Raw genomic sequence first — 144,179 nt, 5'->3', positions numbered from 1 at the left:
AGTTCAGAATGACAGTGCAGAGATTCAAATTCCTTGCATGTGATGTTCCTGCACTGAGGTTAGGTTTGACCTAACAGTGGAATATCAGCAAAAATGACATCAACATAGGCTTAATAAATGCCTGCACTTCGAGGGCTTGCCTTTGCAATGTTTCCCCTTGAGCCCTGGAGAATATCAAGATGCGAGGAGTGCAAGAGAAGAGTCACAATCAAGACTCCAGATGACGTTGTACTTAGTTGGGCCATTTTAGTTATGCCCCAGGTATTTAAACCACTTCAGGTGAGGCACCAAACACTATGGAGCAGAAACAAATCATTCTCACTATACACCTGAACACTTGACCCACAGAGTTATAAGTATATAAAACAGGTTTCCTTGTATGCCATTAAGTTTGCAGTTATTTTGTCATGCAACAGCAGATAATACTTAACTTGGATTCAGTCTTACACCTTGAATGTGTTTGACCCTGCAATATGATGTCTCAAATGATTGAAATTTCCTATCCATTCCCAAATAAAGTTCATTATCTTGTTTTGCAAATAAGCATGAAACAAACCTTTTGTTTTTGAGGTAGGCATCCCACTCTGTGACTCAGGCTAGCCTCAAATTCAGGGTCCTCAACAAACTTTTATTAAAAAGTAAAGAAAGAAAAACAAAAACAAACAGAAAAAATGATTCATTTCTCTCTACACAATAGTTGTGAGAGTTGTCAGTAATAATGGTGTCACTTGTTTCAAATTCCAACAAACAATAAAGCTAGGAAATTGTAAAGGAGGACCTTTCATACCTCTATGATGATAACCTGAAGGGCTTTTATGCACAGATGCCTGTAATAAGAACAGCCAAGGACTTACCAAACTGCAGCTCGCCACATGAGTCAACAAGGACAGCTAGCTCAATGTATAAGAAAACTTCACTGATGTACTATTTCCACTAATGAGCTAATGTCAACTCTTGGATAGCCCCTGTAACCCATGTTCTTTATTTCAAAGTAAATTACATGTCTTCTCTCTTTGCCTTTGGAAGTTTCCCCTTGCTGGGCATGGTGGTACATACCTGTAATCCCAGTGATTTGGGACGCTGAGGCAGAATTATAAGTTTGAGGTCAGCCTCAGCAATTTAGCAAAACCTTGTCTCAAAATAAATAAATAAATAAATTTTAAAAATAATAAATAAATAAAAAGAATTGGGGATGCAGCTTAGTGTTAGAACACAGCTGGGTTTAATCCCTACTGCTAAAAAAAAAAAAAAAAAAGCAAATACAAATAAAAAACCAAACAAATGAAAAACCAAAATATAAACAAAATAAAACAAATAAGTTTCACCTTTCAATCTTCCCTGATAGAACTTTGTTCTGCCATGGTACCCTTGTCCTGTGTTTGCAAATGCTTCTGCTCATTCCTGAATAAACTCATTATCTTTGGAGAATCTTTTTCTGTTGGCTAGTTTATTAACGCTTTGGCTTGTTTTCAGTCTTATATTTAATAAAATATATTAGTCTATCTTGTCTTGTAAACAGTAATTGCATTTTTTAGAAAGAATTCAAAAAACACTGTGAAAAGCACTAAGGGTGGTTTAAAAATTAAATACTGATGATATATAATGGGGGTGGGGGTGGGGGTGGGGAATGAGAGAAGAATGGAGGAATTTTAGATTACGTAGAGGGAAATGAGAAGGAGGAGGGGGTGGGGGTATGAAAAATGGTGGAATGAGACAGACATTGTTACCCTATGTACATGTATGATTACATGAATGGTATGAATCTACATCATGCACAACCATAGAAATGAAAATATGTACCCCATTTGTGTATAGTGAATCAAAATGCAGTCTGTAAAAAAAAAAAATTAGAAAAATAAATTAAATGCCACCACATGGGAGGAAACTTTATCAATATTACATAAACTTTATCCAAGCATATTTTGGTAAAAACTAGAAAGTTAATTGGGTGGGCTTGCATACACCTGTTACTCCTGTTACTCAGGAGAGGCAGGAGAATGGCAAAGTTGAGGTCAGTCTCAGCAACTTAGTAAGATCCTCAACAACTTAACAACACCTTGTCTCAAAATAAAAAAAATTACATAAATAAAAAGGACTGGAGATACAACTAAGTGGTGAAGTGTCCCTGAGTTCAATCCCCAGTGCAAATAAAGAGTGCTTGACAGAAATAAAATACTTTAAAATATGATAAAGTTATAGTTTCTTTAAAGACAAATTTCTATTTGACCAACATATACAACAAATAAAACCCCACAATAGGCTGATGGAAATAAGAATTTCAAATCAATATTTTTTCTTTCTACATAAAAGATACTTCCTAAAATACCTTTCTGAGATTGTGGAAAAAACTGTAGAACAAGATCAACTTTGAGAAATTTTCTACTATCTCAGTTTCAATAATTTTTCCCTGCTACTAATGATGTGAACCTTGGCAATTGCATACTTTTTTTTATCATACTCTGTTCACCTCCTAAATTTTTTAAAATTCATTATTAACACAATATAAATGTTTTGATGTACTGTATCTATGTCTGCCTTTCCCTTAGAACTTTGTAGAACCAATCTCCAAAGCAAAGGAGTCTATGATATCTCCTCTGATAGCACTTGGCTGTTTTTCTTTTTGCTCAAATACTTTCCCTTTTTCCTTGATAATAGCATAACTAGAAGAGAAGTTGGCATTGACTACTCCCCATCGAGCTTTCTTTGAATATAATGTGCTCTTTCAGTCTACAGAACTTATTTTCTTCATTGCAGAAAAATTTCTTGTTTTAAATTTCCAAAGTTTTTTTTTTCTACCTTATTTATTTGGTTCTATATCACCTAATATCTCTATGTTAAATCCTTTTTGTCTTTCATATCTTCTAGTTTGTTTCTTTCTAATCTTTCAGATTTTTTCCCTCCTCCTCTTCTTTTCCCTCCTTTTTTTCTTTTGCATTCAGCATTGCTGTCTATAGTCTTTTCTCTCTGAGAAGAATCCTACATAGAGTAGAAATTTTTAGTTTTCTCTCTCTCTGTGTGTATACACCTGCCAAATTTCCACCAATGTCTTCAAGACCACTTGATCTTTTCTAATTAGAAGGGAAGGCACTATCTTCAAGGCAGGAAACAGGCCAAATCCTAGGGAATATCCCCCAACAAGTTCACTTCATTTCCCATATTTATAAGTTCTATTTTGTTTGATGGAAGAGAGAAGAGCCCAAGAATTTTATAGCTATAGAACAATGTTATTTATCTTTGATTGCTGTTTGGTTCTCAGGTCTGTAAACTTCCTTTTCATCTCATACTGTTGTTTTATCAAATCATTTTTAAGTTCAGTTACAAAATTGAATTTAGGTTCTCATTAATCTATAACTTGAAAGTATTGTAAGGTATTTTCATCCCATTTTAAAGTTGTGATTTCTTCTCAGTTGGATTCTTTTACTTTGTGTTAAATATTCATTTTTGCTACGCTGTATTTTTTTAATCTTGATCCCGTTCAAGTAATTCCCCATTGATGTAGTACTAATGCCTTTTTCCTGCCACACAAAAAGGATTTGTTTTCTTCTAAGACAAGGTGGTGGGCTAAGTTGTTTTTTATTATTATTATTATTATTATTATTATTATTATCATCATCACAGTACTGGAAATTGGACCCAGGGGGTCTCTATCACTGGGCTACATCCCAAGCCCTTTTTATATTTTATTTTGAGACAGTGTCTTACTAAGTCACTGAGGCTGTCTTTGAACATGTCATTCTCCTGCGTCAATCTCCCAAGATTCTGTGATTACTGGTGTGTGTCACTGTGCCCAGCTAAGCACTTTACATTATATCTGCTCTTCTATAACTTGAGAGATTGGAAGTCATGGGACTCAGGTAAAGGGAGTTCCTGGTCTCTTTTCTCCCTTATAAGGGTTTCTTCTAGTCTGCCAGTTTGATGTGTTGGAATCCCACAGAGATAGACTTCCAGCTATGACTTTGGAAACTTCTGTTGAAGAATGTTTGAGTGAAGAATAGGTCAAGCATCAAGGAATTAAATGAATTGATTTTGCTATGTAAAGCCAGAAGACTATAGGCCTAGATAGGTAGAAGAGAGGTTTTTCTAAAGGAATAAAGCTCTCTTTAGATCTATTATCTATGAGTGACTATATAATTCCCTTCTGTTATTGTTTCTAAGAATTAGGAAGGAAGGATGGCAGCAATGAATTGGGAAAATTCATGAGCATCATCCTGGAATTGAAAAATCAAATAAAGGAGTTGGGTGGGGATGGTTCTAAACATTACAATGAGAAATGAGTAGTGAAAAGAGCTAAGAATGACCAGCTCCCTGCCATTTACATTTTATGAAGTCCAAAGGGAAGCCAACAAAAAACATTAGACCACATAGTTTCATATAACTGGGTCATATTTGTTATTTTTCTCCCCTTTAGTAAAAAGCTACTAGAAAATATTAGAGTTTTTGTGTACAGTGGTTCTACATTTCTTTTTCCTTCTGGAATTTCTCCTGAGGACAATCTCAGGAATTTTACTGATTCTGTGGGGAAAGAGACAATTAACCTGGTGGGGAGAGAACAGGATTAGTATCTGTAAGGATGGTGTGGAAGACTAGCGCTACTTATGGCCATCTTTGTCACTATGTGGAAAGAATCTACCCAGAGAAAAATTAAGGTAGAGTGATAAAACCAAATGCTTAAGGACATAATTTGAACACCATGATCTAGCCCCACATAAGTTCATTGCACTTCAGTTTGCAAGTCAATTGCTTTTTTCAACTTGCTTGGATAGGGCTGTTGTTACTACAAAAGTTCCTTTAATAATTCGTTTCTTAGGGATTAAAGGAGAGAGAAATAGCTGGACTTCAGAAATAGCTAAACTTGCACTTTTGAGAAAAGAACTCTGTTAAGGAGAATGAATAATCAACAAAGAAAGGAACTGTGTGTAAGAAAACACAACAAAACAAACACAACAAAAGAGATGAATGACCTAAGTTCCTGGTAACTCCTTTTGGAGGTAGAACACTCTATGATGATGATGTTTATCATTCCAGGTTAGATGTCTGATTTGTGGAACTAGGTGAGTATCCATTTCCTCCACCTGTGTTTTCTCAACAAAGTTCCTCATCAGGTGGGAGTGGAGAACAGGTCAGGGGATTTCCTGACAGAGGGGAAAACCATTAGGAAGTGAGAACGGGTTGTTATTTTTCTACTTTTGTTTGATTGTTTATGCTTTTTAATCTCTCCAGGAGCCCAAAAAGTCTTCAGAACTCTGGACTATGCCCTTTCCGCCTTGTCCATCATAGTATTCTCAGTGCTTAATACAGTGATGGACAACCATGGAAACCAAAAAGTGTTTTGGCATAAACCATTAACCATCTCAGAGTGAAAATCAGTGGTCTTATGTCTGATATAAGCATCTTGCTCAAAAGAATGGCATGAAAGTAAAGGACTCAGTGTCTAGGAACGAATATCATTAGCTCATGGCTGAGGGGAATTATTATGTACTTGATATATTCTGGCATTCTAAAAATATTGTTTCTAGGGAGAAAAACAATGCTACAATGCTACAATACATCAATTTTGCATCAACATTTAAAGTTGAGTTGAATTTTTAAATGGCAACTGTTACCTTTTATATCCCCATACATTTTGATTTTCAATCCATCAGTCTATGACTATCAGTATTTTGACTTTTAAAATTCTTTATCATGGATATGCCACAAAAATGTAAACTTTAGAGATCAAGAGAGAAGTATTACTTCATTATTTTTCTTAAGTGGAAAATTATAAAGCATCCTTGAAACACTGTGATAAAGATCCCAAATGCAGGACAGGGGATCTAACTCAGTGGTAGAGTGCTTATCTAGCATGCCTGAGACACTGGGTTCAATCCTTAACAGGAGGACTTGTGGTAGGGGGGATCCCAAATGCAGTTCATGTTTTATTTGATGGCTTAACTCAATAAAATCTTATGGAGCCAGCCTACTGCTTGTTTAAATTAGGCAATAGGATGAGAAGACATGATATCATCATCATTAGACAAAGTTAGATAGCACATGAATTTGGCCTTCAGCAAATGCCGCCTTCACTTTCTAACCTGAACCCAGTTTTCATTACTCTCTTTTTTCTACTCTTGACACTGTCTAGAAAATGATAAAGTATACTAATCTTTCCATATCCTCTTTTATTCAAAGTGTCTAATGACTTTGATTCTTTATAGGATAAAATTCGGCTTCCTTTCATTGTAAATACATTTTGTTTTTGTGATCTGGAAACTTGGAACCTTCTTGTGTCAGGAATTTGCCAATGTATTTGCTCTATTTCTGAGTTCACTCTTTCTTTGGTTCCACAATCTTTGTTTGGGGAGTCAGGGAGGCCTTCTGCATAGCACACTGCTTCTTATCTAAGTTCTGAACCAGTTGAGAAATATGACAAATGTTGAAGGTATACGGGAACCCAAATGTGATACTGCTGATAGAACTGATGTTGGAAAAACTGCCCACTGGTGGACATATTCCAGTACCTGGAATGAGATGGTCATACTAACCAAGTCATGGGCAGTGCTAAATGAGTGAGGGGAGCACTCCCCACTTGGACTCAGTATGCCGTGGTAACATCATGTGGATGAGACAGTGTAAGATATATCCCTGAAGAAACCTGATTCCCAAGCAGAAGAGAAGATGGCCTGCTTAAATTCAATCTCTCCTTTCAGATATTTCCAATCATATTAAGTCACTCTTCTTCAAAGGAAGACTGAGTGAGCTGGAAGTAGCGTGGGTGAACGTTAGGACTCTGATACAAATGGAGGACCCTCCATATGAAAGGGAATGTAAGGGGTGGAGAAGCATCCCTCAAGTAAGATGAACTGAACTTGACCTTGCCTATTGCTAAAGAATAGAGTTTTTCTAATGAGGATCTAGGGGTGATAGACTCTTCATTACTTGTACATCTGAAAACATTTTTATTTTTCTCTCACTTTTGAAAGATTTGCTCATCTGGGAGTTTTTAGAAAAGAGTCTCAGAAGTTCTACCCATCTTCCATACTGGCCACTGTGGTGGGTTAGGGAAGGGAAAATGCTAAACTGGTAGAGATCTGGGTCCTACATTCCAGCCACAGGTGTTCTATTTTATTTCTTTCACATACTGGGTTTCTGCATAATATTGTTTTGAACAAGGACTCCTACCAATAAATTAAAAAAATTTTTATTTTCATCTAATCTTTCTTATAATAACAGCAAATACTCAAATAACATATATTGTGTGCCAGGAACAACATTAAGTGATGGTGTGTGTGTGTATTTTTATGTGTTTATATATGTGTGTATATTTTTTTAAATTAATTCTCAAGACAGACTTGTGAAATAGTTATCATTAGTTTTATAGATGAGGAAACTGAGGCATAGATTGCATAAATGCTTTTTTTCTGAAATTATGTAGGTAGTAAGAGCTGGAACTGGCATTTGAATCTAGTTTTCTGAATTTTGAGTGTATATTGTAGAAAATCACACCATTGTGTGTTTGAGAAAGTTAGAATGTATCCCACATCTGTAAAGTGAGAAGAGAGGAAAAAACATCTGCATTTCTTTGCTTTTGTGCTGATCTTTTCCTGCTAACCCAAACCAGTTTTCGGTATGATCACTTTGTGTTCACATAATGTTGAACCTGATCAGCTACTGCGTTCCCTGATGCTGATGTCTTTAACTTGGTAGAGATGACTCCAGAATCTGAAATTCAACATCCTACCTGATTCACTGTTGGATGACTCACAAGCATCGCAAACTTAGGAAGTCCCAGACAGAACTCGTCATTCCTCACCTCACAAACCTGTTTGCCCTACTCCCATCTTCTTTCTGTAAATAGGATCATCATTTTGTCGGTTGCTCAAGCCAGAAACTTGTTCGTCATCTTTAATTTCTCCCTCTCCTTGCCTCCCACACCCCACCCAGCAGCAAGTCTTTTTGATATCAATCCTAAAATACAGCTGGAATCTATATAATTCTCTCTACACCACTGCATCACCCTAAGATAAAAAACACCATAACTATTACCACCCATGTCCTTTCCTTTATCTCCCAACCACAGAATAAACTCCTTCTATGCACCATTTGTTTTCCAAAGGTTTGATACACTCAATGGCAACATTTCATCCAACCCCTTGTCCTATTTTGTTGCCTTATTTTCTGGGAAAGAAATTAAAAGTCACAAACATCTGAAAATTTACTCTGAAAAGTCACATTTCCACAAAAATTTCCTTTATGAAGCTCAAGAAATGGTAAATAAACACATAATACAATTGTCTTATCCCCAATTTATTTTATGCTTGATGTAATTTTCATTTCATATGGTTGCAAAGTTGTTATAGTCAGAATAAGCTATTCAGTCATATTTTATGGAAAATTGCCACACAAACTTCCTGTTACAGTATTTAACTTTTTGAGATTTGATATCAAAATATATACTTGGAAAAGTTTAATTTCAGACAAAGTACTTAAGCTGTATTGAACTTGTTTAGTTTAGACATATTTTAATCTTCTTGTTATTATATTGGCATGTTACAATTAATGGCCTTTTTGAAATTCCATTAAATCTTCTATTATCAGAGGTTTAAAACTGAAGCATAAATTTTTTTCTCCAGGCTGAAACTTGTTATACAAAGAGGCCTCAGCCTAGAACCAATTAAAAAAATTAGTCATTAAATAGTTTGTCTTTGAATGCAGGCTTGTCATTTTCATTAATTTTTGGACTAAGCTGTTTAACTAGGTCTATATGCTCCATATTAATATTCTGAAAATTGTGTTTGAAATGTTCATGGAAATAGTCATGAGAAATATAGAGTAAAATACATTCTCATTTTAGAATGGGGAGTGACAAGATTCCTTATGGCTTCTTTTGTACCCAGTATCCTCCAGTCCTCTATCCCTCTGCTTACCACCACTATGGAGGCTCAGTATCATATAAACTATCCTTCTTCCATGGTTGGACAGGATCCAATGCCTCTCCATGAAGGATAGAGAGGGGAATCTTAGATTTTTGGTGAATCTTCCTGACTTCAGCTCTAAATTCACATTCTATTTTTAAAAGCACCAGATACCACCAGTTTCTGAGCCTTCTTGGGGTTCTTACAATGAAAGCCTAGATGCTTTTTGGCTAAAAAAGTGGAATGAACTAACCATCTAGTTAGTTAGGGATGATCTGTGTTTAATATGATTGATAAGTTAAAGAAGATTAGGACTGTGAATTGACTGATTTTAGTACAGTGAAAATCACTGAAGATCTTGACAAGAGCAATATTCATGGAAGATTTGGGAAAAAGTAAAGGAAGTGATTTCAAAGATAACAAGAGGATTAGAGACAGCAAGGTGAATAATTTTATAAGAGTTTTTCTTTTTTTCTGAAAAATGAACTTTAGAAATGGAGTGGTAGCTTGCAAAGGTCAGGAGTCAAGACATAATTGTTGATTTGTATAAGAATCAACTCCTGTGGCCAAAAGTCTAGAATGCTACTTTTATGTCTAGATGCAGAACTTTAAATACGCTCACTGGTAAATGGAATCATTGTTCATATCTGTGTGACTGTTTGAGAAACAGAACATTTGTAAGTATAAAGAACAGTGGTTCAGTGCACATGTAAAGTTATGTAATCAAAATACTTAACTTCAGATTTCAATTTGATACATATTGGCTTGTTGATAAAGGAATAAATATGCCTACCTGGAAGAGTTTGATGAGAATGCCTTCAGTTAGTCAATGTTCACTGAAGATTTCAGGTATGCCAGGCACTTTTCTATTTGCTGTAAATATAGCACTGGACAAAGCATATAGTATGCTAATGGTTTTTTGTAATATGTCACACAGAAAATAAGTCAAAAAATATAGGTAGTCCTCATTGTTATTTTTTCTTCATTATCATCTACATCAATGCTGACTCATTACTGGGTATCTACAGGGAACCAAGGTCAAGACATATTTAGAGCCTAAAGGATAAGAAAATGCTAGAAAGAGTAGTGAGTGTTTTAAAGAGAAAAGGAAACATAATTAATCCATTTCTCAAAGATCAGAACTAGGAATAAAAAGGTAGAATGAGGGATACTACAGTCTGGTATATAAATGAAATATCTCACAGACTGAATGGATTGGTTAATTGTGAGGTAGTGATTACCTCTCACAGGTGGTATTCTGGCAGCACCATAAGGACTGCTGTACTAGGTATTTGTTTTTGGAAGTGATATGTTAGACCTGAAGGTTTCTAAATTCACTGTGGATCTATAATGTAATGATTTCATAAAATTTCCATAAATATGAATGATTCATACTGGTAACAATTTTTGATTTATTTGTTCTTAGGTGAGTCACTTATATTCTTTGAGTCACAGTTTTGGAACTCATCTGTAAAAAGATAAGGCTACCCTCAATTATTTTCTACTGTCTCTTCAACTCTGAAATACTGAAGTTAATGAAAGGCACTTTCATTTCCATTTGTTTCCAGTTTTGCAGTATGTATGTGGAAAATTCTGCGTTAAATGTAGGATGTAATACTTTTTCTTTTTTTTGACATTAAAGATTAGAAATTGCATGAACTACATTTGGAAAAAAAACTTTGAGTTTGGCAAACAAGTATAGAAATCCTAGTAAATAAAAACTATATTGAGTGAGTAACAGGCTATAAGGGCAAAATTAAGCATTTACTATTGTTTTGAAACCTGTTACCGGAAGTGAACAAATTGAAAATAATTATTGTTGTGAGAAACAACTTCTGCTTGGTAGTCTTAGGATGTCAATTCTGATCTGCACAAGGGTTACTTCCATGGGGCTTGAAATAATTACTGAGAAGACGACAACTCTTTCCAACATGTAATTCTTTTCCTTTGTGTCTTTTTCCATTTTTCTTTCTTTGGTGCTTATGTTAGTCAACTTCTGTGTTGCTATGATGAATATCTGAGAAAAAATACTTTAAGGAGGAAAGATTTATTTTTGTCTCATGGTTTCAGAGATTTCAGTCCAGTGTTGGCACTGGCTCCTTTGCTTTTTTTTTTTTTTTTTGCTTGAGGGAGGTGAAATATCATGGTAGAAGAGGGGGCGTGGGGAAGGAAAGCTGACCATAGCAGCCAGAAAGCAGAGAGAGAAGGGAGCAGGGGCAAGAAATACCCTTTCAGGACATCACCTCCCTCCCTGCCCTACTTTCTCCATCTAGACCCTACCTTCTAAAGGTCCCACCATCCTCCAATAATGGCATCCAATTATTAATGCATCAGTGTATTAATCCACTGATGAGGTCAGAACCCTCATCATCCAATCACTTCCCCATAGCTCACCTCTGAATTTTGCTGCACTGGGGACCAATGGCTCTGAGGGACAATCCAGATCCAAACCCTAACACTTTTCTTCTTTTCTCCTCTCCTCTCATTTTCCTGTGTCTTCTAGATTAACAATTACTTGAACATATATTATGTATTCAATACAACTGTTGAAGGATTGAAACAAAAGACATTAAAAAGTGTAAGACCTGGTCCCTAATCTTGAGGGATTTGTATATATTATTTTAAAGAAGGAGGAGTAAAGAGAAAAGGTGATAAACCTAGTTCTTGCAGTAAAGTGACTTTTGCATCATATTAAGTATTGAGAAGACATATACTAGTGCTTCAAACAGGTCATAGTCTAGGACTAAAAACCAAAACAAAAACAAAAAATAAAATACAATAAACTATACTAGTTGGCAGACATTACTCATTTAATTCCTTCAACAGCTCTTTGAATACTTGGCGTAGACTCATTTGGAATATTAGAACTTAAGATATTTGTTCCAATGTGTCCTGATCTGAAGTCTTATTTATTTGTACTGCATGGAGCTGCCTTACAGAAATAATAGAATACAATGGAATGATGTACATTGTGGCATGAAGTAGGCTAGATTTAAAATAGGCATGTAAAAGAAAGATATCATAGGTGGTTGGAAAGATGGGTAAAGATTTCATGGAAAAGCATTAACTTGAGTCATTTTCAACATTCATTCTTTAATGGAATGTGTTAAGTATTCTATGCCAAACACAGTATTTAAACCCGGTTTAGCTGCTGGAAACACACATTTTAAATAGGATTGATGCCTTCATAAAAGTTATAATAAAAACTTTGTGAAATACATTATGTCTTAGACTATAGCCATATTTCATGAGATTTTTATTTTCCAAAGTTCCATTGACAAAAATTAATTTCAATTTCTTAAATCATGGTGAGACCCCTAAAATCTTAAAAAGAGTCAACAAAGATTTGTACTTTACTTTTAATTTCCACTTGAAATTAACCTTTAGCACAATGTTTCTCAAATGTAGCTTAGCAAAGAAATCACCTGGGGCACATCTTAAAACTGAATATTCTAGAAGAGTCTGGGAATCTAGGTTTTTAACAATGGCCCCAGGTTATTTTTACCATCATCAAGTTTGGAAATCACTAATTTAGCCCAGAGTCATTTGAAACATAGACTTGGAAATCTTGATAATCAACTCAGATTTGTACAATACAAACTGGTTTGACACACATCTGGAAATGTCAGTGAGATCGCAGGGTCAGACGAACTTGGTCTTTGATGAAAAATCAGTGTTCCAAATCAGATTAAAGTGAACAAAATTTAGCATAAGTAATGTTTAATCCTACTAATAAAAAAAAAAAAGAACAACTAAATTCAAATTTGTGTCACTTCTAAATACCTAAAACCAAGCTTATGGGAGAAGTGAATTAGACTTGAAGCAAATTATATGTGGAGGGGGGATAGAATCTGATTTCTAGGAGATTAGTGTACATTTTTTAGTTTTAATAGAATTTAAGAACTTAGTAACAGGAGGATGAATAGGAATTTTGGTGAAAAACTTTTCAGATTCTGGGGAAAGGTAGTAAAAAAAGAAATCTATGTGTTACATATAATATGCTTCATAAATACTTTTTTTTTTTTTTTTTTTTTTTTTTTGCAGTACTGGGGATCAAACTCAGGGCCTTGTGCTTGTGAGGCAAGCACTCTACCAGTTGAGCTATCTCCCCAGCCCCATAAATACTTCTTAATGGTAGTTACAATGAGGTTTTCTGAAAGTCAGAGCTTTATCATTTTATTTTCTTGATTAAGTGACTGAGGGTTTTTCTGTGGAAAGAGAAGAAAAGATCCTTTAGCTTTCCAGACCTCAGCAGCAAACACTAATGTACATAATCTCTCCTGGATGTTAGTCAGTATGTTTGGGTTTGTGCGAGTCTTGCAATAAACTTGCTATGCAATTTGGAACCACTTCCTCGAGTGCTTTAGTTTTTATGTGCCATCTCTGTCAGAGGAAAGTAACAATACATAATCTATCATGTAGATTATTGTGAGACTCGAATGAGATAACAGGTTGAATATGAGCTATTAAACATTTTGATAATCACAAATTTTGTAGATCTTGTTTCAAAATGGCCTAAAAATTATTCTAAACTGATTGAAATAAATATTCAGGAAAACAAACACCGACAAGGGAAAAGTTCCAATAAATTCTAGAGATCCTACCAGTGCTCAGATTCTCTGTGACGCAGTAATAGTCCACCTCATCACCAGAAATCATTTCAACATCAAAGAATGAAAGAACAGTGGTGTGGGAGCCACTCTCGTAAACCTTCCCAGTCCTTGCCCTACTCGTTTTGTAGCTAAGTAGAGGCCATCCTATCTACTGCTGTCCATTTTTCATGGGCTTGTAACTCAGACAGTGGCTTGTGTTCCTGCTTAATTTAAATGCTGTTACTCACTTGGAATGCCAAATGGGAAAATGCTGGCAATGCAAAGGTTAATAGAAGCGCTGACACAACCTTAATTGCAGCAGTGCAAACATATCGCTGTAATTGTAGCTAGTACTTATCTCAGTTTCTCATATTCCTTCAGCCCACTGAGATCTGCTGCAAGCTGAGGATGAAAAGAGGGCCTCTGGAGTTGCTCGATCAAGCAGGGTCTGATAGAGTTATCAGGCTTTTGCAGATAGGATGCCTGCCACTGTTGGATACACCATCATAATCCATGTCTAGGCAAAACACCTGGACTTCCTCAGGGACCACCAACCCCTTCCCCACCTCAACACTTACTGGGACCTCATCTTCTACTGACTGGGTGGTACAGATGAAACTGTAAAGGATAAAGGTGCCAGTCTAAACTGGTTGTCAGATGCTTCACTGAACATTTCCCATTAGGTCATTATTTACACTCATTTGAATATATGTTTATTTTCATACTTAAGAAGGCATTGGAAATGTGCCCAACTTGTCTACAGTAACTGCCTGCAGATTTTAAAGTCCAAACATGCTGATGCTTGTTGGGTGTAATTGGCCATTCTATGTAGTGATGGCTTTGGGAGGGTGGAGATGCTCATTTTGCAACTTTGGGATCTCAGTCAGCTAATTTAATGAGGACCCAGACTCCCTACTGTTGAAAGAGACTCTCATGAAATTAGCCATCATCATTGTTTGTCTCCTTAATGTTAGTGTTGAACTTACCTAGATTGGGTACCTGTATGGTGCCCTTTAGACAAATGTGATTGGGTTAATATGTATGGATGGCAAGGTTGGCACTAGTAAGTTCAATTCTTAGAGTCTGTGTGTTTGGTTTAGACACTTTATAAAGGTACATGTATGTGAAATTGTTTATTGTCTACCAATCTATCTTTCTATTTGTTAATTTGGTTTGCCTAAATTAATTGTACGTTAGCTACATGACATTACTATGTGTATAACAGGAAACGTTTGTGCCCAATATTTTAACCCTAATCCTGGAGTTAGATCATGGAGCTAACATTTTTCAAATGAAATTATGTGTTTAGAAAGACAATTCTGTCTTCTCTACAGATAACTTCTATACAATCAATTTCAAAGAAGACCTTTGCCATTATTGATTTATTCATTTATTTATTTTTGAGGGCAATAGCTAGAAAGCTTGTTAGACAAATTTGAAAAAGAGTTGGAACCCTCTTTTACCATCTTTAAATGTCTAATGCATAGGTTTGCTTTTGACACCTCAAGTCACCCACTGGTGAACTTTCATTTCCTCTCCTAAGAGAATCCAACACACCCAAGATCTACATTTCTTTCATTCAATCTGAGAAATTGTTCATACTGATGATTTAGTAAGTTACTCACATTCAGAGGCATTTTTGCTAAAAGGGAGTATAGGGAGGGAATGACTAATCTTAACACAGTAGAATGAGTCACTGAAAATGATAGAACCTCAGTGATTGATAATGAACTCTCAGAGAAAGGTCTTCTGCAGTGTTCATCACTCCTATAATCACGTCTGATAAAAAGGCCCAGACTGTACCATAAGTGTGACAATCTGTAATGAGAATAAGTGGGCATATGGGTTTGTGTCCTGAGAAAGACAAGACACATGTGTAAGAAATACCTGCTGAATAGTAAAGGGGCTCCACAAAACATGTTGAGGGATACACAGAAGGAAACGGCTCTTTGGAACAATAAATACGTGTACAAATGGTAGACTTGGAATTTGGTTATATTTTTCTCACCAGGCTAGTGATAGTAATAATCCCACTAACAATAAGCTAGCATTTATTGAGCATTTACTACATGCAGAAACTGTTAAGTACTTTAACTTGTTATCTCATAAAATTCCTGCAACTACTCTATGAAGTAGATGTAGTTCTTTACATGTAGATGGTGAAAGTGAAATACAAGGACTCTGAATAAATCATTCAACATAGTGCTTGTCAAGGTTGGGTAAAAAGGTTGGGGATTCTAATTCTAAAACCTGGTCTGTCAATGAATGTACTATACAGTTTCAATAAAACCAGTTCAGAATTTTCTTTAATCTTTTCCCTGGCTAGAGGAATATATAGGTTGACTCAAATCAAAAAAGAGAAAATGGCTAGTTAGGACATAAATTTTGTGTATTCAAATCATGAATTCTATGAATTGTTGTACTTCTTCAACAGTTATTCATTCTCCAGGTCAGATAAGATAAGAAGAAATGTTATTTTTAAGGCCCATAAGAGGAATTTTAAAGGAATCCCTGAATTAAATGACTATTGTGACTCTACTTAGAAAATCCTTCCTAGAAGGACAAAGTGGCACATGCCTACAATCCCAGTGACTTGGGAGACTCAGGCAGGAGAATTGCAAGTTCAAAGCCAGGCTCAGCAACTTAGCAAGGCCCTGCCTCAAAATAAAAAAATAAAAAGGGCTAGGATGTAGCTCAGTGGTAAAATGTCCCTGGGTTCAATCTCCAGTACCCTCCCCCAAAACAAAAACAAAAAACAAACAAAAAAACAACAACCAAAAAAGAAGTTCAGGGAAGCTAGATTATTTTCCAGACCTTGAAACTATGAGCACTTATGACTGCTTGAAAGACTGCTGACTTAAAAAGAAGCAGCATCATTTTTTATTGAAGGTTCAAAAGGTCATTTTGACATTCTGAGTTTACTCAAGTCATCAGTGCTTCCTTTACATTTGCTTTTGTTTATTTTGGTTTGCTTATTTTTTGGTTTCTTTTGCAAACTATATTTACATGCTAGGTAAAATAGTAGAATTATACTTTTAGTGCTTAGACAAAGTTTGTATTTAAACACTGGCTTAGCCTCTACTGCTTCAGAGGCAAGTCAGGTTGGACAAAAATAAGGACACCCTACATTGGGTGGATTCATCTTTAGATGATCCAGAGTGTAAGGAGTGATCCTTGCAGGAAATGAGGATTTAAGAATGGCTTATTATTTATAATAGAGGAGTTCAAACTTTAACCATTTAAACCATTCTGCCTAGAGTTAATTTTGTTCTCTATTTGTAACTCGCCCAGTTATGTCATAGAAAATACCTGCAATCTTGAGGTCACACACTTTCTCAAAGTATGTACACTAACAATGAAAGGAAGAAAAATGTCAATCTTCAAACTCAGAGTCTTACATAGTTTTTGAAAGGCAAAAACAGACCTCTTTGCTTCTGGGTAATCAGATTAATTTGATCATCAAGAACTGAAATTTTAATCAATCAATAAAAGCATTCAGTTAAACTATCTTTACTTTCAGACAGTATATGACTGAAACCCCAAAATAATCTATGTAAGTACTACTATTAGCAATAAAGCAGAATTAAAATAAACATACAAAACTGAACAAATGCGTAAACAATAACTATTTGAAGTTAAAATGAAAGATCCAATTTATGATTTAAAGCCCCCTTACAGATACCTTTAGACACAGTGCAGCAAGATGTGTTCAAAACTTCTATAAGATAACATAAAGTACTGCTGACAGACTCCAAAGTGCACAAAAACAACCGGGGGAGATGTATTATGTTTTGGACCAGAAAATTTGATACCCTAAATGTATCAGTTATGTTTAAGCTAATTAATTAATTTAATACAATCTCAAGAGAAATTCCACCACTTTTCCTTTTCTGTCACTAGAAAAAAGTTGTCTATAAAGTTGATTTGGAAGGAAAAAAGCAATAAATAGATATGAGGGTCTTAAATGAAAAGAGTAATAAAAGGAGACTAATCCTAAAATGTACGAAACCATATCAAGAACTATAAAACCTCTATAATTAAAATAGCATAGCATGAAAGCACAACTAGAAAGGAAAAGTAGACCAAATACACATAAAAACATAGTATAAAACAATCTTATCTCAGCGGATAAAAGATGATCTTATTAAGTAACTAGTATTGGCATAAATGCATGGCAATAGAGAAAAGGAGAAATTTGGCTTTATTCCCCTTACTGGCACAAGGACAAATTCCAAATGTATCAGAGAGTTATATTATACTATAAAAGAACTAAAATGAAAAATATGTGAATGCCTAGGGATAAGATACCTTCCTAAATAGTAGTCAAAATATAAAAGCACTTGGGAAAATATTGATAGTTTTAAAAGAATAAAAGATTAACAATAACATCAACAAACTTCTATATGGCAAAAACAAATAAGCAAAGAAACTCCACCATGAGTAAAGTAAAATTGACAAAACTGGGAAAAATATTTGCAATTTATATCAAAACCAAAGGATAGTAGTTCTAATATAGCAAAACTTTAAGAGTATTGAATTGTGGGTATAGCTCAGTGCTGAAGTGCTTGCTTGCATAAGTCCTTGAGTTTCATCTTCAACAATGAAGAGGGAGAGAAAAAAGAAAGAAAGAAAGAAAGAAGGAAAGAGAAAAAGGTTTCAAAGCTAAGCTGGAGAAGAAAACCAATATGTAGATCCTGTAGAAAAGCAGGCAAGAGATTTAAGTAGACAAACAACAAAGAAATATAAGCAGTCCTGAACCATTTGCAAAGGTCTTAATATCATTGGTAAGGGGCTTAACCATTTAAAACTACACTGAGATCCCATTTCTTTCTTATTTATGAGATTGGTCTAAATCCAGAAGCTTGACACCTTCCCCTTCTGACTGGGTGAGATATCCCCGTACATCACTGGTGGGGGCACAGAAATGTGTAATGTCAAGTGGAGGTCAAGTTGGCAATACCTATTAGTTGACATAGAATTTGCACTTTTGGGAACCTATTTCAAATGAACCACAGAGGGAAAAAACAAGAAGACATTTCTGCAAGGCTATTCATTGCAGTGAAAAACAGGGAAGAGCTCAAATGCCCATCATTTGGGAACTAATCATATGGCATTACATTCACACAATGGGGTAATCTACCATAGTTAAGAGTAATGAGAAAGATCAATATACAACCATGGAGTCATCTTGAAACTAATAGGCTAAAGGAGAGACTTAAGAGGCATAGGTACTCATTGCAATACACAGGTCTTATTCATAACTTCACAAACTTTTTTCCATAATGAGTACATGTTTTCAGCTTTGTCCGTCATACAACCTTGGTCAGAACTACTCAACTCTGTTCTTGTTATTCAAAAACGGCCACAAACAATATGTAAACAAATGAGCTACGTGTGGCTGCTTTTCAATAAAATTTTACTTTAAAAAATGGGCAGCAGCCAGATTCAGCCTGCAGGCTATAGTTTGCTGACGCCTGACAAACTATTAAAAATTATATGAGACAAGTTGAACACTGATTAGATGGGAGAGAAGGGATAGGATAACCACAATGACCCTTCTATTTGGAAAGGAGAACAATGAGACACACAGAGCAGTTACTGGTCCATGGAAATTCTGAAATCTTATCAAGCAAGATCCTTTCACACTGAAGTGGGCACTGTTTCAAGTTTACACTGTAGTCTCTGTCTTTGTAAGTAGATTTTCAGTCTGTTGCATTCTATGACCTTTAGTCCCTCTTTCTGACGTTCCTGTCTTTTCCATTATCAACCTTGGCTCCATATGAAAACGCTCTTCTTGGGTTGAGCAGTTTCTCAGTCTGCTTCCTTCCTATGCTGGATTGTCTATTGTTGACTTGGTACCTGGGCTCCTGACGAAGGTTGGAAATTGAATTTCTTGGAGTCTCCTTTTGGGTATGGTTGTGCGATGGAGTTGGCCAAGTAGATGAACTTTCATGGGACTGAAATGCAGAGGCTATCACTTTTGGGAGGTTTTGGTGTCAGACGCATTACCTGGAGGCACTTCCTGAGCCTCTGGTTCTCACCCTCCAGCTCTAGCTCATCTTCTTGATTTGCTGATCATGTTAACCAACAGCTTCCTCAAGCCTACCTGAGTTTAGCTGTAGATCCACAAAGGTTTGTGTAATGCTTGCCTTGAGCTCCTGCTTTGTCAGATCCTCAGATCCCTCTTTGGCAATAGATACACAGGTTTCTAGTTATTTTCCCAACAAGATCCAACTTGTCTTCCCATGCTCATGCATCAAGACAAAGCCATTAGTGACTATTTGTCTTCAATTTCTACTTTTAAGACCTACACTTTCTAAACTTCACCCACATTTGTTTCAACTATAATTCTCATATTAAATCTCTTATTTCTTGTGATCCTTATTGTGGCTCTGGTTTCCTGACTTAACCTCAATGGGCATACTGCCCACAGCAAGGTGAGAACCAAGAGTTATTTAATATTGCATTCATTCTTTCTGAGTCCACACAGCATGATCTTTTGGAATATAATCCTCAAAAGCTTGCATAGCCTTTTTCATATTTAATTTTATTGACTTCTTTGTATCAACACCCACACTAATAATTCTTTTGATACATGCTTCTTTCTTGGAAATTAATTTTGGTTAGTTTAAGCCTATCGGGTTTTCATATGGGAGTTATACCCTTAGTGTATTTTTCCATTGCCATTTATCTAAATACAAGAATTTGTGTTTTTCTCTTAATTGATTTAGAAATTTCAAAATGGGTTTATATTTACATGCTTGGTTTTATCCTTCCATGAAGCTTATTTTTTAACTGGTGTTGGTCACCCAAAGTTTCTCTTTTGATTTAACCTTCTATTGGTTGTAGATAAAAACTAGTTGCATACTTAAACACTGAAAGTCTCACAAATTTATGGGCTCTCTTTATTTCCTTTTACTCTCACTTACAGGTTATCCAGTTCTTTTCTAAGTTGATCTCTTTCTTATAGTACTTTACTAACTCTCCCAAATTTCTCCATTTAAAGTCACAAGCTCATTTAGTATAGTCTTTCCCTGTGGTTATTTGTTTGCCACTACATAACAAGGGTCATTGTCTTTCTACTGCATATAAATTTCTGGGTCATCCACTGCCCAGCAGTAAAGCTAACACTATCTTTTTGGAGTTATCTGTTACAGAAGGGTCTCATTTTGGGGATGAATTTCTCTACAAGTTTGGGACATAATGAGCTGTAGTTTGGCTATGTTAGCCTAAGTATTAGTTGCTAAAAATGACAGGATTTTATTTCTCACTCATATTATAGGCCTATCAAAGGTCAACTGAAACTTGTTTCTGTAACTTCACTTGAAGGTAATCCATGTAAAGGATGCAGTTTTTATGGGAAATATGTATAGTCTCATCACAGAGAACAGAACACAGCAGAATTACACAATGCTAAATATAGCAGGATGCCTAATTTCCCCAAATTTCCTAGTAACTGGAAGAGAAAACAAAAAGAAATTCAAAATACACAATCACCTGAGGATGTGGACTTAGAAATGAAACATGTATAAACATTTTCTTGTTCCTCTAAGCTTATATTTCACAACTGTATAAATTCTTAGCTATTTAACTATTACTTGTGGGTTTGCTTAAAACAAAGCTCTTAGTGTTTAGTCAGACAATAGACAACTTTCAATAGAAAAACTATTTGTTTTGTATTAATTGTCCTTTGGGAGTGTTTTTTTTTTCTATTAGTTTTAATTAGTTATACATGACAGTAGAATGTATTTTGACACATCATACATAAGTGAAGTAGAACTTCTCATTCTTCTGGTTGTACATGAAGTAGAATCATGCGGGTCATGTAGTCATATATGCACATAATTCTACAATCTTTCCTACCCTTATAACCCTCCCCTTCCTTCACTCCCCTCTATCTAATCCAAAGTACCTCTATTCTTCCCTAGTGCCCATCTCACGCCTTATTGTGAATTTGTATTTACATATCAGAGAAAACATTTGGCCTTTGGTTCCCTGGAATTGGTTTATTTCCCTTAGCATGATATTCTCCAGCTCCATCCATTTACCAGCAAATGTCATAATTTCATTCTTCTTTAAGACTGAGTAATATTCCATTGTATAAATAGACCACATTTCTTTATCCATTCATCTGTTGAAGGGCACCTAGGTTGGTTTCATAATTTAGCTATTGTGAATTGAGCTACTGTAAACATTGATATGGCTGTGTTACTCTAGTATGGTGATTTTAAGTTCTTTGGGTATAAACCTAGGAGTAGGATAGCTGGGTCAAATGGTGGATCCATTCCAAGATTTCTAAAGAATCTCCATACTGCTTTCCATAATGGTTGTACCAATTTGCATTCCCACCAGAAATGTATGAGTGTACACATACATTTTCCCCACATCCTTGCCAACATTTATCGTTGCTTGCATTCTTAATAATAATTGCCATTCTGACTGGAGTGAGATGGAATCTCAGTGTAGTTTTAATTTTCATTTCTCTAATTTCTAGAGATGTTAAACATTTGGAAATACTGTTTTATGATAGGTTTAGTTGTTGAACTACATTTATCTACTGAAGTATTTGGCACTACTTTATCACTTTTTATAAAAGGTGACACACTTATTTGTGATGAACTTTTAATTATACATTTTTTTCAATAAAATTACTCTTTTCTCCATGTAGCAAATTTTAGAATAGCCATGGTAAACCATGAAAATAGGCCTATGCTAAAAGTTCCAAAGTCAAAATAATAGAATGTAGCAGAAATAAACCAGAAAGAACTATGCTTTTGAGCATCTAGCTCTATTAAGATAATCTATTCACTTCTTTGCTATAGGCTGATTGTATACAGTGTGTGCTTCCTGCCTTCTTGACTTGGATTCGGTCATGTAACTTTTTTTAACCCACAGGAAGTTAGAAAATAGGATGCAAACTAAGGTTTGAATTTGCTTTGCTCCCCTTTCCTCTGGAGTATCAGGAGAAGATTATGCCCTGTGTTATTCCATCCTGAGTCCCAGGAAGAGGCTCACAGGAGGTGCTGAGGAGCCATTCTACCCAAAGTCATGTGAACCTTGAAACATGTTCTCTTCATTGAATTTCACTGTTTTTTTTTTTTTTTTTTTTTTTTTTTTTTTTTTTTTTTTTTTTGCCTGTGTTCATTTGTTTGTTCATTTTAATTGTACAAAGTAATGGTTTTCATTATGGCATATTTGTAGATGAATATATAACACACTTTCATCGTATCTGCCTCATTACCCTTTTTTACCCTCCCCTTACTCCTCTAATAGTGTTCCTCCTACTTTTGTGTTATCTTTTTTCTTTCTTTCAAATTTCACATATGAAAGAAAAACAAGCAATACTTGTCTTTCTTAGTCTGGCTTATTTTGCTTAACATGATGATATCCAGTTCCAGACATTTTCTTGAAGATGATAAAATTTTTGTGATTGTGTTTCATAGGGCAAATGGCAACTGGTCACAAAACAGGAGGCCTAGTTTTTACCTCCATCTCTGCCTACTTATCAGGTATAAGATGATGTGGACAGGGGGCTCAACCATTCTGTGCCAAGTCTCTCATCTGCAAATAAGGATGATAGTACCTATGTTATCGCTTTACTTCGAGGCTAAATCGAGGGAATACTAAAGATGCAAAAACACTTTGAATTGTTGTGAGATATTATTAAACAATAGCTGGTGAAGTTTGAATGAGTAATAAATGCAGATATACATAAATCATATATTATTATTATTTGTTTCATAAAATTTATTTTCATTTCAGCAAATTACAAACTAGGTTGTAATTCTAAGAATTTTTTTCATAATAAAGGGCATTATGTAATGATACGAAGGAATAAAAAATGAGATAACTTTTGAAAGTATAGAGTATATTTTTATTTAAAAATGTATTGAAAATCAAATATGAAAATAAACAATGAAATCATTGTCATGTTTTCAAAAAATTTTTAAAAGTATTCAGAGTATCCACTTAAAGAGGAGAAAGCAAGTTAAATTTAGCAAAATGAGCATATCAACTAAAATTAAGGTTGATACATTAATTTTCAAAAACATAATTACATCTTATTACAATTTTTTATAAAAATAAAATTATTTGCAAATGTAACATTCAGTATTCATTTACTTGCCAATGTCAAGGAGGTAACCATGTCCAGAACATACATACACATTCAAAAAGAATATAAACTGTTATTTTGACATGTTAGTCATCGATAGTATGCATGTTCTTGAATGATGTGCGAGTCATGAGTACCACTGAATTCAGAGTGGAACAGAAGGAGAGGAAAAGTACTGAGAAATAGTGTTTGTGCAGCAATCCATTGCATTCACGCTGAGAAGATTTTATCAAGTACATTATTTGTGAGTTAGTTATTTAAGTACTTCTGCCACCAAATTCCTGCCTGTACTGGTGTCTTAGACTGTTTCACACAGACTGGATAATTTATAAAGAACAGAAATTTATTCTTTCACAGCTCTGGAGGCTGAAATTTAATATGAAGCCACTCACATCTAGTAAGGGCTTTCTTGCTGCATCCTCACCAGGCAGAAAGGAGAAAGTCAAGAGGGAGGTGAGGACTGTGTTCACACTCAGCAGGGAACAGAAGAGAACCTCACTCCTGCAATCCAAGTTTGTAGTGGCATTGATCTATGCATGAGGGCAGAACCCTCATGACCAAAACACATCCCAAAGGCACACCTCTCAACATTGTTGCTTTCAGGCTTGTTTTCCACATCTGAATTTTAGGAGGGACATATTGAATTCATATCGACTGGCAAGCAGCTTCTGACTCCGATACTGGAACTAGCACAGCCCTCAAACCATCACTAATTAAGGGGACTGTTTCCCTTCATTTTGAGATTGTAGGACTCAAACTACAGGTCTTATGCCTGGCAGGCCAAAGGTAACTGGCAAGAGCTATTACTAACATCCTCTTTCCTTTCCTTAACTAGCAACCACTCTTCTCTGAGGCATTCGGCTGCGCATTGTTTTTTGCCCTGTTGTGGCCTCTGTTATCTTTAAAGTTTGGACCAGTGTCTATTTAAATTAAATCTAATTACTGAGTAAAAATTCTGAGATCCAGAAGACCTAACAACGTGTTGTGTTCTAGGCCTCAAAGTTCTAGAGATTATTCTGTGGAGTGGAGGAATGAAAAAGTGCCTTTTTCTATGGAGAAGAACACAGCGGTTTGGATTTTAAACATCATCTACCTTTCCAATTATGCTTATGATGTTAATGAAAGTCCCAGAACACTCTATGTCAAATACACTGTCTTAGTTTGTTTTCTGTTGCTTTAACTAATTCTTGAGACCAGATAATTTATAAGAAATCCAAGGTTATTTGGCTCATGAATCTGAGACTGGGAGGTCCAAGAGCATGCTGGCAACTGCTCAGCAACTGACCAGGGCTACATCATAATGTGGTGGAAGCATAAGTGACAAGACAGAGAGTGAATCAGTTCAGGTCTCCCTTCCTCTTCTTATTAAGTCACCAGTCTCATCATGGGTGCTCCACCTTGATGAACTTATTTAATTCTAATTGCTACCCAAATACCATTGACATATGGATTTGGGAATTATTTCCAACACATGGAATTTAGGGGATACATTCAAATTCTACATACCAAAGGGGGAAAATGGGAATTGGAGAAAACTTTCCCATTACAAAATGATGACATACTCCCCTATTTAATCAAATTCCCTGCTAATCATAAATACCAAGGTCATTTGAACAAATGACATGCTTTGCATACTGAAACTGATTTAAGCTCTCAGAACTCCATAATGTCAAAATCAATAAACACTTATTATTGTTCCTATTTGTACTGCTGAATAAATCACTGTGTGATTTTTACCTCTTAATTTTTAAAGGTGTTGTATAAAAATATTGATTTTAATAGCTTTCTGCTACCAAAAGGATATGCTATTTATACATACACAGCCCTTTGGCATGGTGCCTAAGGCAATAGATTGTTGCTACAAATAATGTGTAAGAAACTTTTGTTTTAAAAGTCTTTTATTGAAATATGAATTTCATGCAGAAATATGCTCAAATTATAAGTGAACAGTTTGTTGAATCTTTAGAAAGTAACACACCTCTATAATCAGTCTGAATACTAAGAAATAGAATATATCAATACTTCAAAAGCTTCCCTCTTCCTGCTATCAGTCACTATGAACTGAAAAAGATAACTACAATCTGACTTATAATACCATCGATTAGTTTTTCTGGTATTGAACTTTACATGAGTTGAATCCCACGCTGAAGAGAATTGTTACGCCTACTTTAAACAAACAAACTCAACTTTATGTCTTTGGAATTCATCCATATTTGGGGGGTTTAGTCCATTTCCTTCACTATGAAGTGTGCCTCTGTATGAATGAATCTTTATCTGTTTTTCTGTTGATGGAAATTTGTTTCCAGGTTTTGGCTGCTATTAATAGTGATGCTATGAACAAGCATTTTGGTGCACTCACGCAAGCATCCATAGCTGTGAATTCCTGGATCATAGAGTATTCCTGTGTTCAGTCTTGGTTGATAGTGCCAAACTGTTTTCTAAAGCAATTGTGTCAGTTTATACTCCTAGTAGTAGTACATTCTTGCTTCCTTAACCACCTTGTTAGCACTTGTTTTTTCAATCTTATCATGTCAGTCAATTGTGGTTGGTATAGTGGTATCCTGTTGTGGCTTTAATTATTTCTCTGGTGACTAAACATGTTGCACACGTTTTCTTAAATTTACTGGCTATCTGGATATCCATTTTTGTGAAAAATCTTCTACTCATTTTCCCATTAGACTGTCTGTCCCTTTTGTTTGTTTGTTTGTTTGTTATGGATTTTAGGATATATTTTATGTCTGGGTTTCACACTTCAATGCATGTTATATTTTCTCCCACTTTAGATTAACTTTTGCTTTCTTAATGACATTTTCTAATGAACCTAAATTCCTATTCATATTATTTTTAGTGTCATGTATTCACTTTTAATTTTTTTTTCATAATTGCTTTTTGGTGTCCTGTTTTATGTCTTTGCTTTCCTCAGGGTGATGAAGTTATTCTCCAATATTTTCTTTTATCAGTATGTGTGATACAGCTTTATTTTTAAAAAGTAATTTTCTTACTAAGTACATTAAAAAATGCTGATAAATATCATTAATATCTTGTATTTCTATCTGTTGAAAGAAGTTGAATTAATTTATACATTTACATTATCATATAAATGTTTCTTGAAATGGCACCTGAATAAGAATAGAGATACCTTCCTAAACAGTTTCATATGTCTAAGAAGGAAGACAATAGTGTGCATAAATGACTGCAAAAACTGAAAGGAATAAAAGGAACCACAAAAGGAACAAATAAGGAAACCTAGATATATTCGTTTTCCTTGCCTTTCTCTCTTTGGGTGGGTGAAAGGGAAGACTGCATGGAAGTGATGGCATTATATCCAAGTCTCATATATGGAGGGAATTTGGGCATGAGACACAGTGAAGGCATTTGGGATAGTGAGAACAGAATAAACATTATCGGAACTGAAAAGTTGTGTTATGCAGAGATTTCTCAACTTACAAAGGCCGAAATTATGCTTTTTTTCTTTGACTTTTCAACAGTGATACACACTTAGTAGTAGTTGTACTTTGAATTTTGATCTCTTTCCTGGTTAGCAATATACAGAATGATACTATTTTGCAATGCTGGGCAGGACTGTGAGCAGAGGTTCCCAGTCATCTATGCGACCATGGGATAAATGAGTGATACACTGCAGTGTACTGGGTTGCTTGGCTGTGATGTTCAATATGTTAGGTGCACTAAATGCATTTTCAATTTAATGATATGTTCAATTTATGATGAACTTATTAGGGTTTAACACCGTAAATCAAGGGCTTCTGTCTATGCAAAGATAGGGACAATTTAACCAGATAGCTAATACAAAGTATGACTAACAAGTCTCTAACTTTGTGTTATGGTCTGAATGTGAGGTGTCCCCCAAAAGCTCGTGTGTGAGACAATGCAAGAAGTTTGGAGGAAAAATGCTTGGGTTATAGCCTTACCTAATCATTGAATCAATCTCTAATGGGATTAACTGAGATAACTAAAAGCAGGTGGGATGTAGCTGGAGGAAGTGATTCATTGGGGACGTATGGGGTATATATTTTGTATCTAGAGAGTGGAGTCTTTCTCTCTGCTCTCTGATCATCATGTGAGCCGCTTCCCTCTGTCACACTCTTCTGCCATGATGTTGAGCCCCACGTTGGGCCCTAAGGAATGGAGCCTGCTGTCTGTGGATTGAGACCTCTGAAAACATGAACCCTTAAATAAACTTTTCCTCTCCTAAAATTGTTCTGGTCAGATCTTTCAGTCACAGCAGTGAGAAAGCTCATTAAAACACCTTAATTATTAAAAATAAATTCATCTGAAAACACGAGTCTAGATTGCAGGTCATTTCCCGCAAAGTGGTTGTATTAGCACTTTTTGAGTTGCATTAACAGAAACCAACCCTAGCCAGTTAAAGCCAAAATAGAAAGAGGGATACATGGATATTCCTTGGAATCTAAAGGTAGGCATGCAGATGAAATTCAGAAACCAGAGGGGACTATAAAGACTGGTGCTCCATTGTGACCCAGGTAATCCTCTATCAATTTATCTGCCTCTCAGGGCATATCTGTTTCATTCAGTTCTCCTACCAGAGAATGGCTTCTTTGAGTCTCAGGTAAGATACAAGAAAAATAGCTTCTATGACTTCTTCCATAGCTCTCTTCCATTTAAGAGATCAAACCAATGTGCTTGGAATCAAAAATACCCTGGAAAATGGGCTCATTGAATCAGTTTCAGTCCAGTATTCATTCCTGGTTCAATCAAAAGCAGTGAGATAGGCATTGTTCTAGCAATAGAAATGCAGCAATGAAGGAGTCCAAATTCTGGTCACCATGGAGTTTATAATCTAGTTAAGGATATTACTATGAAAACAAGAAATAATATACTTTCTGCTTGTGTTGTATCCTTGGAAGAAACCAGAGAGCAGTGTAAGAAGATATGGAAGGATGGAGTGGAAGGCCTCAGTTTTAGATCAGGTGGTCAGAAATGCCTCTTTGGGAAGTACTTTTGAGCAAAGGGATTGCCTTTTTTGAAGAGAATGCCTCTTATGAAGAATTGGGGAAAGGTAATTCCATCTAGAATGTAGGGTTGGGTCATGGCTTTCATGAGGAACAATTAGAAGACTAGAGCAGTTAGAGAATGGAGAGTGAGAAGAAGAATGGTGGGAGATGAAGTCAGAGAAATGATTATTACTTGTAATTAGTGGGGAGTTTTCACCTTCCTAATTTTATATGTTGTCATGGACAATCTAAAAGTAGAAATCTTCAAACAATTGCATGTTTTCTTTTGAGATTAGAGATTTTTTATGGGGTGGATACTGGGGATTGAACCCAGGGGCACTTTTTCATTGACCTATATGTCCAGCCCTTTTCATTTTTTATTTTGAGACACTGTCTTGCTAAGTTGCTTCGGGTCTCACTAAGTTTCTCAGGCTGGCCTGGAATTTGCTAACCTCCTGACTCAACCTCCCAAGTCACTTGGATTGTAGGTGTGCTCCTTAAAACCTCCGTACCACTCTCAACTGCTCTTATTCATCTTATACATTCTCCTAGAATATCAGAAATAATTATTTTTACATGTAACTTGATATTATTTGCTCTGAAAATAAAATTCATTTTAATCCAAACTTGAAATCTACATCTAATCCCATAGTTGCTTACGCAAAACTGACTGATGAGACTGGAAATTTCCTACATACAGATCATTTCACTGTTGTCTGCTTTTAGAATCAGTATCATTTTTTAAAAATTTGCACCTAATATAAACAGTATGCTTTGCTCCTCACCAAAAAACATTACATTTGAACTAGCAGATAGGAGTCCTAGCTTACCTTCTGTTACACACTGATTCTGCAGTTTAGTGTGTTAATTTTGGGGGGACCAAATTCCCGTAAATGTTTTAAAGAAGAAATTTGAAGACATTAAGTTACCATTATTATCCCCAGCACCAATTACATTGTTAGGCACATGGTAGATATTCATTCAATATTTTAATGAAAGAATGAATTCAGCAACATTATCTTTCAAGAGTGTAGTTAAATACCCCATTAAATAATCTACTAAGTAATCAGAACTCTCTCTTCCCTTTAGTGTTTGATGGAGGAGGGAAGAAAGAAAGATGGTGTGGTTAAATCAGCAAACATTACTTAAGGTTTCCAGTGTGCCAAGTTCTACATTAGGTACTGGAATTCCAGGAAGGAGTAGGGAGAATCTTTGCTCACAAGTGTTTATTTTGTGTTGATCCATAGGAGGAAACCACCTACATAATCTATTGATGTGTTTTCTGTTCTTCTTATATTCTGTGAATTGTTAGGACTATTCAGAACCATTAGAATTGCTGGCTTTGCATTCAGATAAGGTAAATAAATAACTCTCTCACCAAATGAATTTAGTTTTAAATATTTTTCTTCCTAATTAAGCAAAGCCAGGTTCATAAAACATAAAGATCAACCAGCAATTCTGAAATGGTATATTGTAATCTGACTCTTCAATGGAATCATATAGTGAGATTTTAAACACCACCAATTCCTAAACCCCACCTGAGAGTTTCTCATTTAATTTGTTTGATATGAGCCTGAGCATCAGTCTTTTTATATATCTCTACCTAATTCTGTTATGTGAATAGAGTTGAACACCACTGTATTAAGGATATCACTGTTGTATTTATTCTAAGAATTTCAGGAGCAACTAAGTTTACATGTATATATTTAAATTCTTTTTGAAATTAAGAGGATCGATATCCCGTTTGACCTTTGATATCCTACAGTTAATAATACTGCTGGTCACACATGTGAACAGACATGTGCAATGTCAAATATGAGAACTCTTGGAATGTAGCCCATCTTTCAGTTTGAACCCACTCTCTGTAATGCACAGAAATGTGATTTTTTTTTTTGAAGGATGTGCAAGAGCATGATTATAATGATTTTCAGTGAACTTCCTGAAGGTTAATGCAACATTGTGTATGCAGGTACTCATAGGTGTTTCTCGGAGGAAAGGTCTCTATTTAAAATCAGATATTCAAATCAGGCATTATGACTTTAATCTCAGCAACTCAGGAAGCTGAGGCAGGAGGTTGCCAAGTTCAAGGTCAGCCTCAGAAACTTAGTGAGATCTTGTCTCAAAGTTAAAAACTAAAAAAGGACTGGAAATGCAACTTAGTGGTAAAATGCCCCTGGGTTCAGTCCCAGTACCTAAACAAATAAATAAATTAAATCAGATAATCAAAGCGACCTGTGAACTCTTCTAAGGTTGTTAAAGCAGACATTGCCCACTGCCATAAAAATGCAGAGACCCCTCAAACTTAGAGAAGAAAATGCTGAGGCTTGATGTCTCTCAGAACCAGTCGGATAAGATCTAAGAGGGTGTTTCTTGACTTTCCAGAAGAAATTTGAAAGTACCATCTACTTCTTCCCACTGTGTGTAAGAATGATTCCATGACAGAGGAAGGTGAATGTGAAAGGCTTCAATATATACAACCACCTTTGTTTTCTGGGAGTGAGTCAATATAGTTTCTTCTTTCTATACTTTTGGCTCCTTAAAGAATTTTAGGAAAACTTTCTTCACTCCTTGCATTTTGAGCCTTTGTCATGTGCTCATTATTGCTTGACATTGTTTATTGTAGATAAGTACAATAAGCCAAGGACACTTCGTCATCACAATAGTTCTGTTTTTCACTGGTGCTTCTCACTGTCTAGGACAGTGCCTGACATGTATTAGGTGCTCATGAAATGTTTGATGAATGAATAGTGAGTCAATATCATCTGTCACCACCCACTTCCTCATTTGGTTGAGGAAATTATCACAATGTTCATTCACTGTGCCATTTGTGGGTCCCTCAAGTCAAGACAGTTCCAAAAGAAGGAAATTTCAGAATATGGAACAAGCAGATAAATATATATAGAAGCACAACTGGTATATCATCATCATTGATTCTAGGACATTTATAGGTCTAATTAGACTTCCTAAGTGATTGATTGTTGGATCACTGAATGACAGAGATGGCTTGACTTCATTCTCTAGAATTCCCATAAAAAGACTGGCAGGGAGTACAGGGAGGTTCAGTAGAAAAAGAAATATGAAGAAAATTGAAATGAGAACTCAGATACTTGAGATCTAGATTTGGCTCTGCTGTTGTGAGATCTAGTGGTAATTAGCTTCTCTTTCTTAGTGAGTGTCTTGGGCCAGCAGATACTGATTTCAGGCCATGTGTGCTTCCCTCATCAAGTCAGGATAGACACTCTTTATCTGCAAGTTTTGCACCTGCATATTCAATCAGCCATGAGTGGAAAATATTTGAAAAAAATTGCATTTGTATAGAACATTGTAGACTTCCCCCTTTTCATTATTCTCTAAACAATACTGTATAACAACTATTGACATAGTATGTACATTATATTAGATATTACAATTAATTCAGAGATGATTTAAATTATACAGAAGGGTGTATGCAAGTTATTTGCAGATATTATGCCATTTTAATAAGGGATATGTGTCTGCAGATTTTGGTATCTAAGGGAACTGATCCCCTGAGGAGCAACTGTAATAAGGACTAGACACTGACATGTAGGATTCACACAAGAAACTGAGAAACTTCACAAGGGAAGCAAACAACAAAGGGATTTTGCTCTCTGTTTGGGTTCATTTATAAGTAGTATGTGTATCTCTCATGAATTAGTTAGCAAAATCTCCAACCCTTTCAACAAGCTGAGATATTATTTCCTTGTGATTCCTGGGCTATATCCAACCCTTTCTGGGATATGATATGAATTGCTCCTTTTGTCTTGATAGGCTCCTATTCATTCTCCTTTCATGTGCTGTACTACCTGGTGCCTCTTTTGCTCTTTTATAAGTTGCCATTCCACTCTGAGCTTACCTGTATTTGCATGACCTAGAGCATTTTCCATACCGTACTGTCTCCATCCTCACCAGGAAGACCATGAGATCTTAAAGAGAGGTATAATAAGTATTTAGTCTCTAGTAGGTATTCTTTCAATTTGAATAAACAAATGAGTAAGTGAATGTAACATTTACGATGATTACAGTTAAATAAGTCAATATGTCAAATTTACTCCCTATTTCATTTGAAATTGAAATAAGACTGGCTTCCAGATAACATGTTCTATAGTTAGGATTATTATTTACTTTCAAAAATGTCATTCCTCACAAGCATCAAAACCTGACAATGAAGTTCAAATGGCAGTTATGGTGAGCTTTATACTTCCATGAAAACCACAGAACTGCTGGGTGTGGTGACTCATGCCTATAATCTCAGCATCTGGGGAGGTTAAGGCAGGAAGATCACAAGTTTGAAACCAGCCTGGGCAACATGGTGAGACCCTGTCTTAAAATACAATGAAAACAGGGCTGGGGGTATAGCTCAGAGGTAGAGTGCCCCTGGGATCAATCCCTAGTACCAGACACACACACACACACACACACACACTATAAAACAAATAACAACAACAACAACAACAAAATGAAAGGAAAAGGAAAAGAAAAAGGAAAAAAATATAGCATCAGATACAGGTCTTACAAAATGTTATCGCTAGAAGAAACTTTGGCTATAACCTAATTATGCAGCAGTAAGGAGACAGAGGCTCAGTAATTAATTTACCTGAAGTTCCTAATAGAGAAGCCACTAACCTGAGACCATAATCCAAGCTTTCTCATTTCTACTTAGTCCATTAACCCCAGTGAACTACACAGTCTATAGTTCCTGTGCTTCGATTTAGAATTAAATTGGAAATTTCTCTTGTTTTCGCCTTCCCCTCTTTTTCAGCCAGACCTGTCTTGGGCATTCAGTCTCCAGTGGTGTCCTCTCCTTTGTGTACTTCGCAGTACTTCTGTGCAGTTCACTGGCTACTTGAGGCTCCTTCTCTCCATTTCCCTCTTTGTACAGTCTTCTGAATGAAACTGTAATTCTGGAAATTGACAGGGAGTGTGAAAGGGGTGGAAAGGCAGCAGATGGAGTGGAGGGAAGGAGGAAAGTGGGGAGTCTGGAAACAGCCTGGAGGCAGCTGCAACCTGGTGGCCTAAGCCCACAGATGCATTGCTTGACTTTGAAGAAATCCACATACATATTCTCATGAATATTCTCATATGGCAACAATATTGTACAGGTGCAAAGCATTTGCAATGATCTCATGAGAGAAGGAATAAATCCCTATAGGGTGAGGAGCAGCCCCAGTTTGAGTATTGTGATAACAATTATAATAATTTACTATAAATAAATTACTGTAAAACTATCTGTGAGTTTTTGGCAAACCATTTAGCTTCTCTGAACTTCAGTTTCCTGATCTATAAAATGGAATATATTCTATGGCCCTCTTAGGTTGTCTTGAAGAGCCAATGAGCTTTAATATTCAAAGCACTTTGCCAAGTATAATTTGCTATATAAATGAAGTACCTGGCATTTGGCAGTAGAAAAGTTTAAGTCCTTATTCTTAGAATCCACAAGCAGGATGATTTCTAATAGCTATGTAAATGTTCAGTTTTGTGGATTTGTTACAGGGTGGTGATGTTTAAATACCTGTATTAACATACTTCTCTGTGTTATGACATATATTCACCTCATCTTCTATCAGTCACATGTATCTCCCAGTCTGAGTTATGTAAGGCAGACAGAGCAGGAGATGGAAGTGTGTAGATATGGATGGGCCCTAGAGAGAGGGATCTTTCAGTTTGCCAGTGGATGAGGAGAGGGAGAGAGTGTGAGCAGAGTGGGCCTTGACAACCCTACAGAGATTTTTAGTGCCAGTGTGGCATTGAAACAATTCCGCAGGGCGAGTTGTGAGACCTGTAAGGGGAAGTGAAAATACGAGGCATGTTGTAAACTTTGTGCTCTGACAGATAAGGAAGAACACAGAATAAAAGACATTTCAGACTTGCCATGTGGACAATGGACATCTAGGACTGAATCAGTCAAGGTCACAGCATAAAAGAACTGGCACCATATCCATAGGAAATTTGAACACGGATTATTTACAACAGGATTGATTGCAAAGGTACAGGTACAATATACAGTTCAAGAACCTGGAGCTAGACATAGCAGATTGTTGCCACTGCTAGGCTAGGAGGGATGAGGAGTGGGCATGATTCTGGAAATCAGAAGCAAAGGAATCATGCAGAGAGAGCTGATTCCATGTGGACACAAGAGGGAAGTAAACCCTGTTGATGAGGTCCTTTCTGTGCAGACTCTAGGGCAGAGCATGGGGTGAGATGAGTTTAGTAGTGAGCAGGTGCAGGTAAATGGGAGATTTTTAGAAGCTTCATTCCAATTTCTTGGCACTGTATAAACCTCTAGAACTTTGGCATAATTCTGGGGAAAGGAAAGAGCATGGGTACAAACTGGTTAACTTTGAGTTTCCACCCCTACAGCAGAATGGGGACTCGAAATAGAACTGGCGCTCAGTTACAAAAAAAGACATATGTTATGCTTCTTGCCAAACATAAGTTTTGTACTGAAAATTGTTCCCACATCATGTAATAAGGTGAATACATATTATATGGACTACAACAAGGAACTGTAAGCCAAGTCCTAAGTGTCACACACATGTATACACACACACAAACACACACAGAATCCATGGGTGTTATCACCACCAAATGACAATGTAAGTGACATTTCCATCGGGGTATAATGTAGAGGAAAGAGTGCTGGCAAAGAGAAAGGAAGAATGGGATGAGTAAGAAATCAGTAGGAATGCATTAAGTCAGAAATGTCAAGCAAGGAAGGAGGAAATGTGATTTGAAATGGCAGGAGCCACGCGTGTCATAAGCTGGAGACTTCTTAAATGACATCATGTCTTTGCAGTCAGCAGCAGAGCAGCTTTTTGTCCACACTTGTCCAGGATGAAGTCATAAGAAGGAGAAGCACACAGTCACTAACAGAGAAGAAAAGAAAGAGAACCTGGAGTCCTTGGAGACTCAGAGACAAGCCTGATTTTCCACTTTGCTCTTCTCACTTCCAGGGGAGTTTCTTCAACCTGTCTCCGGTCTTCGTCCTCACAGTCATCTCTTCTTTTAACCTAGGTTGCGTAGTGCAAAGTTCCATGTGTGTCTATTATAATTTTTATAATTATTTTCTAAAGTGTTTTCAAATTTGTGAACCATTTCAATCCCCGTTCTTAAATGACAGAGAAAATTAAACCTAGCTAGGGGTAGTGTTGCATGCCAGTAATTCTACTACTCAGGAGGCAGAGGCAGGAGGATTGTAAGTTTAAGGCCAGTTTGATCCCAGAGCAAGATACGATCTTAAAAAAAAGAAATCTAAAACTCAGTCAAATTTAGTGATTATTCATGTGGCAATTGACTCAGTCAGGACTATCTTACTTCTGAGGGCCTTAAGCATGGTCATTGGTGGCAGTAGTAAGAAGAAAATGACCATTGTTAGCACTCTGTTTTACACTATTGCATCTGCTGCATCCTTTAAGTTATATCTAGAATTATCCAGTGTTAACACTGTCCTCCTTGACACTGGTCATCTATTGAGATATAGTCACATTACCCTATAACCATCCACAGGACTGTCCTCATCCTTTGTTGAAGGTTTTCTTCTCCCGAGCATGAAATTCTTCCCTTCTCATCCTTCCAACTTCAAATGCACACTTAACCCTTGAAAGACATAAAACTCTAAGTTTCAGTATATACTACTAGATAAATATAAATAGACTTTTGGAAAAATCTGTTGAAGATTAAAAAATGCTCTAGGAAAATAAATAATCTCTTGAGTGTATGTGTATGTATGAGTATGTGTGCCTTTTTTCTTTCCAACTTAAAAGTGTTTTTCACCTAACATATTTGATACTGAGTGACTTAATTTCCACAACTGTTTTGACTACATATTGCTTATGTGACATTGGAGAGTTCACTAAAACTGCTGAATATGTTTCCATGATTGAAAAATTAGGAAAACAATATCTACCTTTTTTCTTTGAGGGAATGAAAGTACTTGGAATACTTTAGGTGTTTGATAAATGTCACCTTTGTTTGATCTTATTTTATTCCACTAATGTGTTGAAGGCAAAGTAAGAAAAAAGGACTGACCATAAATTAAAGAGTAGAAAAAAATTTCAGTGATTGTTTATGCTCCTTTGTGCATCCATCTTTATTGTTTTAGGAAACATCTAAGCCCAGGTAGATGAGATAATTTAGGTGTTGGTTGCAGCAGGTATTTTTTTTTTTTTTTAGGAAACTAGAGTTTTTACTTTGTTCTAATTAGTTATATATGACAGTAGAATGCATTTTAACACATCACACATTATTGAAGTATAACTTCTCATTCTTCTGGTTATACAGGATAACGTGCTGTAGAGTTACACTGGTCGTGTAATCATATATGCACATAGGGTGATAATATCCAATACGTTTACTGTCCTTCCTATTTTCATACCCCTCCCCTCTTTTCATTCCAAGGCCTTTGGTTCTTTGGGATTGGCTTATTTCACCTAGCATAGTAGTTTCTAGCTCCATCCATTTACCAGCAAATTCCATAATTTCATTCTTCTTTAAGGCTGAGTAATATTTCTTTGCATACATTCACCACATTTTCTTTATTCATTCATCTGTTGAAGGGCATCTAGTTTGGTTCTGTTGTTTAGCTATTGTGAATTGAGCTGCATCAACTGTAGTACTGATGTGGCTGCATTACTGTAATATGCTGATTTTAAGTCCTTTGGGTATAAACCTAGGAATGGGATAACTGGGTCAAATGGTGGTTCCATTCCAAGTTTTCTGAGGAATCTCCATACTGTTTTCCATAGTGGTTGCACAAATTTGCAGTTCCACCAGCAAGGTATGAGTGTACCGTTTTCCTCACATCCTTGCCAACATTTCTTGTTGATTATATTTTTTTTAATCTTTTTTTTATTGTAAACAAATGGGATACTTGTTGTTTCTCTGTTTGTACATGGAGTAAAGGCATACCATTTGTGTAATCATAAATTTACATAGGGTAATGTTGTTTGATTCATTCTGTTATTTTTTCCCTTCCCCCCAGCCCTCCCACCCCTCTTTTCCCTCCATACAGTCCTTCCTTCCTCCATTCTTACCACCCTCCTTATCCCTAACCCTAAACCTAACCCTAACCCTAACACTAACCCCTCTCACCTCCCATTATATGTCCTCATCCGCTTATCAGCGAGATCATTTGTCCTTTAGTTTTTTGAGATTGACTTATCTCACTTAGCATGATATTCTCCAATTTCATCCATTTGCCTGCAAATGCCATAATTTTATCATTCTTCATGGCGGTGTAATATTCCATTTTATATATATGCCACAGTTTCCTTATCCATTCATCAACTGAAGGGCATCTAGGTTGGTTCCACAATCTGGCTATGGTGAATTGAGCAGCAATCAACATTGATGTGGCTGTATCTCTGTAGTATGCTGATTTTAAGTCCTTTGGGTATAGGCCAAGGAGTGGGATAGCTGGGTCAAATAACCCTGAATGTTAATGGCCTGAACTCATCAATCAAAAGACAAAGACTGGCAAATTGGATTAAAAAGAAAAATCCAACAATATGCTGCCTGCAAGAGACTCATCTCATAGAAAGAGATACCCATAGACTAAAGGTGAAAGGATGGGAAAAAACATACCATGCACACAGACACAGCAAAAAAGCTGGAGTATCCATCCTCATTTCAGATAATGTGGACTTCAAGCCAAAACTAGTCAGAAGGGATAAAGAAGGACATTACATACTGCTTAAGGGAAGCATAAATCAGCAAGACATAACAATCTTAAATATCTATGCCCCGAACATTGACTCATCCATGTACGTCAAACAAATCCTTCTCAATTCCAGAAATCAAATAGACCACAACACAATAATACTAGGCGATTTTAACACACCTCTCTCACCACTGGATAGATCTTCCAAACAAAAATTGAATAAAGAAACTATAGATCTCAAAAACACAATCAACAATTTAGACTTAACCGACATATATAGAATATACCATCCAACAAAGAATGAATACACTTTTTTCTCAGCAGCACATAGATCCTTCTCTAAAATAGACCATATTTTATGACACAAAACTACTGTTAGCAAATACAAGAAGATAGAGAGACTACCTTGTATTCTATCAGATCATAATGGATTGAAATTAGAAATAAATGACAGAATAAAAAACAGAAACTTCTCCAATACCTGGAGATTAAATAATACACTATTATATGATGAATGGATAACAGAAGACATCAGGAGGGAAATAAAAAAATTCTTAGAAGTAAACAAGAACAAAGACACATCATATCAAAATCTCTGGGACACTATGAAAGCAGTACTTAGAGGAAGATTTATTTCATGGGGCGCATTCAACAAAAGAAGTAGAAATCAACAAATAAATGACTTAACACTACAACTCAAAGCCCTAGAAAAAGAAGAGCAGACCAACACCAAAAGTAGTAGAAGACAGGAAATAGTTAAAATCAGAGCCGAAATCAACGAAATTGAAACAAAAGAAACAATTGGAAAAATTAACAAAATAAATAGTTGGTTCTTTGAAAAAATAAACAAAATTGATTGTATTCTTTATAATTGCCATTCTGACTGGAGTGAGATGGAATCTGTGTAGTTTTAATTTTCATTTCTCTAATTGTTAGAGATGTTGAACAGTTTTTCATATTTATTAAATTGTATTTCTTTTTCTTTGAAGGGTCTATTTAGTTCCTTAGCCCCTTTATTGATTGGGTTATTCGTTTTATGGTGTTAAGTTTTTTGAGTTCTTTATATATCCTGGATCTGAGGTTCATGTGGTAAACTTTTTCTCCTATTCCATAGGCTCTCTCTTCACATCATTTATTGTTTCCTTTGCTGTGAAGAAGCTTTTTAGTTTGATTCCATCCCATTTATTGATTCTTGATTTTACTCCTTGAGCTTTAGGAGTCTTGTTAAGGAAGTCAGTTCCTAAGCTGATATGGTGGAGACTTGGGCCTACTCTTTCTTCTGTCAGGTGCAGGTTCTCTTCTAGTGCCTAAGTCCTTGATCTACTTTGAGGTGATTTTTGTACAGTGTGAGAGATAGGGGTTTAATTTTATTTTGCTCCACATGAATTTCCAGTTTTCCCAGCACCATTTGTTGAAGAGGCTATCTTACTCCAATGTGTGTTTTTGGTGCATTTGTCTAGTATGAGATAACTATTTATGTGTGTTTGTCTCTGTGTCTTCTATTATGTACCATTGGTTTACGTATCTGTTTTGGTGCCAATACCATGCCACTTTTGTTACTATGGTTCTTTAGTATAATTTAAAGTCTGGTATTGAGATGCCTCCTGCAGCAGAAATTTTTAACTACAGTTTTTCTTCCAAAAGCACATCAGGTACAATGAATAATATCTTTGATTAATTTTGGTACCTTATAAAATTAAAATTTATTATGGGTAAAAGTTTTATACATCATAAATGATTATTGTAGATCAATGAGAAGAATTACTTAATAATTCTTTTCTTTCTTTGTTAATTAATTTTTATTCATTCTAATTAGTTGTACATGACAGTAGAATGCATTTATACATTTTGATAGATCATATATAAATGGAGTGCAATTTCTCAGTTTTCTGATTATACATATTGTAAGATCACATCAGTTATGCAGTTATACATGTACATGAGGTAATAATGTCCATTTCACTCTATTATCCTTCCTACCTCCATACCCCTTCCCCTCCCTTCACTCCCCTCTACCTAATATAAAGTAACTCTTTATATTCCCTAGGTTTTCTCCCCAACCCCCATAGTGAATTAGCATCTGCATATCAGGGGAAACATTTGGTCTGTAGTTGTTTTGGGTTTGGCTTATTCCGCTTAACATGATATTCTCCAACTCCATCCATTTACTAGCAAGTGCCATTATCTCATTCTTCTTTAAAGCTGAGTAGTATTCCATAATATATATATATATATATATATATATATATATACACACCACATTTTCTTTATCCATCCATCTGTTGAAGGGCACCTAGGTTGGTTCCACAGTTTTGCTATTGTGAGTTGATTGAGCAATTGTGTAGCTGCTTGGAGAAAAATACAATTTGTGCTCTAATTTAACAGCATAAACTATAATGTATTTTATCAGGATTAAAAGGTTAATGTAGAATATCAAAACTAATTTAATATAGAAGAAGTAAAAAGTAACTATTTTCCAATTTCTGGCTAAGAGATAAATAATTCAAAACAGAAAAGAGTATTTGACTATAGAAAAGTAGAAAAGTTCTCAGTTTCCAGTACTATGAAAGTTAATTCAAAGACAGCAAAATTGAAAAGTTATTTAATGACACCTATGTCAAGTTACTAATAACCTTATTTAAAGCAGTTATATAAATTGATCTGACTTCTATGTTTATGAGCAAAAGACATGAATAATTTGTTTTAGAAATATAAATGATTAATTAAAACATGTGAAATGCTACTAAATGCTTAAACAGATAGAAGTTAAAATGAGATAACATTTTTAATGTATTGTTTTAGAAATATGAAAATAACTTAATGTTGTTGAAGATCAGGCTAAACAATTCTCATATAGAATTGGTGAGAATTTAACATAATGTAATTATAAAGCTGAGCACTTGCTTGATACGCTACAACTTTCTGTTTGATATTTCCTTAAGAGTTTGTAATTATAAATAAGTATCATTTGCAGCTCAGAAGTATCTCTTCAGGACCTGACAGTCATTCTCAAGAATATAACCATCGGCAATATAAGATCTCTGTCTCCAAGAGTTCCATGGGTTGACAGATCCTAACTTTGATAATTACCAGCCAACAAACACAGCTGGCCTAGTCTCACTTACATGGGTCAAACTTTTGTACTTTTTACTTCTCAGACTCAGCTCCAATAGTGCCTCTTTGTTAATTGCTTCAAGAAGACTTCAAAAATCACTAATTGTGCAGGTCACACAGCTGAACCATGTATTATTAATTTCCCATCAGCGATACTATAGATAACACCTTTGGCATGTTGGTTAGGATAACAGTTGCCTAGATAAGTTTTCAGGGACCTGAAGGGTGTTTTTGTCAAAATCACTGACTCCTCACTTTTTTCAGCACTGATGTCCAATGGGTAATTTTTGAGATCAGGGAGTCAGAAACTCCACCCTCAGATCATATAAACATAGATGTTTTCCAAACATGTTTTTCCAAGCAAAGTCTTGAAAAGCGATTATGCATGCATAGTTAGTCACCTTTCCCCATACTTTTAGTCACAACGATTCTTTACCCCAAATCCTATCCTCAAGGAGGCAGAGTTGAGACTTGGGTCTCCTACCTCTGCCCTTGACCATCTTGCAAATTGAATCTTCTGCAAAACTCATTGTTTCAGTGACAGCACACTGTGCAGCAGGCAAAATGAGCCTGTTTCAGTAATGGTTATATATATATATAATTTTTATACATAAAATTATATGTTAAACATAATAAATTATACGTTAAAACATAATCCCAGCAGTTCGGGAGGCTGAGGCAGGAGGATTGCCAATTCAAAGCCAGCCTCAGCAACTAAGCGAGGCCCTAAGTAACTTAGTGAGACCATGTTTCTAAATAAAATCTAAAGAAGGGCCTGGGAATGTGACCCAGAGATTAAGCACCCTGGGTTCAATCTTCAGTGCCTAAACAAAAGCAAAAACAAACAAACAATTTAATACTGGGGAATATATACCATTTTGTTGAGCAATTTGACAATACGTATGAAAATCTTTAAAAAATGTTTACAGTATTTGACTGAGCAGGGCATCTATGAGGACAAAATATTCTAAAATTTAGAAAAACTTCATTATAACAATAACAGAAACCTTTTATTTATCTACTTTTACAGGATTTATTTAAGTGATGTAATTCACTTATTAACAAAATTCCTAAGCAGCTGAAACAGGATTTGAATTTTTATCTGTTTGCTGAAAGTTTTGCTGGCACTTTTCATTACCCTCTCATCTACCCAAGACATCTTTCCTAACAACAATAGTGAAAATTCAGAAAAATTTAAAAATCTATTAATAATGGTAAAATAAACAATCATTTATACATTCTATTCAATACCATGTAGCCAGAAATAGTACAGAAAATGCACATTCTTAATCATTTTTAAGTGTAAATAGTGAAAACATGTTTGCATATTTTATGATTTTTAATATTTAAAGAGAATGAATTTAAAGAATGGGAAGGAATACAAATTAGCAATAGTTGTCTTTAATTTGTGGTACTATAATGACCCTTTTCTTTTATGTCTCTATACTTTTTGGGCTTTCCAATTTTTTCCAATAAGAGTGGCTTATCTTATGTTCAGGAAAAAGTACCTTTTGAATTAAAAAATTTATGGAGTTATTTATCTTCTCATGGCCTGTAGAGAATGCATTGTCTTTATCCAGTTAAGTTTTCAGTAACTCATTTGCTCACCAAAAGAAAACTCCAGTGAAAAGAAGCAATCCTTCTGTGGTTAGGTTACTACTAAAATGTATAATTAAACAAATCTATTAGTGCCATGTAAACAAAAAGGATATTGGTATCAACATTGTAGACTGGAGACAGGTGATTTAGCTTCTGAAAACATTAGGGAATGAAAACAAAGTTATATATCTATAAAGAAAGTTTAGTTTCTATTTTAATCAGAAAATATTTTGTCTTACTAATGACCTGCCTTATGAGTATATATTGTATCTAGGGAATTTAGTATATCAACAGATTGATGATTATTTTGCTTTAGGTGGAAAAACAAGGAACTATTTTTTACATGCTCTCATTAAACCCACTTACCCTGATTTTTTAAAAAAGGAGGTATTTCTGCAGAAGAAAACACCATCTTTTGAGCCCCATCTAGCTTTAAAAAATAAGCTTTACCATAATACATGTAGGACAAAAGTAGTGATTTTTGTATGTATTTCTATTTTCATGGTACAATCCCCTTAATTCCATAATTAAAACTGTAATGATTTGATTATGATCAGTTTGTGGGATTATTAACCACTCTTGGTTTCTTCTCACCTCATTAACTAACAAACTAGGCACTGACTATTGATAATAACCCGATTCTCAGAGGCTGTTGCTCAAATGACCAATTCTTTCTAGTTTTATGAAGTCATTTCCATAAGATAGTGAATAGTTTTATATATTTTTCTTTTTTTTATCACATCAGGATCATGTTAAAATAAATATGCCTTTATCAAGTAGTTTCCAATTTTTTTTCCTACAAAGCAGCAGCCCCAGATTAAAAATTGCATTGTAAGCTGTTTTATAAAGGTGTAGAACTAGTTTAGTTAAAATGGTCCTGCTCAATTTGCCTGGTATCTTGCTAACCAGTCAGGAAACACAAGTTGGAATTTTAAAAATATTGGTAATTTTGCTCTTATTATTGAGGGATAGCAACATTGACTTTGATTCATAAGTTGGGGAAATCATGACTGGGGAAACAGGCCAAATTCAGTACATCAAAGAGTACTGGTTCATAGGTTCCTGATAAATGCTTATGATTTGTATTAAGTGGAGACCACCAGTGTTACTATTTTTTTTTTTTTTTGTCTTATTTCCTTAAAATAAAAATAGGACTACAGGTCAGTGGTACAGTGTTTGCTTAGCATGTAGATTGCTCTGGTTTGGGTTTTAGCACTGAAAAAAAAAAAGGAAATATTTAAAAATTAAAAAAATTAAATAAATTCAGAGATTCATTTCCTGTGAATTCTCAAATAATTTCTTTCTCACTTTTATAGCAAGTTCCTTTTTCTCTTGTTTCAAATTTTCATAGACTATAGCTATAAATTTTAAAGTTCTCTTTTGAAATAATTTTTGTTATTTGATGTAAGTTTTAATTTATTTTCTTAGTTGACAAACAATTGTGTATATTTTCATGTATAACAAACATTGCTTTGAAATAGATCTACATTGTGGAATGGCTAAAAAAAGATAATTAGCATGTTCATACTTTATATACTTATACTTTTGTTTGGTGAGACCTCTTAAAATCTACTCTTAACAATTTTTATGAAGAAAGTATGGAAGCCAGGTATGATGGTGCATGTCTGTAATCCCAGTGACTCAGTAGACTGAAGCACAATTGCAGGTTTGAAACCAGCCTCAGCAATTTAGTGAGAGTCTCAGCAACTTAGCAAGACCCTATCTTGAAATAAAGAAAAATTGCTGAAAATGTAGCTCAGTGGCAAAGCACCCCTGGGTTCAATCTCCAATACTTAAAATAAATAAATAAATAAAATAAAATATGGCATTATAGTCACCATGTTGTACAATAGATCTAGTAACCATTTTCCTCTATAATGATTAATTTGAATTGTCAACTTGATTGGATTAAGAGATACAAAAGATTAAGAGGCTTCTGGGTGTGTCAGTGAGGGTGTATCTAGGAATTAATGGCATGTGGGATAGAGAACTGAAGAGGAAACCTTCCCTAAGTGTGGGCAGCACAATCCAGTAGGATGGTGGCTTGGATGGAATAATAGTTGGAAGAACAAGGAAGCAGCAGCATATGCAAGCTTAGTTCTTCTTAACTGGTTCTTGATTGCTATTGCAATGGCCTGAGGATATCAGACTTTTGCTCCTTCACTCTTCTAAAGTGGACTCTGCCATTGATTCTCCAGGGAGTCCCCTGAAGCCTTCTTTCTCAGAATGGAGTAGTTACCCATCATTGATCCCTGTTGTTCTGAGGCTTCAGCTTCTGGAATTGCACAGCTACTGGTTCCTCCAGCTCTTCAGCCTGCAGATGTCCCTTATGGACTCTCCAGCTTCTGGTCACATAAGCCAATGTAAAAAATCCCCTTTTTATTATTATACTTCCTGTTGATTTTATACCTCTAGAGAACCCTGACTAATACATTCTTCTACCTGAAATTTTGTGTCCTTTATCCAACATCCACTACCCTACCCTCAACCACTGGTAATTACCATGCTTCTGTCTACTTTGATTAGTTCCACATTTTTAGATTCCTCCTGTAAGTGAGATCTTGCAGTATTTGTCTTTCTGTGTCTGTCTTATTTCACTTAGCATGATATCCTCCAGGTTCATCCATGTTATGACAAATGACAGAATTTCCTTCTTTTTAAAAGGCTGAATAGTATTACACTGTGTGTGTGTGTGTGTGTGTGTGTGTGACGTTTTCTTCACCCATTCATCAGTTAATGGGCACGTACATTGATTTCCCAAGTCTTTGTCAACACAGTGTTATAATGAACATTGGAGTACAGGAGTGCAGATATCTCTGCAATATACTAATTTCAATTCCTTTGGATATTTACCCAGAAGTGAGATTACTGGATCATAATAGTTCTATTTTTAATATCTCCATACTGTTTTCCATAATGGCTGTACTAATTTACATTCCTATCAGCAGTGTACAAGTTTCCTTTTCTCCATATCATCATCAACAATTTTTTTGTTGTTTTGATAATAGGCATTCTAACCCAATGAGTGTTATCTTCATTGTAGTTTTGATTTGCATTTCCCTGATGATTAGCTATGTTGAGCATTTTTATCTTATACTCCCTTGCCATTTATGTGTCTTCTTTTAAGAAATGTCTATTCTGATCCTTCACCCATTTTTAAATCAGGTCTTTTTTTTTTTAGTATTGAGTTGTGTGAGTTCCTTATATATTTTGGATATTAACCCCTCATAAGATATATGGCTTGCAAATATTTTCTCTCATTGAAGGTTGAGTCTTTATTGATTATTTCCTTGTCTGTGCAGAACTTCATAGTCTGATGTAAACCCATTTGTCTATCTCTTCTTTTGTTATTGCCTATAGATTTAGCATTCTTATTCCAAAGTCATCACCTAGACCAATATCATGGAACTTTCCCCATTTTCTTCTACTAGTTTTACACTTTCAATTATCACATTTAAGCCTTTAATCCATTTTGAGTTGATTTATGTATATTGTGTGAGATATGTGTCTAGTTTCATTGTTGTGCATGTAGGTACCCAGTTATCACAACTATTCATTGAAGAAACTGTGCTTTCCTCATTGTTCTTTGGTAGCTTGGAAAAAAGTTAATTGGCAGTAAATGTGTGGATTTATCTTTGATCTCTCCATTTTGTTCCTTTAGCTATATGTCTCTTTTTTGTCAGTATCATGCTGTTTTGGTTACTATAATTTTATAGTGTATATGGATATCATTTAGAGTAATGTCTGAAGCTTGGTTGTTTTACACAAGATTGCTTTGCTTTGTATGGTCTTTTGTGTTTCCACACAAATTTCAGATATTTTTCTATTCCTGTGAAGAGTGGCATTGGGAACTTTGATAGAGATGAGATTAAATCAGTATATCACTTTGAGTAGTTAGTTTGGGCATTATAATAATATTAATTTTTCCAGTCCATGAATATGGGATATTTTTTAAATTACTTGTGACTTTTTCTCATCAATATTCTATGGTTTTCAGTCTACATTCATCTTCTTTGCTTAATTTATTCTTCAGTATTTGATTTGGGGGGTAGCTACTGAAAAATCACAGTTTTCTTGATTTCTTCTCGGATAGTTTCTCATTAGCATATAAAAATGCCAAATTTTTTTTTTTTTTTTTTTTTTTTTTTACTTTCGTGGTGGTGAGAATTGAACCCAAGGCCTTGTGCTTGCAAGGAAAGCACTCTACCAACTGAGCTATATCCCCAGTCTGACACCCTACTGGGTTTTGTATGGTGACTTTCTACTTCTGGAACTTTACTAAATATGTTTATTATATGTTTTTTCGGGGGGGTGGGACTTTACGGTTTTCTATCTATAAGATTATGTCATTTGTTAACAGAGACAATTTAATGTCTTCTTTACCGATTTGGGAATCTTATTTCCCCTTTTGTCATATTGATGTGGCGAGGATTTCCAGTACCACCTTGAATAGAAGCAGCCAAGATGAGAATCTTTTCCTGTTACTGATTTAGAGAAACAACTGTCAACTTTTCTGTTTTGCATGTTGTTAGTTGTGGGGTTGTCATTATAGGCTATATTGTATTGAAGCACATTCTTTCTATACCTAATTTGTTGAGAGTTTTTATCATGAAAAGATGTTGAATTTTGTCAAATGCTTTTTCTGCATCTTTCTGAGATGATCATGGTTTTTGTTCTTTATTCTGTTCCTGTGGCATACCACATTTTTTATTTGCATATGTTGCATCTTACTTGCATCCCTGAGATAAATTTCACTTGATAATGGGGAATAATGCTTTTAACATGCTGTTAAATTCCATTTGTTTATATTTAGTTGAGTATTTTTGTATTTATATTCATCAGGAATATTGGTTTGTAATTTTTTTTCAATGTTCTTATCTGAAATTGGTATCAGCGTGAAGTTGATCTTTGGAAGCATATCCTCTTCTGTAATTTTTTTGGAACAGTTTGATAAGGTTTATGTTAGTTCTCCATTAAATATTTCATAAAATTCAGTAATGAAATCAACAGGTCCTGGACTTTTCTTTGATGGGAGATTTCTTATTACTGATTCAGTATCCTTACTTGTTTTTGGTCGGTTCAACTTTTCTGTTTTTTCATGATTCAGTTTTAGTAGGTTGGATGTGCCTAGGAATTTATTTCTTTTAGGTTATCAAATTTGTTGGTGCATTCTTCTTCATAGTAATCTCTTACAATATTTTAGTTTTCTGTACAATCAGTTGTTAATGTCTCCTTTCATATTTATTTTATTTTATTGTGTCTTTTCTCTTTTTTCTTAGTATAGTTAAAGGTTTGTTAAGTTTGACAATAACTTCAGTTTGGCACATAAAAACTTTATGCTTTCATGTCATCACCCTTCCCACATTTAGAAAATTTGATGTCACAATGTACACCTTTTTATATTGGGTACCCCTTAACAAATTATCATAGCTATTATTTTAATAATGTTGTCTTTAAATTTCATTTTAAAGAAATAAATGTTTGGATATAAACTTTCCTATGATCATATATGAATACTTGACCAGTGTAACACCACATTACGTACAAACACAAGAAGTTATACTCCATGTATGCGTAATATGTCAAAGCACACTCTACTGTCATGTATACCTAAAAAGAACAAATTAAAAAAATGAAAAATACTTTGCAAATTTGAAGAAAGATATAAAAATATAAGTATAAGAAGGTCAAAGGTATCCAATGAGACTTAATCAAAATAATATCGTATTAAGGTATAATCAATCTATCAAATATCAGAATAGTCAGAATTCTGAAAGCATCAAAAGAAATACAAGGAAATTCTAGTTAGACTAGAAGCTTGTTTCTTGGCTGAGGCCTTATACACCAGTAGAATATTAGATGGTATGTTTGAAGTGATGAAGGGAAAAAATTGCCAACCAAGGTTGGCAAAGCTGTCTTTTTAAAATGAAGAGACAGACTTTTCAAGACAAAGGTTAAAAGAGAGCATTACCACCACATCTGTCTTACAAAAGAAGTTCTTCAAACTGAAAGAAAAGGAAACCTCTTGATAATACAGAAACAAGACAGTATAAAATTCACCAGCATAAGTATGCTCACCCCCAATTCAGAATATTCTAACATTGTAACATTTACAAGCCTGGATCTGGGCACTTGTTATGCTTATTGCTACTAGAGTTTCTCTACTTTTAGCTCCTACTAATAGAGTTAGGGAATATATGCGTATATTTGAGTATGTGTATTTATACACAAATATATACAGATAATGTGTATGCATATATATGTATGTCTATATATTTGCATATGCATTTAAATGTTTTTTCCTATATTTATTCCATATCTATTGGCATATGTTGAAAACTACAAGTTCATATCCACCACTTTCAAATCCAGTCCGAAACCACAGGATTCATTTTAGTGTTCTTGTTACAGTTATAGATCCCTTTTCTAGTGCTCTAACTGAATCCCATTATCTATAATATAATGGATCAATTTTATAATATTTTTGATCATTTTTCCTGAGTGTAATTAATCTTCTATCTCTGCCACCCTCCCAAGCTCACATGACCACCCTGTTCAAACACTGCCATTTCACTATGGATAATTACAACTTCTCCCTTTTCTATGGGTCTCTTCTTCATTATTCCACATGTAATGACTTTACAATTAAATTGTTCAGGAAAGAGTAGGGAAATAGGAAGTACTTTTAAAAAGTATTTTTTAAAATTTATTTTTATTGTAAACAAATGGGATACATGTTGTTTCTGTTTGTACATGGAGTAAAGGCATACCATTTGTGTAATCATACATCTACATTGGATAATGGTGTTTGATTCATTCTGTTATTTTTTCCTCCTCCCACCCCTCCCACCCCTCTTTTCCCTCTATACAGTCCCTCCTTCCTCCATTCTTGCCCCCTTCCCCCATTATCTGTCATCATTCACTTATCAGTGAGATCATTTGTCCTTTGGTTTTTTTGAGATCAGCTTATCTCACTTAGCATGATATTCTCCAATTTCATCCATTTGCCTGAAAATGCCATAATTTTATTATTCTTTATAACTGAGTAATATTCCATTATATATATATAATATATATATAATATATATATATATATATAAATATATATTATATATATATATACCACAGTTTCTTTATCCATACATCAATTGAAGGACATCTAGGTTGGTTCCACAATCTGGCTATTGTGAATTGAGCAGCTATGAACATTGATGTGGCTGCATCTTTGTAGTATGCTGATTTTAAGTCCTTTGGGTATAGGCCAAGGAGTGGGATCGCTGGGTCAAATGATGGTTCCACTCCAAGTTTTCTGAGGAATCTCCACACTGCTTTCCAGAGTGGCTGCACTAATTTGCAACCCCACCAGCAATGTATGAGTGTATGTTTTCCCCCACATCCTTTCCAACACTTATTGTTGCTTGTGTTTTTGATAATCGCCATTCTAATTGGGCTGAGATGGAATCTTAGGGTAGTTTTGATTTGCATTTCTAGAGATGTTGAACATTTTTACTAGAGATGTTGAACATTATTACTAGAGATGTTGAACATTTTTTCATATATCTGTTGATTGCTTGTAGATCTTCTTCTGTGAAGTGTCTGTTCATTTCCTTAGCCCATTTGTTGATTGGATTATTTGCATTCTTGGTGTAGAGTTTTTTGAGTTCTTTATAGATTCTGGAAATTAGTGCTTTATCTGAAGTATGAGTGGCAAAGATTTTCTCCCACTCTGTAGGTTCTCTCTTCACATTGCTGATAGTTTCCTTTGCTGAGAGAAAGCTTTTTAGTTTGAATCTATCCAAATTATTGATTCTTGCTTTTATTTCTTGTACTATGGGAGTCCTGTTAAGGAAGTCTGATCCTGGGCTGACATGTTGAAGATTTGGACCTACTTTTTCTTCTATAAGATGCAGGGTCTAAAATGTATTTTTATTGTAAAAAAAATGTATATATTTCTTCTATTTACATTTTCTTCTAATGTATACACTGGAGATTTCGTCAAGAGTATAGATGTATCAACTTCATTCTTTTTAAGCTGTCTTGATGAATTCTGTGGTATGGTTATGCTAATAGCTCATCAATAGAGAACTGGTAGAGTATTCCCTTGATTTCATGAGCTTTTCAATGCTATAAAAATGGATATTTTGTACCTATTGTCACTGTATATTTCTTTGTGTACATATAAACAGTAAAATTTCTGAGTTAAGGACATTAATGATATTTTATTTTAGTAGTATTTTTGCCAAAACTTTTTTGAACTTTCTTACTGATTTGAAAACTTTTGTATATTAAGAATGATATTTTCCAAATAAATGTCATGACTGTCTTGTACTTCTTCGAAGAACATCACTGAAGTTTTAATAGGAATTGCATTAAATCTATATAGCATTTTTGGTAGTATGGCCATTTTGACAGTATTAATTATGCCTATCTAAGAGCATGGCCTATCTAAGAAGGCCATCTTCTAAGGTCTTCTTCAAGTGTTCTGTAATTTTCATAGTAGAAGTCTCTCACCTCTTTTGTTAGATTGATTCCCAATTTTTTTGGAGAGTATTGTAAATGGGATAGTTTCCCTAATTTCTCTTTCAGCTGATTCATCACTGATACATAGGGACTCAACTGATTTATGGATGTTAATTTTATATTCTGCCACATGGCTGAATTCATTTATAAGTTCTAGAAGCTTTCTTGTGGAGTTTTTTTTTGGGTCTTCAATGTATAGAATCATGTCATTGGCAAATAGGGATAGATTGTGTCCTTCTTTTCCTATTTGTATTCCTTTAATTTCTTCATTCTGCCTAATTGCTCTGGCTAGAGTTTCCAGAACTATGTTGAATAGAAGTGGTAAAAGAAGCATCCTTCTCTTGTTCCAGTTTTCAGAGGGAATGCTTTCAATTTTTCTCCATTTATAATTATGTTGGTCTTGGGTTTAACATACATAGCTTTTACAATATTGAGGTATGTTCCTACTACCCCTAGTTTTTCTAGTGTTTCAAATATGAACGGATGCTGTATTTTGTCAAATTCTTTTATCTGCATCTATTGATATAATCATGTGATTCTTGTCTTTAAGTCTATTGCTGTGATAAATTATGTTTATTTATTTCTGTATGTTGAACCAACCCTGCATTCCTGGGATGACCCCACTTGATCATAATGAATTCTATTTTTAATAAGGTTTTGTGTGCACTTTGCCAGTGTTTTAATAAGAATGTTTGCACCAATGTTTATGAGGGATATTGGTCTGAAGTTTTTCTTTGTCTGAATTTGTGTTTTTGTCTGATTTTGGTATCAGGGTAATAATAGTTTCATAGACTGAGTTTAGAAGTGCTCTCTCCTTTTCTATTTCATGAAATAATTTGAGAAGTATTGGTACTAGTTCTTCTTTGAAGGTCCTGGTAGAACTCAGGTGAGAATCTGTCTGGTCCAAGGCTTTTCTTTGTTGGTAGGTTTTTGACGGCATCTTCAACTTTGTTGCTTGAAATTGGTCTGTTTAAATTTTCTGTGTTCTCCTGATTCAATCTGGCTAGGTCATATGTCTCTAGATATTTGTCAATGTCTTCAAGATTTTCTATTTTATTAGAGTATAATTTTTCAAAATGGTTTCTGATTATCATCTGTATTTCAATAGTGTCCATCGTGATATTTCCTTTTTCATTATGCATTTTAGTAATTTGAGTTCTCTCTCTTTCTCTTCATTAGATTGGCTAAGGCTTTATCAATTTTATTAATTTTTTCAAAGAATCAACTTCTTGTTTCTTTGATTTTTTTGAATAGTTTTTTTTGTTTCAATTTCATTGATTTGGATCTGATTTTAATTATTTCCTGTCTTCTACTGCTTTTGGTATTGATTTATTCTTATTTTTCTAGGGCTTTGAGATACAATATTAGGTCATTTATTTGTTGACTTTCTATTCTTTTAATTAATGAGATCAAAGCAATGAACTTTCCTCTTAGAACTGACTTTATATTGTCCTAATGATTTTGAAAGTTTTATCGCTATTCTAATTTACCTCAGTATTTTCTTTTATTTCATCCCTGATTTATTTTGCTATCCATTGGTCATTCAATAGCATATTATTTAGTCTCCAGGTGTTAGAGTATCATCTTTTTTTTATTTTATTGTTGATTTCTAATTTCATTCCTTTATGATCTGATAGAACACAATGTATTATCTCTATTTTTTTGTATTTGCTAAGAGTTGCTTTGTGGTCTAAGATATGGTCTGTGTTAGAGGATGATCCATGCATTGCTGAGAAGAAAGTTATTCAGTCATTGATGGATTAAATATTCTATATGTGTCTCTTAGGTCTAAATTATTAATTGTATTTTTTAGTTCTATAGTGTACTTATTTAGTTTTTGTTTGGAGGACCTACCCAATGGTGAGAGATGTGTATTAAAGTCACCCAGTATTATTGTGTTGTGATTTATTTGCTTCTTAAAATTGAGAAGGGTTTGTTTGATGTATGTAGATACTCCACTGTTTGGGGCATAAATATTTAAGATTGTTATGTCTTGTTAACGTATGGTTCCCTTAATCAGTATGAAATGTCCTTTGTTCCTGCTGATTAACTTTGACTTGAAGTTCTCTTTATCTGACATGAGGCTAGAAACTCTTGCTTGCTTACAAGATCCATGTGAATGATAAGTTTTTTCCCCCATCCTTTACCTTCAGTCTATAGATATCTTTGCCTATGAGGTGAGTCTCTTGGACACAGCATATTGTTGGGTCTTGTTTTAAAAACCAATCTGCCAGTATATCTTTTTATTGATAAGTTTAGGCCATTTACATTCAATGTTATTATTGAGAAGTGATTTTTATTCCCTGTCATTTTGATTAGTTTCTGGTTTTGAGTTAGTTCCTTCTTTGATCGACTATCCTTCCAGTGTAGTTCCTCCCTTTGCTGGCTTTCAGCTTTATTTTTCATTTCTTCTTGAAATATTTCACTGAGTACATTTTGTGGCACAGCTTTTCAGGATGTGAATTTTTTAAACTTCTGTTTACATTGGAAGGTTTTTATTTTATCATCAATTCTGAAGGTTAATTTTGTAGGTACAGTATTCTTGGCTGGCATCCATTTTCTTTCAGAGCTTGGTATACATTATTCCAAGACCTCAAAGCTAGGAGGTTTGGGAAATTTTCTGAAATTATTTCATGGAATAGATTGTGCATTCCTTTGATTTGTATTTCTGTGCCTTCATTTATCCTGATAAATTTGGTCTTTTCAGTTTATCCTATATTTCTTGGAAGTTGTATTCATGGTCTCTACATCTTTTCTTTATTTTTAACTTTATTTTCAAGATTATATATTTTGTCTTCATTGCCTGAAACTGTCTTCCAAGTTGTCTAGTCTGTTGGTGATTCTTTCCATTGAATTTTTAATTTGGTTTATTAATTCCTTCTCTTTGAGGATTTCTGCTTGATTTCTTTTTTCAGAATCTCTATATTTATCAAAGTGACCTTTCACTTCTTGTATTTTCTCTCTGATTTATCTCCTTACATCATCTTTTACCTCACAGATCAGTTTATGTACATTCTAAGTAAGCTCTTTGACATTTCTTTCACTGTGGTATTGATGAATTCTGTTATTGAAGTATCGTGGTTTGTTTAGGGTGATTTGTTCCCTTGCTTTTCATGTTATTTGAGTGTCTACCCATCTATCAGTATGGATCTGAGGCAGTAAAGTTTCTACCCCATGGACTTATAGTGTCCCTAAAGGATTTTAGTACCTCATCATTTAGAGGAAGACAATAATAACAACCAATGCAAACTATATACAGCATTAAACCAAACAATTCCTGCTATGATGCTTACAATGTTAATTGTAAACAGAAATGATATGATCATTTATTGAATACCACAAAAATAGTAAGTTTGTAAATGGGTGGACAATTTTCAAATGGTTGACAAAGAGAGAACAGAATTGATGTAGGATGAGATGATTGTGAGGGAGGAGGAAAGAAGATAGAATTAAAAAGTTAAAGAAAGAGTGAAAGACATCAATAGGGATTGGTTGTTAGCAGAAGAAAAGATAGAAAGATAATCAAGGGAAAAAATGCACATGAAGTAAAAATTTTAAAAATAAAAATAAAGGAGTAGAAAACAAAACTAAAATATACTAATCAAACATCCTAGTCCTTAAAAAACTGATCTGTAAAAAATTACTGGCTTCAAAATGCTAGAAATGATACAAAAAACAAATATGAACTGAATATGTATAAATGCCCATGAGCCATTAAGGTCTCAAACAGAAAAAAGAAAAAAAAAAAAAAAAAAAGAACAAAAAGAGTTTGATGAAAAATTTAAGAATTGTTTCTGTTGGAGTTCAAGAGATTCTCAGCTTCCCTTTTCAACAGTGTTAATTGGAGTTGTCTACAGCTTGATTCTTGCTCCACTCTCAGGCTGGGGTTGCTGGAGTGAGAGTGTATGTGGAACACCCGGAAGCAGTGTTTAGGCTTCGGTAGGCTCCAGGCTTTTTCCTGGATGCCAGTTGGTTTGGAGATTTTAAATCAGTGCACCTCTATGGCCCAGCAATCTCCAGTCCATGCTGGAAGACTGCACCCCAGGGATCTCCCCTGGGTTCCACTCACGTGGTGGAGGAACCAATTCTTAGTCCACTACATCACCTCTGGACCCCATGTTTCCTGATGTCAGTTTCAGTCTCCAACCTCAGTCTCCCCTGACCCTGCCCTTTCGAATTCTGCCCAGGCAAATCTCTTCCAGCCAGTCCTATAAAGAAGCTAGACTAGAGGAGGAGGGGCAGAGCTGGGTGGGTTTCCATGACCAGTAGTCTCCTGTGTAAACCTCTCTCCATTTTTGGTTTTCTCCTGGTCACTTAGGCACATTCTGTTTTTCAGTGTGGGTTTACCTGGCCTGTATTTCAGACCAAACTTGGGTCTGCTAGAAATTGGCTCCTCCAGCTGCTGGCCTCTGTGCCACGACTGCAAAACAGTTCCTCCCTTCGTCCTCTGTGTGCAGCCAGGAGAGATGTTCTTTCTTTTCTGCACGAATATATTGTGCAGACTGCCCTTCAGTTTAGTCAGAGTGTCTTTCATCTCTAAACTCTCCATTCCCAGACATGCCTAAAGTCTTCTAAAAAAGGTGGGTTCCATTGATTCCTGTATCCCTCTACTTTGCTTGCAGACGGACCACTCTGACTGGTACCTCCAGCAGTGGTAGCAGCTGTGGCACCAGGGTTTTCTTCCTTATTTTATTATGTACAATCTCCTGAGTCCCTGATCTGTTTTGGATGTTCACTATTAAATTCCAGTGAAGTTCCACACACTGCCCTCACCCCTGTTTTTTTTTTTTTGATCACTCACCTTGCTGAGAAGCTGTCTTGGTTAAGTGCCATAGAGCAGCCAGGAAAGCAACCTTCTATATTCCACTATTTTGAACCAACCCTGGAAAGGTTTTTTCAAAAAAATATTATTTCTTTAAATAAGCTTTGTACTCCTTGTCTTTCCTTTCTAAAGAAAGGAAATTTCTTTCTAAAGAAAGAAATTTTTGTGAATGCAATATTGGCCTTTTTTTTTTTTTTTTTTTTTGATAGCAGGGATTGAAACCAGGCATGCTTAACCACCAAGGCACATCCCCAGCCCTTTTATTAGCTTTTTTTTTTTTTTTTTTTTTTTTTTTGAGACAGGGTTTCACTAAGTTGCTGAGACTGGCTTTGAACTTGTGATCCTCCTATCTCAGCATCCTAAGCTGCTGGGATTACAGGCATGCACCCAGCAATATTTGCTTTTTTGATGTGACCTGATGAGTCTCGTAAGCATTCCTCATTCTTTTTTTCCTTTACTCCTCTGATGGTATATTTTAAAAATACCCTTTTTTTGGGGGTTCACAGGTTCTTTCTTCCACCTGATCACGTCTTCTGTTTGTGCTTCTATTGTATTTTTTCGATTTCATTTATTGTATTTTCAGTTCCAGAATTTTCGTTTGATACTTTTTAATACATAATTTCACCCTTTTTGTTGTATTTCTCATTTTCTTTCTGATTTCATTTAATTGTTTTTCTTTATTTAGTTAAAGTTTGTTGAGTTTCTGTAAAACAATTATTTTGAATTCTTATGTAGGAAGTTTATATATTTCCATTTCTCTGGAGTCAGGTAACTGGCCCCAAGTAATCATTGTATTCTTTAGATGGTATTATGCGTTTTCATTCTCTCATGATTCTTGTTGCATTTCTTTGATGCCAACACATTTGAAAGCACATAAATGTATTTCAGTCTTTGTAGACTAACTTTTTTTTCTGAGAAAACCTTTCATCTTCAGTCCACCCAAGATTCTAGGTAGGCTGTTTATTAGCATTTCTGAGTATAGGCTTACTGCTGTACTGGGAGTGGTATGGATTCTAGGGTTAGTGGGACTGGTCTGGTCCTGGACTAGGCCTGGAACTTTATTCTATAAGGTCTGGCATGGTCAGATTTGTGCTTGGAAGCCTGAGTCTGCCTGCCTGGTGTTGAGGTTGTTTGGGAACTTAGAGCCACTTCGATCAGCCTGATGCTGGAACTGGTGCAGGATCCCTGGGCCAGGAGATTCTTCTTGGTACTGAGGAGTATTTGGAAATTCAGTCCAATCATACTGGCCAAAAACTTGTGGCCCCAGGGACTTTTTGGGCATTTGGTGGGCCCAGAATTTATATCTTCAGTGTTCAGAGGCTGTCCCCACTGGAGGATTTCTGATGAGTAGGGTATTGATGATCATGAGCTTGGTGCTGCAGTAACTCCTGAAACCTGAAGCCACTAGGGCCAATCTGGCACTGAAGGTGATTTGGAGCTGAGAGAGGTTCAAAATCTGGGAAAGTAGGCCTGGAGGTGTGATTGTCCAGAGATCAAGTTCACCAGGAACCTGGGGCTGCAGGATGCAGCGTGGTATTGGAGTGAGCCGAGAGCCTCAGTCTTCATGCACCAGTCTAAAATCTGGGTCCCTGGAGATCTGCCTGGTATGGTTTAATGAAGTCAATAGATGGGTATTTCCTAATTTTTCTTTTATATACAAGGGAAATATTATAATCACACACACAAACATATACAAATTTATTTAGGAATGGGTACACATTATAAGCTCTTGCTGATTAATAATACATATTTATGAATGACTCAAATGAATGTGCAATAAAGTCATCTATTAATTTAATCTATTCAGTACTATAATACATAGTGTCCTTTGTTTTATTCTTTTATTTTTTCTTTATTATGTTTACTTTGGAGGTTTTTTTTTTTTTTTTTTTTTTGTATCAGTAATGAACCCAGGGATGCATAATGACTGAGTCACATCTCCAGCCCTTTTTATTTTCTATTTTGAGACAGGATCTCACTAAGTTGCTTAGGGTCTTGATAAGTTGCTGAGCTGACTTTGAACTTGGGATCATACTGCCTCAAACTCCTGAACTGCTGGAATTACAGGCCTGTACCACCACACCCAGCTTCTTGAGTTGTTTGATACATATATTTCCTCTCCCTCTCTGCTCCCTCTCTCTCTCCCCCTCCCCCTTTCCCTCTCCATCTTCCTCTTGTCTCTCTTCTGGAACTGGGGCTTTAACCCAAGGACATTTTATCACTGAGCCATATCCCTAGTTCTTTTTATATTTAGCTATTTTATTTATTCACTAAGTTGCTGAGGTCAGCCTTGAATTTGTGATCCTCTGGTCTCAGCCTCCTGAGTTGCTTGAAATTATAGGCATGCACCACTGCACCTGGCTATATTTTCAATATTTGTTGTTTTTCAATAAATGTCTTCTGGGCTAATAAATTTCCTTCTACTAACCTCTTGAATTGCAGCCCACAAGTTCTAAAATGATGTTATTCATTGCAGTATAATTTTAAGTATTTTGATTTACATTGGGACTTTATATTTAATCCACAAATTGCTGAAGATATTTTATGAAGTTTCTTATTATTCTCTGTATGCCCAAGGAGCCACACCTTTTCATCAAAATGTGGACCAGCACATAGTAGTCCATCAAAGCTGATTGAACTGAACTAATTTTTTTCAAAAGCATTCGGATTATAACAGGGAAGAAGCTAACTATGTTTCTTAATTTTTTTTAGTTAGGCTTATTGAGGTAAAATTTAAATTCAATAAAATTCACCCTGTTTAAGGCCTTGACAAGGTAATGCAACCATCACCACAGTTAAGGTATAGAACTTTTATGTCTTGCCCCCCACTGCCAAATTCTTTGTACTTTTTCTTAATCAGTCTCCCTCTTTCTCATCTCTAGGCAGACACTGAACTTTAATTTTGTCATTGTTATTATAACTTACTTTTCTAGAATGTGATAAGAAGAGAAGCATAGTTATGTAACATTTCATGTATAACTAATTTTACTCAACATTTGAGATTTCTCCACATTGTTGTACGTACCAGGAGTTCATTGCTTTTTATTAGTAAATAGTATTTCACAAAATACTTATATAACACTTTGTCATTCATTTACCAGATGAGGACATTTAGGTTCTTTCCATTTAGGTGATTTTTAGCAATTATGAATAAAGTTGCTATATAATTTTTGTATAGGTTTTTTGGAGTACATACATTTTTCATTTCTTTGTAGTAGATATTCAGGAATAAAACTGTTGGCTCTTACAATAATTTTATGTTGGTGGTGGGGATAGATAATGGTGGTAAAGGAAGAGGGAGTGGGTTTTTTGATGTCCTGGTGCAGGAGAGGGCTTCCTGGCCCTCCTGAGTGGGGATAGCACACTTCTAATGGCATTAATATGGGATCCTAGGGCTGGGCCTGGGACTACTTCATTACTTCCTTCAGGGGTAGGGGATTTTTCGTCTGTGTTCTTTATGTAGCCTGGGTCTTTACCTATTCTTGGGATAGATAGGGATTTCTGTCCTTCCCTCAGAGGCTGAAGGCTTTTATTCTTTGTGAGAGGATGATGTAGGCACAGTGATTGGGATTCACACTTTCCCTATAGCAGCAGCCATTGGCCTTCTCCTGGTCTGTACTACTAGAAGGATTTTACCAGTTGTTCTCTGTGCCTCCATCTTCCTCATGAGCACATCTTGGAGGCCCATGGTAAAGACCTGAAGTAAAAACCAAATCCTTGTGTGTTTGGGGCTTCCAGAGTTTCTGTGCTGTCACACTAGCCCACACTTATCCTTTACAGATTCTTTATAGGATTCTTTACGAATTCTTTAAATAAACTGTATGGTGGTCAGCACTTTTTTTCTGCTGCACTCTACCTCCTGTGAGCCGGTCCTCTGGTGCTTGATTTAATTTAATTTCACTCAAATATAAAATAAAATTAAAAGGAACTCAACACAGTCCAGTAGGAATTGTCCAGTAGGACAATTCCTGTGAATTCCATTTTGAGGCAGGAGTGGAAGGAAGATCAAAGTGTAAATCCAATGAAATATGATTATCGAACTAGCTTCCCACAGAACACTGAGGTATTACTACAAAATTTAAACAAGTTGGTGTTTTTCAAAATACTCAGAAAATATTTAAGTTTATGAGTATAATTTTCTGAATTCTAAGTTTTTACCTCCTAATTTGCTATTTTTATAAAACCTTGGTAAGTGTAGCTATTGCTCAGTGGTACAAACATCTGGGTAAACAATAAGTATAAAATGGAAAATTGAACAATTAAGCTATTTTGCAATGTCATAAAATAATTGGCTTCATCCTATATAGTTTTAATTTGATGAAATGTTTTTACTGAATTTTTTTTGGGAAGGGTAGAGAACTTATAATTTTAGAGATGGTAAACAACTTTTGTATTACCTATAAAAACCCAGAGTACTCTTATTGATAAATACTGCACATCAAATGGGACAATATGGCTAAAAATTAGAATGAGCAAACGATCTTTCATCTCAATCTCATGGTCTTTGATTTCAATCTCATTCTGCTTCTGTTACTGTCATGACTGATGTTACTTAAAGTCATTTGAAAAGCAAAACTTAAAAAAAATGTATTTCAAGACCTAAAGGGAAGACAGGTTAAGCATAAATACAATGCTTGTTCCTAAATTTTTAGTTGATGCCAATTTTTACTTTGCAAAAGGATAGGAAGACTGTTTTAGTCAGCTATTTTCGCTGCTTTGACTAAAAAACCCAACCAGAACAATGGTAGTGTAGGAAAAATTTATTAGGGGGCTCATAATTTCAGAGGTCTCAATCATGGATAGCTAGCTCCATTCCTTAGGCTCCAGGTGAGACAGAACATCATGGTGGAAGAGTGTGGCAGAGGGAAGCAGCTCACATGATGATCAGAAAGCAGAGAGAGATCTCCATTTTCCAGTTACAAAATTTATACCCCAGAGCCATGTCTCCCAATGCGCCACCTCCTCCAGCCACACCCCACCTGCCTCCAGTTACTACTCAGTTAATCCCTATCAAGGCATTAATTCTTTGATTGGGTAAGACTCTCACAATCAAATGATTTCTCCTCTGAACCTTCTTGCATTGTCTCACACATGAACTTTTGGAGGACGCCTCACATCCAAATAATAACAAAGACTTTCAGGACTGAACTGAAAATATTTGAAACATATCCTGAAGAATTTTCAACTTTTGCAAAATTCCATAAGTGAATGATAATTTTGCAAAGCGTAGGATATCTATTTTGTCAGAGTTGAAAGTATTCTGGAACATAAGATCCTTCTCCAAACCTGGAGTCTATTTATATCTTATTTTTATATTTAAATGCATTCAACATAAGTATGATTTGGTAACATATATGTATGTGTATTAATAATATTTCTGCTAAAATTTCTTTCTAGTTTATAAAATAAAACTGAATATAACATTTCATGCCATTCCACAAAATGCAGTATAGTTTCTAAACAATTTGTTGTCTGCATTTGGTTTGGATTCTGTGTTTTCACATGATTTACCCTGGATGTTGGGGAATGATTATTAATAACAATTTGGACTGAAAAATGATTGCATACTAATTTTCTCATCTGTAAAATGAAAATGGTAAGAGTACCTCCTTCATAGGGTTGTTATGAGGATTAAATGTGATGTTCATAAACTGCTTGTGATAGCACCTGGTCAAAGTAAGCAATTATTAAACTTAACTTTTATTAACGTTTATAGCTCAGAAGTGGTCATGGAAGGGTTTTGCAGAAAATTTAGGCATCATTATAGGAATTTTTTTCCTTTAAAATGGAGGGAACAATGATAATATTTTCTGACCTATTAACTTCAAGTATTACTGTGAGGATCAGTAAATGCTCTTTAATCTATGTTGCAACTTTAAAATACCCTGCACACACAGTATCTTGGGGTTGTAAGGCTGACATCTACTCACACAAGAAAATGTCTGTATTATTTTATATACTCAATTTTAATAAGAGCAGTTTTTAGGGTTTGGATGTGAAGTGTTCCCTGAAAACCCGTATGTGAGAAAATGCAGGAATATTCAGAGGTGAGATGATTAGATTAAGATATGACTTAATCAGTGTGTTAATCCATTTGATGGATTAATAGTTTGAAAGGACAACTATATTGGATAGTAACTGTAGGCAGTTAGGGTGTGAATGGAAGAAGTAGGTCACTAGGCACATGCCTTTGGGGCTTATATTTTGTCCCTGGTTCCTTATTCTCTCTTCTTCCCAGTTGCCTATCAGCTTTCCTGCACTATGACCATCTTCCATGATGTACTTCCTCATCTTAGGCCCAGAGCATTGGAATTGGTGGATCATGGACTGAACCTCTGAAACTGTGAACCCTAAATAAACTTTTTCTCCTCTATGTTGTTTTTGTCAGATCTGTTTGACACATTGATGAAAAACTGACATAGTTGTCAAGTTTTATTTTACTTTTTTTTTTTACCATTTCATTTTCCTATCTTTTGTTTTTTAAAAATAACAGCTTTTCTAATCTTGAATTTAAAATATCTTTCCTTAGTTTTCACGTGTGACAAGCATGAATATTAGTGCAACGTTTTAGTTCAGTTCAGGCTGTAGAACAAACTCGGTTGTTATGTAGTATCTCAAAATTCTAACAATTCTCCTTAAGGCGGGTAAGCCTTTGCCCAGAGTATCAGTTTTGACTCATGCTAACGGTTTTCCAGTTTTCTTTTTTCTCTGAAGAACCAGCAGAGGGAGCACTGGTCTCTTCCTATCTATCTAAACAATCATCATGCCTTTTAAACATATGGTAGTCATTTCAAGATTAAATTACAGAGAGAAAGAGAGAGAGAGAAAGAGAGAGAGAGAGAGAGAGGAGTGGGGAGATAGAGAAGGAAAGAGAGAGATATGGAATTGAAGTGAAGATATAAAATTCGAAGTATGAATGCTCATTAATTATTTTAATAATGCTGGCAAATTTAATTCAAATTTAAAATGTTCTTCCAAGATTTTAGGACATTATGGAATAAAACTGGGACCTACTGAGTAACTTAAAACACATCATAGTTTAGAAAATATAAATTGCCAGAAGTGGAGGGAAGTGAGATACTGAGAATGGGTATAACACTTTAATAAATATTTATTGAACCCTTGTTATGTTTCGAATCATGAACTAAATTATGGAGTTGTAGAGATGGACCAGATTTAGTCTAGGGAATGGGCAGGGAAAAGGAAAAGCCACCCAAAGAAAATGTCTTGTTTGTAAATAAGAGTTTTAAGCAAAATGTTTGTTAAACAAATTGAATGAAAGCTAATAATAAGTGTATTAATATTGCAAAGGTAATGTTTTTATATGGTGCTTCAAAGTTATGGATGCTTCTGCGTACATTACTCATTTAATTATACTTAGGAAAGATTTAACATCTCAGAGGTAGTAAACTGTAAGCCCTTATGGTAAGACAGTGAGCTTTAGACTTACTACATAAGATATTTACAATTTGTTTTTTTAAGATAAAGAAAACTTGCTTGCAAATAAATTCTTGGAAAATAAGCATATTCCTTTAGTAATGGGCAATCTTTTTCAGAAGTTCATTTCCTACCTAGCAGAAAATAACTTTAGACAGTTAAACACCTATGTTTAGAAGATCAAGAAAGTTAGCGAGGGGTATATATATATATATATAAGTATATAGTAATAGCTAATAGACACTTGGATTAATTCCCTTGAGATAATTAGACAGTCTTACTTGAATGAGGTATAGGATTCTGCCATTTCTAAAATTCACATATTGAGAAAAAGGATCCAAGAAATTTTAGTAGTATGCCTGACAGAACAACTGGGATAATATACCATGTTTATTTGTTCTCATAATCTCTTGAACTTTATTAGATTGATTTACCTAATATGCAGACCAAAGTTTTGAATTAAAAGTAAATGACCCAAAGAGTTAACTTGGAATTCATTAAATTTTGTATAGATAAAGTAAGATTTTGAATGTTAAAAACTAAAGTACCTTGATGTTATGATACCTTTTGAGGACTATAAATGGACACCCAGAGTTTTTATCAACCAGATTTACTCTTACTAAGCCTGGAGAAGGATTTAAAATAAATACAAATTAAGTACATTAGGTTATCAGAGATTTTATTTGAGAATAGAAAAATTATAGTTGACTCAATTTTATAGAAAAATTATAGTTGACTCAATTTTATGTTAAATATAGGCAATTTTACATTGACTTAAGATTAGACACAGTCTCCGATTCTGCAATTCCGAATTCTACTTCCAACTAAAGATTTAAAAAATTGATATGTCTTAATATACAAGTGTTTAATCATATAAGTTAATGTGCAGTAATTATTTTAGTGGGCCATTATAGAAGTTAGCTAGATCAATAAGTTACCTGGGTTTTAAAATATGATTTTTTTCATATTTTTTGTTGATGAATTATAAGTATATATAATAGTGGGATTCTTTGTTCTATATTAATACATGTACATGATAAAATAGCATAATTTGGTCAATATTGTTACCAGAATTTCTCCTTTCCTGCTCTCTCTCCTGCCCTCTGTCCCTTTCTTCTACTCTATTGATCTTCTTTCTCTTTTCATGAGATCACCTGTCCCCAACATTTTTTTTTTCTTTTATCTCTGTAACTTTAACATATGAGGAAAAACATAAGCTTTGACTTTCTGAGTTTGGCTTATTTTGTTTAACATAATGCATTCAAGTTCCATTCATTTTTCAGCGAATGACATAATTTCATTCTTCTTTATGGCTAAATAAAACTCTTTTGCATAGATATACCACATTTTCTTCATTCATTCATCCACTGATTGACATCTAGGCTGTTTTCCCAATTTGGCTATTGTGAATTGTGCTGCTATAAACATGAATGTGCAAGTATTGCTATAGTACACTGACTTTAATTCTTCAGGATAAATAACAAGGTGAAATATGGTTTTGAACTGGTGATTGATAGCTCATTAGAGATGGTCACCAAAACTTAGTCATATTTGCATCTCCTCATCTGGCATAAAATAAGCTTCCACAGAATGCTGAATGAATAAACGAGCGAATGTAACTAAGACATAGAATTAAAAAAGTCTTTTTGTTGTTGTCGTATGTTTTTGTCCAGTAAATCCATTTCCATGCTCTCTTTGAAAACTTGCACCCCAATAGAAGATCCTTAATCTTCCAAGTTTACTTATTTAAGGTATGCAATTCCCATTATTTGCCTCACTCACCAGGAAGGACTTTTGTCTTAGATATAAAAAGAAATGGCTTTGTTGCTTATATGTACTAATCAGAAGAATTATCATGCCTATGACCTTTACAGTTGTCAGAGAGAGTCTATCATCTGAAGTTTCACATTTGTAAGGTAAGGTAGCCTGGGAATTCAGTGATGTGGATGGTACTTCCTTTTAAGGGGTACCTCTTCCCGGAAATTCTTTGTGATAGCTTAATTGGGTGGCATAAACTCAAGTCCTGGGAGGTATAATTCCCAGATCTAAAGCATGGTTGGGAAGGAGGTTAAAGAAAGGAAGGAGAACAGAACAGACTGGAGAGGAAAGGGGTATGTTACCAATAGTTTGGACATTCTGAAGCATCTATCTCCTTGACCTTCTGAAATAGTACTACTTCCCAGGAAGGATTCACATAAAGTCTTCTTACAGATCATTTTGTGCTGTCATTATGGCAATTACTTTAGTCTATTCTTGGTATTTTTGTGACTTGATTTTGAAGCAATTTTAGATTTATAAAAGACTTGCAGAGATAGCACAATAATTCCCCATATAAACTTACTTTTGTTTCCCCTGAAGTTACATGTTATATACACATAGTAATAATATGGGCCAAATTAAGTTAATGTTGGTACAATATTATTAACAGAACTAATGTTTCCTTCAGATTTTCCCAGTTTTTTGTTAATGTCATTTTTTTTTCTGTTTAAGAATCCAATCTAGAATATCAAATTGTAATTAATAAATTATGTCTTCAAAATCTTTGACAATTTCTTAATCTTGTCTTTTTTGGCCTTATTTTTGCAGAATACTGATCAGGTGTTTTTAGAATGCCCTTCAATTTGCACCTGTTTAATGCTTTCAAATCTTAGGCAGAGGATCTAGATTTTAGGGAAAAACACCACAATAATAATATACCTCCTCATTGCATCCTGCAAAGGAATATATAATGTCATTATGTCTAATTACTATTGATATTAACCTTGGTCACTTGAGTTTGGTGGTAACTTCCGGTTTCTTCACTGTAAATTTGTTCTTTTTCAATAGCTTAATTATTAGAAGTGAGTTAATAAGTGAGTTACCAAGTTCATTTAAAAAGGGGGAAAATTAAGTTCCTAGAGAGAAGGATATTGAAAAATCTATGGATGCATCTTAAAATTCATTAATAATAAAAATTAATTAATAGATATTTTGAACTGATAAGTATTATATAAATCTAAATATTTTGAAGGAGATACTTTGAGAATATACCAATATCCAATCCTCCTATTGTTTCTATTCTACCTCTGTAGGCAATTGTTTTGTTTCTCTGGCTGCCTTCAAAATTTTCTCTTTGTCTTTGGTTTCAAGCATTTTGAAGATGATATACCTTTGTGTGGTTCTGGTTGCTTTTTTGGGGGGGCGGTATATATCCTGCTTAATTCTCTCTGTGCTCTGTGGATCAAATTGGTGTCTTTCACTAGGTTCACAAAGTGGTCAAAACCATTGTATCTTCAGCTATTTCTTCTGTACCATCTTCTCTCTCCATCTAATTCCGGTTAGGCATATGCTAGACTGATATTGTCTCACAGCTCTCAGATGCTCTGTTTCATTTTTTCACCTTTGTTTTTCTATTTGTGTTTTGCTTCTTGTGAGTCCTGCTGGTCTACATTCAAGTTGACTGATTCTTTTTTGGTCCTATTGACTGATCCTTTGAAGTCATTCTTCATTTCTGATAGATTCCCAGCTTGACCATTTGGTACTTTCTTTAGTGTTTCCATCTCCGAACTGAAATTACCTATCTTATCTTGTATGTTATCTGCTTTTCCATTAGGACCATTTAACGTATTGAAAGTTGTCATATAGTTTCAACATCTGTTTCAAATGTGTGGTTGTAATGACCACCTTGTATTTTCAGAGTGGGGTTTTTGATTGCCTTCTTTGATGTCTCCTAATCCTTTATTGAAAGGAAGACCTCTTGTAGAACAGTGGATACAGAGGGAAATCATTTTTATGTTTGGAGATGAGTATGTCTTTTCTTCCTGGAAGGCCTACAGTATAGGGTTTGTGCTACACTTAGTTGGGAGTTGGACTGCCTTTGGTTGGGCTTGTTATTACAGTTACCCTTCATGTTCCCAGGCCTCAATTTCCTCTAATGATTCCTCTAGTGTTTTGGAAGTAAGCTGCTATAACAAAGGTTATTTTCTAAATGTTTACCCCTGCCTGTTGTTATTTTTGAGTATTCCATTTGCCCATGAGATAGTCTGTTTCTTTCAATTCTCCCTCTATAAATATTTCACTGTTATTATTACTTGGTATTTATTCACCTGGTGATAGGTAGTTGGGAGAATGTTCTCTAATATTCCAATTAAGTTTCAGACTTAGTCTGATACTGTGTCCAGATTATGGGCTTCTCATATATTCCTGACCCTCTCTTAGGGATATTGCTTACTTATTTTTTGTGTTCTGCTACCCATCTGCAGGTTACAGTTTGCATTGCTCTTCCTCCTGCAGGTCAAGTCTTTTGTTTTTAGGGGACATAGAGCTGATGAATGGAGCCAGTGCTTGACTATAGCTACTGTTTTCTCCCATAGCCAGCACGTTAAGAAAAGTTTTCTCAGGATTCCTCCTGATCTTCCCTGTGAGTGCACAGAAGCAAAACCTCAAGAGCATTCTCTTATACTTGTGATCCTTAGGGATCTGATACTCTTATGCTAGCACACTCTCATCCTCCAGAAATTTGTTAATAATTTTAGCTGCATCTTCTTACCAACAAATAATAGTGTCTGTTATAATCCGCCTCTGGTAAGCAATGCTTTCTCCCTGGAGGCACTCGTCTCTCCAGTTTTCAGTTTCTAATATATTAAAATTTCATTTCCATCATCGTTCCAAATACTGTTGCAGTACAGTTGATGAAGGAAACTATGCATTACTCATCTTTTATATAGGATTCCTCACACAGTTTGTAAAATCCTGCAAACTAGTTAGGAAATTTTTGTTCATGTGTAGATTGAAAGTAGCCAGAAGTAAGAATTCAAGGAAGAATGAAAAGTTAAAGATGGATGTGAAGCTCTAACTATTGTGTTCTTAACTGTGTGAATAGAATATCTTGGCAGAGAGGTTTTAGATTGATTGGGTAGGTGAAAGGGGAAATCTGGAAGAAGAGAAGGAGGCAGTAGCTAAGGTAGCTAAGCAGTTGATGAAGATCTTAGTTGGGAGTTTGGGAAACGTGGAGAAGGGCCTGATATGTGAGTATATGAGGAGAGTGTATGAGAGGAAGTGAGGCAATGAGGGGAGGCCACTGACTGTCTAAGGGTTAATAACAGTTCCAGGGGAGAGAAAGAAGTCTAACTTTTTGAATGAATAAAAATGTGTGATACAAAGAGTCCAGAAAGCTTCAACTCCTCAAAGTCAAAAGGAGTTGAGTTTTTACATTCAACCTAGTAATTAGGAATGAGAGGTAAGTGCTATTCTGCTTATCCAGGGAGATTATATGTACCATCAAGTAAGAAGGAAATACTTTGATTTATTTAACACATTCCATCAATAGAATAACTTCCAGGAAGGAAGTGTAGCCCATAAGATATTTAAAAATAATGTAATGTTGTGACCCACTGTAAGGGCTGGGAATAAGCAAGGATTAATGATTTCAAATGGTTTTATTTGGAAACTACCATGGTGTCCATGATTCTTTGCAAAGGAGAATCAATGTTTAGTTGTTATGCCAAATAAATGACTCCATTTTTAACAGGTACCTCTGCAGCCCAGATAAAACTGATCTTGGGAAGAGAAGGTAGTCACTAAAGAAAGCATAACCACAAACTTAGTTGAGATCAGAGAGGCAGAGGGTTGTCAAGTTATAAAGTTAAAGTATAAAGGGTAAGGGGAAGTACAGCAGAATGAATTAAAGCAAATTATATTTCATGCTTTTATGACTATGTCAAAATGGATGCTAATTTAAGTATAAATAAAAAGAACCAATAAAAAAATTTAAAAGGCTAAAGTATAAGAGAATATCAGAGAAAGCAAATCTTGAAATGATCAACTTACAAAGATGATGATTTTATGTAAATGCAGGAGCTAACCTGTGGGACTCTTAAGATACAGATAGACATCCTAGAATAAGCAGACCCAGAGAGGAGACCCTGATGTGAATCAGACCATTTCTTAGCCTCATACTAGTTCTCCATGTGATGAATTAGTCCAGAAAACTGGAAGGAATTGAGCTATGAGATCAGGCGCTACAAATATTGTCTGGACAGATGCAATAAAGATTAATTTACCTTTAGTCACGAGTTGCACAGAGAATGATCTGCCCAAGGTAGGAGCATGAGGAGGTATAATCAGGTTCCACAGAATGCAGACATTATGCAACAGGAAATAGAGATCCAAGATGTGAGAGTGGGGGTTAGAAAGGGTACCCCGGTTCACAGGTAATGTAAAATATCTACAAGAGTCTAAGGAAGACCATCTGAGTACCTCATGATGAGTGTGTGAACAAAGGAACAGATTCTCAAGTGTGATTTCTTTCATTGAATCCACACTTCTCCAATTATTAGCATTATGGCCTGGGCAAGTTATGTAATCTCCTTGTGCCTCTTTAAAATAAAAATAATTCTAATCTCTCTTTTTTAAGAATTTATTGAGGATGAAATGAGCTAATATAAATCCAGTACTTGGAACAGTACTGGGTACATAGTAAGTACTTAATAAATATTAATTATTAAAGAGCATTGGTGAATAATGTGGGGTTTGATAGTGAGTTTGTCTTCAAGTACCTCATCTAGAGTGTGAGTAGGGGGAATGAAGAGCAATTAACTGGATCAGCAATAATTACATAAGGATCCAGGAATGCTTGCCTCCCAAATCCATGCTTGAATTTGGAGACAAATAGATGTGGCATAGTATAATCTAAAGGAAAACTCACTGAACCTACATGGAAAAAACAGATATAATTCTCACCTTCTTTTATTCTATGTTTTAACATTCTGCTCCACTATAGTGACAGTCAAATCCTTAACATTATTGATTCCCCATCCATTAAATAGACAATAGAACTTTGTGTGAAATGCAATTATCGATATGAGAGCATTTTGCAATGTTACAGAAAGTTTATATTCTTCAGAACTCTTTCAGTTTCAAGTGAAGGAAATTCAACTTAAATTATCTAAGAAGGTAAGCAGAGTTAGTTGCTTCATAAAAGTGGACTTTTCATAGGATTGTAGAACAAATGGTAGAAATTGTCCTAAGAGACTGTAACGGGATTTTTGAAGTGACCTGGATGCCTTTTATTTCTCTTCACTAAGACTACTTTGTGCCAGAGGGCACTCTTCACCTCATATCTAGGGGAATAGCACTGGATAGGGTACAAAGTAAAACAGGGTAAACAGTGCTTTGGAGATGTGATGTGTTCTCATTGCTGCTTCATGCTGCCCCTATTGTACTGTATTATCTTCCACATTGGGTAAGTTTCCTCCCAAAGGCTGGGAAATATGGCCACAAGGAACTCTAGCATGTATGATTCCAATATTCAAACAAAAGGGAAAATAGAATCTTTCCTTTTCACTTAACAGGAAAGCTGAAGAAAGACTCTGTCCTCAACTGGGTGATGAGCATATTTCTGAGCACTGTGGCCCAGGGAATGGGGCCCTCTGATTGGATGAGCTTGAATTATGTGCCGGTCCCTGTGAGTGGGTGTGTGGTGGTGGAGGGGGACAGCTTACATCACTGAAAACTCTGTACTTCAATCATGGGGGGTAGAAAAGGAGTCCTATTATCCAAAGAAGAGATATGAAAGACAAGCTTGTGCTCACATAGTATACTGTAAATGAAAGCATTATTATTTTCTCATGCTCGAGATTATTTACCACTCTCCCACACAGCATTAATGTGAAGAGTGTACTATGCAGTAGCTATAGTTGTATGCCTATGCAACATATATTAAGCCTAGATTTTCCTGTTGGGGAAATAAACTTCTTGCTGAATTAAGATAGTTCACCACAGCTGTACTATTTTTCTTCACCATTACCCTTTTGTAGCACTGTAATAACAGTGATGAATCAGATATTGCTTTTCTATATACTACCTTCATGTGAACATACTTTTATAATCCTGAAAAGAGGTGGCACTATCTGTCTTTCTAAAAGGGGAAGAGGTGAAAGTGGAAATTCAAAGGGCATTCATTTGCTGCCAAGTCTCCTGAGTGCACTCACAAATACGAAGAAGACTGTGTGGTTTCAGGAAAGAAAGCATGTATTTATCAGATGTACTTGCTGAGGCACATAAACAAATAGTACTGGGACTATGGAAATGATATGTGGATATGTTTCTTGAAATTTAAACAGAAGTATTATTCAGTAAGCAAAAGACTGTGTCTGGGAATTGATAACCCTTTGAGGGTTCAGTAGGAAGCTCACATATATGTATACATGAATAATAGCATATATAAAAAATGAAGGTGAACTGTTTGTCAATTCAAGTTTAAAACAACAATAAGAGTGCCTTCTCCTTTCACTGAATTTCTTTACTCATCATTTCTATTTTAAAGATGATTCTTTTTAGTGTCTTATATTAAAATTTATTGAGAAATTTAGCTTTTTTAAAATGGTTTTGTTGCTATTATTATCTACACTTTACTGATAAGGAAACTGTGGTACAGGGTGGTTAACTAACTTGACCAAACTTGCAAAGCTTGTTAGTGACAGATCCAGCATAAGGACAGGCTGGCTCCAGCGCACCTGCTCTTAACTACTACCTTTGTGTGTTCTCATGAAATTCAAGGTGGTTAATTAGAATCTAGTGTTTGGTCTAATTCTTCTTTTGCAGAAGACTTTGTGTGTGATAAGACATGATGATTGTATTCACCCATTCACTAAATGTACCAATAAGATTATAATATTTTTAAAATATGCAAGCCCTGAATTCAGAGCTAGAAGTATCTCATTGTCTTGCTAGCTATGTGAATATAGGTATACTTCTCAGATTTTTCACTTGTAACAAGGGAAGCATATTATCTGCTTGACATTCCTCAAACATTATTTGGAGAGGAAGAGATGGGAAGTGTGAGTTGAGAGAGTATTACGAAATTGGCACCATGAAAATGAAGCAAATTGAAACCAACACTAGCTTCTCTCTGTCTCTTCTTTTTTCTTCCTGGTTTTGTCCTGTTTAATTTAGATCATAAACTCTCTAGTCTGAAACCATTGCCTCTTTATGCAAAGATTGGTGTCACTACTTAATAAAAATGTAAGCAGCAACAACCACAAAGGTTTGAAATTAAATCCATAGACCCAAGGTGAAAGATTTTATATTGAGTTCCAACTTTAGCTCATTATGGCAAAGTTAAGGGCATGGATTTATTTTCTTTATTTCTCTAAAAGTATTATAGTATGGCAATTCATAGAGCACAGCCCAGAGCTGGATTTCCTAGATGACATTTCTGACTTGGCCTCTTAACACTTGTGGGCTTTTTGTTGTTGTTGTTGTTGGGGCACATTTTGAACACACCATACATCTTAGATTTTAAGAATCTATTTTGCATCATCATGTGTCAGAAACCAATAATACTGGTGCAGCCTATGGAATTTTATGATCACTATTGGTGTTTTAGTCAGCTTTGCATTGCTGTGAACAAACAACCCAACAAGAACAGCTTAGAGGAGGAAAAGTTTATTTTGGCTTATCATTTCAGAGGTCTCAGTCCAAAATCAGCTGACTGCACAGCTATGGGCCCCAGATGAGGCAGAACGTTGTGACAGAAGTGGCATAGGAAAGCAACTCAGGACATGACAGGAAGTAGAGAGCTCTATTCACCAGCAACAAAATAAAAACTCCAGAGGCATGGCCCCAGTGACCTACCTCCTCCAGCCACACCCCACCTGCTTACAGTTATCATCCAGTTAATCCACATCAGGGAGGTTAATTCATTGATTAGGTCTTGTATCCATAATCTAATCATTTCACCTCTGAACATTCTTGCAGTGTCTCATACAGGAGCCTTCTGGGGATAGCTCATGTCTAGCCCATAACAATTGGCCACATGGCATTTGAAATGTAGTTGGCATTGTGTGAGCACAAACATTTGGTCATCATTGTTCACGGTGTCATCCCTTCACCTCACTTACATGCCTTGGTGTCATTGCACATGCTGATTTAGTTTGCCACTTAAATCAGCTTCAGGGAAAAAAAAATGTTATTATAAGCAGAAGCAGAGCAGTGAGTTTAAATTTCAGTATTTGCGAAATAATTATTTGTCATTAGAAGAATGATCATCATTCCAGATTTTCTTGCAAAGAAAAAAAAAGCTTTCTGATACTCAAGAAAGGAAGATATCCACAAGTAGCTTATCCTGCATTACATTTTGTTACTGAGGTACAGCAAAGGAAATGCTTATCACCACCAAGGCATGCAACTGAAGGCAGGAGAAATTCCAAATCCCTTTGAAATCGATGAGAAAAAGAAATGCAGAACAAAAGAGAGACTTGTATAATATGAGAAATCTTTCAACAAGTATAAAATAAAAATTGAAAGTGACAAGAAAACATTACATCATAGTTTATTTGGCAATATTTCCCCCTTTTTCATTTATGTATTTTAAAATGTCATAAAGCACTGATGACCTCTTAGAGGTGATAAAATATAGAATATAGCTCCTATGCTAGTGTGAGGATTACATGAAATAATGTCAGGTGCTACTGCCTTGATTGACACATGGTAAGTATGTCATACATGTTAGTCATTCTTATTTTTTTAATGTCAAATTACAAAGGTCTTTCATCTTCATATCTGCTCTCTACTAGATTAATGGGGATTGGAAACAATTCAAGTGGGATCTATTCCATTTGAAAATACAGTGTGACTTTGTGATTTCCTGAAGTGTAGGGGAAAATTTAATAGGTGATGTTAGGAAAACTGCCAGGTGTTTCACAAATCAAAGGAATGAGTGAAGTGGAAGACTTTGCAGCATGCTCAGCATAGCATAACTTTCCCCTCTTTCTTTGACTGGAAGTTACTCTTGTACTACCTTAAGAAATTGCTACCCAGCAACAGGACAGACACAGCCTCAGCTGTGTTTCCTTAGCCAAGAAAATTGAAGACATTTCTTGTATCTCCTTGGCTTTTTATTCAAAAAGTGTTGTGTTAATTTCAGTGTATCACTTCACAAAAATATATTCATAGTTTTAGAATTTGTGATTTTCACAGCTTATTTGGAGCTGCAAGTATATTATAAGAATTTTATTGAAAAGTTCTCAAGTAAACAAATGTGTGTCTGAGCTCAGTGAATTTACACAATGTTCAAGTACACAGCTGAATTCAACCTCTGAATTTTAATTTTCATCTAATTCAAGCTGTTACATTCCTGAAAATATAAAAGAAAGACTCTATAAATCATGAGTGTGCTAATTGGGCTGGGGATTTTTTCAGGATCAATTGCTTGGTTAGAAAATCAACATTTTGAGATAGTTTACCAATGTTAGACTATGTTAAATATTAATTCTTATTTTTAACAAATTAATTTTGGAACTCTGAAATTCTCACTTGAGAAGATTTGACTTTCATTAAGGTAACTACAGATCATACCCCACACATACACTTAGAGGTAACTGAAAGGCAGGCAAAAGTAATATGTATTTGACTCTTATCTATTATTTCAATACTGCAAAGATAATAATAAGACATGCTGTTTGAGGTTTTAGGAGTGCAAAATCTCTATAAACCAGAGGAACTCTGTAAATATTGACCTGAAAGTAATTCTGGATTTATTTATTTGGTCAAATAATTTTGTTTTGTTTTGGTAATATATTTTTAATTGCTACACTTTGATTTCTTATCTGGTCTTGAAAACTATCAAAGTATGTAGAAATACCTTGGATGTTGAGCACCATAGTAACTGTCTCTTGAGATAATTACTCTAGTAATCAAGTTATTAGATGTGATACAGCACCTCTGGACCACTAGAACTTGTATGTGTGTGTGTGTGTGTGTGTGTGTGTGTGTGTGTGTGTGTGATTGCACCTTAACTCGGTGTGTTCACTATTTGAATTTTCAACAGTTATTCTTAGGGAAATAGGGAGAGGAGAAAAATGTTGCCTGGGAACTTATTTGTTAGTATAAATTTGTACCCAATATCCAAGGAAGGAATGCACCTTTTAATGCAAGCTACTTTCTATGGTTTGAATATGTCCCCAAAATTCTTGTATTGGAAACTTAATTCCTGGTGCAACAGTGTTAAGAGGTGGAATCTTTAAGGAGTGATTACATCATGACTGCTTTTCTCTCAAATTTGCATTAATACCATCATTGTGGGAGTGGGTTTGCTATCTTGAAAGTGGTTTATTATAAAAGTGAGTTTAGGAGGTTTCAAGATGGCGGACTAGAGGGTGGCTGCATTTCATGTTGCTCCAGGATTCAGGATTCAAAAGAGGAGATAGTGAGAGACTTGGGACCAACTCAAAGCCGCCGGGTGAGTCTCTCCCGTTGGGGAGGCATCCCCGATGGGGCGGTAGCCCTGGAATGCAGGGAACTTTGTGAAGTAGAGTTGCTCGGCGAGACGCCCCTCCCCCCTGCTGGAGCGGTAAACACGGACCACTGGGAACATCGTAGAGGAGGTTGCTCAGCACAGCGCTTGGACTCGGAGCAACCACTGGGGCTCCAGGCAGCTGCCTGAGGAGGAGCTGCGCGCAAGCTGTTTGGACTCAGAGCAACCGCTTCTGAACACCGGGGGGCTGCCCGGAGGAAGAGGAGGAGCACGCGGGTCGCTTGGTCTAGGAGTGACTGCATCAGAGCCACAGGCGGTTGCCAGAGGAGGAGCTGCGTGGCGAGCTGTTTAGACCCAGAACGACTGCTTCTGAACACCGGGGGGCTGCCCGGAGGAAGAGGAGAAGCGGGGCGGGTCACTTGGTCTAGGAGTGACTGCATCAGAGCTACAGGCGGTTGCCAGAGGAGGAGGCGAGTGGTGAGTTGATTGGACTCAAAGCAACCACTCCTGAACACCGGTGACCTGCTTGGAGGAGGAGCGTGGTGGGTCGCTTGGTCTCCGAGCGACCGCTCCTGAACACCCTGGGGGCTACCCCAAGGAGGAGGAGGAACAGGGCAGGTCACTTGGACTCGGAGTGACTGCCTAGGGCTATGGGCGGTTGGCGGGAGGAGGAGACGTGAAGTGAGTTGCTTGGACTCCTAGTGACTGCGTCAGAACACCGGGCGACTGTCCAGAGGAAGAGGTGTGTGGCGGGTCTCTGGGTCTCGGAGCTATTGTACACGGCTCCAGGTGGCAGCTCAGAGGAGGGGCTGCATAGCCAGGCGATTAGGTGCAGAGCAGGGTCCCAGGACCTAGGCGACTTCTTGCTGGAAGAGCCTCACAGAGACACGCTTAGGGGCGGAGCGAAGGTTCCAGGACTGCGGGCAGATTCTCTGAGGAGAGGTAGCCTAAGGAGACTCGTCTGCGAAGGGTGAGGTTCCCAGGCCCAGGAAGTAGGTCCGGGCCCTTGGGAACGTTGCAGAGGAAGGCAGCCCAGCCCAGGCGGTAGTTGTAGATTGAGGGGAACCTCTAGGAGGGCAACTGACCAGCGAGACCTCCCCACCGGGTGAGTCTTCCCTGCCGGGTGAGGTTTTCCCACAAGGACAGTAAAACCAGAGACACAGGCACAAACAGGCCTTGCCTCAGCCCGCAGCCTAGTTCCCCTTTGGATGACCATTGGTCAACAAGTGGAGGCGCCTCTGCCCACTATCAGGGAATATACCCAACTGAGGGTCACCACCCCTAGAGAGGCAGCTTCTTCATGGAGCTCTGCATTATCAACTTCCTCCAAGACTTCAGGCTACTGAAGGATAAGAGGGGATATACTAGCAATCTTCAGGGACATTATAAGTCAATAGAGGAAATCTGCAATATCTTAATGACCCACTGATTCCTGAACAATATGAGAAAACAAGGGAAGAAAATGCCCTGAACAAATCTAGATGTTACATCAATAAAATCCAACGACAGCATGGCAGAAGAGATCACAGAAAGGGAGTTCAGAATGTACATAATTAAAATGATCAGGGAAGCAAACGATGAGATGAAAGAGCGAATGCGAAGAAAGAGCCTACGGAGTGGGAGAAAATCTTTGCCAATCATACTTCAGATAGAGCACTAATCTCCAGAATCTATAAAGAACTCAAAAAACTCTACACCAAGAATGCAAATAATCCAATCGACAAATGGGCTAAGGAAATGAATAGACACTTCACAGAAGAAGATCTATAAGCAATCAACAAACATATGGAAAAATGTTCAACATCTCTAGTAATAAGAGAAATGCAAATCAAAACCACCCTAAGATTCCATCTCAGCCCAATTAGAATGACGATACATTCAAGAATACAAGCAACAACAGGTGTTGGCGAGGATATGGGGAGAAATGTACACTCATACATTGCTGGTGGGGCTGCAAATTAGTGCAGCCACTCTGGAAAGCAGTGTGGAGACTCCTTAGAAAACTTGGGATGGAACACCATTTGACCCAGCTATCCCACTCCTTGGCCTATACCCAAAGGACTTAAAATCAGCATACTACAGAGATACAGCCACATCAATGCTCATAGCTGCTCAATTCACAATAGCCAGATTGTGGAACCAACCTAGATGTCCTTCAATTGATGAATGAATAAAGAAACTGTGGTATATTTATACAATGGAATATTACTCAGCCATAAAGAATGATAAAATTATGGCATTTGCAGGCAAATGGATGAAATTGTAGAATATCATGCTAAGTGAGATAAGCCAATCTCAAAAAACCAAAGGACGAATGATATCGCTAATAAGTGGATGATGACACATAATGGGGGGTGGGAAGGGATAGTTTTAGGGTTAGAGTTAGGGTTAGGGAGGGGGGCAAGAATGGAGGAAGGAAGGACTGTATAGAGGGAAAAGAGGGGTGGGAGGGGTGGGGGGGAAGGGAAAAAATAACAGAATGAATCAAACAACATTACCCTATGTAAATTTATGATTACACAAATGGTATGCCTTTACTCCATGTACAAACAGAGAAACAACATGATGTATTCCATTTGTTTACAATAAAAAAAATTTTTTTTAAAAAAGTGAGTTTAGTCCTCTCTTGCGTGCTCTCTCCCACCTTTGTCTTTCTTTCTCTTGTGCATGTGTGTATGAACTCCTTACCATGCAATAACTTCCACTGTAGCACAAAGGCCCTGCCAGATGCAGCCTTTCATTCTTGACCTTTCCAACCATAAGAAGTATGAGCCAAATAAACTTGTATCATTCATAAATTACTCCATGTGTTAGTCATCTTTCTATCCTATAACAAAATATCCAAGGTAATTAGCTTATAAAAGAAAAAGTTTAAAAAAAAAAAAAGAAAAGAAAAAGTTTTATTTGGGCTCAAGATTTTGGAGGTTCTGATCCATGGGTAGTCTGACCAGTGGCTTTGGACCAAAATGAGGCAGCACATCATGATGGGGAGCAGGTGGCAGAGCAAAACAACCTTGTGATCCAGGGAGCAAAGAAAAAGAAAAGTGTTAGGGTCCTATAACACCCAGTGACTTAAGGAACATCCATTGGGTCCCCCTCTTAAAGGTTCCATTGCCCCCCAGTAGTGACATCTTGGGGACCAAGCCTTCAACAAATGGGCCTTTGGAGGATATTCAAGGTCCACACTAAGCATCCATCTTGTGATATTTATTATAGGAGCAAAATACAAACTACTCAAGAGAAATCTTCCATTATTTACCTTCAACTTCTCTTTTCTGTTGGGGAGAAAAGATCTCTCATCCTTCATTAGGTTCACAACAGAGACCCCTATGATAATAAAGGTTATAAACAAATAAAACATAGAAATGTATGTAATGTAAGTTTTCTGTGAAACAAGGGCCTTCAGAAATAAAAACTCAAAGAAACAGGAAAACCTGTGCATTTTAAACTAACTTTGGTAATGAAGTATATGATTATGCAGAAACATGATTGGCCAAAGAGGTTATGATCTAATGGCAATAAGCTAGAGGGAACTTAGCACAGCCTGTTTGTTCAGAGTTTTTTCAGTGTCCCTGTGTCTTTAGAGAAAAGGACTTTTCTGTCCTCTGGGTATAGGATGGACACCTCTGAAATGAAAATTTTATGACTTATTTATGGTCAGCTTCAAGGAAGAGTGGGTGAGGGGGAAAGTCAGAGTTACCTTACTGCTTGCTGTTTTTTCTAATGCCACAGTGTCATGTGGGCTAACATGTTCCGAACCCATCATATCCCAAAGATCAGATAGATGACATAGGAAAGATAATATTGCTTCTAAATATGGTTCAGGTCTTCACATTTATACTGAGGGTCTGTCAAGATGGAAAAGCATTTCCCCCCATTTTCTACTTTTTCTAAATTTAGAAATTCAACTTTTTCCAAATCCTATTTTCTACTTTTTCTAAAGCAGAAAAATTATTAGTACAAATCTCTAATCAACAATGGTGGAACTTTCTCTATAATGTTACCTTTCACCATCGTCTATTTGGTGTGAAGTATTTTAATGTTAGATAAATCACAGAATCGAAAGGAATGTTAAGAAAACAACAATTCAAATGTTTTATTGTCTTTGTGTTTGACAGCCTACTCTATTTTTGGAAGTCTCTTTTAAGCTCTGGGAATATAAAACAATTACCTTTCAAACCATTGAAGTGCAACCTGAATGTAGTTAACACCTCATCTGTCTTTCAGAGTATAAATTAACCTGGTACACAGGCCTTTGAGAACATTTAATATTCTTTATTTGTGAATCATCAATATTCCAGAGTTGAACTATGTAGAATATAATATAATATGATAAAAATTCTTGAGTGCAATCAGGAAGCAAGACATTATTTTTATGATTTAGAACACTTTTTTTATGATCCCTGATCAATTTAGGTATTAATTCTTCAGAAGAATACTCTAATAATGTAAGGAATCAGGAGCTACCTACCCACATCTGCTGCACTTCAATTCTACCCATGTCAACAATAAACCCAGGGACCCCAAACCTCTACCCTATCAGCCCACCAAACTTCTGCTGGGAAGGCAGCAGCAATGGTCACAATTGCACAAACAAAGGGTGGTATAGTTTCAGAGGCTCTGCCACATGAATGTCCCACCAAATAATTTTGTAGTAGGATGCTTGAATCACTATATGGATTCAATGTTGCAATGAAGATATAGCTAAACCCTCTCTATAAACTTGTTTAAATTATTTTTCCTCCTATTCCTGTTTGTTCTTTCCCTGTTCCTTTTTCCCTCCATCCTCAGTCCAATTTTAATTTGACTCACTGTTTTGGATATATTTTTGATCTCCACTATCAATTATCCATTCTTCTTCTATCTTTTCTCCATGCATTCTCCCCTTGAATTCATGTTTAATCTACGACATATTGAAATAAGTGCATATAATTATGATTCTCTCTCTAGTCTTGATCTCTCTCAACCTCCAGTCCACCATCTCCAGCTTTCTGCTGGACACTAGCAGGTATGGTTTTTTTAAATCCTCTAAATTCCACATGTTGTCTATTAAACTCTTCTTTTCCCCTATTCCTCAAACCAACTCTTGTTCTGCTGTTTCTATTTCAATGACTGTTTTCACCATTTTTACAGTTGTCTACACTTCAAAATTTGCAGTCACGTTTAACTACACCCTTCACTTCTTTTCCTACATTCAATCAGTCAGAGTCCTCATGACCCCATTTTTGTCACATCCTTTGATCTGTTCTTTAATTTTTATTTCTAATGTCAAGGTACTAGTAGACCCTTATTTCCATTCATTTTTGTGTATCTATGACACCATAAAATCCCTAAGAAAGTACGATAATCATTTTATCTCTTTATCAAAACCCTTTAATGGGGGGTTAGGCATAGACAAGACAATCAGGGATAAGAACAAAATTGGAGGTCTGTAATACTAGAGATCAATATGTACTTCAGATAAGTTATACTACAAGAAATCAAATGAAATTCTGAAAATGTAATATTTGACAAGGCTAGACAAACAGGTTTGGGATACATAAAAATGCAAAAGAATGAGAAACTGGTCTGATAAAAGAACCCTTTCAACAAGTATAGACATAGCAGATTCTATAAATGGATTCTACATATATAGACCCTTGATTTATGAGAAAGATAATGCTGCAGTGCCGTGGGGGAAGATGACTTTTTCAATAAATACTGTTGGGTCAATTGGCTATCCATGTGGAAAAAAATGAAATGTTGACACTTCTCTCATATCACACATAAAAAATCAATTCTACATGGGACATTGAGATAAATGTGGAAGATAAGGCAATTATGGAGCATACACAAAAATCATTAACTAAAAGGAAAATATTAAAAACTTGTTTTAAAACTAGAAACATAACAAAGTGAAAACTCCAGCTTCAGAGTGGAAGACATTTGCAATATAGTCATCTAACAAAGGTGTAGTTTAGCCCATATAAAAACTTCACAAAATAATTTTAAAAAGCAAGAATTTAATAAAACATGGGTAACATGCATTTTATAAATGAGGATCTAAAAATGACCAATAAAGATCTGAAATAGTGCTAAAACTTTCTGAAGAGTAAGGATCTGCAAATTAAACCCACAATTAAATACCACCACACGCTCACCAGGAGAGTTAACAAACCCCAACAATACTAGTGCTGGAAAAGACATGCAAACAGATAGAATGTTTATCATCCCTGGCAGAGACAGGGAATTTATATCGTTACTTTGAAAGACTGGCTATTATCATCAAAAGCTGAATATATACTTATCCTATGACATGGCAATTCTATTCATAGAAAAGTACTCACTAGAAATAGGTATATTTGTACATTAAAAGTTACATACAAGAAAATTCATAGTAGCACTATTCATAATAGCCCTAAATTGAAGATACGTCAGTGTCTATCAATAGTAGTATAATAAATACATTTTGCCTCGTTTTTAGATATGTTCATATACTACTAACACTCTTTGGAAGCTTGGTTTACAAGTACAATTATTCTGTACTGACCTTGCATCTTCTTAAACTTCCATGGCTCATGGGCCTGTTGAAATTCCATGCTCATGGGGCATCACAAATGAAAATGGAATGGCAAGAAACAGTAGACCCGCACAAATTTCCTCTGCTCACATACATGGCTTAATTGCTCCATAGGACACCACTTACAAAACACAAGTTCAAAAATAAAATTATATTAAGGCATGGTGACACACACCTGTAATGCCCATGACCTGGGGAGGTTGAAGCATGAGGATCTCAAGTCCAAGGCAAACCTCAGCAACTTAGCAAGAATCTGTCTCAAAATAAAAAGGAGCTGTGGATGTAGCTCAATATTAGGGTGCCCCTGATTTCAATCCCCAGTATCACCCTGCTCTCCACCAAACACACACACACACAAAATGATAAAATTATTAAGAATTTCAAGACAGCAACAGAAAAGCAGTAAATTACCACAGGCCCTTTTGAGAGGGGGCATTCCCAGAGGAAGGGTTATAGTGCTTTAAGTTAATTATAGTTTAATTAATTATATTTCAATAAAAATTTATTATAAACAAAGTAAAATAATAAGTATCCTTTTAAAGTTCCTTCATTTCTTCATTATCTAACAAATTAAGTCAAAATTCCTTCAGATAAAATAGAACTTTAACATTTTTCAACTCTTTGTCCCTTCCTTACTCCTGTCTGTACATATCAGTATGAAGCATGTCCAAACATAAGCATCATCCTTCATCTCTTTTTTAAATACATATATATTTTTCAGTTGTCAACAGATCTTTTATTTTATTTATTTATTTATATGTTGTGCTGAAGATTGAACCCAGGGCCTCACATGTGCCAGGCAAGTGCTCTACCACTGAGCCACAACTTGAGCCCCTTCATCTCTTTTCTAGTCCATCATAGTAGGTTCAGTGGACTTAGATTATCATACCCCTTATTTGAAATTCTTGGGACAGTGTTTCAGATTTGGAATTATTTTTTTCAGATATTGGAACACACACACACACACACACACACACACACATGCACACACACAAAATATTTTAGTCAACCTTTTTGCTGCTGTGACCAAAAGACCTGACAAGAACAATTAGAGGAGGAAAAGTTTATTCTGGGACTCACAGTTTCAGAGGTCATAGTCCATAAATTGTGACTCTATTCCTTGGGACCTGAGATGAGGCAGAACATAATGACAAATGTGTGTGGTGGAGGAAAGTGACTTAGAACATGATGATCAGGAAGCTCTGCTCAACAAGGTCAAAATACAAAGGCACACCCCCAAGGATCCACCTCCAGTTGTACCCTACCTGCCTATCAGGGGATTAATTACCTGGATTGGGTTAAGGCTCTCATAACTCAATCATTTCCCCTGTAAACCTTGCAATGTTTCACACATGAGCTTGGGGAACACCTCATACCTAAACCATAACATAAATAATGAGACATCTTAGAAATAAGACTCAAGTAAACATAAAATTCATTTATGTTTTGAATATACATTCTATATATTGCAGAAAGGAAATTTTACACAATACTTTTAGTATACCCACAGTTTGACTGTGATCTATCACATGAGGCCAGGTGGGGAATTTTCCACTTGTGCATCATAGTGGTACACAAACAGTTTTGAATTTTGGTGCATATGGGCTTTTAGATTAGGGGTGCTTAACCTTTACAAATACATCTTCTTTCCCTTAGAAAAAGATCTAAGCCTGTGGTACTTGGGTTCCTGCAACAGACACCAAATCTAATAAACCAACTGAATGCTATGAACAAATTGAAAGGCAATGCCAAACAGATTGAAGGTATGGGGGATTTCCATTTATCCTTCCTCCGCAGCCCTTCACAGTCATTCTTCAAACAGCAGCCAGAGTATCATTTAACAAATCTCAGTCACTCCTGTGCAAATTCTACAGAGCTTCCCACTCTACTGAAAGGGACATGAGGTTTGCCTCTATTGAGTCCCTACTGAGAATGAAATCCAAATTATTCTGGACCATGAGGTCCTGCCCATATCCCTTCATCTTCCTTTCTGCCTGTTACTCTTTCACTTTACCCCAGTCTCTTTGTCTCTCTCAGGATAGACCCATGACTTTCTCATTTGCTGAATTCTCTGTCTACAATGTCTCTCTTTGCTTTTCTTGTTAGGACTCAGATCAAAACCCCCCTTCTCAAAGATGCATTTGCTGACCACAAAATACAAAAGTAGCTCTCCCCACCAATTCCGTTCCTCATTATAACATCAGATTCTTGTCTCGCCTACCGCTTACTAATCTGCAATGGTTAGTTTGATGAATTTGTTTACATGTTTTTTGTCTGGTCCTCCATGTAAGCTCCAGGGTGTCTTGTTCATGATTATGTCCTAAGGACCAAGAACAACATCTAGCACAAGAAATGCACTTAAAAGTATTATACCTTTGGGGACTTCTGTTATGTGAGGAGACTCCCTTTTTCTCTTCTGTCTTCTGGACCACATCAGCAAAGTGTGCAAGACTAAAGCATTCATAGTTAATTTGGGGGGCTGGTTCTACCTTGTGTGGATGTATGGTTCATGTATAAAATAAGCTTGAGGGTCACAACAACCTGGTTTCCTTCAGGTTACATCAGTCCTTCAATATGTACTGCCAAGTTTGGTCAAATGATTAAACAAATGATTCTACATAAACAGCTTATGCTTTCTGTTTGTGATAGTATTGTCAAATGTACCTCCCTAAGCAACCTAGCATGGAAAAGACTTAGCAAGTAAAATCAAAGGTGCAGGAGTCTGACTTTTTAAAACTCCAGTTCTGCCCCTTCATAGTTGTGTAAACTTGGATAAGTTGCTTAACTTCTCTTAAAATAGGTATAATACTATATTTCTCAACATTTGTTGTAATGGTTAAATAAGATAATGCACTTACAGTGACTGATAACATATGTACTCCCTAAATGTTAGGTTTTATAATCCCCCCTTTCAGAGGAAAACACTTTCACATTTCTCAAAATTTCAAATCTTCTGAAAGAGCCCTGCCTTATATCTTATGAAGCCAATTTCAACAAAAACTTGTGGGAGATCAGGTTTTTAAATATTAAAATCTAAATTTCTTCTCTTTTTTAACAATTCCTTTAAAAGGGCTCATGTTCTATAGTAATTTTTTGAATTGTATCTTTCCTTCTCAAAAAAAGAATGCAGAAAAAAAATACCTCACAAATCAAATGGCAGAAAGACACAAAAAAACCTCAATTGAATTAAAATTGTTTTGTCTTAAGAATATTAATGACACCAAAGTAGGTTTGGAAATAAAATCAATGCAGTTATTTTTTTCATGTTTTTTTTTTTTTTTCTTTTCTACTGGAGAAACCTGTATCTCATTATTCACTATCATTTACTGTGTAGTATGCAAGATCATTTCTCACAACCCTGGTCAAGAAGGCAGGGTTGAATTTCATGGTATTTAAGACATAGAACATTATAATGCCTCATTTTATTATCATTTCCACACCTTGCATGAACTTGAAAAAAAAAAAAAAAACCTTCGGAATTGTTTCTGGTTCTATGGGAAGAAGGCCCATATTATAGTCTGGACGTGAGATGTGTCCCCCAAAAACTCACATGTGAGACAGTGCAGGAAGGTTCAGAGGAGAAATGATTGGGTTTTAAAAGTCTTAACCCAATCAGTGGTAGGGTGTGGCTGCAGGAGGTGGGAATTGGGGCATTTGGCTATGGGGTATGCACTTTTATCTAGAGAGTAGAGAGAGTCTCTCTCTCTCTCTCTCTCTCTCTCTCTCTCTCTCTGCTTCCTGATGATGAAAGCTGCTTCCCTCTGCCACGCTTTTCCGCCACGATGTTCTACCTCACCTTGAGCCTGGAGGAATGGAACCGGCCTTCTATGGACTAAGACCTCTGAAACCGTGAACCCTCAAATAAACTTTTCCTCCTCCATAATTGTGCTGGTTGGATCATTTAGTCACCGCAGCAAAAAGGCTAAATAAGACAGCCCATCAAGTTTAGACCACTTGCCTAGTCAATAGATGTCTGCCTGAGGCCTCCTAGCGGTTGGAGAAAACCTTATTCACTGTCTTCCCATGCAAAGGGTAGGAGGTTTGCCTTTGTGAAGTTCCTAAAGTGGCTTGGTCAGCACAGCGTCCTGCTGAGATATCTTGCACCTCATCAACTTTAGAGTTTGTCTTCATAAAATGCCTCATTGGAGAGAGCTTTGGGGTCCTGGACTTTGAATCTGCCTCACTTACTGGTTCATCTGTCCACTCACTTTTTCACCACGTTTTACTAAGTATTTCTACGGGCAGGGCTCTCTTCTAGGTGCTGAAGATAGAGCAGGAAATGGAACACTCCAGATTTCTTCTCTCATAGAGTTTATATTCTGTTATGGTTTGTGTTTGAGGTGTTCTCCAAAAGCTTGTGTGTCAATGCAGAAGTATTCAGAGGTGAAATGTTTAGATAATGATGGTTGAAACCTAATCAGTCTATCACAGTTTGAATGGATTGGGTGGTAACTGTAAGCAGGTGGGGCATGGCTGGAGGAGGTGGGTCACTTGGAGCATGCCCTGGAAGGAGGGTGCATCTTCCCTGTGGCCTTTTTCCTTTCCTCTCTGCTTCCTGATCCTACCATGAGCTGAGTAGCTTTCTTCTATTGAGTCCTTCAGCCACAATACTCCACTTCATCTTGGACCCATAGTGGTGGAACCAGCTGACTGTAGACTCTGAAACCATAAGCCAAAATAAAATTTCCCTTCTCTAAATTGGTCTTTTTTTTTTTTTTTCTTCTTGTACTGGGTATTAAATCCAGGGATACTTTACCATGGAGCTACATTCCTGACCCTTTTTTTTTAAATGTTTAATTTGGGACAGGGTCTTGTGAAGTTGCTGAGGCTGGCTTTGAACTTGTAATTATCCTGCCTCAGCCTCCTAAGTTGCTAAGATTATAGGCATACACTTTTTTATCTGGGTCTAAATTCATCTTGTTTGGTATTTTGGTCACAGAAACATAAAGCTGACTAACAAACATTCCAATGCAGGGAGCAAATGATGTCAAGCTACATAAGCTAACAAGATTTCAGAGAGGCATTCATTTCATGAAAACTTTGAACAGGGATCTTAAGACTCTTCGGTAACAGACTAACTTTTACAGAAAAGAAATACATTACCTCACATGGCTAGGAAGAGTATTGGGGCAAGCTCAGAGGATTGAACTGTGGCAATGGAGTGTTAGAGAACTGGGTCTTGCTAGGAATTTCACTTTGCATCTCTTATTTTACTTGTTCTGTCTTGCCTGCATTCTGAAAATAGGCTTTTGACCCACAGCATGAAATATGGACACTGAAGAATCAGAGGACTGACACTAAATACCCTGGACTCGCATTTTTTTATCTTTGAAATCTCACTTGAAAGGGAACTTTTCTCTCCTAGTAACTCTAGCAGCTCCAGGAGAGGATTCTGACTAGCTTCCCTTATGTGTCCATCTCTGAAGTTACTTACTGTGCCCAGGAAAGCAAGTTCTGTAACTGATTGGGCCTGAGTGCACGTTAAACCTAATGACTATGGAGTAGAATCTGTTCACAGAATTCAGTGTTTATAGAGAATGCTGGACAATAGAAACTATGAATTTCATAGTATCCTACACAGTTCTCTTTGTTCCATCAGAAGATCCAGCAGCCAGGCACTAATGGGACAATTTCTCCAAAAATTGTTTTCATCAACAGCCTTCTAAAATTCTTAGAATTCCCAGGATTATTCCCTGAATAAATACCATTCCTTCCTTTATTTATTCAATATGATGAATAAAATGGATGTAGCATGTGAAAACTGGAACCTGAATGCCTATTAATACAATGAAATATTACTCAGTTTTAAAGAAGAATGAAATTCTGGCATTTGTTGGCAAATAGATGGAGTTAGAGAATATCATACTAAGCAAAATAAGCAAACCCAGTAAACTAAAGGCAGAATGTTTTCCCTGATATACAGATGCTAATTCACAATAAGGTGGGGATAGGGAAGAATAGTTACTTTATATTAGGTAGAAGGGAGTGAAGGGAGGGGAAGGGGTATGGAGGAAGAAATGATAGTAGAGTGAAACAGACATTATTACCTCAAGTACATATATGACTACATGACCGATGTGATCCTGCAATATGTATAATCAGAAAAATGAGAGATTACACTCCATTTATGTATGATCTATCAAAATGTATTAATGCATTCTACTGTCATGTACAACTAATTAGAACAAATAAAATTTAAAAATTAAAATGAAAGTGTCAGTGTACCACTCAACAGCTGTGTGATGGTAGACAAGTTGCTTATTCTTTCACACTGTGTCTTGTTTAGTCTTTTCCTCCATAAAGTGGGCATAATCATACTATTTATCACACAAGGTTAATGTGAGAGACAAGAGATTTTTTGCATGTGATTCTCAGTGTGTGCTACCATGATCACGGCAGCATTAACTATGTGGCAAGTGCTGTGCTGTATTCATATCATCAATGTCATCCCTCATAATAGTCTACCCTATTGTCATCACTGGACCCACTTTACAGATGGCAACTCTAGGAGGAGAAGTGCTTTTCCCAAGAATAGGTGGAGCAAAGTTGACCTCCTCGCTCGCCTGTCTTCAGAGCTCAGGTCTTCAACAATGTCTTACCATTGCCTCCTCATCCATGAAGCCCCTAACTTCACTGCAAGGAACACAGATGCTCCTTTTGTAGGGATGAATGTGGAGCAGATCAATTCTCATGCGGATTTTGGGTTTTACTGAGGTCTCACCATGAGCTTGGCATTTTTTCTGAAGCTAATGCACACCATGTTTTCACAGTACAGAACTGAAGGCAGAGGCTGTGTTGAGCCATTTTTCCCCTCCTTGTCATTTAAGGTCAGGATTGGGTACAGCATGTTGAAATATATATTGTTCACAGCCTTTTTCTGTTCACTGAACTTTCCAATTAGTGTCCACTTAAATGGATGCCAGGGAGAATTTCTTACAAGTTATGGTGTCATGTTGAATTGTGGTGATTACCAAGGCTACAGTGACAGGAAAGACTGAAGACATTTTTTCCCCCCTCTCCTTAACATTGCTTGGCAAAACTGGTTGTGAAAAATAACCCTACAGTTAAAAATTCCCCAATATCAAAGTACATTAAGGCATTTCTTTTTTACCATTTTGTTGCTAAAAGTCCTTCTAATTTGAATGTTCCATTTCCTTGGGTCTTGTTTTTAAGATTATAGTCGTATATGGCCTTCAGGGTAATGTTATATTGATTATCAAATGTCTCTAGTGCATTTCTGCTCTCGATCTATTTGTATATGAAACAAAACAGTGTGGGTTTTCTATCTTTCATTCCAAATGTCATTTGCTGTTAGCTATTTTCTCATACTCAGTTGCTTTCTTTTCCTTTTGTTTATATTATTTTGCATACACTTTCACTTTTTGCAAAATTGGTTATAATATGGGATTATACTGTGTTCTGAGGGTGAATTTCAACATTAGGGATGATATTTTATTTTGTGACAGAAAGATTAGGGCTTTTTTTTTTTCACCTTTAATTCTCCTTCAAAAAAAGAAATGCCCCAGTCAATGAATAATTTAAGTCCTTGAATTCTGAAGAACATATTTGATGATTTCATGGTACAGGCATCTTTATTTTATGTCTCCTTCCTGGAGGCATGAGAGGTACCAGGTATTATAATATAAACTCAATCAGTCATGTCCTTTCCTGGGGCTGCATGGTGATGAGAGTCTCACCTCTATGAGGATTTAATTCATGGACAGGAAGAGAATTCAAGGAAAGCTGCTGTCACCCTTATTCAATCTCCATTGCTTTTTACTGGCAAGTCTGGGAGCACAGGCTTGTAGTATCCTTCATATTAAAATTAAGTGAGTGGAGTTTTCGAGGGATTGCTATGAAAATATGATTGTCCAAGGATCACCAGGTTTGGTCAGGTTGGGAAGGGATTCTCTGTCTCATTCCCTCCAAGCTCTATTACTTCATGGTAGAAGTGGGGGTCAGGGAATTTTTCAAACCACTTTAATTGTGGCCCCTGGTTCAATTTTATCAAGATCTATGGTGACATTTCTGGCTTTCTCAATGAAAAAGAGCATGTGAATAATTGAAGTGGTAGATTTGCTCATCAACTATTCAGAAAGCTATGGTACCAGATAATCATTTATGATGAATTAGTTGTATTCCTTCTCCAGATTCAAACTTGCCATCTCTGTGTGTGGCAAGTTTTTAGGGATAGCTAGCTTGCCTTTAGAAATAGACTGTGTTTCTGAAAATTGGTTATTTGGAATTCAGGATCATATAGAAATATAAAAAATACTGATGTAATTCTTAGGCTAGCACACTAACACCCATTAAGCTCACAAAGCAATTGTAGGGTGATACTACAGTTCTAATGAAACCAACAATGATTAACATTTGGAAATGTGTTTGGAGTTATCTCCACTATGGCCTTGGTTTTAAGATCCAGTGGTTTTCCTCCACTCCCACAAAGTCCACGTTTCCCAGTCTGCCTCATAGAACATTTACTTCATCTCATGTCTTGAAACTCCTGCTCTTCATCTGTGCGCTGGTCTTTTTAAGTTCTTTTCAGAGGTCTAGTGTGCCATTTCACTACCAAGCCTAGGTGCTCACTTTTGATATTTTATCTACCTGAACTGTCCTTCCACCTATTCTTTTGGTTAGCTCCTATTTATCTTTCAGTGTTGGTCATCTTTCTGCAAAAGCTTTCATAGCTTTTCTTTTTCATGCATCAAATTTTCTTAGTATTGTTTATCTTCAAATTTCCCAGGATCTCTGAGAGTATAGAAAGCCCAAAGAAAGGAGAGCTTCCACGCTCACTTAAAGAGATAACTTCTGTTTCCTTGATCCTTACTAGTACTTTTGTCTCTGATGAGCACTGACCCTAAAGATATGAGAAGATGCTCTTTACTCTCCTGAAATTCATAGTGAGATGCCACCAGAGACTTCCATTGAAGAAGGGAGGCACCTCCCTCTCCAATGCCAAGTTAACTCACAGGTGCCCCCACTTTTTGGCTCCCACGGTTTCAGAACTCATTTTTCTTTCGGTTCACATGCATAGTTCCCTCCCAGAGAAATAGGAGGCCCTGAAAACACTATGTTGTCATGGTTTCTGTCCTCTAATTTTCAGATCTAGAATGTGCTCTTCCTTCCCTCTCCAGGGATTCACACTTAATGATGAAGCAATGCACTAGTTTCCTAGGGAATGTCATAATAGATTAACACAAAATGGATAACTTTAAACAACAAAAATTTATTGACTCACAGTTCTGAGAGCTAGAAATCTGAAATTAAGGTGTCAGCAGGGCCATGATTCAGAGGTTCTAGGAAATAATTATTTCTTTCCTCTTCTAACTTCTGGTAGTTATTGGCTATCTTTAGTATTCCTTAGCTTACACATACATCCCTCCAATCTTTGTCCGTGTCTTTTCATGACCTTCTCTGATACAATCTGTTTCTGTGTTCAGAGTTCCCTTTCTTATAAAGACAACAGTCATATTGGATTGCGGGCCCACCCTAATCCATTATGACTTCAACTTACCTTGGTTATGTCTGCAAAGACCTTATTTTCAAATATGGTCACAGTCACAAGTTCTCCATGACATGAATTTTGGGGACACTATTCAACCATTAAAAGCAGATTCCGAAGATAAATAAATAAATAAAGGCAGTTTCCTCTTAAGTCCTGAAAATAGAATCATTTTATTTTACCTCTTCCACAAAACGAGGATAGTTTTCCACACTCCTAAAGAAGACTACTTTTAATAGTTCTCAGGTGATTCATCTTCATTAGTGAGATTCCTCAACAGTGCTGGAAGTCAAGGAAGTACTAGAGTGCAAAATTTAAGGAGGTGCTCTTTCTCCATGTTGAACTGGTACAGGGTGGTACTTATACAACCTTGAGATTGACCCTTATATTTAAATTTTGGGTCTTCCTTCCCTTCTTGTCTTCCCCTAGCCCCAGCCTTACTGTGCAATTCAAGGAGTACACCTGTGAAAATTCTTGGTGTCTGTTATCAGAAAGGAGCAAAAATCTAGCTTTCATCTGTGGCATGGCACCCTGAGACATTATGAAAACTAAAATTTTGGAGTGGTTCCCATATTTGGCACTAAGCTAAGTTCTCTTTATTTCATTTATTCTGATAGCACTAAGAAGGTACTGTTTTCATATTTTTTAAATGCAGAAACAGATAACCTTAGCTGTCTTTTATAACAGTTTGCCACAATATCTGATATATGGTAGGTGGTCAAAATGTTTACATGAATGAGAAAATCTGGGATTTGGGGAAGAAATTCTTCGTTCACCTGACAACTAATCACAGGGGTTCCTCTTGTGTCAGTTGTTGTTATGTATGTCAATATGCAGAGATGAATGTGAAACCATCCTCCTCTCCCTAAGAAGCTTTGAGTCCAGTGTGGCAGTTGGCAACTCTAGGATACAGAAAAAGGAACATTAGAGTTCCCTACAGGAGTTTCTCTCTAACTGGCACAAAGCCACTCAATAGCCCTCAATTTCTCACCTTATTGTGTGATTACCCTTAGAACAGTTTGTTTCCTGAGCCTCAAGTGATCCTAGTACCAAACGATGAAAACGCTGTTCCATGTAACTCTTGCCCTGCCCAATAACTGAGCCGTGCTTGGGGCTGTGCAACAACCTTGACACACGCTATTTCTCTAATAATAATTTTTTAGAAGAGTGAAAGGATTTCAGAACATCCTCCCTCTGAAATCCCTCTGCATTAATTAGACTTAATTGTGTAAAGAGATTTGATAATTAATTTTAAAACTAATAAATTATTAACATTCCAATAAATAACATTTAATATATGCTAATGAGAACTCATATTTATAAACTGTTCAATTTTTTAACACTGCCTCTATAATTTATTACAAAATCTAATGAAAAATGCAACCTACAAAAAGTTCCACACTTTGATCATGTTTCAATGTAGTCTACATTCTTGGTTTACTTTCTTTTGGGGAAGAACTCATAGATGTATTATACTGACTGGGTCATAAAGAGAGAGGGAGTGAGACTTATTTTATGTGTCTGAGGATCTTCATCTTCAACCCTAGGAGGAGAAGTGGAATGGCTTTCCTGAATTACTAAGTAGTCTCCAAGGATTGCAAACTATTCCTTGGACTGTCAGTTTTATATGCCATAGTGAGTCAGCAGTTATACACAGAGAAGATGTTTAACAGATATTTGTTGAATGAATGAATAAAAGACAGCATATCTGCTACTTAGCCCTCTTCTTTCTCTATACTGGTATTTCTCCAGTGCTGTTGACTATGAAATTGGTTGCTCTCCAGTTTAGGAGAGATGGAAGGAAATATTTACTAGCTTGAGAAAATTAAGATCTGGTATTTTTCATTATATAGGGATATGTGAGATATGTAATAATAATACATATGTACACATCATAACATGGATGAAATTAAATTTGTTCATGTGGCATTCACCTTTCTTAACTGAATTTTGATATCTGTTAGCAATAAAGTTCTAAAGTACTATTCCAGCATATTTCTCATAAAAGTAACTTTGTCCCTAACTGCTGAACAGAAATAAACACTTTGGCAGAAAGTAGTATGTAAGAATAGAACACAGACTTTTCTTTTGGGGGGTTTGGAGGATAACTGGTTTTCATGTTAATACACTTACTTTCAAGGAATAAGCAACTTCATTCCCTTAGCAGATTCAACCAGTATTTAATAAGATCACTAAACACTTCTTGTAAAGGTGTTAGACAGATAATAATGACCTCAAGGAATTTTCCTCAAGCAGTACTCACAGGAAAACACTTGTGGTTACACTTTTTAATAACAGGATAGGATTTTCTCACCATCTACCCCAGGCCCTAGAAATATTTTGAATAAAGCCACAAGATTGACTTTACCTTAGACTTAGCACCTATTGATGAGAAGACATGCCAGAAACTAGAAAGGCAAAAACTGTTTTGTCACCAATCAGTGATGTTCCAATCTAAGCCTAAGTTTTCTGGTATATAAAGCACCTCGGTTATTGCTGGTGATTGATGGGGGTTGTTTTGCAAGTGCTAAACTGTAAAACTATTTTATATTGCTGAAACATATGGTAATTTTATTCCACTCATTTGGGAAAAATAGTCTAAAATATAAACTCTGAACTTGCAGAGTTATTTTGGTGGAAATGAAGAAAACAATTTAGGATATTAAGTATTAAAAAATTCACACTCTGAATCTTGAATCAATTGTAAAAACATATTCATATTCCTAGGCAGTATGTCTTTCTTTCTTTTTCTTATAATGAGATAAACCAAGTTTATTTGGGTTAAGTAAAATCCCCCACTTCCAATGTGTGCTCATCTTCTCGTTTAATGTTAGAAAGTCTAGCAAAAGCAATTTTGTGTTTTGAGAGCCCTCTCAGGTCCACTGTGGACACTGGAAAGAATTAAGAGGAAGAGGAAGGTGACAATTTTGGAGTTGCTGTCACTTGCTGGGGAGGCAGTAATGATTGTTATTCCTTTTATAAAACTGGATATAATAAAGCCTGTTCCCTGTTCCTCCACCTTTTGTTCTAGTATTCCTGGGCACAGTGAAGATCTCAGGAAAGCACTTGAACTATTTTAGTGTTAGTTGTTTGTATCTTAAAAGATCTCTATCCTTAAAGCCTTAATTTGAGGAGTTATTAAAGATTTTATGGTGTCAAAATCACTTGTTAAAATGCAAATACACTACATTATAGCTCCTATTTTCTTTTTTTCTCTAACTTAGTTCCTAGGTAGAGCCAAAATAGCAAGAATGATTTTATCTCATTTCACCTTGGTACTTCTTGAGTGATCATTTGATATGGACTATGATCTCTGCTAAGGCATATATGGTTTATGATATAGGGCCAGGAAAAGAAGGAATAAGACAATAGGGAAAGCTGGAGGGTGTCTTTATATTAGTCAACTTTTCATTTCTGTAATGAAATGCTTTAGGCAAGCTACTTTACAAATAAAAGAGGTTTTTGGCTCAGGGTTCTGGAGATACAAGGTCCAAAAAGCATGTTGCAGGTTCTGGCAAGGGCTACCACATTGTAGTGGGAGTGCTTGTATGTCTCTGTATCTGGGTGGTATCTATCCCTCTCTTTAGAAAGCCACCAGATTCAATTATGAAGGGTCCACCTAAGTGACCTCATCTCATCTAGTCCCTTCCCAAAGACCCCAGTTGTAAACAAAATAGAGGGATTTTACGTGTACTTCCACCACAATGTAGTAGCCCTTGCCAGAGCCTGCACCATGCTTTTTGGACCTTGTATCTCCAGAAGTCTGAACCCAAACTTCTTTTATTTGTAGCTTGCCTCAGGTACTTCATTGCAGAAACAAACAAACAAAAATATCATCTGAGTAGTACAAAGGTATTCTCCACTTTTTCAAGGGGATTTAGTTTTCACCCTCTGAATACTATTAACATAAGACAATGGGGATTAAATTCCTGAAGCACTTTGGGGTGACAAACCATATTCAAACCATAGCACCTGTCAATCCTTCAAATTCAATTGCTTAACAACATTGTGTTGAACAAGCAAACTAGTTGACTGTGTGATTTTTGATCCCTGAGCTATTTATTTACAAACTTTACAATTTACAGATTAAAAAAAGAGCAAATTTACACTGATATTCTAAATTATAAGGATTTGGGTCTTTTTTTTTTTTTTTTTTTTCCAACTTACTAGAATAGTTCAAAGATTTCTGGAATCTTCCCCCTAGATATTCTTAACCCTACCCAGAGGAGTATTTAAATATTCATGAACCTTTTATTACCATTGATACTTTTGCTGGAGGAGCAGAAATGGATGTTTCTTGAGGATGAACACATTAATCACTATTTCTGAGACTTCAATTTCCAATCAAAGGTTCAAGAAATCTGTCATGTATGGTTTTGTATATCATTCTGCCATGGATCTCAGTTGATTTTTCCCAGTGTTAACAGCTTCAAAAGTGGTAAAAATCTCTTTCAGTTCAGAGGTCTTCATTTTGCTATGACTCTTGAAATATACTCATGTTACTAAAACTAATGGTGGTAGTAGCAATTAAATTTTCCACAGTGTGTGGGGGTAAGATTAGTACTCTCAAAATTTCCATAGCTTTGATGAATAGAAATACTCTTTCTTCCAAACCCCTTCCACTCATAATTAAGTTTCTTCTCAGGGGGCTATTGTTCCAAGTTAGAATTTGCCTTTGACTCTACCCTTGCAAGTACTTTGATTTGTTTTAATATCTTTGGATACCAGAGGAAAGGGGTCAGGAACCATAGTTTCTGTTCCATTTTCTCCATAAGTCCTACTTGTCATTTACTAAGTTGCCATAAATAGTTACAATTAAGAAGTCAAGTTAGCAATCTGGCAACATCTAACTGTCAAATGATATTGCATAAGTACATTAGGAAAGGCAAGATAGAAGTCCATGAATGTGTAAGTCCTGTGCCCATTCTGTGCCCTGTGATACCTAACACAGAAAGAGGATTTCAAAGCAATTACTGCCAGGGGCTAGAAAATTGTGTTCAGCAAGAGGTGGTCTGACCAGGGAAGGAAAGGTCTGCATCAGGGGTGAGGAGGCCTGTTGAATAAGAACAACAGACTGAAGAAATATGCCCAGTGGGGATGATTATATATCACAAGGGAAAGGTGAAGGGTTATCAAAAATGAGGAATGCAAATTTCAGAAAACCTGGGAGGGCCCCAGAGTCTGATTTCCCCTCTTTCTTTTTCTCCAAGTCCAATAATACAAAAGAGCATTTAAAAACCTTTTCCAAAAGTATTTTTAATGGTGATTTTTAATGATTTTTAATTCCTAATTAGATTTTAACATTAATCCTAAAGAAATGACAGTTTCTCTGTGATTAAAAAGAACTATGCTATTAATTAACTACTTTTGAATATATTAGCTGTATTCTGAAGGATGTTAAAAATTCTCCCCATCCCCAAATATTTTCTCCTCTAACTGTCCATTGTGTGTGTCTTGTGTATGTAGAATTTTAACCTTTTAATTGGGGTTAATTAGCAAAGAAATTAAGTACATTACATCATGGAATAAAGGGACTGAACATGATCTCAACATTACATCCACACCTGGTAGACTGGTGATTATCAAAGCCTACCCCTTGATTCATGGACAGAGAAGGCAGAGGAGTAGCAGAATATGAGCAGCAGAACAAGGTATCCAAAAACACGATCACTACAACTGGTAAAGCATTCTCAACAGGACTACAGAGTAGAGTAACAGGGAATCCAAAATTTCCTTATATAATATATCTTGGTTCAGGCAGGCAGTCCTGAGACAACTAGTTCCAAGGGACTGCAGTCCCTGGGGAGATTTAGAAAGAACCAGTCATGAGCCAGTCCTTGAAGTACCTGACCAGAAGGAATGGAGCACATAGAATAAAGTGGGAAGGATCTCTACAATTACAACTGATAAAATCAAGACTTGAAAATACTGAGTCATCTGTAAAGTTCTCCATAGATTCTGGAGGGAGCCATCAAGAACAGGGAGTTATTCTTCCCAGACTCTAAAACTTGGAGATTTCATTTTGCTAGACTACAGTCATTCCATACCTACAACTTGTGCGCTATTAGAAACCTCTGAATTAAAGAACTCATTTTCTTGTGCCTTCCCTTCTCCCAGTAGATGGCTGTTCAGCTTTTCAAAAGATTGACTAATAAGTGATATTTGAGTTTAAGACCATGTTAATGCTTCATACATATTATCTCATTTAATTTTTAAATCTTAAAACCGTTACATAATAGGAAACTAAAATGGAGGAACTGAGATTTAAAAGCTCTTAATGCTTGAGATTTTTATATATGAAAAAACTCTGCATGCTTCCCCTAAAAAAGCAAGCAGCTAGTTTCTTACCTGGCCTTACTCACAATTAAAAAAAGTGTTTGACATTCAACATTTTGAGACTTCCTTTCATATTTATTTTAACTTGCTAATAATGTGCAAAAGTTCCATAATAAAACTATGGTTTTTAGGGGATGATAGTATATAACTGTATAGCCCTCAGTTTCCAATAGATCTTGGTTTCAATCCAGTTTTTCATAATATCAGATGTGTGTCTAAAGGAAGTCGCTCATTTTCTCTAAATCATATGCTCCTCACCTATAAATTTAGATTAAAAAATAGGTTATTTTGAGTAAATGAGTTTGCGTGTATAACGAGGCATGATCCCTGCTATCTGGAGCTTAACGTCCATAAGGAGATGAATGAACAAACTAAAAACCAATAAAACCAGGTCAAAACTAAAAACCACACAAATAAAATGCAATGATAAGTTATAATATAAATTATATAAATTATATTAGATTTTGTTAAGAAATGATTTTATTTGAGACATAAAGATGGCAAAGGATGTTGTTTTAGTCGACTTTTTCATTGCTGTGACCAAAAGACCTAACAAGAACATTTTTAAAGAAAGAATAGTTTATTTGGGGCACAGTTTCAAAGGTTCAGTCCATGGTCAGCTAATTCTATAGCCTTCTGGTCTTCTGATCTCCTGCCAGAATTGCCCATTAATCTCTTACAATATTCTAAAACTTTTCCAGCTTGCATCTCTAAACTTTTTAAAACTCTTCCCCCCACAAACCAGCTCCAAAGGCTTCTGAACATCATGGTTAGATTAGTCATCATAGTACCAAGTTCTCTTCTTGGTTCCAATTTCAGTTTTAGTCAGTCTCTATATTGCTGTGACCAAAAATCCGGACAATAACAATTAGAAGAGAAAATTTATTTGGGACTCATTGCTTCAGAGGTTCAGTCCATGGTGGGCTGACTTGGTAGCTTTGGACCCAGAGTGAGGCAGAACATCATGGCCAAAGTGTATAACTGAGGAAAGCAGCCCAGAACATGGCAACTAGGAGTCAGAGAGAGCTCTGTTCCCCAGGGACAAAATATAAACCCCCAAAACAAGTGCCAGTGACCTATCTCCTCCAGTCACACCCTACCTGCCTATAGTTACTACCCAGTTAATTCTTATCAGTGGATCAATCCACTGATTAGGCTATACCTCATAATCTAATCACTTCACCTCTAAAAATTCTTGCATTGCTCACATATGATCTTTTGGGGGACCCCTTATATCTAAACTATAACAGATGCAATTTAATTAACTCAGATTTTATCTTAAATGCACGATAAGCCTTTAAAGACTTTTAAGAAAAAGAGCAACCTCGGAGTTTTTTTTTACTTTAAATTGATCAGTCAGCCACATGTGGAGAGTGGATTGGAGGAGGGAAGAGGGCAAAAAGATTAAATACTAGTGAAAATAAGATTTCACTCAGAGTGAAAAAAGACATGGATGGAGTCAAGTAATATTTTGGAAATTGATTTGACTGAACTTTCTGATGAATTGAACATAGAAGATTTCAGGAAAAATGTCAATTTATTAAGGATGATTCTTTGATGTCTGGATTTAATAGTCAAGACTGAAAATTTTAGAGATGGGCAGTTTGGTGTGGAGAAAAGATGACCAAGAGTTAAATTTTTACTTGACCAAGAGTTAAATTTTTACTGAGTCTAAATCTTAGGAATATTTGAAATATCTAAGCAGGTCTATAGAATAGGCACCAGACAATCACATTTGAAGTCTGTACTAGATACATACATTTGGGAAGCACCAGAATTTGTATGGTTTTATATCCACAGGAAAGAACAGAGGAGTATGTACAGAAAAGTGTGAAAAATGAACCTAAAGAAATCCAATATTAGAAGTAGAGGAAATGTTTTTAAAAAATTTTAAGAGTGACAAAGTACATGAAGATTTATTGTCTGTATGGCATAATTTTATGCTTCAATAGAGAGTTTAATTTTCTACTACTTCTTAGTTGCATCTTATTTTTCTAACAAGATGAACATTTCTGAATAGAGATCATGTTTCCTTCACCTTGGGTGCTTTATATTACAAAAGTTCAAGATATATTTTTGATTGATTTACAGGAAAAAGTGATAAAATAAAAATTTGAGCTTACATCAGGCTATTGAAAGTCATCTTGCTTTCCATATCAAATTCTAGTAGGTCATTAGGAAGATTTTAGCCCATCTCTTTGCATAAGAGTGATGAAAACTTTTCATAGCAAACCATTTTCTTCCTTGTCTGCTTAAATCAGTTATCTTATTTGTTAGTAGATTAAGGCCATTCAATTGCAATAAAGACTCTAAATCAGAGGTTGACAAAATAGGCAAGTATCTGATTATGTTTCTGGACCTATTCAATGGCTAATCAAAACCATAATCTTCACTTGATTACATTTAAGAGAGTAACACTTCAGTTTTGTATCAGTTAATCACGAAACCAAAAAATCTATTAAAATACCTCATAGCCCTGATACCACCTACCCACAGGTACAGTAATTATTGAAAGGCAAAACTAAGGGAGAGAGAGAGAGAGAGAGAGAGAGAGAGAGAGAGAGAGAGAGAGAGAGAGAGAGAGAGAGAGAGAGAGATTTTATTTCTAAGAAAATTTTAGTTTTAATACTTAAATTATGGTTGGTAGTACAGAGATCCACATGCTAAATGAAAGACGTTTCATAGAAGTTGACACTTAGGTTTGGAAGTAAAATATGTAGGTAATTGTATGTATCACCTGAACTTGGTGATGCTCTGACTTCCTGTATTTTATCTACTTAACTTGGGAAACTAGAAATTCACAGGATGAGCTTTTTGACCAAAATGAAAACAACCTCATTCTTTATTTATTGTATTTATTGTACCTCTCTAAGTTAGTTCACACAAGTGGTAAGGTATATATATTCGTCCTCAGATTCCTAATGTTATTGAAAGGTAATTATAAATATCATTGCATTTCTTAACATTTATCAGTATTTTAATGTAATAAATATAAGAAATAATGTCCCATAATCAGGCTTTCTAGAATCACAGCTGACATGAAATAAATAAGGAACAATACATGTGTCTGATAGAACATGTGAACAAAACCAGTGAGAGGTAAAAACCTTCCTCCCTCAAACCCAGTCCTCCTTGTTGAAGACCACCATTTTGAATAGTGTATACGTAGCTTCCAAAATATACATACAGATGTTCAGTTATGATGGTGCTGCATCCTGATAAACTCATTATAACTTGAAAGTATTTTCAGTTAAAACTGTATTAATACACCAAACTTTTGGAACATCATCGCTTAGCAACATAACATGCTGTAGTGCCAGCTGGCTGCCCTAGTGATCATGTGGCTGACCGGGAGCTGTGGCTTGCTGCCACTGCCTAGCCTCTTGAAATTATTGTTTCATGTAGGACTAGCCCAGGAAAACATCAAAAGTCAAAATTCAAGTAGTATCTACTGAATGTGTATTACTTTTGGACAATTTTAAAGTTGAAAAATCATGTAAGTTGGGGACCATCTGTATGTATATATTCATTCTTTTTCCAACAAATATGTATCAGACATTTATTATGTGTGCTGATACATGACAGATAATATGTTTGTACATATACATCTTACTGATGTTACCTGCACATCAAAGATATTAGGTAGACAAGCTTATATAATTTTTCATCTACTTCAAATGTTTTTCTTACTTTTTTTTCTCTTCCTTCCTGCATTTCTGTATTTGCAAATGATAAATGATGTAAGACATTATTTTCTAATTATTTTACTAAATGTACCTGTAGATTTTCATTTTAAATATTATTTTTATACCTGTTGTAACATTAAGGCTATTGTGGGGATTCCAGATCCCAAATACCTAAGTTTAAGCTCAGTTTTACAACTTCACAGTTGTGTGACCTTGAACAAGTTTTTCTGAGTTTTTGTGAATCAGTTTCCTTGTCTGTAAAACAGGGATAACAAGTGACTGTGGTGATGTACCCCTATAATCCTAGCAACTTAGGAGGCTGAGGCAGGAGCATTGAAGTTTAAGGCCATTCTCAGCAACTTAGGAAGACCCTATCTCAAAATAAAAAATAAAAAAGGCCGGTGATGTATGTAGTTCAGTGTTAGAGCTCTTCTGGATTCTGTCCCCTTTATTAAACCAGGAAATGGAGATAACAGTGTTGCTGACCCCAGAAGTGAAGACTACACAAGACCATAAAAAATGACTTGGCAGAGATCAAGTGCTCAATACATCACTGTATTTTAGCTCTTGCTATTTTCCTTCTCAGGTCTCTTGGTAAAATTCTTTTTGTTGTTTTTGTTTTAAAATACATATAATTCAATTTGTTAATTGCTATAATGACTTTCCGTTTCCTTTTTGCTGTTCTGCAGTTTTTACTTTTGGGAAAATTCCTCCATAAAACAGAGCCATTTTCCTACTTATCAATTCACCCAATTACCAGTTCTCCTGAAATAACACCTCCCCCTGAGTGTTTTTAAGTCCATTCGATATCTGCCAATTTTAATCATATTTTAAAAATAAATGTATCTAAATATTGACTATGACAAATCATTGTAAGGACTAAAAATTATAAAATTTATAGCATTTTATACATTAAAGAATTGTTTGGCATCCCATGAATATGTCTTCCTATTTTCCTCTATTTTTGTGACTTCTTAATAAGCTCTTTTTTTCCTAAAGAACATTTTGTTAAAATAGAATATATCCAATAACAATTACTTATCATATGAGTTATTTCATTTAAAATACATATAATTTTTGAAATGTTTGAGTCATATAATTGATTATAATGCAGTCTTAACCAAAATAACCTTCAAAAGAGTAGTACGATTTAATCCGTAATTTAGGGTATAGTACTCTCTTTATATTGTTAAATTGTATAATCCAGTATTCTATGAATTAGACATCACATCTTTTAAAAAGCTGAGTGTAATGAAATTGTAATCTATTTTCTCACTTCTTTAATAATATCTTTTGTTAATTGCAATTCCTCTCTAAACAGAATCTAGTATTTGTTTGATTTATAAACATTTAGCATATACACTAGAAGTATAGACCATAAAAAATTAGTATTAAAGAAACCAATCATAGAGAATAGAATGTGAAATATCCTTTACACAGCTATCAGATTTAATAAATAGTTGTTACTAGAACGAGGATGGGTTTCTGAAAAATATTGATAAAAATTTTCTAAAGCTTTCAATAGTCAATAAAATAGCAAAATGCACTTCCTAAAATACATCACTATCACCATTCATGAAATGTTGTAAAAATAAGATTTTTTTTATTTGTACTCTGTATTATATAAGGAGTTCCTTGGTAAAAATTGATGATAAAAGTCCATAATATAACATTAAAGGTGATAAGAAAAATATTGGCTTCCGAAGTGACTGCAAAGAAGACATTGAATTTAGATAAAGGTATACATTTAGGCAATGGGGTATAGTTTTAATTTTTCAAACAGCTTATTTTGGATAGTGCATTTGGAAATGGGCTTTCTTAAAGCCAGAGTACCGAAGAATGCCTCATTGAAATTTGTTAATGACCAATTCAAGGATTCATTCACTAGTAAGTATCTGCTAAGATCCTTAACAGACTTGTCTGTTTTGTTCACTGCTATTTATTCAGTGTCTGGAAAAGTGTCTGAGGAAGTAGTAGCTCCTTAGACACTTACAGAATGAATGTTCATCACCACGTTAACATTTTTCCAGGCCAAACTTAATAGAGCAAAATTAAACATGGTAGAACTTTGAGATTTCCACAACCTTATAGTCTGATTATTGAAGCTGATCCAAATAAGTGTGTAAGGAAAACTTGATCCTATTTTTGTCAATTTCTGAATAAAGACAGGATACATATTCATGAAAGGTAAAATTTTATGAAAAAGTACTGTCTTATATAACCCAGTTCTGGCGTGAAGGCATAGAGATTGATGTATAACTAAAAACACAACAGGGAACACAGGGCAAAGTATTTGTTCTTTAATAACTGTCAGAGTTCAGCTGACAGAATTAACCTTTAAAGAAGATTTGATCTACTTTAAACAGGCCATTTTTACCTCCACATGCTGTGAAAACTGTACCTTTATTAATTTATGCCAGCACAGAGCTAATCCCTGTGTCATTGAACCTATTCCACTTTTCTGGAAGAATTAGGTTTTATTATGATGATATTGGTTTGTATCAAAGAGTATCATGAGAAATGTTCCTAAAATATTGTAATTGTGGCACTCTGTGAGGGGTTTTTTTTTTTTTTTTTTGGTACTGAGGATTGAACCCAGGAATGCTTTATCACAGTCCTTTTCAATTTTTTATTTTGAGACAGAGTCTTCCTGAGTTGCTGAAGCTAGCCTCTAACTTGAGATCCTCTTGCCTTAGCCTCTCCAGTCTCTGGAATTGTAGGCAAGAGCCACCCCACCCAGCTTCTGTGAGGTTTCTTTTTATTTCATTACAGAGTATATTTTCTTTCAAATTTCATGTCAGGATTAGTTGCTTTTATCTAATGGACTTTGTACATTTTCTAATAGATCACTTGACCATATTTCTAATTTTTTGTGGTGTGTTAAAAAACTTACAGATAAAATTTAGACTACATAATGAAATGATTGTTTTTGTATTAATGTATATTTGTGTGTGTTTGTGTGCATGTTGGCATTTGATTCACTTCTAGGACTACTTTATATCTTGTCCTTTTTTTTCTTTTCTTTTCACATATATTTAATTTATGATATCTTAATAAAATATACATGTCCTTATAAAGCAAATTGAATCAATTGTGGAATAAAGTGAGAATTATCAATCAGTTATTGACTAATAATTAAAAATGAATTGAACACCCTTAAATTAAAAATTTAGAATAAGGTAAACCAAGAGAAGTGACTGGGTTATAAATGATTTTGAAATTGGCAAGATGATTTTGTTGTTATTGAAAAGCACCAAATACCTCAAAGAATAGTTTTTCAAGATATAAAATTTCTTATAAGAGACCTTTGTTAGCCTGGAAAATGCCTTCTAATTTTGTGCTTTAGTGATTCATATCTATTATGTAAAGGTAATGGTGGAGAGGAAAGGAGGGCAATGTCAGAGAAATAAACGAATAAATAGATTGACAACACCAATATAAGAGATAAGGATCTTAAGGGTGTATTAGGACTCTGTGATCCTCAGTACATTCTTTTTAAAATTTTATTTAAAATCCTGTTTATTTTTTAATTATAATTATACATATTGGTAAAATTCATTGTTACATATTCACACATGCACACAACGTAATTTGGTCAATTTCATTCCTTGCCTGCATTCATTTTCAAAAGAGAGTTAATAAGGATTAAAGAAGTCAGTTATATTCTCACTTTCAGTAAATAAAACCAACAAAATAAATGCCTCACAAAAATATAGAACCTAAAGTTTCTGACCTTGAAGCATTCTGAGATTCTTTAGATGTCCCCAGGGAACAGGAGAAATCAGAAATAGGCACCCGATGATCGTTTTCCAGGCTGATCTGGAAGGGATTGTTGGAAAAAATTTTCCAGTGTTCCTCAATATCAGAAGTCCTTTCTTGTCTCTGATGTGTCTTCTTACATGGGACTTGAGGTTTCTGAATTTTCACAGAAGTGACTCTTCTGATCATTTTAGAAATCCCATTATTCAATCCTCTATTACTTGCCCAAATACCACCTCCCAGGACATGAGCAAAATCTGATTACTGCAGACTGGACACATTTTGGGGTATTCTCTTAGCCTCATAGTCTGTGTAGGACAGGTGAGGTCATTTATCAAGGATTTAGAAAAGGCCTCGGGAGAGTCTGTCTGCCTGAGTTGGCAGTTGGGTCAGTCCTTGAAGTCCCGAGGGAAGGCTTAGTTGGGCAAGCTGTATAATGGCCGGGGAGGTTTCTGCAGGGTTGTATTTCTCTGGGACTGAGAGGAAGATGACCTTTAGATTCCTGAGAATGTCCGAGGTAAGTAGTATATTATGACTTTACTACACTGGACTCCCCTGTCCTCCCAAGTGCTCAACCAGACACTCTTCATTTACTGAACTCATAAAATTTCCACTTGTGGATGGAATTAATTATTCCCTAGATTCAAACCTGGGTTCTGCTGTCTCCACTTTTTAGCATTATGGGTAGAATTAGGACAAAATCTTTACAGCTGGTGCCAAGAAGTCCTATTATGGACCACGAGGTCAGGGAGAATGTCATTTCCCTTTTTAAAGCACACAAATCAATGTATATCCTCCTGACCTGCACTTAAAAAGTGTTTTGTTTTGAAGTGCACATAAAGCCACTGTATTTTCTTTATTCTTTTTCTTTTCTCGGTTTTATAAACTCTCTGACATGAAGCTATAATTATAAAATAACTCTGGTTTCATGGTTTTGGAGTTCCTAGCATAAAACACTATTTGCTTGGTCGGATAATTTGTGTTTTTTTTCTTTCCCAATTGTATAGTAGGAAAGAAGGAGGAATCATCAAGAACACCATCATGTAAGCACACTGTTTTTTTTAAAGCTCCAGTCACTCTAAAGACTATTCCTGCTTGAGTTTTTTTTTTTTTTATTGTATACAAATGGGATACATGTTGTTACTCTATTTGTACATAGAGTCAAGGCATACCATTTGTGTAATCATACGTTTACATAGGGCAATGATGTTTGATTATTTTTTCCCTTCCCCCCACCCCTCCCACCCCTCCCACCCCTCCCACCCCTCTTTTCCCTCTATACAGTCCTTCTTTCCTTCATTCTTACCACTCTCCTTATACCTAACCCTAAACCTAACCCTAAACCTAATGCTAACCCCTCCTACCCACCATTATATGTCCTCATCCGCTTATCAGCGAGATCATTTGTCCTTTAGTTTTTTGAGATTGGCTTATCTCACTTAGCATGATATTCTCCAATTTCATCCATTTGCCTGTAAATGCCATAATATTATCATTCTTCATTGCGGAGTAATATTCCATTGTATATATATGCCACAGTTTCTTTATCTATTCATCAACTGAAGGGCATCTAGGTTGGTTCCACAATCTGGCTATGGTGAATTGAGCAGCAATGAACATTGATGTGGCTGTATCTCTGTAGTATGCTGATTTTAAGTCCTTTGGGTATAGGCCAAGGAGTGGGATAGCTGGGTCAAATGGTGTTTCCATTCCAAGCTGTCTGAGGAATCTCCATACTGCTTTCCAGAGTGGCTGCACTAATTTGCAACCCCACCAGCAATGTATGAGTGTTCCTTTTTCACCACATCCTCGCCAACACCTATTGTTGCTTGTGTTCTTGATAATCGCCATTCTAATTGGGGTGAGATGAAATCTTAGGGTAGTTTTGATTTGCATTTCCCTTATTACTAGGGATGTTGAACATTTTTCATATATCTGTTGATTACTTGTACATCTTCTTCTGTGAAGTGTCTGTTCATTTCCTTAGCCCATTTGTTGATTGGATTATTTGCATTCTTGGTGTAGAGTTTTTTGAGTTCTTTATAGATTCTAGAAATTAGCACTCTAGCTGAAGTATCAGTGGCAAAGATATTCTCCCACTCTGTAGGCTCTCTCTTCACATTTCTGATAGTTTCCTTTGCTGAGAGAAAGCTTTTTAGTTTGAATCTATCCCAGTTGTTGATTCTTGCTTTTATTTCTTGTGCTATGGGAGTCCTGTTAAGGAAATCTGATCCTAAGCCAACAAGTTGAAGATTTGGACCTACTTTTTCTTCTATAAGATGCAGGGTCTCTGGTCTGATTCTGAGGTCCTTGATCCATTTTGAGTTGAGTTTTGTGCAGGGTGAGAGATAGGGGTTTAATTTCATTCTATTGCATATGGTTTTCCAGTTTTCCCAGCACCATTTGTTGAAGAGGCTATCTTTTCTCCATTGCATATTTTTGGACCCTTTGTTTAGTATGAGAAAATTGTATTTATTTGGGTTTGTGTCCATGTCCTCTATTCTGTACCATTGATCTACCTGTCTATTTTGGTACCAATACCATGCCGTTTTTGTTACTATTGCTTTGTAGTAGAGTTGAAGATCTGGTATTGCAATACCCCCTGCTTCGCTCTTGCTACTGAGGATTGCTTTAGCTATTCTAGGTTTTTTATTCTTCCGGATGAATTTCATAATTGCTTGCTCTATTTCTGTAAGGTACATCATTGGGATTTTAATTGGAATTGCATTGAATCTGTATAGCACTTTTGGTAGTATGGCCATTTTGACAATATTAATTCTGCCTATCCAGGAACATGGGAGATCTTTCCATCTTCTAAGGTTTTCTTGAATTTCTTTCTTTAGTGTTCTGTAGTTCTCATTGTAGAGGTCTTTCACCTCTTTTGTGAGATTGATTCCCAAGTATTTTATTTTTTTCGATGCTATTGTGAATGAGGTAGTTTTCCTAATTTCTCTTTCTGAAGATTCATCACTTATGTATAAAAATGCATTGGATTTATGAGCATTGATCTTGTAACCTGCTACTTTACTGAATTCACTTATGAGTTCTGAAAGTTTTCTGGTGGAATTTCCAGGTTCCTCTAAATATATAATCATGTCATCAGCGAACAGGGATAGTTTGAGTTCTTCTTTTCCTATTCGTATGCCTTTAATTTCTTTGGTTTGTCTAATTGCTCTGGCTAGAGTCTCAAGGACGATGTTGAATAGAAGTGGTGAAAGAGGGCATCCCTGCCTTGTTCCAGTTTTTAGGGGGAACGCTTTCAGTTTTTCACCATTTAGAATGATATTGGCCATGGGCTTAGCGTAGATGACCTTTACAATGTTAAGGAATGTTCCCACTACCCCAATTTTTTCTAGTGTTTTGAGCATGAAGGGATGCTGTATTTTATCAAATGCTTTTTCTGCATGTATTGAAATAATCATGTGATTCTTAACTTGAAGTCTGTTGATATGGCGAATGACATTTATTGATTTCCGAATGTTGAACCAACCTTGCATCCCTGGGATAAAACCCACTTGATCATGGTGCACTATCTTTTTAATATATATTTGTATGCGATTTGCTAAAATTTTGTTGAGAATTTTTGCGTCAATGTTCATTAGGGATATTGGTCTGAAATTTTCTTTCCTCGATGTGTCTCTGTCTGGTTTAGGTATCAGGGTGATATTGGCTTCATAGAACGAGTTTGGGAGGTTTCCCTCCTCTTCTATTTCATGGAATACTTTGAGGAATATTGGTATGAGCTCTTCTTTAAAGGTTTTGTAGAACTCGGCTGAGAACCCATCTGGTCCTGGACTTTTCTTTGTTGGTAGGCTTTTGATGACCTCTTCTATTTCATTGCTTGAAATTGATTTGTTTAAGTTGTGTATGTCCTCCTCGTTCAGTTTAGGTAATTAATATATCTCTAGAAATTTGTTGATGTCTTCGAGGTTTTCTGTTTTGTTGGAGTATAGATTTTCAAAATAGCTTCTAATTATGTTTTGTATTTCACTCGTGTCTGTTGTGATGTTTCCTTGTTCATTCCGAATTTTAGTAATTTGAGTTTTCTCCCTCTTTTTCTTTGTTAGTGTGGCTAAGGGTTTATCAATTTAATTTATTTTTTCAAAGAACCAACTATATATTTTGTTAATTTTTCCAATTGTTTCTTTTGTTTCGATTTCGTTGATTTCGGCTCTGATTTTAACTATTTCCTGTCTTCTACTACTTTTGGTATTGGTCTGCTCTTCTTTTTCTAGCGCTTTGAGCTATAGTGTTAAGTCGTTTATTTGTTGATTTCTACTTCTTTTTTTGAATGCGCCCCATGAAATAAATCTTCCTCTAAGTACTGCTTTCATAGTGTCCCAGAGATTTTGATATGATGTGTCTTTGTTCTCGTTTACTTCTAAGAATTTTTTTATTTCCCTCCTGATGTCTTCTGTTATCCATTCATCATATAATAGTGTATTATTTAATCTCCAGGTATTGGAGAAGTTTCTGTTTTTTATTCTGTCATTTATTTCTAATGTCAATCCATTATGATCTGATAGAGTACAAGGTAGTATCTCTATCTTCTTGTATTTGCTAACAGTAGCTTTGTGGCATAAAATATGGTCTATTTTAGAGAAGGATCCATGTGCTGCTGAGAAGAAAGTGTATTCATTCTTTGTTGGATGGTATATTCTATATATGTCAGTTAAGTCTAAACTGTTGATTGTGTTATTGAGATCTATGGTTTCTTTATTCAATTTTTGTTTGGAAGATCTATCTAGTGGTGAGAGAGGTGTGTTAAAATCATCTAGTATTATTGTGTTGTGGTCTATTTGATTTCTGGAATTGAGAAGGATTTGTTTGACGTGCGTGGATGAGCAATATTCGGGGCATAGATATTTATGATTGTTATGTCTTGCTGATTTATGCTTCCCTTAAGCAGCATAAATGTCCTTCTTTATCCCTTCTGACTAGTTTTGGCTTGAAGTCCACATTATCTGAAATGAGGATGGATACTCCAGTTTTTTTTGCTGTGTCCGTGTGCATGGTATGTTTTTCCCCATCCTCTCACCTTTAGTCTATGGGTATCTCTTTCTATGAGATGAGTCTCTTGCAGGCAGCATATTGTTGGATTTTTCTTTTTAATCCAATCTGCCAGTCTATGTCTTTTGATTGATGAGTTCAGGCCATTAACATTCAGGGTTATTATTGTGATATGATTTATATTCCCAGTCATTTGACTCATATTTGTTTTTGACATGATTTGGTTTCTCCTTTATTTGGCTATTCCTTTAGGCTAGCGCCTCCTGTTGCTGATTTGCATCGTTGTTTTTCATCTCTTCCTCATGGAATATTTTGCTGAGAATGTTCTGTAATGCTGGCTTTCATTTTGTAAATTCCTTTAGCTTTTGTTTATCATGGAAGAATCTTATTTCATCGTCAAATTTGAGGGTAAGTTTTGCTGGGTATAATATTCTTGTTTGGCATCCGTTTTCTTTTAGGGCTTGGTAAATGTTGTTCCAGGCCCTTCTAGCTTTTAGGGTCTGGATTGAAAAATCTGCTGATATTCTTATTGGTTTCCCTCTGAATGTAATTTGATTCTTTTCTCTCACGGCCTTTAAAATTCTGTCTTTATTTTGTATGTTAGGTATTTTCATAATAATGTGCCTTGGTGTGGGTCTGTTGTAATTTTGTATATTTGGAGTCCTATAAGCCTCTTGTACTTGGTTTTCCATTTCATTGTTCAGATTTGGGAAATTTTCTGATATTATTTCATTGAATAGATTGTTCATTCCTTTGGTTTGTTTCTCTAAGCCTTCCTCAATCCCAATAATTCTTAAATTTGGCCTTTTCATGATATCCCGTAATTCTTGTAGGTTCTGTTCATGATTTCTTACCATCTTCTCTGTTTGTTCAACTTTGTTTTCAAGATTATATAATTTGTCTTCAATGTCTGAGGTTCTGTCTTCCAGGTGTTCTATCCTATTGGTTATGCTTTCTATGGAGTTTTTAACTTGGTTTATTGTTTCCTTCATTTCAAGTATTTCAGTTTGTTTTTTTTTTCAGTATCTCTAACTCTTTATTGAAATGATATCTTGCTTCCCGTGTTTGGTCTTTTTACTGTTGATTGGTGCAATCATTTAATGCCTGCATTTGCTCTTTCATCTCCTCCTTCAATGCCTGCATTTGCTCTTTCATCTCCTCATTTGCTTCCCTGATCGTTTTAATTATGTACATTCTGAACTCCCTTTCTGACATTTCTTCTGCTGTGCTGTCATTGGGTTTTATTGATGTAGTATCTAGGTTTGTTTGGGACATTTTCTTCCCTTGTATTCTCATATTGGTCAGCTGTCAGTGGGACCCTGAGATATTGCAGATTTCCTCTATTGGCTTATAGTGTCCCGGTAGATTTCCAGTGTATCACCTCCCCGCCTTCAGTAGCCTGATGTCTTGGAGGAATTTGATAATGCAGTGCTTCTGAAGAAAGCTACCCCTAGCCCCCTACTGGTTCCAGGGTTTGGAGCTGGCTCTGTGTGGAAAGGCTCTCACTGGGGGCCTGCACTGTGCAGCTGGTCATGTGGGAGGAACCCACCGCCGGAGTGAGGAAGGCTACCTGGGGAAGACTCTAGCTGCCCTGCCCTGCTCTGATAAGCCACCCCTATCTGTGCCTGCTGCCCAGGCCAAGTTTCACCCAGTGGGGGAGACTCACCCCGTGACTCTATTTTTGTCCAAGTCTCTCAATGCCTCCCCTTCTTGAGTCCTGAGTTCTGGAGCGACTGGAGATGCAGTCACCCTCTAGGCCACCATCTTGGATCACTCTGTGGAAAGAGCCTGCGGCCGGAGTGGGCAGAGCCACCTGGAGAAGTCTCTGGCTGCCCTGCCCTAATCCCAGAGGCTGCTTGCAGATCGAAGCTCTCTGTTGGCTCGGGGACTTGTGGCTGGCTCTATGTAGAAAGGCTCTCACTGGGCAGTCTGTTCTGAGAAGCTAGCCTTGAAAGGCATCTCCCACCGCAGGGGTCCAGGCTGCTTGGGGAAGTCTCTGGCTGCCCTGTTACGGTCCCTGAAGCTGCTTGCGTGCCAGAGTATGCTGCGCTGGCTCCGGGACTTGGAGCTTGTTCTGGTCAGAAAGGCTCTCACTAGGGGGCCTGCTCTTAGAACCTGGAGAAACTGGCTGTGTGGGCGGGGCCCACCGCCGGAGTGCGCAGAGCTACCTGTGGAAGACTCTAGCTGCCCTGCCCGGCTCCGATAAGCCCCCTCTATCTGGGCCTGCCACCCGGGCCGAGCTTTACCCAGTGGGCAGACTCATCCGTGGCTCTATTTCAGTCTGAGTCTCTCAATGCCTCCCCTTCTTAACTCCTGGGTTCTGGAGCGACTGGGGGTGCAGTCACCCTCTAGGCCGCCATCTTGGGTCACCCCATGGAAAGAGCCTCAAGCACACTGTTTTAAATTTTGATTTTTGACATGATGTAGAGCAGTGTTTCAGGGAAGGGGGATGACGCAAACTTAATCTCAACTTCCTAGAGAATTTTAAAATATATAGAACTCGCTTCTTTGTTGTTGTTCCATATGGTTTGGGAGGGAAAAATGAGGACGAAAATGGTATAATTCTTGCATTCTTTTTCTGGCTAGAAGGCATTAGAATAAACATTTGACACTTTGAAATATTGGCTAATTTACAAATATTGCTTTGCTGAACCTTGATTTCTCTGTAAAAGATCTGTCAGAGCCTCTTCGTGTCTGAAACTTTCTCCTAATTCTGATGGTGGCTCATCACACTGGATTTTGAGGTTCTGAATTCTCACTGGGGTGTCTTATCCTCTCCTCCTTTACTTACTATCTTTGGACAGGTGTATTATAGGAGAGCAATTCCTACAAGCCTGTTTCCTGGGCTCTTGTATCAGCTGACTTCTCAGTGGCTTACCCAGTGAAAAGATCCTAGGTACTGACAGATCAGAGGAGAAGGTGAAAGGGACATGGAGGATACTTTTCTCTCCTCCAAGGTTGTTGACACATCCCGAGGTAGTTTTCAGAGGAAGACTTGGTACAATAAGAAGAGGCAATAAGATAGAATGTGAGCATGTGCAAAGTCCCAGGTTCCATCCCCAGCATTACATATATACATATATAAAATAAAAGGGCATGATGAAAACAGGGTTCTTCTAAATTTTGTATAAAATTTAAATCCTCACCTATGTGTTTTAGACTACCTTAGACACTGTACTAGATGATGGTAGATCCTCCCACTGACACTGGTGTCAGTAAGAAAGCAAACTAGGTGTTTATATAGTGTCACCTTAGCTATTCCATTATTCCATGAACTAATTAGCCTCATTTCATAGGGTGGGTGGGAGGAATTATCTGTGAAGTGATTTGTGATAGAGGAAATCCAGACAACCTGGAATTCAAACTGTTCTCTCTGCTTCTGTAATCACCCAGGAGGATTGGACCTACTTTTCTCTTTTCTGTGCCTTGAAAATTTGACAATGCTCACTTTTGGAGGCCATGGGGCTGGGGCAACAAGGGATTAAATTGAACCCAGAGATGCTTAACCACTCAGTCACATCCCCAGTCTCCCCTCCGTTTTTTGAGATAAGTTTCTCATTAACCTGCTTTTGAATTTGCAATCTGCCTGCCTCAGCCTCCAAACTGCCCAGATTACAGGAGTGTGCAAGATGCCTGGCTAGAGTACTCACTTTTAAGCTGTTGTGGGGAAGAAGAATGACAAAGCAAATTTTTAACTGACATTTTAATTTTCTTCAGTAGTTAGCAGAATATTCACATGCCATAATTCTTTTCATGAAAAATTTGTGTGTACACAAGTAACTATTTCATCAAGATTTCCAAATTTGAGCAGGGGATGTAACTCAGTGGTAGGGCACTTGCCTAGCTTGCAAGAGACCTTGGATTCCATCCCCAGTATTGTGAAAAAAAAAAATTTAAAAAAGAGAAAGAGAGAAAGAGAGATTTTTAAATTCTTTAAGGTGAAGTTGATCATTATAGTCTCATGATTTTTATTCTTTGTTATGTCTTTAGCAAATCCCATCTTTATATTGCATTTTGTATTAGTGACATGGTCTGTCTTTTTCTCTTAATCAGGTTTACCAGAACTTGTCTTACCATGCTCAAAGAACTGTTTTTGTTTTATTAAGCCTCTATTTTTTTTTGTTATTTTCTATACTTAAATTCATCCTTTGTGATTATTGTCTCTATATATTTAGTGTTACTCTCACAATTCTTTTTCTGCTTCTTTTTGTGCTTGCTTGCTTGTTGGTTGGTTGGTAATAGGGATTGAATCCAGGGGCACTTAACCACTGAGCTACATCCTGGACTTTTTTGAGACAGAGTCTCCTTAACTTGCTGAGGATGACTGACCATGTACTTGTGATCCATCTGCCTCAGCCTCCCAAGTCACTTGGATTACAGGTGTGCACCACCACACCCAGCTCTAGCTTCTTTTCTTCTTAATTTTTTTTATTTGTTCCAATTAATTATACCTGACAATAAATCATACATAAATGGAGTATAATTTCTCATTTTTCTGATTGTACATGTTGTAGGATCACATTGGTCATACAGTCATATATGTACATGAAGTGAGGATGTCTGTTTCACTCTACTGTCCTTCCTACCCCGAGACCCCTCCCCTCCCTTCACTCCCCTCTACCTATTCTAAACTAACTCTGTTTTTCCGTAGTGCCCCTTATTGTGAATTTGCATCTGCACATTAGAGAAAACATTCTTGATAAAATAATAACCTATTTGTTTTCTGTTCAGTTTGTTTTATCATATATTCCAATCTATATATTTATCTTTAATTATAATTGTAGATTCATTTTGTGAAAATTGACTTATAGTCAAACAATATATATATTGTCTAAGACTTCCATAATTTCTTTCTTTAATTAAATTTTTTTTAATTTTTACAGACTGCATTTTAATTCATTGTACACAAATGGGGTACAACTTTTCATTTCTATGGTTCTACACAATATAGATTCACACCATTCATGTATATACTTAGGGTAACACTGTCTGTCTCATTCTACTATCTTGTTGTCCCCCACCCCCCTCCCACCCCATTTTCCTCTACACCACCTAAAGTTCCTTCATTCTTCTCTTTCCCCCTGCCACACTCCCTCGTAATATATTGTCATCCACTTATCAGAGAAAACATTTGTACTTTAGTTTTTTGGGCTTGGCCTACTTCACTTAGCATGATATTTTCCAACTTCATCCATTTACCAGCAAATGCCATAATTTTATTCTTCTTTATGGCTGAGTGATATTCCATTGTGTATATATACCACATTTTCTTTATCCATTCATCAGTTGAAGGGCATCTCAGTTGGTTCCACAATCTAGTTATTGTGAATTGAGCTGCTATGAACATTGATGTGGCTACATCACTGTAGTATGCTGATATTAAGTCCTTGGGTATAAACCGAGGAGTGGGATAGCTGGGTCAAATGGTGGGTCCATTCCAAGCTTTCTGAGGAATCTCCATACTGCTTTCCAGAGTGGCTGTACAAATTTGCAGCTCCACCAGCAATGAATGAGTGTGCCCTTTTCCCCAAATCTACTCCAATACTTATTATTGCTTGTGTTCTTGATAATAGCCATTCTAATTAGAGTTAGAGGAAATCTTAGGGTGATTTTAATTTGCATTTCTCTAATTATTAGAGATGATGAGCACTTTTTCATATGTTTGTTGATCACCTATATATCTTCTTCTGTGAAGAGTCTGCCCAGTTCCTTAGCCCATTTATTGGTTGGGTTCTTTGTATTTTTGGTGTAAAGTTTTTTAAGTTCTTTAAAAAATTTGGAGATTAGTGCTGTGTCTGAGGCTTGTACTGGTAGCATAAGAAGAATCAGAGCTGGTTTAGAGCTCAGAATGACTGAGAGGAGAGGGAAAATGAAGCAGGGAGGGGCAGGGGTGTGGAAATTCAGTGCAATGTAGGAAGGAGAAACATGGGACAGCACAGTATCAAGGTATCAGGTTACATTCAAAATCTCTGTGGGATCACAGAAGCCAATGTGGTGGTCACTCAGGATTATCAATAAGAAGAAACAATATGCAAGGACCAACACTGGCCGCAAGATGTTGTGTGTGGAAAGGATGACATCACCTGGGAATCCCAGCAGATTAGAAAGGAAAAATGGCAGATGCCTCACACTGAGGTGGAATGCCTGCCCTGAGTACCTGTGGGACCACTATAGGGATATTCAGAAAATGGTCGAAAGTCTGTCAGGAAATTGGAGGTCTTGGTCTGTTGTCTAAAATTAAATATGACTTAGAAGAGCTGCCAAGAAATTTCTTTGAAAGCAAACTTTAAGGGATGTCCTTTACAGGTCAAAGTTTATATTTATGTAAGGCAACAATCAATCCCATTATGGGAAAGCCTGCCAGGGTCTCACCCACAGATACCACTTGCTTTATTTAAAGTATCTACAATTTATTTTGGGCCCAGGGAGAGTCAGAAATAAAAGTCCATCCATATAAAGGAAAATATTTGGACAATTAGAAAGATTTTAATAGTTGGTCGATTAGATAATAATTCTGTATCAAAATTAATTTTCCAACTTTGATAACTGCACCATAGTTAGGTAAAAGAATGTCCTTATTCATAAGAAGAAAGCGCTGAAGTATTTTGGGAAAAGGAGGCATCATATTTGCAACTTTCAAATGTCTCATAAAAAAAAAGTGTGAAGAAAGACTGAGAGAAAATGATAAAACAAATGTGGCAAAATATTGAAAGTCAAGGGATGGCCAGGTGGGATGGTGCACACCTGTAATCCCAGCAGCTAGGGAGGCTGAGACAGGAGGATCACAAGTTCAAAGCAACTCATTGAGACCCTGTCCCTAAATTAAAAAATACAAAATAGGGATGGGAATGAGGCTCAGTGGCTGTGTCCCTGAGTTCAATCCCGGGTACTCCAGCCTAAAAAAGAAAAGTCAAGGGATGTAGGTAAAGGTTATATTGTAGTTCTCTGCATTATTTTTCCAACTTTTCTAAGTTTGATGTTATATAAAAACAAAAAGTTATTTTAACAAGACTTTGCCAACAACAAATTGGAGTTATTCTGAAAAGTAGATTATGGCATCTTAAGTCTTGAGACCCAAGCCATGTTGCAAGTGTGACATGCTCACTATAAAAAACAACCTCCCTCCCACCCAGCATCTTCAAAGTTATTCCAATCATTCCTAGGGGTTAAAACATTTTCTAGATATCTCTGTGAAGAAATTAAAATGGCTCAATTGGAAGGGTAGAGCCTGCATTTCTGCTCATTATCCCACTGAAAGGAAGAAGGACCCTAAGGAATTTTCTCTCTCTCTCTTTCTGGCTTTTGTCATTCCAACCCAACTAATGGCCCTGCCCTCTATTTCATGAACATAAGTTTTGCTTTCCTTATTTGTATAAAAATCACAGTAAGTTCTCTGTGGAAGAACAGTAACATTTAATGTCAAAATAATTTATTTTGATTAGATGACATGCTTCTTGAATAAGTTTCCAAAATCTTGTCTGTACATCTTAAAATCAGCAGACTAATGTCTTGGTAAAGTATCAGCAGTTGTTTTTTTTATGCTCAGTCCAGTAAGGATTTGGTGTTGTAGTCCCATTTAAGTTGATAACCATCATGCTGATTTGGGGGGAATCACTTGCTATATGTTTCATATTTTAACATAGTACATTTATTAAGACTTTATCCAATGCTAAACCAGTCTTAGAACAAAAAATATTACACATATTTTCTAGGTGTATCTAAAAGGACTCTTTGATTTCTGCTCTAGCACCCCAGCTTGAACTCAGAAAATTAAAAACCTCTGCCTACTTCAAAATTTCTATCTATTTCCTAAAGGAAGATTGACATCTCATGGGTTGAACTGGAAAAACTCTTCTCTCTGTTTGGAATAAGTAGGATGAGTGCATTTTTCTCTGTTCCTGTTCCCAATGGCAACCACACCAGGATCAGGACAAAGACCTACTTTCTAGAAATAGTTCAGAAGGACCATCTCCTTTCTTGTTTGGGAACTCAGAGATAATAATGCAGTCTTCCTCAGTAAGTTTATTTGCTCTGGAAAGATCATCTTAGCTTTCCAATAATAAAAACCAGCATTCCATTCTTTGTCTTTCTGAGACATTTTCTATTCACATAAATTTGTTCAAAACTCAACAGAGAGAATGTGTTTTTTATTGAACCTCTAAAATCCCACCAGTTTTATACACTCGATTTTCTGCTTCAAGATTTATGAATTTTATTTTTTCATATTTGTATTAACATCGAAGTTTGAGGGCATCTTAGACTTCTACTAGGGGTGGGATAATTAACAAAGGGTTTATATTTCAAAAAAAAGTGATATGTGTTCATTGTAGCCAATAGTGACCATTAGGGAATGCAGTTCATTTAGTAAACACTGTTTGAATTTCACAAACCAAGGAAAAGTTCTTCAACAACTTTGTGGAGGAACCTCTCTGTGATGAAGTCAAGTAAGAAAACTGGACCACGACAGAAGGGATCTTGGCTCTGTGGCCCAGAATAGAAGTTAGCACCCTGAATCTGGTATTGACATGGTCACTGAAGAGGGCAGTGCAAGAGGAGATGACCCAGCTACCCAGACTTGTTGCCTGAAAGAGTCTGATCATTAGTAGGAAAGTAAACCCTGTCTTCTTCTGGAATTTATATTAGGACAAAGTGAGACTAAATCTGAGAATAATACCAAGTCTGAAGGGAACAAAACAAACAAACAAGAAATCAACCCAGCGGGATTAATTTTGGTAACACCATTAGATTTCCAAATCAAGTTGTAATGCTTAGTCATTTACAAGAACCAGGAAATACCTACATTACTTAAAACGTTTTTGTTGACTTTCACTATTTTGTAACTGAATGAATATTAACAGAGAAGTTTCACTTATACTTTTCAATTTTCTTCATTTTATGCATAAATTAAAGTCTATAATGGTATATCATGTAGTTTAAAACAAAAATAAAAATTTTATTAACAGGGAAGAGGAAACTTAATACACAGAGTTGATTCCCAGGTCACTAAAAAGATGAAAGACAAATAGGAGGATGAGACAGAGGAAACGGGTGACCTGGAAGAGGCAGGTTACTGGAACCCAATGCCAGGGTCCCCTAGAGAAAAGTGAAGCTCCAGCAGATCTATCCATTGAAAACTGGGTCCATGGAGAGACCCAGCCACTTACAGAAAAATCCTTTATTAAAATGTTATAGCAGCTCAATTCGCAGTAGCCAAACTATGGAACCAACATAGATGCCCTTCAAGAAATAAATGGATAAAGAAAATGTGGAGATTCCAAGATGGCGGACTAGAGGGTGACTGCATCTCCCATCGCTCCAGAACCCAGGATTCAAGAAGGGGAGGTATTGAGAGACTCGGACTAACATAGAGCCGCGGGGTGAGTCTCTCCCACCGGGTGAAGCTCAACCTGGGCAGCAGGCCCGGACAGGGGCAGCTTCTCAGAGCAGGGCAGGGCTGCTAGAGTCTTCCCCAAGCAGCCCTGCTCCCTCCAGCAGCAGGCTTGTTCCACAGCCAGCTTCTTGGAGCAGGCCGCCCAGTGAGAGCCTTTCCGCACAGAGCCAGCTCCAAGCCCCGGACACAGCGGCGGGCCCCAGCCCTCAGGCGGCTACTGGGACCAGGGCAGGGCAGCCAGAGACTTACCCAAGCAGCCCTGCTCCCTCCAACGGCAGGTTCCATCCACAGCTAGCTCCTTGGAGCAGAACCGCCAGTAAGAACTTTTCCGCACAGAGCCAGGCCCCAGCCCTGGAACCAATAAGGGGCTAGGGGAAGCTTTCTTCTGAAGTGCTGCATTATCAAGTTCCTCCAAGACTTCAGGCTACTGAAGGCTGGGAGGTGATAAACTGGAAATCTACCGGGACACTATAAGCCAAAGACGAAATCTGCACTATCTCAGAGTCCCACTGATATCTGACCAATATGAGAAAACAAGGGAAGAAAATGTCCCAAACAAACCTAGATACTATATCAATAAAACCCAATGACAGCACAGCAGAAGAAATGACAGAAAGGGAGTTCAGAATGTACATAATTAAAACAATCAGGGAAGCAAATGAGGAGATGAAAGAGCAAATGCAGGCATTAAATGATTGCACCAATCAACAGTTAAAAGAGCAAATACGGGAAGCAAGAGATCATTTCAATAAAGAGTTAGAGATACTGAAAAAAAAAAAAAACTGAAATACTTGAAATGAAGGAAACAATAAACCAAGTTAAAAACTCCATAGAAAGCATAACCAATAGGATAGAACACCTAGAAGACAGAAACTCAGACATTGAAGAAAAAATATTTAATCTTGAAAACAAAGTTGACCAAACAGAGAAGATGGTAAGAAATCATGGACAGAATCTACAAGAATTAGGGGATATCATGAAAAGGCCAAATTTAAGAATTATTGGGATTGAGGAAGGCTTAGAGAAACAAACCAAAGGAATGAACAATCTATTCAATGAAATAATATCAGAAAATTTCCCAAATCTGAAGAATGAAATGGAAAACCAAGTACAAGAGGCTCATAGGACTTCAAATGTACAAAATTACAACAGACCCACACCAAGGCACATTAGTATGAAAATACCTAACATACAAAATAAAGACAGAATTTTAAAGGCTGCGAGAGAAAAGAATCAAATTACATTCAGGGGGAAACCAATAAGAATATCAGCAGAATTTTCAATCCAGACCCTAAAAGCTAGAAGGGCCTGGAACAACATTTACCAAGCTCTGAAAGAAAACGGAGCCAACCAAGAATCTTATACCCAGCAAATCTTACTTTCAGATTTGACGACGAAATAAAATCCTTCCATGATAAACAAAAGCTAAAAGAATTTACAAAAAGAAAGCCAGCATTACAGAACATTCTCAGCAAAATATTCCATGAGGAAGAGATGAAAAACAATGATGCAAATCAGCAACAGGAGATGCTAGCCTAAAGGAATAGTCAAATAAAGGAGAAACCAAATCATGTCAAAAAACAAAAATGAGTCAAATGACTGGGAACACAAATCGTATCACAATAATAACCCTGAATGTTAATGGCCTAAACTCATCAATTAAAAGACATAGACTGGCACATTGGATTAAAAAGAAAAATCCAACAACATGCTGCCTGCAAGAGACTCATCTCATAGAAAGAGATACCCATAGACTAAAGGTGAAAGGATGGGGAAAAACATACCATGCACACGGACACAGCAAAAAAGCTGGAGTATCCATCCTCATTTCAGATAATGTGGACTTCAAGCCAAAGTTAGAAGGGATAAAGAAGGACATTAAATACTGCTTAAGGGAAGAATAAATCAGCAAGACATAACAATCATAAATATCTATGCCCCGAACATTGGCTCATCCATGTACGTCAAACAAATCCTTCTCAATTCCAGAAATCAAATAGACCACAACACAATAATACTAGGTGATTTTAACACACCTCTCTCACCACTGGACAGATCTTCCAAACAAAAATTGAATAAAGAAACCATAGATCTCAATAACACAATCAACAATTTAGACTTAACCGACATATACAGAATATAGCATGCAACAAAGAACGAATACATTTTCTTCTCAGCAGGACATGGATCCCTCTCTAAAATAGACCATATTTTATGCCACAAAGCTACTGTTAGCAAATACAAGAAGATAGAGATACTACCTTGTATTCTATCAGATCATAATGGATTGAAATTAGAAATAAATGACAGAATAAAAAACAGAAACTTCTCCAATACCTGGAGATTAAATAATACACTATTATATGATGAATGGATAACAGAAGACATCAGGAGGGAAATAAAAAAATTCTTAGAAGTAAACGAGAACAAAGACACATCATATCAAAATCTCTGGGACACTATGAAAGCAGTACTTAGAGGAAGATTTATTTCATGGGGCGCATTCAAAAAAAGAAGTAGAAATCAACAAATAAACGACTTAACACTACAGCTCAAAGGCCTAGGAAAAGAAGAGCAGACCAACACAAAAAGTAGTAGAAGACAGGAAATAGTTAAAATCAGAAACAAAATCAACAAAATTGAAACAAAAGAAACAATCGGAAAAATTAACAAAATAAATAGTTGGTTCTTTGAAAAAAATAAACAAAATCGATAAACCCTAGGACACACTAACAAAGAGAAAGAGGGAGAAAACTCAAATTACTAAAATTCAGAATGAACAAGGAAATATCACAACATACATGAGTGAAATACAAAACATAATTAAAAGCTATTTTGAAAATCTATATTCCAACAACACAGAAAACCTCGAAGACATCAACAAGTTTCTAGAGACATATTAATTACCTAAACTGAACGAGGAGGACATACACAACTTAAACAAATCAATTTCAAGCAATGAAATAGAAGTGGTCATCAAAAGCCTACCAACAAAGAAAAGTCCGGGACCAGATGGGATCTCAGCCGAGTTCTACAAAATCTTTAAAGAAGAGCTCTTTCCAATACTCCTCAAAGTATTCCATGAAATAGAAGAGGAGGGAAACCTCCCAAACTCATTCTATGAAGCCAATATCACCCTGATACCTAAACCAGACAGAGACACATCGAGGAAAGAAAATTTCAGACCAATATCCTTAATGAACATGGACGCAAAAATTCTCAACAAAATTTTAGCAAATTGCATACTAAAATATATTAAAAAGATAGTGCACCATGATCAAATGGGTTTTATCCCAGGGATGCAAGGTTGGTTCAACATTCGGAAATCAATAAATGTCATTCACCATATCAACAGACTTAAAGTTAAGAATCACATGATTATTTCAATAGATGCAGAAAAAGCATTTGATAAAATACAGCATCCCTTCATGCTCAAAACACTAGAAAAAATAGGGATAGTGGGAACATTCCTTAACATTGTAAAGGCCATCTATGCTAAGCCCATGGCCAATATCATTCTAAATGGTGAAAAACTGAAAGCATTCCCCCTAAAAACTGGAACAAGGTAGGGATGCCCTCTTTCACCACTTCTATTCAACATCGTCCTTGAAACTCTAGCCAGAGCAACTAGATTGACCAAAGAAATTAAAGGGATACGAATAGGAAAAGAAGAACTCAAACTATCCCTGTTCACTAATGACATGATTATATATTTAGAGAACCCGGAAATTCCACCAGAAAACTTTCAGAACTCATAAGTGAATTCAGTAAAGTAGCAGGTTACAAGATCAATGCTCATAAATCCAACGCATTTTTATACATAAGTGATGAATCTTCAGAAAGAGAAGTTAGGAAAACTACCCCACTCACAATAGCCTCCAAAAAAATAAAATACTTGGGAATCAATCTCACAAAAGAGGTGAAAGACCTCTACAGTGAGAACTACAGAACACAAAAGAAAGAAATTAAAGAAAACCTTAGAAGATGGAAAGATCTCCCATGTTCTTGGATAGGCAGAATTAATGTTGTCAAAATGGCCATACTACCTAAAGTGCTATACAGATTCAATGCAATTCCAATTAAAATCCCAATGATGTACCTTACAGAAATAGAGCAAGCAATTATGAAATTTATCTGGAAGAATAAGAAACCCAGAATAGCTAAAGCAATCCTTAGCAGGAAGAGTGAAGCAGGGGGTATCACAATACCAGATCTTCAACTCTATTACAAAACAATAGTAGCAAAAAGGGCATGGTATTGGTACCAAAATAGACAGGTAGATCAATGGTACAGAATAGAGGACATGGACACAAACCCAAATAATACAATTTTCTCATACTAGACAAAGGTGCCAAAAATATGCAATGGAGAAAAGATAGCCTCTTCAACAAATGGCGCAGGGAAAACTGGAAAACCATATGCAACAGAATGAAACTAAACCCCTATCTCTCACCCTGCACAAAACTCAACTCAAAATGGATCAAGGACCTCAGAATCAGACCAGAGACCCCCCTGCATCTTACAGAAGAAAAAGTAGGTCCAAATCTTCAAGATGTTGGCTTAGGATCAGACTTCCTTAACAGGACTCCCATAGCACAAGAAATAAAAGCAAGAATCAATAACTGGGATAGATTCAAACTAAAAAGCTTTCTCTTAGCAAAGGAAACTATCAGCAATGTGAAGAGAGAGCCTACAAGTGGGAGAAAATCTTTGCCACTGATACTTCAGCTAGAGTGCTAATTTCTAGAATCTATAAAGAACTCAAAAAACTCTACACCAAGAATACAAATAATCCAATCAACAAATGGGCTAAGGAAATGAACAGACACTTCACATAAGAAGTTGTACAAGCAATCAACAGATATATGAAAAAATGTTCAACATCTCTAGTAATAAGAGAAATTCAAATCAAAACTACCCTAAGATTTCATCTCACCCCAATTAGAATGGCAATTATCAAGAATACTAGCAACAATAGGTGTTGGCGAGGATGTGGGGAAAAAGGTACACTCATACATTGCTGGTGGGGTTGCAAATTAGTGCAGCCACTCTGGAAAGCAGTATGGAGATTCCTCAGACAGCTCGGAATGGAACCACCATTTGACCCAGCTATCCCACTCCTTGGCCTATACCCAAAGGACTTAAAATCAGCAAATTACAGAGATACAGCCACATCAATGTTCATAGCTGCTCAATTCACCATAGCCAGATTGTGGAACCAACCTAGATGTCCTTCAGTTGATGAATGGATAAAGAAACTGTGGCATATATATACAATGGAATATTACTCCACCATAAAGAATAATGAAATTTTGGCATTTGCATCAAATGGATGAAACTGTAGAATATCATGCTAAGTGACATAAGCCGATCTCAGAAAACCAAAGGATGAATGATCTCTCTGATAAGCGGATGATGACATATAATGGGGGGAGGGAGGGGTTAGTGTTAGGGTTAGTGTTAGGTTTAGGGTTAGGGTCAAGGAGGGTGGCAAAAATGGATGAAGGAAGGACTGTATAGAGGGAATAGAGGGGTGGGAGGGGTGGGAGGGGTGGGAGAGAGGGAAAAAATAACAGAATGAATGAAACAACATTACCTTGTGTAAATTTATGATTACACAAATTGTATGCCTTTACTCCATGTACAAACAGAGAAACAACATGTGTCTCATTTGTTTACAATAAAAAAAAAGAAAATGTGGTCTGTATATACAATGGAATATTACTCAGTCTTAAAAAAGAATGAAATTATAGCATTTGCTGGTAAATGGATGGAGCTGGAGAATATCATGCTAATCAAAATATGCTAATCTCAAAAAATCAAAGGCTGAATGTTTTCTGTAATATGCAGATGCTAATTCACAATAAGGTGGGAGGGTTGCCAGGGAAGAATAGAGTACTTGGATTGGACAGAGGAGAGTAAAGAGAATCAAGGGGTATGGGAGTAAGGAAGAATGGAATGAATCAGACATTATTACCCTATGTACAGATATGTTTACACAGCTGGTGTGATTCTACATCATGTACAACCAGGAGAAAGAGAAGTTCTACTTCATTTATACATGATGTGTCAAAATGCATTCTACTAGTATGTATAACTAATTAGAACAAATAACAAAAAAGTCTGAGGAAACCAAAAAACAAAGACAAGTTGTATCTAGTTAGTGGAAAAATGTTATTTAGTATTCAGGCATATGGGTTTGTTCTAGCTTTCTTTGTACTTATTTACAATTTTATTGCATTGTGATCTATGTAGTATTGATTAATTAGATTATATCAAGGCCTTCCTCTGTAGCAGTATCTGGCCCATTTTTAACTGCTCCTTGGCCTCAAAAGCATTGTATAACTTCTATTTGAGTTGATAAACTTCTGTGCATCTATTTAATTAAGCTCAATAATCACATATATTTTTGGTCTGCTTGATTTGTCAGTTTCTGAGATTCATGTATTAAATTGTCTAATTGTAATTATTGATTTCTCCCTGTAGAGCTCCCAATTATTGCTATGAATGGAAATGTTCATGATTGTTATGCCTATTATTCCTGTTACCAGTGCCCTCAGTGTCTTTTAAGATTTTTTTTTTTTTGGACCAATATTAAAACTTACTCTGACTCAAGGAAAAAATTACATTCATCTACTGTATTTATAATTATTTTCTCCATTTTCCCTTACCTATATCCCTTTGTTTAAACATCAGTTTTAGACTAATTTTCCTGTTTTAAATCTTATTGAGAAACATCTGTGCTATTCTCTTTTTGCTTCCCTCCTTGTTATAAAATTGCTCAGACATTTCTCACCATCATTTTCATGTTCAAGGCAGACATAAGGGGGGAATGGACAGTTTAGGTGACTTCTGTCCTTTTTATCAGTTAAACCCTCCAAGAAGCCACATTAGCAGACTTTTGCTCACATCTCATCAGCCAGGATTCCCTCATATGCCCCCCACCCAGCTGCAGGAGAGGTTAGTAAAGCGAGTATTTGTTTTGCCAGATTCTTTAATGTATACAATGCACTATTGACAAAATGTCACCACAACACAACATCTGCCCCAAGTACTTACTCCAAGGGTCTCACTATAATATGCTCGAATGTCAGTGTTCTTCGTATCTCTGAATGAGTCCTTTCAATAAGTTCTTAAGTCTTTCTGTGATTTAAAGAAAAGTTTGGGCATTATCTCTCTTTATTTTTATTTTTCATTTTTCATCTACGTTTTCCTTGCTGGGACATTGCTAGATATACATTGGCACATTAATTTAACATCTGTCTCTTAACTGTTCTCTCATTTTTTTCCAAATCTTTGTCTTCATTCATATCTTCCAAGAGAGTCCCCTAACAAAATAACCCCCCATTTGCTGCATCATGTTTCAGCTGTATTAGTTTAGGGGTTCAATTGATCCACTGACTTCTTTATTTTAATAATTTTATCAAATGCTTTTTCTAAATCTATAGAAATAATTATGTGATTCTTGACTTTAAGTCTGTTGATATGATGAATTACATTTATTGATTTTTGAATGTTGAACCAGTCTTGCATCCCTGGGATAAAACCCACTTGATCATGGTGCACTATCTTTTTAATATATTTTTGTACGTGATTTGCTAAAATTTTGTTGAGAATTTTTGCGTCGATGTTCATTAAGGATATTGGTCTGAAATTTTCTTTCCTCGATGTGTCTCTGTCTGGTTTAGGTATCAGGGTGATATTGGCTTCATAGAATGAGTTTGGGAGGTTTCCCTCCTCTTCTATTTCATGGAATACTTTGAGGAGTATTGGATTGAGCTCTTCTTTAGAGGTTTTGTAGAAAAAATAGGGATAGTGGGAACATTCCATTGTAAAGGCCATCTATGCTAAGCCCATGGCCAATATCATTCTAAATGGTGAAAAACTGGAAACATTTCCCCTAAAAACTGGAACAAGGCAGGGATGCCCTCTTTCACCACTTCTATTCAACATCGTCCTTGAAACTCTAGCCAGAGAAATTAGACAGACCAAAGAAATTAAAGGGATACGAATAGGAAAAGAAGAACTCAAACTATCCCTATTTGCTGATGACATGATTATACATTTATAGGAACCTGGAAATTCCACCAGAAAACTTTTAGAACTCATAAGTGAATTCAGTAAAGTAGCAGGTACAAGATCAATGCTCATAAATCCAATGCATTTTTATACATAAGTGATGAATCTTCAGAAAGAGAAGTTAGGAAAACTATCCCATTCACAATAGCCTTCAAAAAAATAAAATACTTGGGAATCAATCTCACAAAAGAGGTGAAAGACCTCTACAATGAGAACTACAGAACACAAAAGAAAGAAATTAAAGAAAACCTTAGAAGATGCAAAGATCTCCCATGTTCCTGGATAGGCAGAATTAATATCGTCAAAATGGCTATACTACCTAAAGTTCTATACAGATTCAATGCAATTCCAATTAAAATCCCAATGGTGTACCTTACAGAAATAGAGCAAGCAATTATGAAATTCATCTGGAAGAATAAGAAACCCAGAATAGCTAAATCAATCCTCAGTAGAAAGAGTGAAGCAGGGGGTATCACAATACCAGATTTTCAACTCTATTACAAAACAATAGTAACAAAAACAGCATGGTATTGGTACCAAAATAGACAGGTAGATCAATGGTACAGAGTAGAGGAGATGGACACAAACCCAAATAAATACAATTTTCTCATACTAGAAAAAGGTGCCAAAAATATGCAATGGAGAAAAGATAGCCTCTTCAACAAATGGTGCTGGGAAAACCGGAAATCCATATGCAACAGAATGAAACTAAACCCCTATCTCTCACTCTGCACAAAACTCAACTCAAAATGGATCAAGGACCTCGGAATCAGACCAGAGACTCTGCATCTTATAGAAGAAACAGTAGGTCCAAATCTTCAAGATGTTGGCTTAGGATCAGACTTCCTTAACAGGACTCCCATAGCACAAGAAATAAAAGCAAGAATCAATAACTGGGATAGATTCAAACTAAAAAGTTTTCTCTCAGCAAAGGACACTATCAGCAATGCAAAGAGAGATGCTACAGAATGGGAGGAAATTTTGCTACTAATACTTCAGATAGAGCACTATTCTCCAGAATCTATAAAGAACTCAAAAAACTCTACACCAAGAATGCAAATAATCCAATCAACAAATGGGCTAAGGAAATGAACAGACACTTCACAGAAGAAGTTGTACAAGCAATCAACAGATATATGAAAAAATGTTCAACATCTCTAGTAATAAGAGAAATGCAAATCAAATCTACCCTAAGATTCCATCTCACCCCAATTAGAATGGCGATTATCAAGAATACTAGCAACAATAGGTGTTGGTGAGGATGTGGGGAAAAAGGTACACTCATACATTGCTGGTGGGGTTGCAAATTAGTGCAGCCACTCTGGAAAGCAGTGTGGAGATTCCTCAGACAGCTTGGAATGGAACCACCATTTGACCCAGCTATCCCACTCCTTGGCCTATACCCAAAGGACTTAAAAGCAGAATACTACAAAGATGCAGCCACATCAATGTTCATAGCTGCTCAATTAACAATAGCCAGATTGTGGAACCAACCTAGATGTCCTTCAATTGATGAATGGATAAAGAAACTGTGGTATATTTATACAATGGAATGTTACTCAGCCATAAAGAATGATAAAATTATGGCATTTGCAGGCAAATGGTTGAAATTGTAGAATATCATGCTAAGTGAGATAAGCCAATCTCAGAAAACCAAAGGAAGAATGATCTCGCTGATAAGTGGATGATGACACATAATGGGGGGGGGGGGGCAAGAATGGAGGAAGGAGGGACTGTATAGAGGGAAAAGAGGGGTGGGAGGGGTGGGAGGGTAGGGGGAAAATAACAGAATGAATCAATCAACATTACCCTATGTAAATGTATGATTACACAAATGGTATGCCTTTATTCCATGTACAAACAGAGAATCAACATGTATCCCATTTGTTTACAATAAAAATAAATATATAAAAATAAAAAAATAATTTTAGATTTTATACCCTTTATCTACTAATATTTGGTCTAAGAATGTTACTGTTCACTTTTACCATCATCCTTTCTTGGAGAATATTCTCATGTCTTTCTAAGTCTTTATTTTTCACAGCAAAATTGAGAGAAATGTATACAAATGGGCCACATACTTCTTGTCTTTACACATGCAAAGCATCCCTGGTTATCACCATTGTCCACCAAAGTGCTACATTTATCATTTATAACAACTGATAAATCTACATTGACATGGAATTTTTAACCATAGTTCACAGTTTACATTAGACTTGATATATTTTATATATTTTATTGGTTTGATCAAAAACATATTGGCATACACTCAACATTATAGTATCACACGGAGTGTTTTCAATACTATAAAATTCCTCTGTGCTGTACCTAGATATCTCTTCCTCCCCTCTAACTCATGTTGAACACTGATCTTTTATTACTCTCCCCATAGTCTTGCTTTTTTCACAATGTTGTATAGTTAAAATCATACAATATGTAGCCTTTTATGTTTGACTTTGCTCACTTAGCAATGTGCAATTAAGTTTCCTCCATGTCATTTCAGGGGTTGATAGCTCATTTCTTTTTAGCATTAAATAATGTTCTTTTATCTAGATGTGCCACAATTTATCCATTAACCTACTGAAGGACATCTTGGTTTTCTTCCAAGTTTAGGGAACTCTAAAAATGCTATTAGTAACTGTGTACAGGTTTTTGAATTCACATAAAGTTTCATCTCATGTAGGAAAGTACCAAGGAGTATGATCAATGGATTGTATAGACAGGCTGTACTTAGTTTCATAAGAAACCACCAAACTGTCTTTCACAGTGGTTGTACCATTGGTGTTTTCACCAGCAGCAAAAGAATGCTCCTGTTGCTCCTCATCAGCAATTGCTGTTAGTGTACTTCATTTGGTCATTCTAATAGGTATATAATAATGTCTCATTGTTCTTTTAATTAGTGTTGCCCTGATGACATAAAATGTGGAGCATCTTTTCATATTCTTGTTGCCATCTGTATCTCTTCTTTTGTGATATTTCTGCCCATTTCTAAATCAGCAAATGTGACTCTCCTGGCTCCAATCCTGATTCCCCCCAGTTGGTGATCTTGATCATTATTGAGCTACCTCTTCATATTGTGAGACCAAAAGATCGTATCGGCATAAGTGTCTGCTACATGGGAGGAAGTTGGTACGAGTTGCCATCATCCTATCAAAATCCTGCCTAATAAAATATTACTTCTCCATTGAAGACTTCCTTTATCACTCCAATCTTTTGTCTTCTTCTAACTGAGGAAATTTAAATATTCCAGAACTCACTTTTATCAAATCAAAATATGTTACAAATTGAAAGGGTCTTAGAAACCTGGTAGGCTTCACTTATTTTCTTAACACGTATGATCACTGACTAGATCAAAAGCAGAGTAGAAATAGAACCAGTCTATGAAGCCATCACACCACACTATGCATAAATAAACAATAAATTGCATTCTTTCTTTTCTAAAGACCCTGTTTCTTTTCCTTTGTGCTACCCCCACAGCTTCATTCATTCATTTACTCAATAATTTATCCATCAATCAGTTATTGATCTTGTACATAAATCAGACACTATTCTAGATTCTGGGGATATAAAAATGAAAAACAAAGGGAGCTGCTATCAAGTTTTATACATACCCAATTATGGCACTAATTACATATGAACACCTAATTACTCAATAAATACTTGTTTGATTGGACTTTAAAGACGATTGCATCTAGCAGTAACTAAATAAGCAGTGATTTATAATTTGGATTTCAAAATGGAAAAGATGCCAGTCTTTTACCTGGTATTCTTACCTTTAGATCAAGTTACTTTTCTTTTTCCAGGATAAGTTCTGTCCTGATATTTTCAAGGTTGAAGCAAATCCCTTGATAAGTATTTCTTGATCAGTTCTCCAGATATACACACACATCTGAACCCCAGAAGTCATAAGCTTGGGATGATGTTTGCAGTTCATAATGAAATTTTTTTAAAAAGGCAAAACAAAAACAGAAAAATCACTTTAAAAGTCAAGAATATATGTAATGTAGTTTGAGGAGTATTGGAATGAGCTCTTCTTTAAAGGTTTTGTAGAACTCGGCTTGGGAATCAATCTCACAAAAGAGGTGAAAGACCTCTACAATGAGAACTACAGAACACTAAAGAAAGAAATTCAAGAAAACCTTAGAAGATGGAAAGATCTCCCATGTTCCTGGATAGGCAGAATTAATATCGTCAAAATGGCTATACTACCTAAAGTTCTATACAGATTCAATGCAATTCCAATTAAAATCCCAATGATGTACCTTGCAGAAATAGAGCAAGCAATTATGAAATTCATCTGGAAGAATAAAAAACCTAGAATAGTTAAAACAATCCTCAGTAGCAAGAGCGAAGCAGGGGGTATTGCAATACCAGATCTTCAACTCTACTACAAAGCAATAGTAACAAAAACGGCATGGTATTGGTACCAAAATAGACAGGTAGATCAATGGTACAGAATAGAGGACATGGACACAAACCCAAATAAATACAATTTTCTCATACTAAACAAAGGGTCCAAAAATATGCAATGGAGAAAAGATAGCCTCTTCAACAAATGGTGCTGGGAAAACTGGAAAACCATATGCAATAGAATGAAATTAAACCCCTATCTCTCACCCTACACAAAACTCAACTCAAAATGGATCAAGGACCTTGGAATCAGACCAGAGACCCTGCATCTTATAGAAGAAAAAGTAGGTACAAATCTTCAACTTGTTGGCTTAGGATCAGACTTCCTTAACAGGACTCCCATAGCACAAGAAATAAAAGCAAGAATCAACAACTGGGATAGATTCAAACTAAAAAGCTTTCTCTCAGCAAAGGAAACTATCAGAAATGTGAAGAGAGAGCCTACAGAGTGGGAGAATATTTTTGCCAACCATACCTCAGATAGAGCGCTAATTTCCAGAATCTATAAAGAACTCAAAAAACTCTACACGAAGAATACAAATAATCCAATCAACAAATGGGCTAAGGAAATGAACAGACACTTCACAGAAGAAGATGTACAAGTAATCAACAGATATATGAAAAAATGTTCAACATCCCTAGTAATAAGGGAAATGCAAATCAAAACTACCCTAAGATTTCATCTCACCCCAATTAGAATGGCGATTATCAAGAATACAAGCAACAATAGGTGTTGGCGAGGATGTGGTGAAAAAGGAACACTCATACATTGCTGGTGGGGTTGCAAATTAGTGCAGCCACTCTGGAAAGCAGTGTGGAGATTCCTCAGAAAGCTTGGAATGGAAACACCATTTGACCCAGCTATCCCACTCCTTGGTCTATAACCAAAAGACTTAAAATCAGCATACTACAGAGATACAGCCACATCAATGTTCATTGCTGCTCAATTCACCATAGCCAGATTGTGGAACCAACCTAGATGCCCTTCAGTTGATGAATGGATAAAGAAACTGTGGCATATTTATACAATGGAATATTACTCCTCAATGAAGAATGATAAAATTATGGCATTTGTAGGCAAATGGTCGAAATTGGAGAATATCATGCTAAGTGAGATAAGCCAATCTCAAAAAACTAAAGGACGAATGATCTCGCTGATAAGCGGATGAGGACATATAATGGGGGTGGGAGGGGTTAGCATTAGGTTTAGGGTTAGGTTTAGAGTTAGGCTAAGGAGAGCGGTAAGAATGAAGGAAAGAAGGAGTGTATAAAGGGAAAAGGGTGGGAGGGGTGGGGGGGAAGGGAAAAAAAAGAAACATCATTACCCTATGTAAACGTAAAAAAATAAATTAAAAAAAAAGAATATATGTAATGAATTCTATACCTTTCACCACATAAGAAATATGTTAAAAGTGCCTAATAATATTTACTAATTATTATACCTCAGATGTTATTAGGCAAACTGATTTTTAAATAGTATTTGTTTTAGAAAAATCAGTTGTGGCTAAATGAACCTCTCGTGAATTGTCCTGATAGAGATGATAGAAACTTCTTTATTATAAGTATTTCCAAAGAACTCACGATATTTGAAGAACCGAAGTAGCAGGAAAATCTGGTATTTGTGTCCTGCACAGCTAAAGAGTGTAGGTCAGGGAAGTGTGTTTTCTACACTGATCATTCTCTGGCACTGGTCCTCATTGCCCCCTCCCCTACATGTGATAGCAGAACAGTCTGCTGAATCATGAGAACCCTAAAACAACTTAAACTCAAGGAAAATAGTTTTTAATATGAAGGGAGGAAAAGAGTGGTGTGATGGATAGATCCCAGGGAAAACATACAGGTGAAGGTATATTTTCATTGAGTGGTAGCTAGGTTCAGAGATTGTCTAGATTCTGGTTCTACCTTCTGAGACTTAATGTTTTCACCTGTGAAATGTGATTTCTGGCCCATTACAGAAGCTTAGTAAATGACAGCTGTTATTATTATACTATTTTTATAACATATCACAATCATCTTATCAGCTGCAGCACCACAACCACCATGGGAAAAGATGGAAGAGTCTTATAATGGCTGCTCTGAATTGTTGACTTGATTGAATTAAGAGAGACCCGAGATTAAGAGGCTTCTGGGTGTGTTGGTGATGCTGCTGGTAGGAATGACTGAAATGTAGAACAGTGAACTGAAGCAGAGACCCATTCTCAGTGTGGGCAGCATTGTCTAGTAGATTGGAAGCTTAGATGCAACAAAAGTTGGAAGAACAAGGAAGCAGCAGCAGATGCAAGCTTGATTCTTCTAGAACAGGTTCTTGATTGCTGCTCTGATCACCTGAGGATGTAGGATTCCAGATCCTTTCCTCTTCCAAAGCAGACTCCACCAGTGACTCTCCAAGGTCCAGGCCTTTGGTCCCTGACTGGAGTGGCATCATTGATCCCTACTGTTCTAAGACTGTAACTTCTTAGACGGTGCAGCTACTGGTTCCTCCAGCTCTCCAAACTACAGACAGCCATTGTGGGACTATGCAGCTTCTGGTTGTGTAAGCCAATCTAATAAATCCCTTTATAACTATATATATCCTCTTGAGATATATATATATATCCTATTGTTTCTGTTCCTCTAGAGAACCCTGACTAATACAAGTATCAACTGAGATTAGTTACAATAGTGTTTACATAATTATTTTTCATAGATAAAGAGGTGGGTACCACTGTAAGAATGTATCCCACTTACCTTAGAACATAGGTCACTGTTCAGCTGGTTGTACCTCCCACCACCTCTGCCTTTTGCCCTATTTAAGAAAAGTGTCCACTCCCCAAGGACCTGAGGCAACTTCAATGACTCTGATAAATATTTTTTTTCTGGTCCTCTTCTCTCTTGTTCCTCTCTGTTTGTGTTCTCATTCTGTCCTTAATTTCTCTGGGTATCTTTCTTCCTTATTTACCCTAGGTTTCTTTCTTCCTTTTCTATAACTGAGGCTAAAAATGTCAACTGAAACACAGCCAATACAATAAAACTAGATTCCCTTCTTTGGAGTGATGATGATGATGATGATGATGATTTAATAATAAGAATAATTCACATTTTGAACACTTAATCTGTGCTAGTTGCTTTTTTGAGTTTCTTTTTTCTAGTAACTTTTAAACACATTTCAAACATTACCACATTTAATCTTCACAACAACCCTATGAGGAGGCTACTGATAGTTTCCCTTTTTACAAATGATAAAAGTGAGACCCAGAGGAAGTTAAGTCACTTATCTAAGAAAAAGAAAGTTGTCAGTGATCAAAACCAGATTTCTGTAAGCCCCTAGTCCATACACTGAAAGGAAGGCCATGCCTCTCTGGAGCACCTGGTGTTGGAGTTTTTTCAGTTTGGAATGTGTTGTCCAGAGCCTCTGACATTTCGGCATCCCACAGTGAAATACCTCAAGCCAGACATGTCACAGATTTACAGGTAAAATCTGCTTCATTACAGCAGCAGCTGAGGCTTCAGTTGCTCACAAGGCAGATCAGAACAAACATAGCTTGCAATGTTTATTTTATGTTCATATTATTTGCCAAGAGGAACCATACTCTGTTGTCCCCAGTAAGATGACATTGACAAGTTCTTACATTCAGCATTTAATGAATAAATCCATAGTCTAGGTGATTCCCATTGTCTTGAAAGTGAGGGAAATAAAACCACCGAGGGCCTCATTGAGTTCAGAATTATGAGAAGTCCCTGACTATATTACAGACTATTTATCCAAATAAATTCATGATCATTCCACAATATGTCAATTCTAAGTACCTGTACACACGCTTCAGTTGCTCCTTCGGGGCTATTTTTCTATATAGAACGTGTTCCTGGAAAATACAGTACGTGATGAGAGAGGCTTGCCAAGCTGAGGATGATGGGGTTTGTCAGTGGGCAGGTATTCCTTAGGCATTCAGGAAATTCTGAGCATAGAGTCTGAGCCACCAAAAAAATTGTACTCCTGCAATACACACATGGCTGTCAGTGGAGGCATGACAGAATTACTCAGTAGCACTAAAGAAACAGAATCAGATCTGAATGCCTTCATTTGGACATTACTAGCACACCTCAGACAAAATGAGCTAAATGATGATTATGGTTTTGCTAGGAATATTAACTGAGCAGCTTTATTTTTAGTAGGAAACATTTTTCTTTCCTTCTTATTTTTTTATTTTTATTTTTTGGATTGAAACTGGTGCCTTGCACAAACTAGGTAAGGTACTCTACCACTGAGCTACACCTCAGTCCAGAAAATATTTTTCTTATCACAAAATTTTTCTTACATGTGTTTATTGTATGAAATAAAATAAAACACAAAAGAGAACACACACACACACACACACACACACACACACACACACACACTTCTACTACTACTACTACTACTACTAGTTCAACAACCTATCTGCCCCTTTCACCTTGCAGGAAATTGAACTTTTCCACTCCAGCTTACTATAATAGAAACAATAAAAACATAACCCCAAAGACAAAACCTTGTATAATGTGAGTTTGTCGATTATTGGATTGAATATTTAACTTCAAAATTTGAATAAGAATGTTATCTGTGAAAAATTAAACTATTCTGGTTATAAAATTATGGTATACGGGATATAAAAAAACAAGATTATTTTGATGAACCATTTCTAGCAAAAATACACCTTATATTGAGAGGAACTATTTGCTCAGAAAGTGGTAATTTCCATTTTAAATGAATCTGAGATTTCAACTATTTTTAGTGGTACAAAATTTTTACAACCTTTGACTCAGTACCTCCTACTAAACACATCCTTTCAAAAGCATGAAATGTTGAAGGTCTGTCTATATTATTCAAACCAGCAATTAGAACCAGATGTTACTGCACTTTATATTTAGACACCACATTTCAATATCTAAAAAAGAAAGAATACTCATGAAGGACAGAGAGAATCATTTATAAACGCAATTAAAGCATATTGTTAGACTCCTTCTCACTAATTTACCTGATTGCAAAGTAAAATTAAATGAATTCATATTTAAATGTAAAATTGGGCCAATGAGTAATGAAAAATTTTTAAACTGTGTGTATAAGGAAAAGAATATGCCAGGTATACAATTGTTGTGTCAGATACATTTCTTCATTAATTTTATACTTTTACTATAATGTCTTTCATCTACTTTACAAAGCAGTCAAATTTTAAATAGGATGATGGATATATTTAAATTAATTTTAAAGAAAATATGTGGATTGCTAACAAAAGAGCATCTTTAAATACATGCTGTCAATAATAGCAAAGCTTTTAATAGGGATCTATAAATGTTGCAAATATCATATGCTTTTCTTGAAATTTAGAATGTTCCTCATCTAGGAGAATAATAGAATGGAAATTCTATGCTCCAGTCAATACTACTTGAAAAATATGTCATACATGTGGAAATTAGGCACAGGCATGGCATACAGAATAGAATTCATTCTTAAAGTTAGGTTGATTCAAATTATTGATGCTCAGTAAGAAAAGAATTGCTAAGTACCTCTAACCTCAAGTAACAAAGAATTCTATAGGTAATTGTTTTAATTTAGCAAAACCATTACGGAATTTTCATGGCAATGAATTTTCTTTTTAATTATGGTTTTTGCTTTGGCTATTATTAAATGTGTTGGGTTTTTCAGAGCATTTGCCAATGGATGGTGGCACAGAAATATCCTCTGGTTTTTAGCTGTAGCAGAGGATACAGCAGTTGATTAACAGACTAATGTCCTGATAAATGCACAGGGTTGAAAACTGAAACCAGTGATCCTGTGAACATTCACTAAACTAGTGATTAGCAAGTGATCATTGATTATGTGACTCTATGCTTTATGTATTCAGCCAATCACCAGAAGAGAAGATTTCTAATTAGTTTGTTTGTGCACTCCTATTATCTTCAGTTTCTTCATGGGCTAGCTGCTCCCATATTTAGCTTCCATGAGCTTCCATAGAAGCTTTCTAAACATAGTAATTTTCTGACTCCACCCAAGACTTACTAACTCCAAATCCTTAAAAGAACAACTCAGATATGTATATTTTCAGGAACTATCCAGCCTTTTAAAACTTATAATTCATTTGGGTGATTCTGCTATAAAGGCAGATTTGGAAACCACTGACATACTCAAGCACATATCCCACTGATGACAATGTTGTCCTTGCTTATGGAATGAACAGATTACATACAAGATTTGGACATTCACTGAATCTACAAAAGAACGTGGCTCTCAAATTTGTCATATGTACTTCTATGTTGTCTACTAAGTAACCAAAGGACACTAAAATGAATAGAATTCCTTTATTCACTACTATATAATGATAATTGAGATACATAATAATAACATAAAGGTACTACAAGATACTCAAGTACCTCAGGCATAATCAAAGAAAGATTAAACTCAATTCAGTAATATTTTATGTAGGCCTTTTATTTATTCTGGTTCTTTGGATGTTAGTATTTTATATGTACTGTGGTAACTTTATTAATCACCTAATATAATCATCACTTTATAATAACCTAAATAATCTAGCACCTAATTATGCTTAATAAATGGAAATTTTCTGCTTAGACTAATGCAAAATAGTCGATAAATCTTTTAGCCTAAAAATATTGGGATTATATGAAATTCTAAAAGTATGAACAATAAGAAAGGGTATGGTCTTTGAAATTAGCAGATAGAGATGCAAATTCAGGTTCATGGGCTTGTGAGAACAAGCTCCTTAACCTCTCTGAGTCTTTTTCCAGTTTGTAAAATGTGAATACACCCTCCTTTCAGGGTGGCCTGAACATACCAATCAGATTATATTTGCAGTGTGCCTGGTAAGTATTCAAAATTCAATACATGAGCTAATTACCATTTGTAGGAAACACAAAGGAGAAAACCAGAAACTGAAAGTAGACTGAAATTCAGAGATCTAAAATTGAGGTAATCACTGAGTTTTTAAAAAATACCAAGAACTACAGAAATTAAAATTTTAATTTAATTTAATCTAAAAAAATACCAAGTACAAGTCCCAGCACCAGAACTCTAAAGAAGGAGCTCGGGGGCCTAAGGGTTTAATATTCAATAAGCATTTCAGGTGATTTTGATGGATACTGTCAGCAAACCTCACTTTGTTCTCAGCACGAGAAGACTTCTAGCCCAATAGCTGAAAGACTGCTTTGTATGTTTCCATTACTCTTCATCAAAACATTCCCCTTTTGAGGGAAGTTTCTAACACATGAACTTCAGAGGACACATTCAGACCATAGAAGGTAGCCCATATGGGGTAGGGGAGGGGGTAAAGGAAGAATGGAGGAACATTGGATCATATCAAGGGAAATGAGGGGAGGGGGCAGAGGGAAAGGAAAGATGGTGGAATGAGACAAGCATAATTACCCTATGTACATGTATGATTACATGAATGGTGTAACTCTACATTGTGTATAACCAAAAAAATGAAAAGTTGTACTCCATTTGTGTACAATGAATCAAAATGCATTCCGCTGTCATGTATAACTAAATAGAACAAACAATAAAAAATAAATAAAATTTTTAAAAAGTAACTCATATTGAAAGGGGCATTCCTTGCTTGAACAATGGGAAGCAAAGAAGAGAATCAAAGGATAGATACCACCCAACTTCAAAACTTATCACAAACTATAGTAACCAAGATAGTGTGGGACTGGAATAATAGACAGAACAATGGAACAGAGTAGGGAACAACTAAACCTGGAGAACAACAAAAACAACACAACAACAACAAAAAAGACTATACATAGACTTCACATCTTTCACAAAAATTAATTCAAAATGGACCATAGACTTAATGTCAAACAAAACTCCTAGAAGATAACATAGGAAGAAATCTAGATGACTTTAGATTTGGTAAAGACCTTCGAGAGATACAACACCAGAGGCATGATTTATGAGAGAAAAATTGCTAAACTGGACTACATTAAAACTAAACACTTCTCTGTGACTGACAAAATCAATAAAATTAAAGAGTGAAAAAGTCACTGCCTGAGAGAAAACATTTGCAAAAGACATAATTGTTAAAAGACTGCCATCCAAAATATACAAAGGACTTTTAAAATACAACAATAAGAAAATGAGCAACTCAATTAAAAATGGGCAAGGGACCTGAAAAACATCCTATGAAACACCACATACAGAAGATAAATAAATGTAGGGAAAGATGCAGAACATCATATGTCAGTAGAGAATTGCACATTAAAATAACAATGGCTAAAATCCAATATCCAGACAACACCAAAGAATGGTTAGGATGTGGAACAGTAAGAGTACTAATTCTTTGCTGATGAAAATGCAAAATGCTATAGTATCTTAAAAAACCAGTTTGGAAGTTTCTTAGAAAGCAAAGCATTCTATTACTGTACTATCCGGAAATCATACTCCCTGGTATTCACCCAAATGAGTTAAAAACTTAAAGTCTCACAACAACCTGCACATGAATATTTGAGGCAACTTATTCTTAATTACCAAAACTTGGAAGTAACCAAGATGTCTTTCAATAGATGTGTGAATAAATAAACTGTGGTATAATATAGATAATAGAATACTATTCAGCACTAAAAAGGAACACAATATCAAGTCACACACACACACACAAATATGGAGTTACCTTAAATGCCCACTCCAAAAAGGAAAGAAGCCAATCTAAAAAGACACACACCGTTTGATTTCCACTATATGACGCTCTGGAAAAGACAAAACCATGAAGACACTAAAAGGATCAGTGGTTTCCACAGGTTGAAGGGAAGGAAGTGGTTAGGTGGAGCATAGGGAATTGATAGAGCAGGGTTTTAGTTAGTTTTTTGCCACTGTAACCAAATGACCTGACAAGAACAATTAGAGGAGGAAAAGTTTATTTGAGGGTGTTTTAGTCAGTTTTTTCAATGCTGTGATTAAGAGATACAACCAGAACAATTTTAGAGGAGAAAAGTTTATTTGGGGACTCATGGTTTCAGAGGTCTCAGTTCATAGACAACAGCCTCCATTCCTGGGGGCTCAAAGTGAGGCAGGACATCGTGGCGGAAAAGTGTGGCAGAGGGAAGAATCTCACATGATGATCAGAAAGCAGAGAGAGACTCCACCTGCCAAATATAAATTTATACCCCAAAGTCACATCCCCAACGCCCCACCTCTTTCAGTCACACCCCACCTGCCTTCAATTACTACTCAATTAATCCCATCAGGTGATTAATTCGTTGATTGGGTTAAGACTCTCACAACACAATCATTTCTCCTCTGAACCTTCTTGCATCATCTCACCTGTCAGCTTTTGGGGAACACCTCACTTCCAAACCATAACAGGAGGGTATTCACAGTTTCAGAGGTCTCAGTTCATAGAGAGCCAGCTCCATTCCTTGGCGCCTGAGTTGAGGCAGAACGTCATGGTGGAATGGTGTGGAGGAGGAAACTGACTCAGGACATGGCACAAGGAAACAGTGAGAGACTTTCTCTCACCATGGACAAAATATAAATCCCATAGTCATACCCACAGTGACCCACCCCCTCCAAACACACCCTGCTTCCTATAGTTACCACCCAGTTCATCACTGTCAGAGGCTTAATGCACATATAATCTAATCATTTCACCTCTAAACTTCCTCGTATTGCCTCACACATGAGCTTTTGGGGGACACAATATATCTAAACCATAACAGGTAGTGAAACTATTCTGTATAATACTATAGTGGTTTATACAGATTTTCAAAACTAAACAACATACAACTCCAAAACTGAATTATAATGTAAAATAGGATCTGTGGTTGTTAGTGCTATATCAATGTTGATTCATTGGAACTAATGTATCATGTTGATGTGGTATATTAGTGGGGAAGGGGTGTGTGTGTGTGTGTGTGTTGTAGGGGGTACAGAATGTGGGAACTCAGTCCTTTCAATTTTTCTGTGAACCTAATACAGCTCTAAAAATAAAGCTTATTAATTTTCAGTAAATCAGTCAAAGAGGAAAAAGCAAGAATAAAAGTCCTTATCAAGAGCTTTGTAGCTCCTTTTCCAAAATCAAATAGACCATTAAAGAGACAAAGCTGGGAATAAACCAGCTGTCAGGAGCATGAGAAACATGAAATAGACTAAAGAGACAGCAATTTCAGAGAAGGTCAAGCAGTTAGCATAGGTCATACTTGAGGAAAGCTCCTTGGCACTTCTGACCACTACATGAGTGACAGGGAAGACCTCTGATCTCTAAAACCAGAATGAGTAGCATTTAAGTAGCAATTGAAAACAAGCATATAGAAATGAGCAGGTATTTATACGGGCCAACTTGTAGCATCCACTTAAAACTTCCTTTTGAAATATGTGAATATAGATAATTAGTGGTCAATATGTATCTAGTTTTTTAATAGTCATAATTACATGATTTTAATAAATATGCTATAACTTTCTTATGAGCATTGATATCTTAACACTGTTTATCTCTTGGATTTATGCCAATCTAACATGGGCCATTTGGAAGAATGTTACTAAAATTGCAAGTAGTCATTTTGTCTTAAAATGCCCTCATTAATTTCTTGATCGTAACCCTAACATATTTAAATTACAATTTCTTTATTTTATTATTTATTCAATAAAGAAACATTGATCACCTTGTTTTCTAAGCTTTGTGCTTCTCCAGTTATTTTTTTGTCTGTCCTGCTGGCAGCTAACCCAAGATTGAGGGTTACTTGCTGAAAGATTACATTGGGGGCCTGAATTGTTACAAGCATATATGTTGGCTTCATCTCCTGCCACACATAAAAAATAAGAGTTTCTGGTGGTGGCAGTATAGGAGCCTCAGTTAAATGCGTTCACATGGTATGTGTGTATGTGAAAGAGTTTTCACATATTGTCTACATTGTGCAACCACAACAGCCAATTCCTAATAATGAGTACCGAAGGACTGAGAAGGTGTAGGAGACCTCTGCATCCTTTTTCTGCAATATATGTTATAGTAGTTTGTTTTTCTTCCAAGAGTATAGAAACCTTTTTTTTTTTTTTTGTGGTGCTGGGGATTGAACCCAGGGCCTTGTGCTTACGAGGCAAGCACGCTACCAACTGAGCTATATCCCCAGCCCTATAGAAACCTTTTATTATTATCATCATCATCTAAATCAAACCTATAAAAGAACTAGACTTTTTCTCTTTGTCATGATAATAGATATCATGATAGGCTTTGGTATTAAGTTAATGTTTGTTTTTCACTGTTCTTTAATTTGCTTCTACTTATCATCAGAGATTTTTAATGTAGATAAATTTTCACATTTGTCCACTTTTTTTTTCCTTAATGTTGTTGGTGGTGGTGGTTTTGTTTTTGCTTGTGCAGTGCTGGGGATCAAATCCAGGGTCTTGTACATGTTAGGCAAGCTCTGTACCACTGGGCTACACCCCCACCCCATTCAATCCACTTGTTGTAAACAACTATGAGACAATAATCATATTTTATTTAATCCTT

The sequence above is a fragment of the Sciurus carolinensis genome, chromosome 3 (genome assembly GCF_902686445.1).
Source record: "Sciurus carolinensis chromosome 3, mSciCar1.2, whole genome shotgun sequence".
In the NCBI taxonomy this organism is placed as follows: domain Eukaryota; kingdom Metazoa; phylum Chordata; class Mammalia; order Rodentia; family Sciuridae; genus Sciurus; species Sciurus carolinensis.
This window is presented reverse-complemented; position numbering follows the sequence as displayed.